The sequence below is a fragment of the Nomascus leucogenys genome, chromosome 1a (genome assembly GCF_006542625.1).
Source record: "Nomascus leucogenys isolate Asia chromosome 1a, Asia_NLE_v1, whole genome shotgun sequence".
NCBI lineage: Eukaryota > Metazoa > Chordata > Mammalia > Primates > Hylobatidae > Nomascus > Nomascus leucogenys.
In genome coordinates this window covers 86634083-86762563 of record NC_044381.1, presented here as the reverse complement: position 1 = coordinate 86762563, position 128481 = coordinate 86634083, and the positions used below count along the sequence as shown (strand labels likewise).

The following is a 128481-nucleotide window of genomic DNA, read 5'->3' as shown; positions in this document are numbered from 1 at the left end:
CTTATACAAGGCTGTCTTCTCCCTGTGTCTTCACATCTTCTTCCATTTCCTCTTCTTGTAGAGACACCAGTTATATTGCATTAGGGCCATCATAGTGACCTTATTTTAACTTAATTACCTCTTTAAAGACCCTGTCTCCAAATATGATCACATTCTGAGGGACTGAAAGTTAGGATTTCAACACTCCAACATATGAACGGAGGGAAGGGGGCACAATTCCGTCCATAATACTGAAAATCCCAACAAATAATTTTATTTTTCCGGGTTAAGTAGATGAAAATAGCAGGCAATGAGAATTGTTTATTGTTCTTAAGCAAGGCCGTGCAGGGAGCTGTGTGACCTGTCCCAGAAGGCAGATTACTAATTTGTAACAAGAGATCAGATAAATTTTTAAAATTTCTTGTTAATTTATTCCTTCTATTCCTTCTGTGTCTAGGTAGCATGCCGTTTTGTTTTGTTTTGTTTTGAGACAGGATCTCTCTCACCCAGACTGAAGTGCAGTGGCATAAACACAGATCGCTGCAGCCTCAACCTCCTGGGCTCAAGCAATTCTTCCACCTCAGCCTCCCAAGTAGCTGGGACCACAGGTGTGCACCACCATGCCCAGCTAATTTTTTAAATTTTTGGTAGAGACGAGGGTCTCACCATGTTGCCCAGGCTGGTCTTGAATTCCTGGGTTCAAGAGATCCTCCTGCCTCAGCCTCCCAAGGTGTTGGGATTACAGGCATAAGCCACTGTGCCCAGCGCATTTCACTTTTTAATATAGAATTTTAGTTTAATTAATTTATTAAACAGGTAATACATGCACTTGCTTCAAAATTCTGAAGTACAAAAGGGTGTAGAAGATTCTTCCTCCCATGTCACTCTCCCAAGCACCAGAACCTCTCTCCAGAGTCACCCAGTGCTCTCAATGTCTGGGGTGTATTTACAGAGATCCTCTGTGCATACAAAAGCAAGCACATTGACACTGTTTATCTCTTTTTGTACACAAATGATTGCATTTCTATACTTGGCCTATTCTATACTTGACCTATTTCTTCTAATCCTCCATACTTGGCCTTTTTCATACAATGTATTCTGCAAATTGGTGCCAGGCTGTATTATTCTTTTTTTTTTTTCTGTATGCATTTTATGTTTGGATATATCGTATGTATTTAACCAGCCCATGTTGGTGATTATTTAGGTTATTTTCAAATCTTTGCTCTATTAAACCATTGCATTGAGTAACTTACACACATATGAGCAAAGATATCTCTAGGAAAAATTCCTGCAAGTAGAATGCTATGGTTTGAATGTATGCGTCCCTCCAAAATTTATGTGTTGGAACTTAAACCCCAAGGTGATCGTATTAAAAGGTGAGGCCTTTGGAAGGTGATTAGGTCATGAGAGTTCCACCCTGGATTCATGCCCTTATGAAAGTGCTGGAGGGCACTAGCCAGGCCTCTTCGGGCCCTTCCATCTCTTCTCCCACATGAGGATGTAGGAATCATCCCTTTTGCCCTTCCACCATGAGAGGATGCAGCCAGAAAGTGCCATCTTGGAAGCAGAGAGCAGCCCTCACCAGACACCAAATCTGCAGGTTCCCTGCTATTTGACTTCCCAGCCTCCAGCACGGTGATAACTTTCTATTGTTTATAAATTACTTAGTCTAAGGTATTGGGTTATAGCAACAGGAACAAACTAAGTCATACAATTTCCAGGGTGAAAGAATTTCATATCATTTCAAAGAGTGCATTATCTACATAATGTTGTTTAGAAACAATCACAAATTTACAGATCATTTCCTGAAGCATTTGAGAGTACTTTTCCCAATCCCCTCCCAGTACTTTAATGTGTGTTTCCCACTGGCAAGGATATTCTCCTACATAACCACAACTGTCAAATCAAGAAGTTAACATTGAGACATTGCTACCATTGAATCCTCAGACCCTATCTGCGTTTTGCCCCAGTAACATCTTTTATGGCAAAAAGACCCAGTTCAGAATCATATGTTAATTTCTTTTTATTCATGTCTCTTAGTCTCCTTCAGTCTGCAACAGTTCCTCAGATTTTCCCTTGATTTTCATGACCTTGACATTTTCAAGATTACAGGCCAGTTATTTTGTGAAATATCACTCACTTTGGGTCTGTCTCATTTTCTTTTCCATTATTTTTATTTATTTATTTATTTATTTATTTATTTTTTTGAGATGGAGTCTCGCTCTGTCACCCAGGCTGGAGTGCAGTGGCGCAATCTTGGCTCACTGCAACTTCTGCCTCCTGGGTTCACGCCATTCTCCTGCCTCAGCCTCTCCGAGTAGCTGGGACTACAGGCGCTCGCCACCACGCCCGGCTAATTTTTTTTGTATATTTAGTAGAGACGGGGTTTCACCATGGTCTCGATCTCCTGACCTCGTGATCCGCCCGCCTCGGCCTCCCAAAGTGCTGGGATTACAAGCGTGAGCCACCGCGCCCGGCCTTCTTTTCCATTATTAGTGTAGGTTGCATTCTGTAGGAATATCATGGAAGTGATGCTGTGTTCACTTGGTGCCTCCTGTCAGGTGGTACACGATTTTGATTTGTCCCAGTGATGAATGCAATGTCTGCTGGGCATCTCCACTGTAAAATTTATCCTATGGATTCATGGTTTTCTGTTTTATTCAATGGATTATAATCCATTATAATCATTATTTATTCTGATGCTCAAAATGTCCCTGATGTGGCCAGTAGAAGCCCCTTCAGTGGGAGTCTTTCGGGCATGTATGTATCATTCTTTGAGCACTTTCTTGCTTTCTGATACAATATGTTCCAGGCTCATCTCACAGTCTTCCTGCCTCAGCTCTGGAATCAGCCATTTCTCCAAGAAGCCTGGGTCCTTTTCAAGGACAATATTAATTAATTAATTAATTTACTTATTCATTTTTTGAGACGAGCCTCTGTGGCCCAGGTTGGAGTGCAGTGGCACCATCTCGGCTCACTGCAACCTCCACATCCCAGGTTCAAGTGATTCTCTTGCCTCAGCCTCCCAGGTAGCTGGGATTACAGGCAAGTGCCACCACTCTCAAGTAATTTTTTTTTTTTTTGTATTTTTAGTAGAGATGAGGTTTCACCATGTTGGCCAGGCTGGTCTCAAACTCCTGACCTCAAGTGATCCACCCGCCTCGGCCTCCCAAAGTGTTGGGATTATAGGCGTGAGCCACTGCACCCGGCTGAAAATACTATTTTAAAGCAAAGATCTGAATGGCAGGTGTACTCACTGCTGTTGGGGTGTAACTGCTAGCAAGTCCTCTGGGAAGAGCTGGGGAATTTCTCTGTGTGTGTGCATGGGTGTGACTGTGTGTATACCAGCAAACCCACAGTACTTCTATATTTATTTCTGTATCAATTATGTATATAGAAAGCCATAAGTTCACATCAATATCTCCAATTCCAATCTGGCATTGTAGGGTTCATTCTGTTTGTTTTGGTTGGGGTCGTTCCCTCTTTCTGAATATGTAACTCTCTTGTCTGCCCTCACTTACTGTCTTTAGGACTGAATGAGTTCAGTAAGGGAGGAAGATAAGGAACTACATTGTAATTTTTTTTTTTTTGAGACTGAGTCTCTCTCTGTCGCCCAGGCTGGAGTGCAGTAGCGCGATCTCGACTCACTGCAACCTCCGCCTCCCAAGTTCAAGCGATTCTCCTGCCTCAGCCGCCCGAGTAGCTGGGATTACAGGCATGCGCCACTACACCTGGCCAATCTTTTTTATTTTTAGTAGAGACGGGGTTTCACCATGTTGGCCAGGCTGGTCTCAAACTCCTGACCTCAGGTGATCTGCCCGTCTTGGCCTCCCAAAGTGCTGGGATTACAGGCATGAGCTACTGCGCCTGGCCCTACGTTGTAATTTTGATGGTTGTTGCCAAATTGCCCTCCATAGACAACGTACCAATTTACACTCCTACTAGATACCTTTAAGCCTTTTCTTTTCCCAAGCTGAGGTGAAACATTATTATTTCTGATGTTTTAATATGTATTACTCTTATTATAAAATAGCTCGATTTTTTTGAATGTTTCTAACAAAAAATAGAAAAAGTTAACAAGGAGAGAATGTTGTAAATGGGTGTAACTTCTGTCTCTCATTTTCTATCCTATGGAAAACAATAAAAAGGGTCAAAACATGTCTGCATTGGAATAGCTGCCTGGCTGTTGCTGGCAGGAACTTAGTTATGAGTTGTGGGTGTCCTTCTGTTGTCCACCTGGAAGAACAAGTGCATTGGTGCTGTCCTGGAGACTTGAATGGCTCACGTGATTTCTCCAAACGCCTCCTGCAGTCAGCCGGCAGGAGCTGGCTCATGGTAACCAAAGAGTCAGCTATGCTCAGCGCTCTGTTATTGTGGGGCATAGACTCCAGGACAAGAAGACTTTGGACACTTTGTTTGGGTGCCCTGGAATTTCCTTCTTGTGATTAAAATAATTAAAATGTAGTAGTCTAACTCAGAGAAGAAAGGCATCCCCAGATCTGAAGACAATTGTATGTTAGGTTAAAATTGCCCATATCTGAACTTTTTTTTTTTTAACCTGCAAAAATGACAGTTTCATGTGGTTCATGTTTTAGATGTTGGTACATTTGGCCAGGCGCAGTGGCTCATACCTGTAATCCCGGCACTTTGGGAGGCCGAGGTGGGCAGATAGCTTAGGCTCAGGAGTTCAAGACCAGCCTGGGCAACATGGTGAAATCCCATCTCTACCAAAAAAACCACAGAAAATTAGCTGGGCGTGGTGGTGGGTGCCTGTGGTCCCAGCTACTCAGGAGGCCGAAGCACAAGAATTCCTTGAACCTGGGAGGCAGAGGTTGCAGTGAGCCGAGATCGCGCCACTGCACTCCAGCCTGGCAACACAACAAGACTCTGTCTTAAAAAAAAAAAAAAAGATGTTTGTACATTTGCTTCTATGGGTCTCTACAGCCTGAAAAGTCCTCTTCTTCCCATTCCACAGCCCCTCATTTACTTACTTCTCTATGAATAATATCAAAACACAACAATTTAGACCCAATGCGAGTGGCACCTTTCTGGGGAATCTTTGTTCATACCCTAAAGAAATTAGCTCCTTTCTCTTCACTCCCAAGCACTTTTCTGGTGTATCATTATAGGTTTGTTTTTTGCTTCTTTGTTTGTTTCAATTTTAAGTTGTGCCTTAAGTTTTAGATAGCTGTTTAATCTCTTTCTCCCCTATTGGTCTACAAACTCTTTGAGGGCAAAGACTGACTCTTGTTCATCCCTATGTTCCTAGAACCTAACACTAGGCTTTGTGTAAAGTCCTCAAAATGAATGAATAAATAAATAAAAGTCTGTTGAATGAATTAGCAAACGAGTCAATGAATGAGGATTGCAGCAGGAATGGGGAATGGCCATCCCAGAGAGAGGCTACAGCACCAAAAGTCCCTAAAAGTCTCTGGAGCCCAGCTGCTCAAGGCCCTCAAGAGGCCAACCCCAGAAGCCAGGGCAGCCCCCACACTGGGTGCATTTGTGTTGAGCCATAGTCTTGTCGCATACCCCAGTCCCTTCAGACGCTGAGCCCTGCTGACACGCTTCATCTGCAATAGGCTGCCTTTGCTGCAGGCAGGGCTACTTACTCCCCCAGAAAACTCTGCTGTGGGGAAGTCCATGCTTGCCAAAACCTCTGCAGGAAGAACCATAGAATCATCTACTCCCCCAGGTTCAGAACAGTGTACACTGTCCCAGACAGCCTGCTCGGGACATTCCTAGCTTGTGAAATTTCCTTTTCTAGGGGCACTGGAGCGTCACAGGAAATGCCGAGCGGCTGTTCGCCTCTTGGGTGTGGGATTGGATGGTCCCCAAGCCCGGTAATGCTCCTTCATCACCAGGCAGCTTGGAGGATGAACTTAGGCTCAACTTGCGAATGTGCCATGTCTCACCCCAGGTTCACAGCAGATGAAATTCCCTTTTCAGTAACAGAAAGCGAAAAGCCTGGCAAGTGCCCCCAGCTCTAGTCGCAAGGAGAAGCAGGAAGACCTGAGAATACAGAGCATTCTCCTCACCTTTCAGAAGCAAGGCCAGGGAGGAGACAGGGGCTGCCTGGGTCTCCTGGCTTTGCCTGATCTTTCCAGGGACCCAGAACCCATCCTGACTGCTGAGACTGCTGAGCATCTGGGACTGCATTTTTCTAAATGGCTTGGTGTCCTGGTTTTGGACATTGCTGAGAGGGATTCTTGGGCAGGGTAGTAGGTGTGAAGGGATCAGGTGATCAAGAACCCAGGGAGAAAAGCTGGGGAGTAGAAGAGGTGAGCAAGTGAGCCGTGTGAGGTGAAGAGGACAGGAGTGGCACACCTGAGTTCAAACCCCAGCTCAGCTGAGGATTCATGACCTATGTGGTCTTGGACTGTACTTGAATCTCTCTGAGCCTTACTGTCCTCACCTGTAAAAAGGGTAATGACATCTGTCTTGCAAGACTGGCTGAGTTGCTTAAAATAACACCTTTTTGTTTTGTTTTGTTTTGTTTTGGAGACAGGGTCTCACTCTGTTGCCCAGGCTGGAGTGCAGTGAAGCAATCATAGCTCACTGCAGCCTCAACCTCCTGGGCTCAAGCAGTCCTCCCACCTCAGCCTCCTGAGTACCTGGGACTACAGGTGCAAACCACCTCACCCAGCTAATTTTTTTAAATTTTTGTAGAGATAGGATCTTGCTCTGTTTCCCAGGCTGGTCTCAAACTCCTGGCCTCAAGTGATCCCTCCCACCTCGACCTCCCAAAGTGCTCGGATTGCAGGCATGAGCCATTTCTCCCGGCCTAAAATAGTATCTTTAAAGCACCTTACCCAGTCCTGGGAACCTATTAGGTGCTCAGCAAACATCAAGGAAGGTTGGGGAAAGGGAAGCTGTGTGGTAGATGTCCTATGGAGCTGACACTCCCCCACATGCTCCCCACCAGACCAAAGTCCCTATTGGGGCACAACTGCATTTGCTGCTGTCACCTCTCATGTTGAAGAAGATCGTGAGACCCGCTCCATATACAGCTTGGCTTCTGGGATCACTTGAATGGGCAAGGTTGGGACAGTGCCATTTCCCCTACCCTGGGCCGCTGCTGGGAAGGCAGGCCAGCCAGCTTCTACCATGGACTGGGCCACTCAGAATCTCCCTGTGATCCGTTCTTCTCATTCCAAGGCCTGTGGAGAAAAGGAGTCTCCTTTCAGCTGGGACTTGCCACTACCAGAGTGGGGGATTCAGCAGCAGTGCCTCTGGCCAGCCAGAGTCTTACTACCCTTGCCTCTGAGCTCCCTCCTCTCCTGCCACTTCCAATGCAGGGGAAAGAGGCCGCCTGTCACCCAGTGAGGTGGAAGCAGGTGATAAAGAAGGCAGCTCTCTTCCTTCCCCAGTCAACTCTCCATAGTCTAGGCTGCAGATAGGCCACAGCCTCAGGTTGAGATCAAGACTGGAAGGAAAATAAAGTGCTGCCCCAGGTCTTGAACTCTGGGAAGTATTCCCCACTCATACTAGGGCTCTTTTCCTTGCCTCCTGCCCAGGCCCTGATCTGAAGGAAGTAGGAAAGGAGTGAAGAGCTTCTCAGAACTTCCCCCAGACACCTAGGCTGCCTCAGGAGGTGATATGGTTTGACTCTGTGTCCCCATCCAAATCTCACCTTGAATTGTAATAATCCCCACATGTCAAGGGCGGGACCAGGTGGAGGTAATTGAATCATGGGGACAGTTTCCCCCATGCTGTTCTCATGATAGTGAATTCTCACAAGATGTGATGGTTTTTGTTTTTGTTTTTAGACTGAATCTTGCTCTATTGCCCAGGCTGGAGTGCAATGGCACGATCTCAGCTCACTGCAACCTCTGCCTCTCAGGTTCAAGCGATCCTCATGCCTCAGCCTCCCAAGTAGCTGGGACTACAGGCATGAGACACCACACCCGGCTAATTTTTGTATTTTTAGTAGAGATGGGGTTTCACCATGTTGGCCAGGCTTGTCTTGAACTCCTGACCTCAGGTAATCCACCTGCCTCGGCCTCCCAAAGTGCTGGGATTACAGACATAAGCCACTGCGCCTGACCGACGTGATGGTTTTATAATGGTCTTCCCCCTTCGCTTGGCACTCATTCTCTCTCCTGCCACCCTGTGAAGAGGTGCCTTCCCTCATGATTGTAAGTTTCCTGAGGCTTCCCCAGCCACGCAGAACCATGAGTTAATTAAACCTCTTTTCTTCATAAATTACTCAGTCTCATGTTATTTCTTCATAGCAGCATGAGAATGGACTAATACAGGAGTTTGTCCTCAGGAGTCGCTCTTCCTTCCAACCTCTCCAGGAGCAGCATTCAGGGCCAAGGGAGCCACAGTGACTCTGGCATACTCTGGCGCAATGAGTCATGGGTGTTCAGGATGCAGAGGGAAGTTGTGTTGGAGAACAGGATGGGGCCGGGCTCCAAAGCCAAGCAGGAGAGTGGACTTACTCAAGATGGTGGGACAGGGACACACACTGGACCTGGACTAGGGGCTTAGAATTTCAGCCCAGCTCTGCCACCAACTAGCCATGTGGTCTTGGTCAAATCAGAGTACAGCCATGCACATCAGTGCCCTCATCTGTAAAACTGGGCATTTGAAACAAATGACTACTGAGGGTTTGTGGTTCATTTTCTTTCCTGCTCTAAACAATAAAGCAAGACTCATGAAGAGTTTCTGAGAAAGAAAATGATGTCATTCAAGCCAGGTCTTGGTAGAATTAGCCTGGAAGTGGGGTGCTGGGTGTTGAAATCAGCTGCGCATTGTGGTTTAAGCCAGTGGGGTTTTCTGTTCTTGCAACATAAAGAAGCCTGCATGCTGTGGGCAGTGTTCTTTGAGGCAGATATTAAGACACTGGGCTGTGAGACAATCATGTTTGAGTCCCAATTTCCATCATTTCAGAGCTGTGTGACTTTATAATAAAGCTTCACTACACTATTTTGAGCCTGTTTCTTCACCTGCAAAGTCAGGGTTAATCAGAATGCCCACCCCCTAGTGCAGCTGCCAGATCTGGAGTTACTGCAGGCCAAGAGCCTAGAAGGGTGCCTGGTACATACGGAAGCACTCAGTAGACGCTGGCTCGCATCAACATGAATCCTGGCATGCTGCCAGCTATCTTTTGCTTTTGGCTTCCCGGAATGCATTCCCACCACTTCTCCCTGTGTTCCTGCCCTCCTCACTACTCCTGCCCACTGAACTGCCGGCAATGCCTACTGTTGCCATAGTTTCCCCAGATAAATAGAATGCTTCCCTTATTTTAACTTGGGCCTCACTGCCTTCTTCCTGAAACCCTTGGTGTTTTGGGAGCCATCACCACAGTTCCTTCTCTCTTTCCGTCTGCTCCAAGACATCTGCCCTTTACAGGAATATAATCCAAAGCCTTGCTTCTGTGAGCTCCTTTCAAATGCCCTCCTTGCCACACTGAAGCTGTGGTGGCTTTCTGCCCAGTTTGAACCTCCCTTTGCTGTTGTCCCTCCCTTGCCCAAGCACCCGCACCCATACTGAAGATTTGGTGGTCAAGACTTTTTTTTTTTTTTTTTTTGAGACAAGAGTCTCGCTCTGTTGCCCAGGCTGGAGTGCAGTGGTGCGATCTCAACTCACTGCAAGCTCTGCCTCCCGGGTTCACGCCATCCTCCTGCCTCAGCCTCCTGAGTAGCTGGGACTACAGGCACCTGCCACCAAGCCCGGCTTTTTTTTTTTTTTTTTTTTTTTTTTTTAGTAGAGACGGGGTTTCACCATGTTAGCCAGGATGGTCTCCATCTCCTGACCTCATGATCCCCCCATCTCAGCCTCCCAAAGTGCTGGGATTACAGGCATGAGCCACTGCGCCTGGCCAAGACTTCTTTTTTATATTTATTTATTTCTTGAGACAGTCTTGTTCTGTTGCCCAGGCTGGAGTGCAATGGTGCAATCTCAGCTGGCTGCAACCTCCATCTTCTGGGTTCAAGCGATTCTCCGGCCTCAGCCTCCCAAGTAGGTGGGATTACAAGCATGCACCACCGCACCCAGCTAATTTTTGTATTTTTAGTAGAGATGGACTTTTGCTATGTTGGCCAGGCTGGTCTCAAACTCCTAGCCTCAAGTGATCCAACTGCCTTGGCCTCCCAAAGTGCTCTCCATCCTGGCTCCTCCACCTCTTGCCAGGCACCCCTCCTTACAGAGCTAGTGCCTCATCCTTCCATGACCTCCTGCCCACATATGCTCTTTCAATCTAAGGTTTCTGCAAAAACTTTCAGGAAGGATCACATCTCCCATAATTGCCTTCATAAGAACTTTTTTTTAATTATTTAGAAATGCAGTTATATACATAGAACAATTAAAATTAAATTAAACTTTGTACAAATATTAAAATACTATCTTCACACCCACTGCAATGTACAGGATACCAAAAAATATATATATAAAATAAAATAAAGCAAACTCAAACTGATTGAGTGACATCCTGCAGAGAGTCAATTATGAATGTGTTGTTTTAAACCATTATATGAGTACCATTCTGCAAAGGATTCCATAGTGGTGCGATAACCTGAAGAAGCCAGGGCAGGGTGTGGGGACTGCCACACAGCCCACATACATCTCTCCTCCTTGCTTGGCAACTGAGTGCTTTGCCCCTGCACCCCCTTCTACTAGCTCTGCTGCTTGGCAGAGGAGCTCAACCTTGAGGTTATCATTCACAATTCTACTAGGATTTCAACTGGAAATTAAGAGCCATTTCCCAGCAAAGCTGGGCCTGCCACCTTTTCCTCTCTAGGGAACCAGCAACTACACCATTCAGACCAAACATATGCCAAGCAAAATATTCTCCAAGTCCCACCTTGGGGCACCAGTAATGACTGTCCCTATTCTGAGAGCTGACAGACCCAGCAGGCCCAAGAGAAGCTCCCAGCCTCACTCGCTGTCCTTGGCATTAAGCTGTGAAGCCTGCATGCTGCTTCCCTGCTAGGCCTTTTTTTTTGTTTGGGGGTGAGGAGTAAGGATGCAGAAATGATTGCAGCATATTTCATTCTCTATGCAAGGATGTTCCTCAGAAATGGAGGCGACATTGTTATGCGGGAAGCAAGTGGTTTGAGAGCTCAACTGGGACTGGGAGGGAAAGGGCTAAGGGCTATCTATTCCCGTGCCACCACCCATGAAGCAGGAAGAGTATACCTTTGTCTGAATTGCCATCTGGCTTCTCCACTGAACTTTAAAGCTGGCGGGAGGAGGGGGAGGGCAAGATGAATGGGAAAGAAAATATTAGCTTAAGATCTGTTTGCAAATGGAGTGCTTGTATTTATAGAATGTACATTGAAATGCCTTATAAAACCAAACAAACTCATAAAGTGGCCAGGATTCAGTCCATTTCACAGTTCATACCCAGTGAAACGGGAACACAGCACATAAAATACAGAAATGGCAAAAGATAGAGCCTACCTGCTAAACTAAGGCATGGAAGGGACGGATATTTTAAGTGATTTTCACCATATTCTGGCCCTTGAAAGTCATTAGAATGTGACTGCAAGTCACCAGGATATTAAACCTGCACTGAGTCAGCTCAAGTGTGCAAAAAAAAAAAAAAAAAAAAAAAAAACAAAACAAAAAAACCAACAACAAACAAACAAAAAAACCCAAAAACTCTTTTAAATGTCCTTTGGTGCTGGCCATTCTCCTGCATCAGCCTCCTGCTGGAATGCCCTAGAGGTTAGCCCAGGAAAGCAGGGCTGTGGCCGGTTTCTTCCACCTGTTTCCACCTGCTCCAGGCTCCTCAGGCAGCCTGTCTTCTAACAGCCTGCCACCTGCCGCTGCCCTTGTCTCTCAGCCAGGCCCCACCTCAAGGCAGCTGTGGATTCCCTAATCTCTCAGTAAGAGACAAAGCCCAGAAGCCCTAGAAATAGCAGCACATGGCTGATGGTTAAGAAATTGCTTTGGAAGAAAGAGAAATAACTGGGGGAAGAAGCTGTCACAGACTTCAGCAGCGAGGGGAGAACGAGCTCCTGCACTCACAGGCCCAGGAGCCTCTGGGAAGTGGGCCTCATCAAAGCCAGTGACAAGAAGGAGGGGAGGAGACGAGAGGGGAGCCAAGGCTCCCATTATTCTAATTTCTTCCTTTCCTACCAGGTGGGCAAGCCTGGGCTTGTGCTCCTCAGTGTTGTTAGTGGAGGGCAGGGCGGAAAGAGGCTTCAGGAGAAGGAAGGCTTTTCATTTCACCAGGGATCAAGCTGGTCATCTATGCAGCTGAATAAACCCCAAACAAAAAGTGCAATCTCTTAGGGGGACAAAACCCCAGAGTAACAAGATAGAAAAAGGTAAGATCTTCCATTTTAAAAACCATTCTAGAATAGAATTCGGGTTGTGAAACAGTGAAAAATAAAAGCTGAAGGCTCAGCAGTGAGACTTCGGATTACCACCCCTCCCCCTTTTGTCCCTGCTTTCTGTTTTGGAGGAAGACAAGGGCACTGCTGTGGGTGTGGTAAGGCGACTGGGGCCATTAGGGACACCCCTCCAGGTGGGCCCATGCTAGTCTCATCTGCCTTCTAGTTCCAGCACCTTCTCCAACCAGCTCCCTACCTAACTATGCTTTCCTGGACTCAGCACAGCAGATGAGGGCTCCTGGGGGAGGGGAAGTGTGGGAGTGGCCAACAGGCACAGCAGGCACTGCCCTTACCCTGAGAGGAAGGAAGGAAGACTACAAGTGGCAGCAAGAGGCCAGGGAATGACCGGGTGGTAAAGTGCGTGTGTAAGCGCGGAGGCAGGAGGCAAGAGGCAAGAGGGTAACAGGCTGGGAGAAGACCACTCCCCTCATCTTCTAGGCCACCCACGCCTGGAGCCAACCCTGTTAGGTAAGGTACTGAAAATATACTGGGATTTTTATTTTTACCACCCCTAAGCAGAGAGGCTCAGGGGAGGAGCAGACATGCAGCACAGAGTCCACTTCGAAGTTTCCCAGCCACAGTGCTTCAGAAAATTTCACAAAAAAGCGAAACAAACATTCCTTACTGCTGTGTCTATCTTCTGAAGATGACAGCAGCTGGCAGAGTTCGTCCACCCCAGCCTAGTTAGCATTCAACACATGGCTATGGGAAAGCGCCCCTCATCAGCGGGCTCCTCCCCCAGGGCCCTGTACTCCAGGCTGCTCCACACCCCTCTGCCCACCTCAGGCCATTAAGGTCGGGGTGCACATGGACTGTTTCTCAGCCCTTCCCCCAGGGGGCCAGGGAAGACAAGGAATCGCTTGTCAGCTGTGACATGCGAGGGGTGGCAGGGAAGGGCAGAAGTAGGAAAAGCAGCAGCACAGCAAGCAGCAGGCCACTTCCTGGGCACAGTTACTAAGGCACGTGACCATGGTGAGGAGGATCCTCAGGACCGGGCTGGAGCTGCCTGCAGCCACCCGGGAACTCGGTCTGTGCCTCTCGGCCTCCCCTCCATCACCACAAACCCAGAAAGGGGCAACCTGCCCAGACTGCCAGTGACCAGATGGGCACTCCACGGCATCTCAGCAACTCTCCTTCCTGCCCCAGGCCCCTGTGAGCGGCAAGAAAGCCAGAGCTATCTGGGATAAAACCCAGGAGGCAGCATGCAACTTCCCCTTATACTCCAGGGAAACAAAAAAAAAAGACAAGGCCAGGAAGGCCGATGCTGGAAGTAGGAAGTGACAACTTGCATATTAGGAAGACAATCATTATCAGCCATTTTCCTTCTCTCCCTTGGGATCTTCTGGATGCTTCTTGGAAACTCTCAACTCAACAGGGCCAGGAGCTTGCACCTTTGGGTCAGATGGCTGGGTCCTGGGCCAACGTGGGCATGATTTTCCAAATCTTCCATCCTCGGCCAAGGAAACGTGCCACCAGGGTCAACCCAGGGCAAGCCCAGGGACTACACTCTCACCCCAATTAGAGTCACTTCTGCCACTCCTGACTCAAGAGCTCTCACACCTGGATCTGCTCCTACAAAGGGCAGTAGGGGCAGCCCTCAAAGGAAACAGGACAGACCCAGGCCCGGCCCCCTGTGTGGCAGGGGGCAGCAGTGCAGCCACTAAGGCTTGTGGACAGCAACAAGCCTGCATGACAGGGAAACTGGACAGGGTGGGGGAAAGGCACAAGTAAACACAGCAGCACTCAGGCCCACAGGAGCTCGTGGGGGCTGCCGCCAAAGAGCTGGCTGGAGGGGACCCAGAGGCTTAGGAAAAGGGAGGGTTCGATCCAGCACATTCAAATATGTCTCTGACAGATGGGAAGGCGGGGCCAGGCAAAGAGCCAGCTCCTCCAGCTGTCCAACAGTCAGATGGCGAGAATCTTCCTTGAGTTTCCAGCAAGGTGGGCCTATAGGGCCCTCAGAGACAACAGATACACAGGTGGCAGCTCAGGTAATCCAGGTAAGGTGGGTGGGGAGTACAGGGTGCTCAATCCCACAGGGAGAGGGAGGAAGGGCTGAGAGAACCTCACAGAGAGGAAAGGCTGGCCGCTGCCCTCATGCTTCTTTCAACAGTGGAATATCTGCAGGAAGACCAGAAGAAAAGCACAGTGGTTACCTCGTGTGGATCTCCAGAGCACTCTTGACCCCACTGCTGGGATATGTGGGATAGCCCCTAATTTAAAGAAAGTAAATGTCCCACTCATACACTTCTAGGTAGGCAAAAACTCCCTATCTCCTTTTTATGACTTTCTAGCTTATCTTTCCCACTGCCTATGTGAAAAAAACTGAATGTTCAGCCTGGTATTCAAACCATCCTCCTCTCTGCCTTAGCTCTGCTGGTCTAGTCACTTCCCTTTCTCTCCTAATTCCACCCTATGAGGCTACAAAGCCCTGTTAAGTCCCACTACCTCCTAAAGCCATCTGCCAGTCATGTGACTTTGGATAAATCACTTCCCTTCTTTTGGTTTCAGCTTCTTCATATGCTGTGGGCCTCAAGCTCCCAACTTCCTAGGGTATTATCAGTCCCAAACAGCTCAGGCATGGCCTGCAAGGAACTCACTGACTTATGTGTCTTGTTTTCTGAACCCCTCATTCTGACATAGACGCTACAATTCCTGGTTCTATTATTTCTTGAGTATAGGCCCCACCATCTTCCCAAATGGCTGATACTCCATACAGGAAGATAGCACATTTCATATTTCTCTGTATCACCCCTGAAACCTAATCCAGCATTAGGCACAAGATGGCCTCTCAAAATGATTGTTAAATACAAAAAACAAAGCTAGGTAGCATGGAAGAGGAGGAAGAGGAGGGCCCCACCTTGGCTCCTTGGGAGGATAAGGGCTATGATATACACTTAGACACATCTCACAATATGTGTGGCTGGCTGACTGTGGCGTTACTGGCTTCCAGATTCAAACCTGGGTCAACTATTTTAATGGCCAACCAAGAAAAACGAAGGCAAGATGTTGATAACCAGGAAGCTCCATAAACATGATCTGCTTTCAATAATTTCCAACTTCTTTGCTTTCAGATATTCTAAACCTTAGACATTTACTATGCCCAGGATACCCAGGAAGCATAAAGTTTCCTCTAAAGCTCTTTTAGGGAGGCTTTCTGAGTGTACAAGTCTTCACTATAGAAAGTGGCATCTAGGGTTAGTCTCATCCTGAACCACACTGGGATTTACCTTAAAGACAGCTTTCAAAGTGACAGACTCAAGCCCAAGGTAAACTGGGCTCTGGCAAAGGCAGAAACATCAGGAGGCAGTAATTTCATTCTATGATTGTTTGCCACAAGGGCGCTAGAGCCACCTGGAAGGCAGCATCTGGCTTCAAATCCCAGCTCAGCTATTTACCAGTGGGCCAAGTGACTTACCTTCTTTGAGCCTTAGCTTCCTGAGCTGTAAAATGGGGATGTCAATAAATACCTATGTCTTAGGATCATTGTGATGTTTAACTGAGATAGTGCAAGAAAACAAACTAGCATAGTACCCGGAACACTCCTGCTTAGAAAGCAGCAGCTGTCTGCTCTGGACAGGCTCTCATTTTTCTGTAAAATAACCTATGCCTCCTTGTCATTCCTGACCTTTCAGGAACATAACATTTATAACAAGAGGACAGACCCCACCCCCAACTGCAACAAGCTGTCTATCTTTTGATTTAGCAAGGCTCTGTGACCATGAATGGCCTCAGAGACTCCAAATGATCAGAATTCACAGGCAACAGTGAAAAGTCTCACTACAGAGAGCCCAAAGCCCTACTCAGTACTCTGAGGGTGAAATTCTATTTTGTAGGCAAATACCCCAGGTACTATCTTTTTTTTTGCTAAAAATATACCAATTATTTAGAGAGGCTCACAGTCCTTCCTCACTCCAAGCAAGGACCCTAAGCAGCTAATAATTCATGTTCAGCTCGGACCACTCACCATCTGTGTACTCCTCTGACGTGAGGGATAAAAGGCTTTGTATGTCACTGTTCTCTGAATCTGCAGTTTCTTTGTGTGCCAGTTGGCGGTTCCCTGAGCCGGCCACCCAGGAAGAGGTGGTTGCCTGATGCACCATCACAGTCTCTGAGCCCCGAGAGCCCCGGGCTTCACATAGTCCAGACTGGCCTGGGGCCTCATCCTCTCCACTTGCAGAGGAGCAGGCCCCCTGGTCCGGCAGCTGTTGCTCCCTTGGCACACTCCTCCCACTGGGCCCAGACCCTTCTGACAGCACAATCTGTACTCTGGGGTCAGCGGGTGGCACACAGTGACCAGAACTGCCATATACAGCCTCCTCGTATGATGGCAGTGCAACCTGGACTCCATCCACCATGATGGAGACCTGGTCCCCAGATACCCCCTGGTCACGCCTGGAGTGGAGAGGAAAAGACAAAGGATGAATTAGAATAAACACACAGATAAACAAGCACAATAATAATAATAGCAGCAGCCACCATTTTTGAGCACTCACTATGTGCCAGGCAAAGCACTAAGAATTTTAAACACCTTATCACGCTGGATTCTCACCTGAGCCCTTTCAGGTAGGGATTCACCAAGAATGCAAATGAGGCTCGGAGAAGTTAATTAACTTGCCCACAATCACCCAGCTGGTGAAGGATGGAGCTAGGATTTGAATCTGGTTCCATCAGCCTCCAAAAACTGTGTTCTTAACCTCTGGGTACACAGGCACCTGGCCCTTTTACCCTGTGGAAAACCTAGGAGCCTACAGACCCAGAAATAAAGGCATTCATTCAGCACAGCTAAAATAAGAAAGTGAGAGAATGATGGTGGCATATATCTGTGAATATACTAAAAACCACTTCACTGTACACGTTAAATAGGTACATTGTATGGTATGTGGAATATATCTCAATAAAGCTGTTAAAAAACAGGGAAGCACTATGGCCTTAAAGTGGGATACTGGACCAGAAATCACAATAATTTTGTTCTGACCCAGCCATACTGCTTTTTTTTTAATTTGTAAACTTTTTAAAAAATTAGAACACAAATACAGAAAAGAGAACACAAGAAAAATCTATGTACAGCTAGCTGATTTACTCCAAAAGTAACACTGGTATAAAATTCCTACATAGGTCAAGAAAAAGAACACTGCGCAGACCCTAGACCCTTTGCACCTGTCCCAAAATCACTCCCGTTGCCTCACCACAAAAAGTAACCACTATCCAGACTTTCATGAAAATCATTTCTTTGCTTTTTATTTTAACAGTTCTACTACCTAAACATGAATCCTTCAACACTATGGTTTCGTTTTGCATATATTTTTTTTAAATTAAAAAAATTGTTTTTCTTTTGAGAAAGGGTCTTACTCTGTTGCCCAGGCTGGAGTGCAGTGGCGTGATCACAACCTACTGCAGCCTCAACATCCTGGGCTCAGGTGATCCTCCCACCTCGGCCTCCCAAGTAGCTGGGACTAAGGCATGCACCACCACGCCTGGCCAAGTTTTTATAGAGACGGAGTTTCTCCATGTTGCCCAGGCTGGTCTTGAACTCCTGGGCTCGGGCAATCCTCTCACCTCCTCCTCCCAAAGGATTACAGGTGTGAGCCACCGTGCCCAGTGTTGCATATTTTTAATCTTTACTTGAATGGGATAACACAGTAAATTTGTGAGAGTATATATCTGTTTCTGGCTTCTTTTACTCAATCTCATATGTGTGAGGCTTATTCATGCAGATACCTTTTTTGGGGATAACTTTTGTTATACACATAAACATGGCTTTTTTTTCCCTGAACCATCTAAAAGTAAGGTGAAGACGTTATTTAACATATACTTCCTAAGAGTATCCTTTCTGATACAACTACATTATCAGATCCCAGAAATTTAACATTGGTGTAATACAATAACACAAATTTTCCTAACTATCCAAACATATATCCACTTCAGCTGCAGTCTTTGTTTTCATCCAGGACCCAATTAAGTATCATGTATTGCATTTAACTGTCCTGTCTCTTTCATCTCATTTAATCTGTTAAACAGTCCACTCTAGTTTTTCCTTCATGACATTGGCCTTTTTTTTTTTGAAGAGTCCAGGCCAGCTATCTCAAAGATTGTCCCACAATCTGGACTTGTCTAATAGTTTCCTCAGCATTAAATTCAGGCCAGTCCTAGGTGATGCTGTGTCCTTTCAGCTCATCAATTCAAGAAATATAGATGGTCTGCTGCTGGACCATATTATTGTTGCTGGATTGTTGTTAGTAGTTCTCAATTTCCTCACCTGCTCTTGGCAGTAAAATCTGTGCTACATACACTCTGAGAGGAGAGAAGTGGCAGAGGTTTTTGGAAGAAAGGGAAAGTTTGATGGGAGCACTTTAAGAGGCTGAGGTGGGCAGATTGCTTGAGACCAGGATTCAAGACCAGCCTGGCAACATGGCGAAACCCGATCTACAAAAATACAAAAAAATTAGCTGGGTATGGTGGCACATGCCTGTGGTCGCAGCTACTAGCGAGGCTGAGGTGGGAGGATCACTTGAGCCCAGGGAAGTTGAGGCTGCAGTAGGCTGTGATCACGCCACTGCAATCCAGCCTGGGCAACATGAGTGAGACCCTGTCTCAGAAAAAGAAAAAAAAGAAAGCAGTGTGTAAACTGGCATGTGCTTGACTTTTATTACTCAAAATAGTGTTTGGCTTAAAAAGTAATATATGTACATAGCACAAAATTTAAATGGGGTCTACAATGAAAACTAATCTCCCCTATACTCAAATCAAGCAAAACTAGCCAGTTACTTTTAACAAAATTACAAGTAAACTATAGGGGGGAAAAACTCCCTAATTTAGATGAGATGCAGAACTGATCAGTTTGACTTTAGGTGGAAATAGCTGATTATTTCAAGTAAACAATCCCCTTCAAATCCTCTTCATCCTATTAATTAATAGCCTTTAAAAATAACTGCTAGCCTCTTCCCAAAAACAAAATAAAGAAAACCACACATAGTACACAGAGATTAAATCTAGCCTGGTCCTTGTCTGTAAATCCAAATTTGGAACATTTTACTGAATGCAGTTTACTTTGGCCCTTTATGTTTGTAACAGTGACTGATGAAGAACTGTGAGGATATATAAAAAATGTTACTCTTCAAGAGGGAATGAGAACTGCCAGGAATGGCCAAGCAACTGCAGAAGCCACAATGGCCTGGAAGAAAAGTCCATCATCAGGAATCCACTCAGGGCTAGCACCATCAGCCCTGCCCTTCATGCTCCTCACCCCTAGACAATTTGTGGCTAAAGCAGTAGACTGGAAAAGGAAACTGATAAAAGGCAGGCAAGAAAATCCACTTCCTTTGTTTCTCCTCAGTGTGGTGCAGTGGTTCTAAATCCTAGCTGCACAGAAAAACTGAGAAGCTTTTTATAAAAAGCGAATGCCAGGGTTCCATTCCAAACCAAATAAATCAGAATGGGAATGGAGGCCCAAGTGTTTATATTTGTTTTTAAACTCCCCCAGGTGCCTCTATATTGCAGCCAGGACTGGGAACCAGGAGTACAGGATAGTGGCTCACAAACTTAAGTGTTCATCAAAATCACCTGGACAGCTTGTTAAACAGTATCACTGGGCCTCACCCCTAGAGCTTCTCATTCGGTTGATCCCAACAAGTTCCACGATCCTGACGCTGCTGGAACCACGCTTTGAGAACCACTGGTGTAGGGGAAATGACATGGCTTTGGAATTGAACAGATTTCAGTTTTTTGTTTTTTTAATGGGACAGAGTCTTACTCTGTCTCCCAGGCTGGAGCGCAGTGGTGCGATCTTGGCTCACTGCAACCTCTGCCTCATGGGTTCAAGCAATTGTCCTGCCTCAGCCTCCAGGGTAGCTGGGACTACAGGCGCGCGCCACCACACTTGGCTAATTGTTTTGTATTTTTAGTAAGAGACAGGGTTTCACCATGTTGGACAAGCTGGTCTCAAACTCCTGACCTCAGGTGATCCGCCCACGTCAGTCTCCCTAGGTGCTGAGATTACAGGCGTGTGCCACCGTGCCCAGACTCAGTTCTGAGCTCTGCTGTCATCTAGAGGTATAATCCTGAGTGAATAACCTCTCTGAGCCTCAGTTTCCTCATCTGCAATGTTCCTATGAGGATTAAGATAATGTATGCAAAGCAATAAGCACAATGCTAGGCACATCTAGGAGTTTAACACATGGCAGGGCCCTCCCCACTCCCTAGACACACACAGACCCACAGAGATTGGCAGGCTACCAGCAACCCTCTACCAAAGACTGGCCCCCACAGTAATGCTTGCATCTGCCTGTCTCACGTCAGCTCTGCCACTGGGCTCACCTGCTATGATGGAAAGACTTCAGCTTTGGCTGCAGCAGCACAAACAGCACCACCAGGAGGAGAATAAGCGCCACGGAGCTGGCAGTAGAAGCCACTATAGACAGCGTGGGGACCCCAAGTGATGTGTGGGTGTCTTTATCTATAAAAACAAGCCATCATCAGAAGGGTTTTGTACCCAAATACACAAAAACAGCTGACGGGCCCCACAGCTGATCTTGTCAAATGCCTCCTGAATGGTGCAATACAGACATCCTACAGTCAGGGTCATTTCAGGAATAACAGCTTAGAATGACCTAAGTATACACAGTTCTTCTGGAAAAGGACCATTTCCCTACCCTGTTTCCTGAATAAAAAATTCCCTTCACTTCCAATCTTTGAGGTCCATCTGACACATAAACTCACTTAACCCTAGAGATTTTACCTTTATAAACCACTCTGATCCCATCCTCAAAAGCAGGTTTGTAAACATCGACCATTTAACTGGGCACGTCATTCCACCATCTTAAGTTCTACCTATGTTCTCCCCAAGTGGCAGGATTAATTTTACAGAAACTGGGCTGTAATAAAACCTTGTCTTAAGATCCACAGCTTTAATTGTAACTCTCAGGTTGGTTCCCACCCATTTCTGGGGTGTCATGGGTTAAACATGCTCTGGTCTTGAAGCCTGAGTGGGAAGCACAAAGATGGTTATATGACACACTTTCCTACAAGTAGCTGGATTTTCCTGTCATGCAAGGCAGGAGGAAGCAGGAAGGGTGGGAGGTCTTTTGTCCAGCTGGTCTGTAGCTCCATTCAAGGAAAAATGAAATGGAAGAGACACTACAGAAGGTATTAGCATTGTGCTCACTGTGAGAGCAGAACATGGTCAAGGGTCACCAACACTTGGCCAGGTAAACAAGAGATCTTGAACATCAAAGGGGCTTTACAGAGCAGGGCAGATGGCTCAGTGAAATGCAATAGGACATGCATCAGCAACCTCAAGTATCTTTCACAAAGATATGAAGACCCAAGCAAGGGAGGCTGCACAGCATCAACTGGGCTGGGCTGCACCACAGCAAAGAGTGCTCTGGAGGAAGCATGCATTGCGTCCTGTGAGTTAACAGAAAGCAGAACCCCAGCAGCATCCCTTTTTCATCTGCCAGACTGACCCTCATTGAGATGGCAGCTAATCTCCATGGCTGGTTTCCACTCGCCATTCTTACACGTCAGGTATTTGTAATCGCCCTTCAACATGTAGCCTTCAGCACACAGGTATTCGATGACACTGCCCGCTGTCAGGGGGTCTCTGCAGGGCCGGGGGTGGCAGATGTAGCCACCATTCTCTGGCTCCGGTGGTAGGGGGCACACTGCAAAGACAGGGAGAGAGCAGGGGTACAGTGGTGAGGTATCCAGTAGGAGTCTGCTCTCAGTGACGCAGCTCTGAAGGCCTCCACAGGAAACACAGGAGGAGCAAAGAACCCTTTCTTTGGAGGAGTTGTTAACCAAACCCTGGAAACTCAGGTTGCCACTGACAGAGGGGAAGTACACTGGCAACAGGGGAAACGTGGCTGCTTGCAACATTTCCCCCTCCCTCCCCACCATGCCTTAAGGGAATTCCATCCATAAATGAACGGCAGACTCTAAAGTCTTGAACCTATAGAGATCTCGACATAACAGTTTTAATAAAGCCTGGATTATGTAATAAAGCCTGTAACACACACAATAAATCAGAGTGAAAGGAGGTAAAATGTTGGCCTTGTTTCCACTATCAATGTCAGAAAAGACTCCATAGTATAATAAAAACATGCATGCTTGGCCTGAGAGGGGATTTCTGATAGATTCCCTGGGAGGCTACCCAAACCCCTTGTGCATCTTCCATCCTCTGACTATAGTAGTCAATGGCACCACCTGTCTCTATCCCATAATAAATCCACATTTTCCACTGATATACAGAACTGCCTAGTTTCAAAAGCACCTCCTGCCTTATTTGTCCTGACAACTCTGTGAGACAGCTATCATTACTCTCCTTTGAAGATGAAGACACTGAGGGCCATAAAAGTTAAGTGACTTTTAGCCAAGCTTACAGCAAGGTAAATGGCAGGCTTGGGGTCACCGTCAAATCTTCTGATTCTAAATCTCTGCTCTTTCCACCAGCAGACATTGCTTCTACCCCATGAGCTGCATGGCCTTTAAGGGGTATGGGTGTCAAGGTTACCTCCCCTTTGCCCTCTTGAAACTGGTCAGTTAGGGAGATGGCAGGCAGTGCCTAGGTATGGTGGGAAGCCTGATAAGTTGCAGTAATGGTAAGTCAGAGGATCTGGAAGGTCTGAGTGGACCTGAGGAGGAAAAGGACAGCCTCTGATTCCACTCTGGACAGACACTGCAAAACTGAAGCCCCCAGGTGGTGGACTGCTGGGTATTACCAGCCAAAACAGTAAAAGTGGGGGCACTAAAGAATCACTGTTTGGAATGTTGGGCTGAGGTAGAATGGCCAGACAACCATGAATGCAATAAAGACCAAAAGTTTTCCAAAGGAAATTCAATTTTGCTGACAAATAACCTGCCCCTGTCCTGAATATCACAACAACATCTGTATGAGAATAAGAACGGTCGTTTTCTTTTTCTCATTTCCTCTAACAGGCCTGGAGTGACTGGGAGTCACACCGCAGTGCCTGACTGTCCAAGATAAGGCAGTTTCTCATCCACAAGATGGGCAGACCACACCACCCTGCAGCTGTGCCCTCACAGCCTCTCTCACCCATGCCACTTCTTTCCAATCTACAAATGGCTGTTAAGCAAGCTGACTGCCAGCCAGGTTGGGGAGTGGACACCAAATGAAAAGGAGATGATGGCTCCCTACCCTCAACTTGCTTATCACTTGAGATGGGGAGAAAAGATACTTTTTCTTTTCTTTTTTTAGGTGATGCCACTAAAAGAAAAGATGCCATTTTTAAAAAGCTATTAACAAAACAAAGCTGGGTAGGTGCCACAGGGATCCAGAGAAGTCTGGCAGCTTCTCTGAAACTAGGAGATGAACTCCAGTAAGCTCCTCCCAGTCCCCTCTAAGGATCCAACTTGTCCCTATTCTCCTCCACCACCAGGGTCTTGAACAGGAGGAAGAAAAACACAAACACTCCCTTCTGGTGCTCTTTAACTTTGGCCAAGTAGTTCAGAGCGCTGGCCAGCTAGATTTCCAAAGAAACCTCCACAAACTGCTTTAGCCTTTACACTTTCCCTCTGTTGTTCAGGGCAGCAGGCCTGCCACACATCTCTCTGACTTACTCCCTGGTTCTCCTTGGACTGTGTCTAATTGGTTCATTTCCGCAGCATAATTAATGCTGAGCACCCCAGGGCAGCTCCTGAAAGTAGGCAGGACCCATGCACAAGTCCAATGTGCTGGGAAGGATAGTCTCAGGGGAAGAGCTGCTGATTCTAAAGCCACTCCTGCTTTGCTGGGTATCTCTTTCCATAAAACCCACATCTCCACAGAATCTTTGAGTGGGACCCTGGAGGTCACCTAGCACTCACAATAAGTCAAAAAAAAAAAAGTGAGGACTGCAAAGAAGTGACTTGCAATTCAGTTTAATTTCAATTCAACTAATACTTATTGATTCTGAGTAGGGGATCACTGTGCTATGCTCCGAAAAAGGATAAAAATATAAGCACTTCAGGTCCTTCTTGCCAAATAGGGATATGACCATTAAGTGCACACATATATTTTAAAAATCATTCTCTTTATGGCTTCTGGTTTAAGGACACTTTCTCTACTCTGAGGTTATAAGCATACTCTCCAGTATTTTCTTGTAATGTTTTAGGGATTAGGTTTTTGTTATTTAAAATACTTTCACAAACAAAACAAAACAAAACAAAACAAACAGACTCACGGGAAATATACAAGGTATAACATTCAAAAAGGGTGCACAGTGTCCCCTAGTCACCCGGTTCCTCTTTCCAAAGGCACTGCACCAGTTTCTACCATATTCTTCCAAAGATACTCTATATACGAATTTATTCTAACATATGTCAAATAATGTGATTTGTGCCACAAGAGAGGAAGTTCAAAGCAGGAACAGGGGAGCCTAGGAAAGGATCTCCGAGGAAGTAGCACTTCATATGGGACTTCACTTCATCAGGAAGAGAGGTGATAGCTTGAAGTAAATGCACTGAAGTGGGAAAATGTAGGTTAAGTTCAGAGAACAGCAATCAGCCCAGTTTGGCTGGGTTGAATAATTTTTTAAAAGTCCAAAAAATAACATGAAGAGTGATGAAACCATCCTGTAGAGGACCTTCCTTGCAAAAGGAGATATTCATATTTATAGTCAAAGAAAAGGGGGAGCCACTGAAGGTTCTTGAGAAGGGTAGCATTATAAGAAAAGCAAACTTATTTGATATAAGATGGACTAGAGGTAGGAGAGACCCCTTAGATTATGTCAACATTATAGCAATCCTAGTATTGATACAGGAGCTAGAAAGAAATTATTTAGGCAGATAGTGAGGGCAAAAGAGTCCTCAGCAAGGTTTCCCTTTTAAGGAAAAGTAGCCTCAAAATCATTTCTTTTCTAACAAAGAGCAGCCTGAAAAATCGAGCAGCATAGATAAGCAAGCTGGAAGCTTGCACAGGTGAATGCCAGCAGCTGTGCCAATAGAAAAGGGCTACCTGGAAGCCAGGTGTGTTCAGTGTGGAGGCTCCATGTTCCCTTTTCTTTGTCACCACCGGTACAGTAAGGACCAGGCAACATGGTGCCCACCAGGTAGAGAACCCATCTGCATAATAAAAGATTAGGGTGGGACGGCCAGCTATTTCACAACTATGCAAATGGCAGCACACCTGGTCCAACCAATCTTTCGTCCCCTATGTAAATGGTCTCCTCAAGCTCATCTATAAAACCTTCTTCATTTAACTGCAGAATTGCAACCCATTTTCTCTGGGACCCCTCTCTGTGCGGAGAGCTCTTCTCTTTTGCCTATTAAACTTCCACTCTTAACCTCACTCTGGTGTGTCTGCATCCTAATTTTCCATGGCTGTGGGACAATGAACCTCAGGTATTACACCAGACAACAACACCGCTTCAGTATGGCAAAATAAACTCAGTACAAAAATTATTTTATGCCCATCTATGAAGGTCATAGAAAAGAAATAAGCAGAAGTATGTCATAAGATGCTGCTCCAGGTTCAAAGAAGAAATAAGGAGGCTTAAGAAGAAAAGGTCCAAAAAAAAAAAAAAAAAAAAGGCAAGTCATTTTAAGACACTAAGAACATGTAAAAAGGCTGGGTACAGTAGCTCACGCCTATAATCCCAGCGCTTTGGGAGGTCAAGGTGGGCAGATCACTCGAGGTCAGGAGTTCGAGACCAGCCTGGTCAACACGGTGAATCCCCATCTCTACTACAAATACAAAAATTAGCCAGGTGTGGTGATGCACACCTCTAGACCCAGCTACTCAGGAGGCTGAGGCACAAGAATTGCTTGAACCCATGAGGCAGAGGTTGCAGTGAGCTGAGATTGCACCACTGCACTCCAGCCTGGACGACAAAGTGAGACTCTGTTTAAGAAAAGAAAAGAAAGAAAAGAAAAAGAACACATGAAAAAATATGATCCTCTTGACCAAGAGCAGAGTCCTGGCCAACGGCAGGTATTGAAGAGGACCCTCTCAGTGATGCCTGGGAAGAACACTAAAAAAAGGCAAAACCCACATGGCAAAGAAATTGCTTAGTGGCTTCCAGAAGCCACAGTCTAGGCAAGAAACTGTCTTGATCTGTGCACCAGGATCATTCTCTGACAATTCCAGGTTCGCAGAAGGAAGCTCCGTACTTAACTCTGGGAAGACAATGAACTCACCTGATTTGGCAGTGCCACATAATTTTAAAAAGAAAAGGAGAAAGCCAGACAATTTTACAGGGGGAAAAAAAAAATCAATGAATTATCTTTAGCTTCCTCTCTGCTTTCCATTCTGTCCCACAGCCACTTAGGCTTTCAGTGAGCACAGGGAGTGCACACAGTAGGCATTCAGTCAAAGTCCACCCTGGTAACAATGCAGATGAGACGCAAAATGATCTAGTTGATACTTCCACCACCTCCATAGCCTCAGCCTGACACCCTGAGCAGAAACTAACTGCTGAGGACCCTCACCAGCCCTTCTAAAGGTTCCCTGGTTTTGTTGGTTTTGCAGGCCAGCCTTTCAAAAGGAGGCAAATTAAAACAAAACAAACTTTTACAACATTCCAAAACAAGCAAAGCAAAATAAGCTCCAGGAAAAGGCCCCAGGGGTCAAAGCATTCAATTTAACAAACAGAACAAAATGGGGTCAAAGCATTCAATTTAACAAACAGAACAAATACTTGAGCTCCTTCAAAACAAGGTGTGGAAAGCAGGGAATACAAAGATCAGTGTGACATGCATGCAGCCTCAAAGGGATTAGGGTTGAGTAGGAGACGGTTACATTTAAATTATCTATAGTGCATTTTTTGTTTGTTTGTGATGAGTCTCACCCTGTCCCCTGTCGCCCAGGCTGGAGTGCAGTGGCAATCTCAGCTCACTGCAACGTCTGCCTCATGGGTTCAAGCGATTCTCCTGCCTCAGCCTCCTGAGTAGCTGGGACTACAGGCGTGTGCCAACACACCCGGCTAACTCTTGTATTTTTAGTAGAGACAGAGTTTCACCATGTTGACCAGGCTGATCTCGAACTCCTGACCTCAAGTGATCTGCCCGCCTCGGCCTCCCAAAGTGTTGGGATTACACGCGTGAGCCAGCACATCCGGCCCCTTTACTTTCCTAATCAACTTGCTTTCACTTTACTCTATGGACTTCCCTAAACTCTTTCTTGTGTGAGATCCAAGAATCCTCTCTTGGGGTCTGGATCTGGACCTCTTTCCGGTAACAGAACCATGCCCCCACTAAACAACCTAGAGAAGACAGACATGGTCACAGCCAATTCTACCCTAAACCAATGAAGTGTTAAATGTGACACGAGATGCTCAAATATGAGCTTTTCTAATAGCTTAGGGTGTCCTTCTGGCTAGGTGATCATTCATCGGCACCCAGGGACAGTAAGAGCCTGAGGCAAAGAAGAAAAAGAGTAGAAACTAAGAAAAGGAGGAAGGAATAGATGGAAATCACAAACCTAGCACAAAGCTGTCCAACAGAAATATAACATGGCCACAGATGTAATTTAAAATGTTCTAGTAGCCAATTAGGAAGATAAATGGAAACAGGTGAAATTAATCTTAATATTTTATTTAACCCAACATATGAAAAAATACATGACTGATTACATCTCACATGTAGTCAACATAAAAATTCACTAATGAGATACTTTATATTCTTTTTCTCATAGTAGTCTGTACACTTATATAAGAGGCATCTGAATGACAGCGACTCCATCTTGAATAGGGGCTGGGTAAAATGAGGCTGAGACCTACTGGGCTGCATTCCCAGGCATGGCATTCTAAATCACAGGATGAGATAGGAGGTCACAAGATACACGTCACAAAAGACCACACCGATAAAACAGGTTGGGCAGAGAAGTTGATCAAAACCCACCAAAACCAAGATGGTGACGAAAGTGACCTCCGGTGTCCTCACTGCTCATTATATGCTAATTATAATGCAGTAGCATGCTAAAAGACATTCCCCCACCATAGCCATGACAGTTCACAAACGCCATGGTTACATAGGAAGTCACCCTATATGGTCTGAAAAGGGGAGGAACCCTCAGTTCCAGGAATTCCCACCCCTTTCCTGGAAATCTAATGAATAATCCACCCCTTGTTTAGCATATAATCAAGAAATAACTATAAATACACTCAGTTGAGTAGCCCATGCCACACTGCTCTGTCCATACTGTCTGTACAGTAGCCGTTCTTTTATTCCTTTACTCTCTTCATAAACTTGCTTTCACTTTACTCTGTGGACTCGCCCTGAATTCTTTCTTGTGGGAGATCCAAGGACCCTCTCTTGGGGTCTGAATGTGGACCCCTTTGCGGTTACACTTATAGCACATCTCAACTCAGACTAAACACATTTCAAGTTCTCGGTCACCACATGCGGCTACCTAGTAGTGGCTATTGTAGTGGACAGCAGAGTCTCAGTGAAGGAGTCCTTGGCCAGCAGTCAGGACAGGTCTGGGGATCTGAAAACAGTGGAAAAGGTTCAGAACCACACCACAGGGCATGAAATGTGAGGCTGAAGATGTAGAAAGAAGGAGGCATTTAGCACTAAGGGTCTCTTAAAGTTATTTAGAAAAGCACTATTTATGTGCTTGCTCTCAAAACCCTTTCTTATTTTTTTTTTTTTTTTTTTTTTTTTTTGAGACGGAGTCTCGCTCTGTCGCCCAGGCTGGAGTGCAGTGGCTCAATCTCGGCTCACTGCAAGCTCCACCTCCCGGGTTCACGCCATTCTCCTGCCTCAGCCTCTCCCAGTAGCTGGGACTACAGGCGCCCGCCACCACGCCCGGCTAATTTTTTGTATTTTTTTAGTAGAGACGGGGTTTCACTGTGGTCTCGATCTCCTGACCTCGTGATCCGCCCGCCTCGGCCTCCCAAAGTGCTGGGATTACAAGCGTGAGCCACCGCGCCCGGCCAAAACCCTTTCTTATATATAAAGGTTGTGTTTCTATTTCTAGCCTTCAATGGTTTGTAGAAGCAGAGATCCAGAGAAAAAGCAAGGTCAATACAGCGAACAAAGGTGTTTAAATGTATAGTTTTGTTTGTTTTGGACATAAGGAAAACAGTAATTATTGCAAACAGATAGTTTATTACCTGTGCCAAGTACTCTTCTGTGTCCTCTCTCTACATGAAGCAGGTACTATATTTTCTCCACTTTACAGATAAGGACAATAAGGCTTAACTGAGTTGAGTGATCTGCCTCAAGCCACACATTTGTAATTGGCAGGGCTGGATTCACCAGGAACTCTGGCTTCTAAGCTGCAAGCCTGACCACTCAGTTAAGCTGGGCCTGCTGAAGGGGGCAGGGCATCAGGAAACCTGCCAGATTCTGTTTTGTGGCTCATTTCCCCATTTGATGTGCTCAGCCTACAGCTTTGGAGACATCCAGCTACTTTGTACAGCATATAAAAGAAAGAGTCATACCCTAGTATGAACAGCCTTTTTCAAAGGGGAGGTGATTCCCCTAAAGAAAGCCTCCCAGGCAAGTTGGAATTAGAGAATTCCAGACAAATACAAAGAAGAAAAAACAAGTGATGACATCTGATATGGTCAAAAGGCTTCTTCTGAAGCCTCCTAATAACAACAGCTTGTGTTCACTGACTATAGGCCAGGCACTATCTGAGCACTTTACATGTGTAACTTATTTAAGCTTCACAAAAAACCCTCTAGAAACATAACACTGCATTACACAGATGAGCCAGGGGTTGAGATACTTGCTCAATTTCACCCAGCAGGTGGGTGGCACAGTTAGGATTTGAACCCCAGAAGGCTGTATTCCCATTCCACAGCACTGGGCAGTATCAGAGTGTCTCGGAGTCAGGCTTCTCTCACACCCATAATCTGTCAAGGGAGCCACAGACGGCAGAGTCCAGTGACAAGGACAAAGGGTACTGCCCGTAGACTCTGGGCCTCAGTTTCAATACATGAAGGCAATGAACCAGATCACCTCTGAGATCTCTTCTGACATTTGTAAATTTGTCTGAAGTTGGCGGGCCTCACTACCTCTCAAAGGTTCCTTTGCAAAAGTCCTGCAACCATTTTGGTTTTGGATACAGCACAGGGTGTGAGGGGCTAGAGATCATCCTGTCCATGCAGAAACTCCTGCATCGGGACAGATTCCTGCTGTGGACTTGTGGTGAGAGCCGGAAAACAGGCAGGAGTCCCACTACTTAAGAGATACCTGGGGCTGCTCTGGTCCATGGCTCTGTCCAGTCTTCTGGCTTCCAGATCCCGCCAAATAGTCAAGTCTAAAACAGGCTGCAGTGAGAGGGAAGTGAGATGGTTTCTCATGCCATTTGCAACCTTCCTCTCCTATGAGACAAATCTTCCCAGCAGTCAGACAGGAAGCCTATTGTCCAGCCAGGATCCCTTTTCTCATGAGAACTTCCCACTCACTGGGGGAGAGCCAGCCTGCAGTAGCTCAAGCCTTTTTCAGGGTGTGGCACCAGAGCTGGGGTGGGAGAACACAGGGAGAAACCACCCATGGCTCAGGCTACCTCCTGTGGCTCTTCTCGGGCCCCCACCACTGCCTTCCTAAGAGAGGCTCAACCTAAGCCCTCCTCGGAAGATCAGCAACTGACAGGTGGGACAGGCCTCAGACCTGTCCATCTTGTTTTAGGCCTGGGACCCTCACTTCCTCCCCCTCATAGGAGAGGGAAAATGCCAGCCAGAGGCCTCAGAGCCAACAAGCACTTTCTTTTACTGCACCCTGCCTCAAACATGAATACTCCTGTCACCTGGAGTTTTCATGTTTGAGGCACGGCGTTCAATAAAAGAAAGTGCTTTTTGTGGCACCTATGCCTCTAAAGTCCTTAGTCATTCAGTAAAAAGTAATGTTTCTCTCCCAGCCTAGAAACCCTGAACTGAAAGCACATGCAGTCAGCTGGAACTCCACCCATCTCCAAGGTTCCAAGGCCACCTTCCCAGGCATGGCCAGAGAGAAACAATGAGCAGCACAGGGTGGAGCTTACCAGCTTGGCTGAGACTTACACTGCCTGGGGTTGCACACTGCTCCAACAGTTACCCATTGGGTAGTCCTGGGGAGATCTTCCTATTCCTCAGTTTCCTCATTTGTAACATGGGGATTCAAAAGGTTAATCACAACTATGCAGGTAAAGTACCTGGTAATGGGTCTGTCACACACTAAGTGTTCAATAACAGCAGCTTTATTATTCCTCCTCTGGGTTCCCATTACATCGTCTTCACTCCTCTTTGTAACCTATCACCATGTTGTAGTCTCTGCAGGTTTTCTCACAGGTTCGTCCTTCCTTCATTTCCCCAATAACCACCAACCCACACACCTAAGCCACAGGGCAGAGACTTGTTCTGCTCATTTTTGTATCCCTAGTACCTGACAAAGAATCCAGCAGATAGTAGATGGCTTAGTAGAAAACCAACGTCACTTGCAAAATTTTGTCCTCATTTCAAGACACTGTTTTGTTTTCAACTGCAATGAGCCACAATGATTTTTGATTTGAGATGAGTCAATAACAGACAATGGCAAAGAGAATCCCTCTCCAGGGTACAATTTGTATTCTCCAAATTGGTACCTAACTGTGAAAATACACTGCCTACCTAACAGGACCAGAGCCACATGGAGTAAGAGCATGGTCTTGGGGGTCAGACAGATGAATCTGGGTTTGACCCAGGGGCCTGCTCTGCAGCCTTGTCAACTGTCCTAACTCCTCTAAGCCTTAGTCCTTAGCAGCCAATATCCAGCTCCATAGGTTTTTTTAGAGGACTAACAGAACTGCATACTTGAAAGGGTCTTGTATCATGCCTGGCACATTATTAGGCACTGATAAATTTTCATGTAGCAAACTAAACCCTTATCTCTGATTTTTGGAATGGGCAAAGGCTTTGGTAAAAAGAAAAAGGATTATTTCAGAAATTTCTGGATATTTGGAGAGGGGGGCAGGCAGAAAACAGAGCAGGATAAGCACTTTGGGGGATGTTGTTTGCTCTCTCCTTGTTCCAGTTCAGTAATAAGCTGGCTCCTTTTTCACTTCCCGTTCTCGACCATACAGCCCAGGCTGCTCTTGGCTGACAAATGGACTCCATATGGCCTGTTACCCTTTCACCTCCTCTTGCTCTTGCAGCTCAGGGACCCAGGGAAACAGGCTGCCAGCTGGGGCTGGGAACCCCTCCCCCTCCCACTGTTACGACTGCTATAAGGAGGGGCAGGCCAGAGGACCACTCTCCTTTATCCTGCTGCTCCAGGTATAGGGCTAGGCCACTCAGTGCCCAAAGCCACTACCACTGATATAGGTCAGTACAGTGACCTATAGAGCACAGCCCACAGCTGTCTCCTACCTCCACCTCCAGGATGGTGGGATGACAGTGGATCTAGGGAGCCAGGCTATTCCACGTGTATTAGCAAGTGTTACTGTTTCCCTTGACAGTGGCAGTTAAAGGCTTAAGAAAAAGCAGAGAATGCTTATTTTTCCCTCATCAGCAATTGTCACTTCTTGTTCTCATCTCCTTCACCATATTACCTACCCAAGGTAAAGTATGTGTTTGCTCTCCCCTCTCAGAATTCCTCATCTCCCAGAGAAGGTGGCTGGTCCTCTCAGGAAAGGCCAAGATGGCTGCTTAGGGCAGCTCAGAAGGAAAGCTGATGAGGAGGTGATAACTGACTTAGGAGCCTGGCTTAGAGTTTAGAATAGGGTTGGACTCTTGGGTACAAAGGCCAAAATTGTGGTTTCATTTCCAATTCTACCATCTAATGGTAACTCCTAATGCCAAGTACAGTCCCAGGCATACACAGCAGGGCCTCAAGAAACACGCAGTCAAATTTAAAACAAATTTAATGATCTCTGTTGCCGAAAGGATATAAGTAAGGAAGAGAATTAACATTTATCACCAGGCACTGCACTGGTACTTTCAAAGTGTTACCCTATTAAATTCTTCCACCCTAGGAAGAAGGTGGTGTAAAACTTGATTTGTTCAGAAAAAATTGAGGCTCTGAAAAGTTTAGTAATGGACTGAGGTCACCTGGATTCTAAGTACCAGAGTCTGCATTCAAATTCTGGCTGGCCCTTCTACAAGGAAGCTTCTTGATTTTTTCTGCTGCCACCAGAAAAAATTTACCCCAAGACCTACAAAGCATAACATAGGGGTGGGATACATACAGACAAAAGCTGCTATCATTCCTGTTTGGAGAAGAATATGGCCTGGTGAGTTTAGTTGTGCCCAGAGGACTCAGTTCATATCTCAAGTGGGGCCACATTTTTCCAGAGAAGTGGAGGGAAAAGGCAGGACAGTTTCCTTCACTAATTTCTGTGTACTACACACAATGGAGCTATTTAAGGATCACAGACACCAAAGCTGCAAGTGGGAGAAGATACGCGGGCATTTTCAGCTGAGAACACATGACTTTTTTTTTTTTTTTTTGAGATGGAGTCTCACTCTGTCACCCAGGCTGGAGTGCAGTGACACGATCTCAGCTCACTGCAACCTCCGCCTCCTGGGTTCAAGCAATTCTCCTGCCTCAGCCTCCTGAGTAGCTGGGACTACAGGCGTGTGCCACCACACCGGGTTAATTTTTGTATTTTCAGTAGAGACAGGGTTTCACCATGTTGGCTAGGCTGGTCTTGAACTCCTCACCTCAGGTAATCTACCTGCCTCAGCCTCCCAAAGTACTGGGATTACAGGCGTGAGCCACCACGCCCAGCTGAGAACACAAGACTTCTAAGACGGATATGTGAGAGGAAGGTTGTCACTAAATGCAGAATGGGGATGTGACCTGGAATTAGAGGGCTACCTTTCTGCCACTGCCCAGAACACACAGGGCCACTGGGTTAACACTGCCAAAGCCTGAAATAAACAGCCTCTGCCACATACCCCCAAACAGGGGGGTTCTCTTAGGCACTCAACAGGCCACTGCTACTCAAAAAGGCCTAGACAACTGCAAAGAACGAAAGGAAACACCAGTAAACTCTAGTTATGGATGGTAACAGAAATCCACTGAGGCAATGGCCCCAAATCAGCAAAACACCATAGGTCTTTGAGAAACACTCACCAGCAGTTGAGGGGTGGAGGTCTGAATGGGTTTTTTGTCATTGTTGTTGTCTTGCTCTGTTGCCCAGGCTGGTGTGCACTGGCACGATCTCGTCTTGGCTCACTGCAACCTCCGCCTCCTCCCAGGTTCAAGCAATTCTCATGCCTCAGCCTCTTGAGTAGCTGGGATTACAGGTGCATACCACCAAGTCCGGCTAATTTTTTGTATTTTTATTAAGGACAGGGTTTCGCCATGTTGCCCGGCTGGTCTTGAACTCCTGACCTCAGGTGATCCACCTGCTTTGACCTCCCAAAGTGCTAGGTAGGATTACAGATGTTAGCCACTGCACCCAGCCCTGAATGGTCTTTTCTGAAGAAAGAGATGTGACTGGGTCTAAGGCATGCCATGAAGTTGAGCCCTGTATATTCTGGGGTGTGGGGTCCCACCATGAGACAAGGACTACAAATACAAAAAAGACAATAAAAGGTGTGTGGTTTTTTGGTGCCGGGGGAGGAGGCTGGACGAAGCCACAAGTCTCATCTCTATTGCCTCTGAACAAACAAGCCTAAGGAACTCTGTACTCGCTGTGCACAGGCAGGTGGAGCAGAAGTTACCAAGTCCATTGACCTGGATATTCTTCCTCCTCCATCTTGTGTGGGATGAGATTCTCTGTTTTAAACAATCTTAAACCACAAAATTTTAAACCACTTTCTCTCAAATGACCACCACAGGAAAAGCAGTTTGCCATGCCTTCTTGGTTTCATTTGCATTTCCCAGGAGGGGAACTTTCACCAACTGATTCTGGACAGTGAGGAGTCAAATCTCCCCAGGAGTTCTCTTCTTTACTACTTTGAACTTTTGCATCTTGCTCAGCATACAGTGCTCCTGGAAGATCCCTCTGCTCCTCCTCCAAGCTTTCTCTGTGACTCCTTCCCACATGCTTTTCTCTGAGGAAGCCACATTTAAGCCTCTTTAAGGATCTTTAAAAACAACAGGAATGCATTCAAGCCTGCTGCAAAGTCCAAAGAAGGATGGATGCCTGGCCCTGAAGGTCTAGGACTTGCCTTTGATGTTAGCCTGTGTACATATTGGTCTGGCTCTAGTAAAACAAAGCAACCTCAAAATAGTGAAACTTGGGCCTAAACTAGCTAACAGTCAGGAGTAGAGTCTCAACCATGCTTATTTATCAGGGTGAGGACCATGCCCCTGTCACCTGTCATGGCCTCTCTGGCTCTTTGGACCCTAGACTCTTGCAAGCCACTTTTGACTGACCAGTCTGAGATGCCTGGTCAGAAGATAATGCCTCGGACAGCCTCACACACACTGCATGTTGGTAGATAACTATGTCTAAATGCCACATTGATGTACAGAAAATACCTTTAATCTCTTGTCCTCCAGACAGCAGGTTTAATAGCTAATAACTTTCACTCGAGAGTAAAAAAAAACATGGGCATGATGGCTTAGGCCTGTAATCCCAGCACTTTGGGAGACCGAGATCGAGATCAGCCTGGCCAACATGGTAAAACCTTGTCTCTACCAAAAATACAAAAATTAGCCAGGCGACATGGCACACACCTGTAATTCCAGCTACTCGGGAGGCTTGGCATGAGAATCGCTTGAACCCAGGAGGCGGACGCTTCAGTAAGTGGAGATCGTGCCACTGCACTCCAGCCTGGATGACAGAGCGAGACTCCATCTCAAAAAATTAAATAAATTTAAAAAAGCATTTACAAGTGTTGATTCTTATTCTCTCTGGGTTTCACTTTCCTAACAAATTCCTTCATTAATTTAACAAATTTCTATTAAGCACTAACTATGTGTTAGGCTGGTGCTAGAAATTCAAGAGCAAATAATACACATGGTGTGCCCTTGAGGGGACCTCAATCTCTTTGGGAATACAGATAAGGTGCCCCAACAAGATTAAAATAAGAGTAATATCTACTGCTTCTCTTCCAGAATCCATGTAAGGATTATATTTACCCATTCATTCTTTTTTTTTCTCTTCCCTCAGCTTAATTCTACCATTCATTTTTTCAAGAAGTTTTTACTAAGTACCAAAAGCACTGTGGCAGGTGAAGGTTGGCAGGTGGAAAGATAAAAAGATATTGGTCCTACACTCTAGGAGCTTTCTAATAAATGACTATAACAGATATATGTTAGAAATCAATATGGGCTACAGAAAGTTCTGAAGAAGGATTAATCCAATGGGGAAGAGACCAAAGAAGATTGTAGAAATGGTATTAGAGCTCCAACTTCACGGGAAGTAGGATCATGAGCACGGGATAAAGGATTATGATGGGGATAAAGGAGAGTAGGGAGAACATGGTCGGGGAGACAAAGGCACAAACAAAGGCAGAGAAGCAAGAAGAGGTGCTATGTGTATGGAGATGTTAGCAAATGTTTCCAGGTTTAGCAGGAGATAACTGAAGATTTAGAAAATCAGGCTGGTGCCAAAAGAGGGTAGGCCCTGAATGCAAGGCTAAAGAATGTGGAATCTTGGGTTGCTCTTCCATGAGATGAGATTTTAAGGACACTTCTAGGCCTATAATGCAAAGCCATGTTATTCATAATAAAATGAAAGCCTGCTAAATAGTATCAATCCCACTGAAGAAGCTGCCCATGTAAGTCTGCCTACATCCCCTGGAAACTATTTTCCAATAAACTGGATGTACTGACAGGGTGGAGTGGGGAAAGGGGAAGAAAACGGAAAATCCATTGCGAGTTTTCCAGTGCAGATTCATCATGCTTCTCAAGTCTGCCTAGGTGAGAGGGGACAGGAAAGAACTAAAGGGGCTGGAGCACACAGAAAAGGAATACAAAGATATCTTGTGGTCAGTTTCTTTCCCAGGGTTCTCTCACATGGCAGCAGATGGCCTATCCCTGGAGGACTGGATCCAGAAAGCAGCTGCTCCCAGGTCCTGGTTCTAACAGCTGGGGTCACAGGTCCTCTATGCACAAGCTGAATGCCAGAAATCAATGGGTCCCATTGTGCCTGCATGCATGCATGAGCTCTCACGTCCAGGCTCATGCTCTGTAACTGCCTAGAACAGAGGACTGGGAAAAATAACACTACACACTTTGAAGGACTACATTTGCAAACTAATGGAAAGATAGAGTATTATACAATCCAATTTAATCCAATTTTATTTAAATTACCTTGACTTTGCTAGGTAACTACTAAGATGCTAATTATTTGGGAGATAGAGGGTCAAGAGGGAGGTGGAAGAGGAACAGAAGTAGGGCAGATCATAATCAGAGGCTAATCAGTAAATACATCTAGTCCTCCTCTTTCTGCCCAATGCAGAGAGGAGTCTGGCTCTACCACAACAACCAAAAAGCAGGCTAGATATTTCATGTATTAGAAAAGGGCATACAAATTCATAAAACAATGTGTGTGTACACAGAAGAGTATAACTGTATAATTACATAATTAGGCACATTATAAAGTATTTATACTGCTGAGACTAAAAGCCCCTACTCAAAGGCATTCCACCAAAGTTGAAAAGGGAAAAAAAAAAAAAAAGAAAGAAAAAAAGCATCTAATTGCAATCTTCCACAAAGCCAGACATCCCCAGCTGGTGCCACAGCTGAATTCTCTTAATTAACATGTTGTAATGGCAAGTACGAAAGACACTGTATGCTTATCAACTCCATGTCGTGGCCAGCCAGGCATGGGAGAAGCCCGCAATACTGCTATAATTAGAGAGATTTTTCTCTTTTCTATTATAATAGTACCCCAGTGTGGAATGTTGGTTAGTTTTTCTTAAAAACTTTGTCATTTAAAGCACATACATAACAACTCTACCTACCCACAGTCAGGGATTGAAACTAGAGAGTATGAGAAAGTTCACAGTCTAAGAGCTGGTTTATTTTTTGGTGGTTTTCTCTTAACTCCCCAAACCTGGGGTTTTACGTTATAGAAGGTTAGCAATGTTCGAGCAGGCCAGTCTTTTAAATAAAAGCCCATCTGACAGCTTAACATCATAGGCTAGGCCGGGCGCAGTGGCTCACGCCTGTAATCCCAGCACTTTGGGAGGCCGAGGCAGGCAGATCGCCTGAGGTCAGGAGTTCGAGAACAGCCTGGCCTTCACGGCGAAACCCCGTCTCTACTAGAAATACAAAAATTAGGCTGGGTGCAGTGGCTCACACCTGTAATCCCAGCACTTTGGGAGACCAAGGCGGGCAGATTACCTTAAGTCAGGAGTTCGAGACCAGCCTGACCAATATGGTAAAACCCCGTCTCTACTAAAAATACAAAAATCAGCCAGGCATGGTGGTGGGTGCCTGTAATCGCAGCTACTCAGGAGGCTGAGGCAGGAGAATCGCCTGAACCCAGGAGGCGGAGGTTGCAGTAAGCCAAGATTGCACCATTGCACGCTGGCCTGGGTGACAAGAGTGAAACTCTGTCTCAAAAAAAAAAAAAAAAAAAAATTAGCTGGGTGTGGTGGCAGGTGCTTGTAACTCCAGCTACTCAGAAGGCTAAGGCAGGAGAATCGCTTGAACCTGGGAGGTGGAGGTTGCAAGTCAGCCGGGATCACGCCACTGCATTCCAGCCTGGGCAACAAAGCAAGACTCTGACTCAAAATAAAACAAAACAAAATAATAGGCTAAATGTATCTAAATAGAATAAAGATGGCAGAAATTAGCATATAACTGAGTACAATATGTGGGAAAAGCATTAATTCATGAAAAGACTAGCTCAATGATATGGTTTGACCCTGTGTCCCCACCCAAATCACATCTTGTAGCTCCCATAATTCTCACATGTTGTGGGAGGAAGCCGGTGGGAGATGACTGAATCATGGGCGCAGGTCTTTCCCGTGCTATTCTCATGATAGTGAATGGGTCTCACAAGATTTGACGGTTTTAAAAAATGGGAATTTCTCTGCATAAACTCTCTTTTTGCCTGCTGTCATCCATGTTAGATGTAACTTGCTTTTTCTTGCCTTCCACAGTGATTGGGAGGCTTTCTCGGCCACCTGAAAATGTAAGTCCAATTAAATCTCTTTCTTTTGTAAATTGCCCAGTCTCGGGTATGTCTTTATCAGCAGTGTGAAAACAGACTAATACAGTCAACATATAATGTATACTCATGGCTCTGGAAGGGCCTTTTACACTTACAAAAAGGGCTTTGTTTTTGCATGACTCTTACACCAGAACCTGTTGCAGGTAGTCCTCCTACTTCCCTAGCAAGGACCCTCACAGTCAAACAATAGGTTTACATATTATAAGAAAGTCAACTCAGAAAGCCAAAAAAGATAATAAAATATCAAATTATAGCCTGCCTTTTAGAGACAATCTTGGACAACATAACCTGGGCATTTTAGACATTATTCTTTGGCTACGGGTGTTTTTTCCTCTTCACAACTGAGCAGGGCTGTTGACTGAAGTCAATGAGTATTCAACTGACACTAAAGATTTCTCACTTCTGGCACATTCATTGAATTTAAAAATCTTTCAATTCTGTCAACTTTAGAAGACCTACCCTTACAACTACCATTAGTCATTTCGTTTTTCCATTTTCAACTCATCCTTACAAAATCAAGATCCAATAATGCAAGTTACCGCTCCAGCACATGTGGCTGCACAGAGTGAGCTGGCGAGGCTGCTCAGAGTGTGCTGCTGGCTGGCAGGCAGCCAAACCTCACGACTGCTCAAGAGGTTCTTTCTCAGCTGCTTCACAAAAGTCCAAATTCATTACACAAAGGCAATTGGGGTGTCAATTTACAATTTACCAGAGTACAGGTTGTTCCTATGACAAATGTTTAAAAGCAGACTGCTTGGAGTTGCTTCGGAATCCCCACTACCTCTACCCTCTCACCCCCACCACGGGTTTATCAAATTTAGATTTCTTGTCCCTTCACTCTCCTGGCCCTAAAGGCCCGGAATCACTTTGGTGAACCCAGAGAAAATATATTCTTAGGTAGGTCCACATACAAATGAGGAAAGTATCCAGGCTCCAAAATCTCTGGCACTCAGCAACACACACACACCTGCATTTTATTAAGAGACCAGGACTGCATCCAGGGCCCCAAGGTTTGCACTGAATCAAGGGAAGTCAAGCTAGTCAGCACCTGCACAAGCCTGTTACTCAGAATGACAGCTCATCCTGGGTTTCCCCGAACTCTATGCCTTGTTGATGGAAAAGACCTGTCAAACGTGCAATCAGGGCCCTGAAGAGTCTTTGCAGATGCCTCCAGCCAGACCTTCCAGTGGAATAATATTAGTAGCACAATGGTTCCTTCCTCAAAGGGGAGCAAAGTGGCCTATGGGAAACAATCAATGTGCCTCATGGCTCTATGCATGTGGGTAATGTCCTTTAGGGCTAGTCCATTTGTACTTGCAGCCCTTCACCTGAAAAACCAAATGAAATCACCCACCACAAAAGGACAAGCTGCAAGGCAACCGATTCTGAACTCTGGGCTTGCTGCTTTCTCCCTCAACCCTTCCTGAGTCCTCTCAACTGTCCCATCTTAGAAGGACAGAGAAAAATGTGAAAATTTCCCACTGTGACTTCTGCAAACGTGGGCAGAGCCACTGAAAGTCAGGCCTGTTTAAGGGCCACCCTGCTACTCAGCCCTAACAAGGTGATAACTCAGAATGGTATGAGCAGTTTATCTACCAGCAGTTTGAAACAGAGGATCAGGGACCTAGAGGCTTTCAAGAAAAGTGAGAAAGAAAGTGCTGGTCTTTAAAAAGAAGAGTAACTTGAGGTGAAAGTTGAAGGCTCAAGGCTCCAAGCTAGGTGTTTCTCCTTAGCTCCTCTTCTGCCATAATGGCCCCACATCTCTTGGCAGGGGAAGTCAAGGCTACCAGTGGAGCCTCAGCCTGACCTGCCCTCTGGCCTGGCAACATGCTGAGCTGACCCCCCTCTGCCAGGGCAGAGAGAAAGGATTTGACATTCAGGCTTTTCATCCTTGGCAAAGAGGAACTGCTTATTCACGGGGCTACAGACACGATGTTTCCACTGGCCACACCACGGTCTGTGCCAGGGCACTTGGGGCAAGTCAGCTGGGAGTGGCAGGCCCAGCCCAGGGCCAGCAGCTGTAATTGAAACTGTCATTCATTTTCTGACTATTAAGAAAACTGGGCAGTATCTCCCTTGGCAATAATTTACTCTCCCTACTTCTACTGGAAATTAATAGATCTTGGGATAAGCATAACATGTTTATGCTTGTTTGTCCCCACTGATAGAATCTCTCTCAAAATATTTTCCCAATTTCCATTTTTCACAAAGAGTAACTGCTAGATACGTATTCTACTAAGAACACTTTTTGACTGATCCTCCTTTATTTTACATATCAAATTTCTTATTTAAAATCTTTAAGGGGGTCCAAGGCACAAAGGAAGGTAGTAACACCCAGTATCAGCAAAGGTTTCAGGAAACTGCACTTTTACTGCTGATTAGGCATGAAATGACTGGTGTCACCTGGACCTGGACAGTATCTCCTGGCCAATCTCATTCTCCAATGACCAGCAGAGGCTTGAAACCTGCTACACATTATGATTGGGCCCACTGGGGGACATCACTTCCACCTGCAGCAGGGCATGATCAAAGCTTTACTCAGGGTGGTGCCTGAGAGCTGATCCTACTCAGCCAGCAACAACCTGATGACTCAACTGCTGTGCCCTGCCAGGGGGACTGCAGAAGGCCACTGGGCCACAGGCACCACTACGGGACCACACTCACCCAAGACAAAAGAAGGAGACTTCTACCAGGCCATTTTCCCCTCCCAGTATTTTACAGCATGATCTCCTTCCAAAAACCATGGACAGAGTTGGGGCTCCTTCCTGCAGCCCACCTGGAGGCATACTATAATTTACCCTCATATGCAAATCTCCCCCCCAAAACACATTTTTCCTCATGATGATTTCTTTTCAGAATCTTCCAAAGGCTGCCACTTTCTACAAGTCTAAATGCTTCTGCTGGCTATGCATGTCTCCACACTTTGGCTTGTTCCATTTCTCCAACATCAAGTCCAACTAGGCAGCCCCCACTGGCCTCGCTCACCCATGATCATGGCCTCAGCTCAGCCTTCTGGCCCCTCTCAGCGATTTCTCCTTTCCCTCTCCCTCAACATCCTCTAGTTTTTCCTCCATCAACTCAGACCCAACCCATAATGCAAGGCCCAATCTTAGTGCTCTCTTTTACAGGAATATTCTTCCTCTCTAAACAAAAGCATCTATGTCTACACAATCTAGTAGTTAAATGCCATTTTGTTCACCATTTCTAAATGTGACATGATCCTCCTCATGAGCTCCTCAAAAGGGCAGAGTGCCCACCTTTACCATCCTGGGCATATTTAAGGCACTGGACAAATACCTGATGGTGTCTGTGTCTGGAAGGGGTGTTATCTCTCACAACATGTATAAACTAAATGCTTACAAAGATCCTAGCTCTTGCTTCCCAGGGAGCCTCTCCTCCTACCTACACCCCATTCCAGACCCCAGTCCTGGCAAACCCTGAGACTTCTGCCTGTAGACAGCCTGCATTTCAGCTCACATCAAAGCATGAAACAAAGGACTTCACAACACCCCCAGCCCCCTTCAGGCTCCAGAGCTCTTCAAGGGCACCCTGTTTAAACAGGAGGTACAGTATATTTTTGGGAAATGATGAAGCAACTTCCCATAAGAGGAAAGTAAAAATTCCCCAAGTGAAAAAAAAAAAAAAAAAAAGGCTTCTTGGAAAACAGAACAGCTTCCCTGCCAGGGCAGAGAGAAAGGATTTGACATTCAGGCTTTTCATCCTTGGCAAAGCCTGTTCTAGGAGAGACAGGGCTTCAGGGGAAAAAAGGGAGGCAACTTCTTACGACCAGATGTGGAACTCAGCATAGTTTTCAGAGTTGCAGGCTCAACAACACACTTCATCTGATATTGCCCAAGGTGCCACTGGGACTCCACCCTCCTACTTTCTCTTTTTCTTAGATGCCTTAAAACAACAAATGTGATTATAAAAAATTAGGGGAAAATGTAATCTTATTATAGATAAACCAGAGCCCTTGCTATTTAAAACAACTGCACAGTGATTCCTTCAGTGGATGGCAAAACTTTTTGCAATAACTATACTCTGTTGTTTTTTTTAATTGAGGAGAGTTTTAAATTTGCATTTCATACATTTGGTTTGATTACAAGGATTGTTTTTCTCATATGTGCCAGAGGGCCTGGGTTCCAGGGGAGGAGACATGGGCAAAGTAGGGCAGAATGAGAAAATTGGTACCATTCTGCTTGATATGCAAGGCTTACCTAATTACTTCTCGTATTTTACCACCTCTTCTCTCTTTTTTTGAGACAAGGTTTCACTCTGTCACCCAGGCTTGACTGCAGTGGCATAATCATAGCTCATCACTGCCTCAAACTCCTGGACTCAAATGATCCTCCCACCTCAGCCTCCCGAGTAGCTGGGATTCCAGGCATGCATTACTATGCATGGCTAAATTTTAGAAATTTTTTTTTGTAGAGATGGGGCCTCGCTGTATTGCCCAGGCTGGTCTTGAATTCCTGGCCTCAAGTGATCTTCCCACCTTGGTGAAAGTGGCATGAACCACCCCACCAGGCCCATATTTCATTTCTCAAACTACTACTAATCAAACATTACAGCAACATTAGCAGTACTCTTCAAGTAACAAGACAAGCATTACCCACAAAAGAAACTTCTCTCTGATGCGTGTCCATATGAAAACATATTTTTCAACATTTAACACAGTATTAACACAGTAACCTAGCATTTGTGAGTGCTCAGACCCCACTTCTTTAGCCGTTCATTTTCAATGAACTTGAGAATTCATACCCACCTAGCCTGTTTGCAACAGACTAAAAGGAAGCATGCAACAGATCCAATCCTACCTTTGCCATGATCACTGCAATGTGAGCCAAGGATATAATTTTTCCCCTATTTTACTATCTTACTTTCCCCACCTTTATAGCGACCACTCTCAAGAACTAATGAAAGGGCTATAAACAAGTTGCCAAAGAAAGTCAACTCTTTCAGATGTAACAATGACATGAAGATTCCTGCAATCAAAGTCTCCCACTTCAGATCCCCCTACGGGGCCGTCCCCTTCTCTGGCCCACCTCAACCATCCTATTGCAGGCCACTTACGTCAGCAGTCTTCCAAGCAGGAGCCCCCTTTTCTCCACATCCATGTGGATTTCTGCTATAAAGCTCTTTCAGAAAATAAAAGTTAATCTGCTTAATTTGCAGGTCTAGAGATGTCCAGGGTTTATTTTTTTAGGCTGCTAAAGGGGAGGCAGGAGGCTAGGTGTGGCTAAATGGGAAAAACAGAGCACGATCCAGAATTCTTTCCCTGAGCAGGACCTTTCTGCAGACAGCATTAATGCATACATGTATTTCATGTACCATTTTAAAAATATGACAGATGTCAATGTACTACTTTTTCAAAATGCGCAATAAGTGAATTGGTGGTAGCGAAGGGTGAGGGACTAGTTGTTGGCCATCAGACTGTTCAGTGCATTCCCTCCCTGCAGGCAAGGCATACTAGAAGACAATTTATTAGGATATCAACATCAGCTCTTAACCACAAAAAAGGCATCTTCTTTTTTTGCAGCTACTGAAGAACTAGGCTGCAAAACAACTGGGGTCAACTCTGTAAACAAAATTTATGGGTAAGAAACTTCTGGGGAAGGGATGGAGATGTATCAGCCTTCCCCTAACAAAGCTACACGTGCAACAAAGACCAAGATAACTTTGCTGAGTCTTCGTTTTGACTAGAAAGGCTATCAGTGGGAAGACTAAAGGAATCATCCTCATAGAATTCATACTTGTTGAGTTTTGTAGGGTCTGAGAGACAAAAAAGATCTCCCCCAGCAGACAAAGGGGGAACAACATTTGAGTTGGAGGGAACAGCATAAGCAAGGCTTTGTGGGCACATACCACAGTATACTAGGAAAATAAATAAAAATGAGATGCCTAGTGAGATTCCAGGACAGAGGATAGGATACAGAAGCAGCTAGCAAGAAAGCTGAAAGCACAGATGAGGGTTATATTGCTAAGAATGGACCTTACCATAAGTCTTATGGGACTCTGAGTTTGTTTTCTTTTGTTTTAAGAGGAGAAGTAGCATCATGCCAAGTATGAGATTCTGAGAGTTACATTGGCAGGGTGGAAGACAGATTTGTGGGGAGAAAGGTGAGAAAGACACTGGAGACAGGAAAACCAGTAAGAGCCTGGTGACAGATGATGGGGCCTTGGATGTCAGCAATGTAATTTTTTTCCTTAGAGGAGGCCATTGTTTATATCCTTGACTGCAGTTAACCAGCCAGCTGCCTACACACCTTCCCACCCGAGCACAAACACAACCAGGAGTAAGGGCACTGGTGCTTCGACAGAAACTCAAGTATCCAGTGGAAACTGGGGCATGGGGACTAGTGGGTGCAGAGAGGGATTTTGCTTCCAGAATCCCTGTCACTGGTGGGTTCTGGGCCTCTGAACAGCCAACTGCAAAACCAGTGAACTCAGGGATCCAAAATGAGAGTGTACACCATTCTCAAGGAGACTGCTGTACTCTGCAAAATGCTAGGAGGCTCTCCTGAACAAAAGGAATCTGAGGAAGGTGGCCAAATCCCTATTCCCACATACTGCCCTCCCAAAAAATTGTATTCAGATAGGGAAGATGTTCCATTCAGGCCATATAAATGTTTCTGAGAAGGCATAAAATTAAAAACTATTTCTAGTGGTTGAAGGGCCTGGGAATTGGCAGACACCACCCATAAAAATACTTTCCAAAACTTCTACAAGAAAATATAAAAGCCCATCTTTATGAAATTTGGATAGGAAATAATTTCTTAAACAAGAAACATACCAGAAAGGAAAAAAAATATTTAAAAAATTGACATAGTAAAATAATAGTGGTTCTCAAACTCTTTGCTCTCAGGTTCCTTTACACCAGGGGTGTCCAATCTTTCGGCTTCCCTGGGGCACACTGAAAGAAGAATTGTTTTGGGCCACACATAAAATACACGAACACTAACAATAGCTGATAAGCTTTAAAAAAAAAAAAAAAAGCAAAATAAACTCATAATATTTTAAGAAAGTTTATGAATTTGTGTTGGGCCACATGCAACTCATGGGCCGTGGGTTGAACAAGCTTGCTTTACACCATTAAAAATTATTGAGGATGCCCAAAGAATTTGTGTGTTACACCTATCAATATTACCATATTTGAAGATAGAACTAAAAATTTTACATATTTATAATTCATTTTAAAATAACAATACACCCACAGATGTTAACATCGATGATTACAACACATGCCATATAGCTTTTGTAAACTCAACTATTCACTCATGAAACAATGAGTGCAAAAAAGGCAAACAGGATCTTAGTATGTAATATAGCATCTTAATATGAAAATAATTTCAACCCTGTCAATCCCCTAAAAGGATCTCAAAGGTCCTTGAAAACCACTGCCATAAGAAAAGTTCAAAAAAATCTACAAATTGGGAGAGGATAATCAAGGAAATACAAAATTAAAGCCTTAAGGAGATTGCATTTCATGTCCATCAAACTGGCAAAAATTAATACCTAACAATACCAGTTGTTGTAAAGCATATGGAGATATAAGAATCTTCTTATACATCAGTAGTAGTGTAAACTGGTACAATTACTGTGAAGAACAATATGCAGAAAGTTGAAGTTGTGCATTTCCAACAATCCAGCAACTCTCCTGCCAGGTGTAGATACCAGAGAAATTCTGCACACATGCTTAGGACACATGTACAAGATTGCTCCTTGCGGCACTGATTTTTTTAAGAACTTTTTTTCTTTTGTTAACTCTTTTTCTGAGATAGGGTCTTGCTCTGTTGCCCAGGCTGGAGTGCAGTGGTGCATTCATGGCTCACTGCAACTTTGGCCTCTGGGATTCAAGTGACCCTCTCACCTCACCCTCCCGAAGAGTTGGGATTAAAGGCATGTGCCACCACACCTGGCTAATTTTTGTATTTTTTTTTTTTTTTTGAGACGGAGTCTCGCTGTCGCCCAGGTCGGAGTGCAGTGGCGCAATCTCGGCTCACTGCAAGCTCCGCCTCCTGGGTTCACGCCATCCTCCTGCCTCAGCCTCCCAAGTAGCTGGGACTACAGGTGCCTGCCACCAAGCCTGGCTAATTTTTTGTATTTGTTGTAGAGAGGGGGTTTCACCGTGTTAGCCAGGATGGTCTCGATCTCCTGACCTCGTGATCCGCCCGCCTTGGCCTCCCAAAGTGCTGGGATTACAGGCGTGAGCCACCGCACCCGGCAAATTTTTGTATTTTTTGTAGACAGAGTTTCACCATATTGGCCAGGCTGGTCTCAAACTCCTGGGCTCAAGCGATCTGCCCGCCTCGGCCTCCCAAAGTGCTGGGATTACAGGTGTGAGCCATCGTGCCCAGCCACAGCACTGTTTTTAACAGTGAAAAACTGGAGTCGCCCATAGATCCATCAGTGAGAGAATGGTTATAAATATTTTATTATTAATACAATTATACTGTTACATATCACCACTGCAAATAATTGCAACATATAATTTACAACTATAATTTGTAATCAATAATTATATATTTATATAATTATATATAATTATAAATTATAATGTTACAATATGTAATATACACTTATATTAACACAATGGAATGCTATACTACAGGTAAAAGAAATGTACTAACATAGCCAAATGTCAAAAGCAATGTTGAGTGAAAAAAGTATGCTACGGAAGGTTACATACTTTTTTTTCCCCAAGAGAGTCCCTGGATCTGTTCCATCCAAACACTGTTGAAGCAGGAACACCAAATGCGCTGCACATTTTTAAACACATAAAACAATATTCTGTATTGCTTAGGAATACATGTTTAAATATCTAAAAACAGAAATGGTTGGAATGATGCACATCAACTTAGGATACTGGTCATCTCTGGAGGAAAAGGTCTGAAGCAAATATGGCAAAATATTAAATCTGGGAGGCAAATATCCATGTGTGATTACACTCATCTCTATTTTTTAAGTTTGCAGTGGAACACATTACATGTTTATAAGTGTTAATTCTTTTCACCTATAGTATTTTTACAATGCCTCCAACCTAAGGCATATCACTTCTTAACAGGGTATTTGGTAACTTGGTGATTGTTTTCTAATCTTTATAACCACCCTAGGTACCATATGGTCACAAAATATAGAAATAAGTCATTAGATTCATCAAGACTGCTAAATCCTCCGGCAGACCTGTTTCTACTCACCCCCTGATTGACCATGCAGCTGTCTCCACTGCCGCCACCCACCCCACCCACTCCCCTCTGCAAAACGGTCATCTGAAAGCTAAGCTACCAAACAGGATCTATAAAAACACTTTTCTTTTTTTTTTTTTTTTTTTGAGATGGAGTCTCGCTCTGTTGCCCAGGCTGGAGCGCAGTGGCACGATCTCAGCTCACTGCAAGCTCCGCCTCCCAGATTCATGCCATTCTCCTGCCTCAGCCTCCCAAGTAGCTGGGACTACAGGCGCCCACCACCACGCCCAGCTAATTTTTTTTGTATTTTTAGTAGAGACGGGGTTTCACCATGTTAGCCAGGATGGTCTCGATCTCCTGACCTTGTGATCCACCCACCTCAGCCTCCCAAAGTGCTGGGATTACAGGCATGAGCCACCGTGCCTGGCATAACAGAGTAACATGAGTAACTCTGAGCAAGGCCAGAACTTTGTTTCAAAGGTACTCAGACTCAGTGGGTTTCCCCACCTGCCTTCATATCAAGCTGGCAGACAGACTGACCCAGGTGCTGTCAGAGTCAACTTAACTTACACAATTTATTATCCACTGTCCCCATTCCTCCTTGGTTTCATCCTAAACACTCTTAGTCTTCTTCTCATGAAGTAGGACCTCTATGGTATCAAAACCCAGGTCCGCGGTTCCTAATGCTTTCTGCAATACCAAGGGCACCAGAACACCTTTGGGTTATGGTGTTTCTCAAAGCCTGGGCCACCTCACCACCTTCAACATAACAATGGGGGCAGGTGATTGACCAGTTTCTGCCTCTGGAAAGGAACAAATGAAATCTATACCTTTGGGTTCTTCTCTTCAGGCAGGAGAATTGAGAGGCTGGGGAACTGTTTTACATTATTAGCAAACTTTTAAAGAATGCAGATTGCTGGGCTGTACAGAGATCTACTGAATGGTTCTTTGTGGGCAAAATATGTGGGAATCTCATTTTAAAAAACACAGTAAAGGCCGTAGGCGGTAGCTCATGCCTATAATCCCAGCCCTCTGGGAGGCCAAGGCATAAGGACTGCTTGAGCCTTAGAGTTCAAGACCCACCTGGGCAACACAGTAAGATGTCATCTCTAAAAAAAACAATTTTTTAAATTTAATTTTACTTATTTATTTTTTGAGATGGAGTCTTCCTCTGTCGCCCAGGCTGGAGTGCAGTGGTGCGATCTCGGCTCACTGCTAGCTCCGCCTCCCGGGTTCACACCATTCTCCTGCCTCAGCCTCCAGAGTAGCTGGGACTACAGGCGCCCGCCACCACGCCCGGCTAATTTTTTTTTTGTATTTTTAGTAGAGACGGGGTTTCACCATGTTAGCCAGGATGGTCTCGATCTCCTGACCTTGTGATCTGCCCGCCTCGGCCTCCCAAAGTGCTGGGATTACAGGCGTGAGCCACCGCGCCCGGCCAACAATTTTTTTTTAAATTAAAACATTAGCCAGGCATGGTGGCATGCACCTGTAGTCCCAGCTAGTCAGAAGGCTGAGGTGGGAAGACTGCTTTAGCCCAAGAGGTAGAGGCTGCAATGAGCCGTGATTACCCACCACACTCCAATCTGGGAAACAGAGCAAGACCCTGTCTCAAAAAGAAAAAAAAAAAAAAAAAGAAAAAGCACAGTAAAGTCAGAGGAGCATCATCCCAGAGGATACTGGTTTTCTAAGTCTGAAGAAGGAAACAAACCTCACCACCTTCTTTGTATCCCCGAGTCCGAGGTAGTCATATAGGAACCAGAACTCCTCACCTCTCCCTTGGTTTGAGTATTGCCTTTCCACCATGCCCAATTCAAGTCTTGGCTCTTCTGGGAAAGCCTCCCTAGACAGACATCAGGGTTAATTCTCTTCTTTCTAGTAGCATTCAGTACCTGAATCACTCAAGGGCAACTAAGATGAACTCTGTCTTATCTTTTTCCCCCAATTAGATTGTGAGACCCTGACTTCCTTGCACAAGACCCAATGCATACATAATGGGTTCTTAACACTTAAGTGGTTGAAGTCATACTAAAGACAATGGCATGGGAAGTCAGCGTTAAAAACAAAACCAAACCATCAAACAAAACAACACAGTACAAAAAGCAGAGCCAGGCATGGTGACTCCCACCCGTAAACCCAGCCACTCAGGTAGGAGAATGGCTTCAGTCCAGGAGTTCTAGACCAGCCTGGACAACACAGTGAAACCCCATCTCTAAAAATAATAACAATAAACAAAAAGTATTTGATTTGTAATGGGAAGACCTAGGTTGAATTCTGGCTTTGTCCTTTACTGGCTGTGATGGCTTACCGTGAGGACAACAATATGACATGATATACAAGCAAGTGTTTGTATATCTTGTTAACTGCCAATAGTGATTAGCTGTTACAGCTATTGCTACCTGTTATTTCTCTGACATCAAGAGGTGATTCATATTATTTATTCCTCTTTAGGCCCAAGAAAAAAAAAAAAAAGCACAGAAACTGGAGTTGCAACTACAAAAACACATAGAGAAAGAAAGCCCCAGAGACTACAGTTCCCAAGGTTTGAGTTTAGCTACCATCCTGCTGGAATCTCACCTACCTAGGCCTCTGGACGTCCACCAGGGCCAGAAGGAGGTGCTGGGAACACACTCAGTTACTAGGACAGTGCCTGGCACACACCCCAGGCAGTCTGTAAACGTTGAGTGATGAAAATGAGTAACGAAAAGCTTGCAAATATATTGCATGGGATAAAAAGAGAATTCTCATGGGGACCCTCTTCCACCTGCACACCAAGAACTAAGCAGTTTTATAGGAGCAAGGTGAGCAAAACTGAGGCCCCCAGGTGGGTGTGAACTTAAGCACAGCAACAGTCTCAGCTTCTGGAAATAGTGTCAAAGCCAGTCATTAAAACCATCTTCAAACCATTCTTCCAGTAAATGAAAAAGGCTGAGTGCAGTTTCCAGCTGTCTCAGATTAAAGCAGAGTGGTGGGGGGAAATGAGAAACAGAGTCAAGGTTTCCAATTACTGCTAACAGGAGGGTGTTCAGAAGGGAGGAAATTAATGAAATCATCAAAAGCCTGCTGATTTTACTTCAAATGAATCAAACCAACTTTAATCTGTCCCTGTTTCAACAGAGACTTCAGGCTAGTCAGTGCCTGAGCTACCTGAAAGTTGCCCAGGCTGTATCAGAGGGGCTAAGTAACAATCAACCAAGGCCGAAAAATTTGTTTTGCCCCTTCAGATAGAGGCCAGACAATGGTTCTGAGGCAGGCTGTACTAATTCTGATTCTCTCCAAGCCAGGAGTCTTCTGGCTTGCCAATACAAACACCATCAGGCTCTGGTGGGAAATAAAGGCTGAAAACAGGGTCAAATTCAATCTGAAGAACAGCAAATTCCCCTAGGACAGTGAAAACATTCACAGCTACCCTAGACAAAGTGGGCAGAAGATAGAAGGAGGGAGGAAGAGTGGGGAGTTCTGGAGGAACCCCTCACACAGACGGCTTGCATAGGGTCTTTTATGATTGTCTCATGTATACTTTTAACCCCCAAAGCACTCGACGTACATGCTAGCTCTGCCAGAGTGCTGAGGAGTAAAAATGAGTACAAAGGAAGCAGGGGAGGAAGGATGGAAGCGAGGAGGGCAAAGGAAGACAACTGTACCAAGTTAAGAAGAAGCGAGAAAAGAAAAGAAGAGGTAGCTGGATACAACCCCTTATTCCATCCATCCAGTAAGCATACACACAGGCCTACCATGAGCCACACACTGTGCCAGGCAGTGGGGAATGTCGAATAACAATCCTGAGCACCCTGGAAACCAGAGCTGATCAGACAGCCTGTGAAGCTGGCAGTGGGGTAAGATAAGCAGGCACGACAGTGATGCAGAGTCACTCTCTCTGTAGGCAGGTGTTACGGCAGCAGCACAACTGCAGGTGCCAATGACTCCAAAAAGAAAAGTTATTCTCTCCAATTCCCAAACTTGTCTCTATTTTGGCGAACCAGTCTCTGGATGGGATTCTGATCAACCGAAGTTCTCATACACGGAAAAAAAAAAAAAAAAAAACAAGTAACAAGCCAGCAGAAGTTCCTGACCCTGAGGAGGAAGCTGTCAGGGTAAATCATTAAAGAACCCAGAATATCAGAGCACAAAAGGCACCAGAGAGCTAGTCCACACTCACATTACCCTTGAGTAACATGAAGTGCCTTCAGTTACTGTCCGTTAGAGGCAGTGCTAGGGCCGATGCCCAGGACCCTGGCTCAGGGTCCCATTCTTCATACCACAGAGTCCAGACTGAGGAAAGGCATCCAAAAGTGCAGACTTTTAGAACTCACTGCTGCCTCAGGGGGCAGAATAGGAAATGAAAATGACCCAGCCCCGGGGCTCACCAGGTCTGGCTCCTTGCTATAGGATAGTATGCAAGGACCAGACCAGCGTGGAGAAGAGATACATCTGCCAGCATCCTCTCTTAACCTCTTCTCAGTTTTATTAGGTTGGCCCACCTGTAGTAGCCTATTTCTGAGAAGGCCACTTGTCTCCCTAGTGGGTTCAAGATTTCTCCACCCCCTCTGTCCTCAACTCAGCAAAATTTGCTCTGAAAAGAGTCAGACAGGTTTTTTTCAGCCCAAGTATAAATTGGTGGTTCTCAAAGTGTGGTCTTCAGACCAGCAGCAGTTGCTGCTGCATGTCTACCAAGTTCTTCTTTAGAGAACTTGGTAGACAAGCACATTTTTAAGCCACATCCCAGACCTACTAAACCAGAAACTCTGGGGATGGGACCCAGCAATCTGTGTTTAACAAGCCCTCTAGGGGAATCTGATGTTAGCTCAAATTTGAAACTCACTAGTGCAAGTAACCTCCAAAGTCCAGCCTGTTGGTTCTCTCATGAGTATGTGCCTCTCCACTGGCACACCTGAATGACCTCTAGAGTTTCAAACCTGGGAGCCCACACATCTGCCACTGGAGGAAGGAGGAACTTCCCAACTCAGTATGTCCTTCTCCTGCTTCCAGGGTTCAAGACTCTGTGCGAGAGAGTACAAAAGGTGAGGATGGAACTGCCCTTTAAGCCCTGACCAGAGGCAGGGAAGCACAAGCTTGGAAAAAGGTCCTGATGACTCTGAATGGCCTCACCTAGTACTGTGAACAAAACAGGACCTTTTCATGCCAGCTCTAGGCTGGTGAGACCAGCCTTTGGAAGGGACACAGGTGGACCAATGCACCTAGGCCTTTCCTTGACTGGAGATTTGGTCTAAGGCTGATCTGCTCAGACCCCACCCTGCCAAACTGGACTGCAATACTTGGTCTGCAGCAAAACTGGCCTGAGCAGGACACTCAGGGGGGTGCTCTGTGAAGTTTCAACATGAGACCTGCAGAATACACCAAGCACCTACTGTGGGTCCCCCTGACACTTCCTGGTACACATCAGAGGGGAGAGTGTGTTCCCACTGCCATGTGCCAGGCAGTTAGCACTGTGATGCAGAACCTGGCATCTCAAGTACTTCCACCACAGCCTACCAGAACAGAATGAAGAAATCTGCCAGCCCCCTCTCTGCTTCCATGTTCTTTGCTCCAAAGCTGCTCCTCTTAGCCTTCTGCTTCTCCAGCTCCTATCAAGTTTCATTTCCAGCAGGAACTCTGGCTTCTCAGAGGAAAATGACTGACTGACTTCTAGGTCACTCAAAATCCTGACTATGACAGCCCTGTCTGACATGACCAATTATTCATGAAAAAAAAATTTTAATGATCCCTCCTTTCTCTTCTCACCTTCTTTATTCCCAGGAATGAGGCATTATCACATTTAGAAGTCCAAGCTTTAGATTTAGACTCCATAGGTTTGGGCTTCAAGCTCAAGATGTGGGGGTTTGTTGGAAACTTGTGTTTGATCTTGCATACAAAGGAGGGCTATTAAATGCCAGCCTCCAACCAGGGATGGATAGTGGATTAACCAGTTAGTGTTAACGAAGTGCTCTGAGCAATTCAGAAAAGAGATGCTGACTGAAAAAATAGTATTATAATAATCCTTTCCATTGGAATAGACTTTTATTGTTTACCCAGGACTTTTATATATATTATCTCACTTAATCCTGTTATTCACAATCTTAACTATTCCTGTAAAGCCAGGGTCTGCATTACTGGTGACAGATTTTCTGAATGCCAGACAGAGGAGCCAGTTGAGCAGCAAAGCCTCTAAACTGCCTAACAAGGTATTGAGAACAATAGCACCAAGAAAGGGTTCCTTTGCTGAAAGCCACTCTAAGAAACCTGAGACACATCTCTGCTGGAAGTCACAATAGTTCTCTGCACCCTTGAACACATCAAATCACAGAGAGTCCTCACCCCAACTTCTCCAATTACCCCAGCCTGATCCAAGATGACAAATCCTGGAATACATCTGAAGGGCCCAGACACCAGCTGCTCCTCCACTCTTCTCCCTTCCCCAAGCAATTAAGAACCTCTGACACCCTCCAGCCTCCCAGTGGAATTTGTGACGCCAGCTAAGACCCACATGGGACCCCACACGGTGCATCGGACTTGCTGAAATAAGGAGTCTTTGTCAGACATGCCTCCTACAAGTTGGCTGAGCTGAGGCCAGGTGATGAGGGTCAAGAAGCATGCACTCCTGTGGCCTGTCCCGAGTGACTTCTTCCCTCGGACCAGAAGGGCAGCCTTACCTAGCCCATCACTTCCTGTCCCATGGGCAAATAGGTGCCCACTGCTATTCTTCTCATCCCCAATCCTCTCCCACAAATTGTACCTAAAATTAACATCCTCCTTCCAACCCTCTTTCCTTTCCTGTTTAGACTCATTCAACTTCTTGATTCATTAACTAGTGTTTGTTTTTTCTTTAACTCTTTGATACTTAGGATACTCCAAGAGAGCTTGTTTCTCTTCTTCCTCCTCCTCCTCCACAATTCTGACAATTCAGCCAGGACACGCACCTGCCTCCACTAGCAGCCTCTCAGTCCCTCTCTGGGTGCTTCCTCAAACTGTGCTTTTGGTCTGGTCAACCTAAATCCCTGAATTCTTAGGCTAAGGTTAGACTTTATTTTTCTTTTTTGAAACTACAGCTACTGAACATACTCCACCAGAGTGAAAGAGACCACTTCTTCATTCACAGGGCAAGAAACAAACCAGTTTAGGGAATACAGTATATTGGACATCCAAAGTTTCAACAGTGACATGGGAGGTTCCAAGGAAAGGAAGTGCTGAGATGAGCAGAGCAGACACTATACTCTCTTCCTCTCCTCCCTCCAGACTCCCCACAACAGTGGGCTGTACCTGCCACTGGCAAGTGCCACATTTTAACAACGATGGTGATGATAACAGCAACATTTCATCTTCACCACAACCCTATATGGTATGTATGTTATCATCCCAATTTTACAGATATGAAGAACTGAGGGACGTAGAGTTCGAGAAACTTGCTTAAAATTACACACTACTGGCAGAACTAGGATTCAAACCAGCGTGTCTGGCCCAAGACACTGCCTTCTTCACCTGACTATGCCACCTTGTCTCCCCATACCCATTAATTCACTTGCCTTTAGATCTCAGTGTAGACTTCTCTCCCTCAGAAAAGCCTTCCATGACCAACTCAAACTGAGTCAGGAGACCCCCTAATGAGTATTCCTGTGTAGTGCAGTACTTTCCTGATTATAGCATGTATCACATGGAATTGTTCTATTTTCGGTAGCTGGCACAGTCTTGGCATTCAGCAGGAGTTCAACGAGTACCTGTGGAATAAATCAGAGTGCTAAACCATAACTCTGCATTCCTCCAGTGCAGAGCACAGTTCCTGGCTGCTGCTGCCCTCCTCTCACAGGCTTACTACATATGATTAACTTCTGTCAAGATCCAGCCTAGTACCTCGTCCCCAGAAAGCCCTCTGTGGCATTACACAGCTCCTGCCCACCTTATGTCAACACATAGTTGCTAAAGGAATTAACACTCATGAAAACACAAAACCCAATCTGCCCCACAGCAACCCTACAAACCCAGGGTCATTAGGGTTTGGAGCAAGTCTATAGCGTTCATGTACCATGATGTACAGAACAAAGGGTTCAAGTTCCCCAAAGCTGCAATTACCAGAGGTCATAAAAAGCTGGCCAATCCTTTCAAATCAAAGTCAGTCAAGATTCGAAGAGTTGGAATCCTGCTCCTAGGAAAACCTGTCTAACATCCTCCCAAGAGAAAGAACTAAGACTAGGAGCTCTTGTTAATTCCATTCAAAGCCCGCTCTCCTTCCTTCAGACCCTATTAATTCTAGTGGTAAGAGAGATGGGTGATGTTCCACAGAAGAAGCTGAGTTGTACCTTGAAGGATAAAGAGAAGTATGGGAGGAAAAGGCAGGAGGTAGAATTCTAGCCACAGGAAGAACAGGGTGAGAATAAGCTTGAAGATGTTTAGAGGAGAAGGAGTTGTCCCTTAGCCTTGATCTTTAGAAACAGACATAGAGGCAGAGGAAGCTGTGGCTGCAAAGGCAGTAGGTAAGAAAGTGAAGCCAAACCCCACCCAAGTGGCACTTCTTGTGCCCCTCTCTAATGTCAGGATATGTTTACAGCCAGCATGATTTTCATATACATTCCTCCTTCACTTCCCACTGATAATGAAAGCGTACCTTTCCTCCCTCCTTGAACTAGGCAATTCTTACTCTGCTATAAAGAAATACTTGAGGCCAGGAGCACTGGCTCAGGCCTGTAATCCCAGCACTTTGGGAGGCCAAGGCAGGTGGATCACGAGGTCAAGAGATCGAGACCATCCTTGCCAACATGGTAAAACTCCATCTCTATTAAAAATACAAATATTAGCCAGGCATGGTGGCACATGCCTGTAATCCCAGCTACTTGGGAGGCTGCGGCAGGAGAATCGTTTGAACCTGGGAGGTGGAGGTTGCCGTGAGCCGAGATTGCACCACCGCACTCCAGCCTGGTGACAAAGCGAGACTCTGTCTCAAAAAAAAAAAAAAAAAAAAAAAAAAAAAAAAAAAGAAAAAAAATACTTGAGACTGGGTAATTTATTTAAAAATAGATTTTTTTTTTTTTTAACTGGCTCATGGTTCTGCAAGCTGTACAGGAAGCATAGTGGCATGTGCTTCTGGGGAGGCCTCAAGAAGCTTTCAATCATGGTGGAAGGCAAAGGGGGAACAGGCACATCACATGGTGAGAATGAGAACGAAAGGGAGAAAGTGGGGTGGGGAGGGGGTGCTACATATTTTTAAACCACCAGATCTCATGTGAACTCACAGAGCTCACCATCAAGGGGATTGCCCAAGCCATTCATGAGGAATCTGCTCCCATGATCCAAACACCTCCCACCAAGCCCCACCTCCAACACTGACAATTACAATTTAACATGAGATTTGGCAGGGGTACACTTTCTTTCTTTTCCTTTTTTTTTTTTTTTTTTTTTTGAGACGAATTCTTGCTCTTATTGCCCAGGCTGGAGTGCAGTGGTGTGATCTTGGCTCACTGCAACCTCCACCTCCCAGGTTCATGCAATTCTCCTGCCTCAGCCTCCCAAGTAGCTGGGATTACAGGTGTGCGTCACCAAGCCCGGCTGATTTTTGTGTTTTTAGTGGAGACGGGGTTTCACCTTGTTGGCTGGGCTGGTCTCAAACTCCTGACCTCAAATGATACACCCGCCTCAGCCTCCCAAAGTGCTGGGATTACAGGCATGAGCCACTGCACCCAGCTGGGGATATACTTTTTTTTTTTTTTTTTCGAGACGGAGTCTCGCTCTGTCGCCCAGGCTGGAGTGCAGTGGCGCAATCTCGGCTCACTGTAAGCTCCGCCTCCCGGGTTCACGCCATTCTCCTGCCTCAGCCTCTCCGAGTAGCTGGGACTATAGGCGCCCGCCACCGCGCCCGCCACCACGCCTGGCTAATTTTTTGTATTTTTAGTAGAGACAGGGTTTCACCGTGGTCTCGATCTCCTGACCTCGTGATTCGCCCGCCTCGGCCTCCCAAAGTGCTGGGATTACAAGCGTGAGCCACTGCGCCCGGCCAGCTGGGGATATACTTTCAAACTATATAACTCTGCATCACCTAACAGGATCCACACTGGGTTCAAAATCCTCACCCAAGCTATAAGGTAGCATACTATGCAATGTACTCTTCTAGGCAGGTTTCCTGGGCCGTCTCTTTTCTCCACAGAAGAGCCCCACCACCTGCATCCCTGAGGAATGAAGACACTTTCACGTGCTTCTCCACTTCCTCCCCAGAAGGCTGGGGACAGAATACTATGAGGAACCATCACTCAGTGGGGAGCCCCCACACACTGCTACTGCTCACTGGGCCCTGGACTTGCTCCTGCTTTCCTCACATAGAGGACAAGCCATGATCCTGGATCGTCCTACGGGGTAAACCCACCTATGGAGTACCTTTCCCACAATGTGTGTGTTAGATCTACTGGGATGATCACTGGCCTGGTTGTAGCAAAGGAGCAACATACAAAGGATTTTGTCTCTGTTCAATGAGCTTATATGCAAACACCTATGGAATCAAGAACAAAGAACAAGAATCAAAAACAAAGAGCAAAACCAAAGAAATAAAACCGAAAGCAGTGTGTATAGATATCGAAGCTCAGAGAGGTGTGTGAGAGGTATAAAGCAGACAGCCACACAGCCTACTGAAGGGCTCCAGCTAACTTCATGGGCCGCTAATCAGAAACTGTGAGCAACCGCCGAGCACAGCAGCTGACACCTGTAGTCCCAGCACTTTGGGAGGCCGAGGCGAGCGGATCACAAGGTCGGGAGACCAAGACCATCCTGGCTAACACAGTGAAACCCTGTCTCTACTAAAAATACAAAAAAAAAAAAAAAAAAATTAGCCGGGTGTGGTGGCGGGTGCCTGTAGTCCCAGCTACTCAGGAGGCTGAGACAGGAGAACGGCGTGAACCCAGGAGGCGGAGCTTGTAGTGAGCTGAGATTGCACCACTGCACTCCAGCCTGGGCGACACAGCGAGACTCTGTCTCAAAAAAATAAAAATAAAAATAAAAAAGAAACTGTGAGCAACCATGCATAGTTATCAAGGAGACTTAGTGGGACTGCACTGGCTCAAGACTCCACTGGGTCCTTTGCAATCCAGCCTCTGGATCATAATGAGATCAACTGGGAAGAAGAGAAATCCAAGACTTTTCTCCTATCTGCCACCAAACCTCTCTGTGCCTAGACCAGTGCTCAGCAAACAGTGACAGGCTGATCCTCACACCCACTCAGTCATAGTCTAGTGTGCAACAATCCCAATGACATTCTCTGGTGCCTCTTACCATAGCCAGGGTCAACAAGGCAGAATCATCAGAACCCAAGCCAGTGACAATAAACACAAAGGTCCCGCCCTCTCCCAAGGAGACATGTGTCTACTACATGGGAAGAATTGATCAAGCCCTTTGTATTTTTAGAGTGTCATTTGTTACTCAGAATAACAAAGGATGAAGCGGAATTATTTTATAGCCCTGTTTTTACTTGGTCATAACTTCCTGAAACACATTTTGTGCCCGCTCCCTACTGAAATACCAAAAATAATACTTTTGTGATTTAAAAAGAATGAAAAAAAAAAAAACTGGGCCAAGAAATCTTGAAGAGAATCTGTTTACCTTCCCTGCACTACTTCCCAGAATTTTGGATGACTAAACAATTCTCCTTTAAAAGATTTGGTTACTGGCAAAGCTAATAAGTCAAAGAAGTTAAATAAGAAAAAAATCTCCGTCACCAGGGATGCCAATAAATCTAGGTAGAAAGGGGTTCCTAAAAGAAGACATACCAATATAGCTAAGAAAAGCAAGAGGCAAAAGGACTATCAAATGGGAGACAGATATTTCTTATTTTTTAATTCTAATGTTATATTCTCCCAGTTGTGTTTTGGAATCATGTAAAATGCAACCTTCCAATCACATCACTGTGCTGATGAAATAAAAAATGTCTTTAAAAGAACAGATCCTTGGCATTCTCATATTTAATATGTAAGGTTTCAAAACTGACTCCAAGTGTTCCTAACAAATAGCATCCCTGAGGAACATCAGCTCTGAAATACCAACAGGGCAGCCTCCCTGAAGAGAACAAACAGTTCACAGTGAGATCACTTAGCTGATATCACTCCAGCACCAACATCTCAGAAGGGCATTTACCACTCTTTGCTACTCGTCTTCATGTATGGGAAACCAACATGTGTTATTTGAGAATTTAGGGACTCAGAAAACCTCACGAATATCAAGGATCTAACTCTACTCAGTATGCACTGAATTGAATCAAACAGAATCCAAGAGATACGGAAGAAACAGGGAGCACGTTCCAACCTGAGTCTGTCTGAACCAAGCAGCTGTGGCATCATAAAACCAGAAGTGTGGAATGATATCAACTGGTGCTAGGATCTGATCTTCTAATATGGGAATATTTATTTGTGTACCCAGCAATGTTCCAAATGCCTTACATATACTATCTTATTTGATCCTCACTACAATCTTATAAAGCAGACATTATCATCCCCATTCTGGTGAAATACAGACAGTGAGGTCACAAAAATTATCCAAGGCAACACAAGTAGCAAGGAATACAGGCAGTATTCAACCCAGACAATCTGACTCCAGAATACATGCTTTTCATCAGACTATGCAGTCATTCCAAAAAACAAGGTGAAGAGTTGAAGCATAATGGTAGCTAGATATAATACTGAGCTATACTCATGATTTCAGTGGCTCCACGAGAGCTGCAGGTGGTATTTACTATTTTGAGGTGTACATGAATTGAATCCCACTCCACCTCATAAGAGACAGCTATGTGAAGAAATCCTAGGGGCAATCCTGTTCTTAAGTTATAGTCAGGCGCAGTGGCTAATGCCTGTAATCCCAGCACTTTGGGAGGCCAAGGCGGGTGGATCGTTTGAGCCCAGGAGTTCAAGACCAGCCTGGGCAAACCCAGCAAAACCCATCTCTACAAAAAATATTAAAAAAAAACTAGCCAGGTGTGGTGATGCATGCCTAGAGTCCCAGCTACTCAGGAGGCTAAGGCGGTGAGGCGGGAGGATCACTTGAACCTGGGAGGCAGAGGTTGCGGTGAGCTGTGACAGAGCCACTGCACTCCAGCCTGGGCAACTGAGTGAAATCCTGTCTCAGAAAAAAAAAAAGTTATAGTCACACCCTCATCTTTCAGTGAATTCGGATTTTCATGTGTTAAATTAGCTTAAGATGAGGTCGATGAACAGGGCTGGAAAGAAGTCAGCAGCCAGGGAACTCCTCATTCACACTGCACCATGGAAACGTTGTCTCTAAATGTTTCTGTCCCTCTGGGCCTCAAAGCTAAATCTGAGGCAGACCAAGGTCTCTCCTGATCTGATCCCAGTCCAGGCAGCCAGGCACACCAGCACAGCCCACCTGGAATGGAAGGGCTCCTCACACCCTCTGCAGGCTCCCACTCCCAAGTGACGCACTGCACTCTTCCAGTGGGTAAGAAGTGGTGAGAGGTGTTCATCTGGAAACCTACCTAGAATCACTGAAGACTGAGTGCTAACCCTAATTGTTTTATTAGCACCCTGTGCCCCTCCTTTGCAGAAATTCGGGTAGGTAAGAAGAATAACCTCTAAGCTGGCAAGTTAGCAGGGTAGTGGGGCACCATTGCTCAGCAGATGGAATCTGTGTTTAATGAGGGCTTTAACCCAATAGAGACCCAGTTACGTGGACTCTGGGTTTCTTTTGATTAGAAAGTTACAGTGCGAGGGTGTGTTGTCAATGTTCTAAACATGGCACAACAATTAGTGTGCAGAGGGTAATTTCTCAATGCCTTTTCATGACACTAGGGTTCATCAAGAACTATAATGACCCATCCAGCCTCCTACCACAATCCCTAAGTTTTTTTATAGTCACAGGTAATTATACCATGGAGAGATTACATCACTTTCATCAACAGGATTTGCAGCTGACAGGAAGATGCTTTGCGGATGTTTTGGGAACTACATCCTCATTTAGCAAACAATTTGCTATGTCCCTATTGTTCCTTTCCAAGAATAGAACCACCTTGGCGAACCTTGTGCCTAAACTGGAACCAAACAACCAAGAGCCACTGTAGATGAGAACAGAAACAACCACAGAGGGCCGGGCGCAGTGGCTCATGCCTGTAATCCCAGCACTTTGGGAAGCCAAGGCGGGCCGATCATGAGGTCAGGAGATCGAGACCATCCTGGCTAACACTGTGAAACCCCATCTCCACCAAAAAATACAAAAAAATTAGCTGAGCGTGGTGGCGGGCGCCTGTGGTCCCAGCTACTCGGGAGACTGAGGCAGGAGAATGGCGTGAACCTGGAAGGCGGAGCTTGCAGTGAGCCGAGATCGCGCCACTGTACTCCAGCCTGGGCGACAGGGCGAGACTCCATCTCAAATTAAAAAAGAAACAACCACAGAGGGAAACATGGTAACCCAGAGATGACTCCTGTATCCTTTTTATCCATCAGGAGAAAACATGATCTCTTTCTTCCTCCATCAGAATAATTTTCTGGAGGCTGATCTGAGCACTTCAATCAGGAAATACAAAAAACAGGTCTCAGTGAAGCCTGTCACTCAGCACAGGTAGTGTGGCTCCCAGAAAAGACCATGGGCAAGAGTCAGACATACTGAGCACAAATCCCAGCCAGCCTCACCACTTAAAATCATGAGTCTCTGAACAAGTTATTGAACCTGTCTCTGGTTCAGTTTCTCCTTTATAAAATGGTTGCACAACTGCCTAGCTGGGGTGTTCTGAGAGCTTTATATGGAATGATAACAGAGCCTGACACATAAGTGATGCTCTATACACATTAGTTTCCCATTTGTTTTCTCCTTTCAACTCAGTGTACATTATCTCTGACTCGAGGGTCCTTCCGAGATGAGGTGATCCAGAGCCACCTGCCAACATCTCTCTGCTACGGGCTAAAGCCAAGTCATCTCCCAGAGAACCGAGTTCTCAACACTTTCCATTTTCAATGAAAACTAACGGCCTGGCTTTCTGTCATGTAGAAATGCAGATGGCTGTTTTCCCTGCTATTCTAAAATTGTTTTAGGTGATTGTGTGATGTTTAACATGGCCTAACATGTCATGGCAACATTTTAAGGGGAAAAAAATCAGCAACAAGGAAAATACTGAGTTTGTTTAGTAAATAAGCACAGGAAAGAAAGAGAATGCAAACAAAAACTTTTATGAGTCAGCAAGCCAGTTGGATTGAGATCAAACTACGCAAACATGAGCTTTCTGGAAAGCAATGGGGATTCCTGAAGTAAATTAATCCCTCCTTACGGGTCAAATTTGATAACTGCTTCAAAAATCTCTTATCCCCAACTCAAATAGTACTTTGCACCTTAAGTTTTGTGTTTCAATGACAGCAGAGTATCATCTGCATAAAAAGTCTACTGCACCTCGTAACTCAACAGTAGGTCACATACCAATTCTGTTGTTATTTGGGAATTACATCACACACTTCATTTTATATGCCAAGTGCCTTCCAATCATTTTTATTAGTCTACACAACACCAACTTAACATTCTTAAGGATTATTGTTTCTGTTTTGCAAAAGACACAAAGAGGTCATGTGATTTGCCTCAGGTCATACAGCAAGTTTCTTAAGACTACAGGTAAAATGAAAGACTTGGAGACCTGAGAAAGGCTGCTACAGAGAAGAGATCTTAATTCCGCCTAGTCCAAGAAAGGCAAATTGGGTAGCATGTGCATAGATTTTATTTTTAATTCTGGTCTATCCACTGCATGGTGTGACTAGGTGTGAAGAATAAGATATGCTTCCTTTTGTCACTCTTAAAAAGGAAACTTATCAATAATTCTCCCCATTTAAAGGAATGACCAAGGGAAAGCTGGACCCAATGCCTCTCTAACACCTTTTCTGCTATAACTGCAAATCTCGAGCTGTAGATGAGAGAAACCAGTATGGAAACTGAACTTTAAACATGATGTAATTTTACTTCAGAACTCTCAAGTACCTCTTCATACATGATTCTTCCTATCTTAGACTGTGATCAAAACTGTGACATTTGATGATGAGATGATACAGATTACGATGACTGTGGTATCTACCACCAGAGACAATGCAGACAAATTGTCTCCAGAGGATGCCCACTTACCTATGTCTAGTGGGATTCTCAGAGTCATGAATGTGCATGTACACATGCATATAGCCAGGGTCTACTACAGCCCACTGGATAGCAAGGCTGTATATTTTACAAGCACCCATTTAAAAATGTCTCTGAAGTGGGTGTTCAGGAGCAGCTGTAAGAACAGGAAAGAAATGCAAGAAGGAGGCCAGGCACAGTGGTTCACACCTATAATCCCAGCACTTTGGAAGGCAGAGGGGAGAGGATCACTTCAGCCCAGGAGTTCGAGATCAGCCCGGGCAACATAAAATTTTTTTTTTAATTAGCTGGGCATGGTGGTGTATGCCTATGGTCCCAGCTACTCAGGAGGCTGAGGTGGGAGGACTGCTTGAGCCTGGGAGGTCAAGGCTGCAGTGAGCTATGATTGTACCACTGCACTCCAGCCTGGCAACAGAGTAAGACCTCATCTCTAAAATAAATAAAAAGAAAAAGGAAAAAGAAACACAAGAAGAGGAAAAGAGGCTTTTCCTGAATTAAAATGCCTTTCCTCGGCTTCAGAGTATCTGAGATCCTGGTTTCTGGACAAGCCTGCTTGGCATGCTGCTTATGGCAGGCACGGCCATATAGGTGTGCTTTGGGTTTCAGGCCTAGAAAGGGCACCTCCTCGCCTAGAAAGGGCACCTCCTTCCCTAGAAGCCACTCCAAAGAAAGGGAAAAACATTGGTAGCAACTTAGTACACTGGATCTAAGCAAAGGTGAACCCCTTTCCCCTGCCAGTACACATGTTTTACGGGGAGTAGAAAAGACTTGGAGGTTGGGGTGGCAGGGAAGGAGCATTCTTTCAGGTGGGGGAGGGGAAAGAAAACAGAGCCAACTTTCCTATCCTGGTCTGAGCCCACACTATAAACAGACACATTTTTCCACAGTGGAAAATAATAATCCCTTTATCCAGCCAGTATGGAACCTGATAATGGATTTCGGACCTTGAGTGGGAAGCTGGGAAGGTGTGGGTACTTGGAAAATGAGGTGGGGAATGGGAGGGATGAAGCCAACATAAGGGAAGGTAGGGGTAAGCAGGATAGCTTAATGACACTAAAGAGGCTTCAGACACTTAAGGCAGACATTCTGCCACTAACACCACACGCCAGGGCAGTTCCTTAGAGGAGCCTTGGAAGAGGCAGGTCACAGTGGTATGCCAGGCACCAGGCTAGGTCCTAGCCCTACAATTAGCTGTGAGATTCTGAGCAGCAAATGCACAGTTCTCTGAAGCCCAAGCTGGTTTTGACTAGTCCTTCCTTCCTTCCTGCTCTGACAGTCATTCCATTCATGTGCATACTTATTGAGCACCATTTGTTCTGGGCTGGGGGAGAACCTCTTTTATAAAGACCCAAATATTTTAAAGCCTCAAAATTTTAGGCTTTTCAGGCCACATGGTCTTTGTCATAACGACTCAACTCTGCCACTGTAGCACAAAAGCAGCCATAGACAATATATACATGAATGAGCACTGCTGTGTTCCAATAAAACTTTATAGACATTGAAATTTAAGTTTCACATACATTTTTACACGTCATGAAATACCTTTCTGATTTTTCCAACCATTTAAAAATATAAACAGTTAACTGGAAGGTTCTACAAAAGCAGATGGCAGGTAGGATTTGGCCTGTGGGCCAGTTTGCCAACTTCTGCTCTAAAGACACGGTGGTGAATAAGAGAGTCACCACACTTTGTGGTTCTGCAACTAGCACTTCTAGAGGCCTCCTCTGGTTTTGCGGTGACCCTATGAAAGGAGGCTCTGCTTCATTTTGTTGCACATTGGTGCAGCCTGGTCTTCTCCTCCTTTGAAACCTCATATAACCATGATGGCCACATTGTGGGGTCCCAATCATCATGGCCTCCCGGGTTGTGCCAGGGGCTCCTCATGACTAGGGAGAAAAGGCTTGGGTTCCAAGTGTCAGAATGGGATGGAAGGAAAGGCACATCTATATGTTGGTAGTGGAGAAGGCTACAATGAACAAAAAAATCTGTAATTGTTTCTTCCAACAATTCAGAAAAGAAAAAAAAAAGATTAGCTGAGACTCTGACATTATCTGTTTATGTTGGGTAAGTGGGTGGTGGAAGCTGATAGAGAATGAAAGAAGTAGCACTGAACTGTGGAGGCTCTACAGCCACAATATACCACTCCCCTACTGTCCCCACCAAGTCCCCTTCCAGGATCTAGTTCTGAGATCCCTCTCCAGGAAGCACTGGCCAAGGAAACTGCCATGTATGTGTTTCTAATAAAGTCCAGTAGGAACACCAGTACTGGTGAGTTCAATGATGATTCTGGAGTGTAGACACAGAGGTAGGTTGTGGCACACCATCCAGAGGCCTACTGTACACACCCAAACATGTCCTTTCTAAAAGGACATTTTGTCTAGAAGATCACACTAAGACTGCCTAGAAGGGTCTCTGGAGCACTGTTGAAGGCAACAAGGGCTGTACAAACTCAAAAAGGTTCAATGGGCCGAGCACGTGGCTCACACCTGTAATCCCAACATTTTGGGAGGCCAAGGCAGGTGGATCACCTGAGGTCAGGAATTCAAGACCAGCCTGGCCAACATGGTGAAACCCTGTCTACTAAATAATAAAAAAATTAGCTAGGTGTGGTGGCATGAGCCTGTAGTCCCAGCTACTCAGGAGGCTCAGGCAGAAGAATCGCTGGAACCCGGGAGGCAGAGGTTGCAGTGAGCCACGATCGTGCCACTGCACTCCAGCCTGGACAACAGGGTGAGACTCTCTGAAAACAAACAAACAAACGAACAAACAAAAAGGCTGAATGGTGCGTGTCTAGCCCCTGCTAGGGCCCGTCCAGCTCACCATCTTCAACCACAAAGTCCTTAGAATCATGAAAGCATTTACTGAGGGACAAAGAAGTGACTTTAAATGTTATTCCGGGTAAACCCATTCATCTGACAGAGGGAAAAACTGAGCCCTAGAATGGTTAAGTCGCTTGCCCAAGATCAGAACATTTTCAGTGACCGAGTCTTCTTTTCACTATATTACAATACTTCAACTATCCACTCATTCTGAGAAAAAGCACAGAAAGACGAACAAACAAAAGACAGCTAACAATCATTATATACTTATTTTATTACCTCAATCTTCACAACCACCCAATGAGGTAGGTACTATTATTATCCCATTCTGCGGCTGAGGAAACAGAGGCTTGCAGCAGTAAAATAACTTGTTCAGAGTCACAGGGCAAGCAAGTAGTGAGAATGGGCACTGAACACAGGCAGTCTGATTCCAAAATCTGTCCCCTTAACCTGCATATTGTGCTCTGAACCCTACACCTCTGTCTTCCTGATGATGATTATGGCTGGCGGAGAGGGGTGACAAGGTTACCACCAGCAGGCTTCCACATGCCCCTCCTCCAGGTGACTCATTAGACCCCAGAAGGACTGGCTCCCTGCTATATTTACCACAACACAAAAGCCCTCCACCCTCTGCTCTCCCTGAAACTGCCTGCCAGGAGGAGAGTCCCCTGTCCTGGTCTTCAGAGAGAAACAATGGTATTAAATATTTTCCCACCCACACACAGCAGGTCAGGACTTACCGGAAGCAAGTCCGTCTCCAAGCAGGGTGCAAAGGATCACCAGCGGAAGGAACACTCCATGTCCCACGGAGGCCACGGCAAACACTGAGGTGCTCTTTGGTGCTATCCTGCCATGGCACATCTTTTATCCGTCCAAGTTTTTTTGAAAAGAAAAAATTTAAAATCCAGAAGAATCCTAAAGTCGGCTGGGAGCCAATTCACCTGTAACAAACAAACAAGGACATAAAGTGAAAACTTCAGCCATAAGTTAGTTGAAAGCAGCCACTTTGGTAAGGAAGCCATAATTACACACAAAGTTGAGAGAATTCTAGCAACTATTCGAATCCCTGCTGCCAGGAGAGGCAAGTACGGAAGTGGCTTTTCAACTTCTCCCTGGGGAAACAAGGCCTGCAGCGTGCAGAAGCCAGGAGGTGAGCTCTGTCTCACCTGGATGGCAGTCAGGCACAGCAGGGCTTTCAGAAACTGCCCAGCTCTGCCCCACCGCCTGCCTGGAGGCTCCAGCAGAGAGGCGGCTATTGACACAGAGCTGCTACACCCAAGTCAGGCTTTGCCTTTGCCACTTGGACTCAGAACAAGTTCAACTAACCAAAAGGAAAAAAAGAGAGAGAGAACACGTGTCGTAAAGAGAGAATACACCGCCTAGAGAAGGAATGCAGCAGTGGGAGCTGAGGGCCCCAGCCTGCTTGCTAAACTGCCAGAGGCTGATGAGCCGGAGGATCTGACTCGACAGCCGTGAATCTCAAAAATTGACTAATTAATCAAGGCTCACCCAACACACCTGTGACCACATTCTGCTCGCTGTCCCTGAAAAAGATGAGGCAGGGGGAGGCATGGAGAATGGGCTGCAATTGCTAATTAGCCCTACCACCCACCCACTCTAGTTCAGATAAAGACTTCAGAAAAATAGGAATCAGTAGAGAGAGAGAGAGAGAGAGAGAGAGACAGAGAGTGTGTGTATCAGAGGTCAAGACTTTAAAGATTCTTTTCTATAAGCCTTTAGGGAGGCAACTGGGTTGACGATACATTACAATACATTATGGTGTGGGCCTATTATATTTCAGTTAACTTATTTAATTTCATTTGCCAGTTATTTTAGTTTATAACAGGTATTCCATATAATATTACACTTCTTTTTTTTAAGTTACACACACACACCCCCTTCTCCATTAATAAGGCTTTATATGCATAGATTAGGGAGTCTGCCATCTATAACCCTAATAAAGGATGCCCCTGGGACTCTGCCAGGGATATTACCCAGATCTGATTTTGTTTTTTTTTTTTTTTTGAGACAGAGTCTTGCTCTGTTGCCCAGGCTAGAGTGCAATGGCACAATCTTGGCTCACTGCAACCTCCACCTCCCGGGTTCAAGTGATTCTCCTGCCCCAGCCTCCCAAGTAGCTGGGATTACAGGTGCCCACCACCACACCCAGCTAATTTTTGTATTTTTAGTAGAGATGGGGTTTCACCATGTTGGCCAGGCTGGTCTCAAACTCCTGACCTCAAGTGATCCATCATCTCAGCCTCCCAAAGTGCTGGGATTACAGGCGTGAACCACTGCACCTGGTACCAAATCTGATTTTAATCTGTGTCTGAAGCGTGACTCAGGCCTACTCTCCCCTCCTCTTAAAGAGGGTAACTGAAAACAGCAATGTAAGTTGTCTCTGTCCAAAACAAGACTCTCTGTGAGAGTTGTCAAAGGTTCATGAACAGAGCTGGCCACTGGTCCTCACCCATTTCCCGCTAATAATTGTGACTATAGCAGTCTTCTGTCCCCAGGTTTCACCCAGACTCCAGTTCGAGCCTTTAAAACTGTAGAACAGGGATGGTTCATGTAGAGGTCTGGGATGGAGTCTGTGAGTGACCGCCAAACAGTACACAAAACTGTGTGTCAAATGTGTGCCCATTTAAGTGGCTAAGAACAGTAAAGTCAGAATGCCTGGATTCAAATCTGCTTCCTTATTATGACCTTGTGGTCAAGTCATATAACCTCTCTTAGCCTTAGTTTCCTCATCTGTAAAATGGGGATAGTAACCACACTAACTTCGTAGAGTTGATGTAAGGATTAGGATAGACAAAGTGCCTGGCAAAGTGCTTGGTGCTTTGTAAGTCCTCAGTAAACACTGGTTGCTGTTGCTCTTGTAATCATTAATAAGACCTGCACAGCAGGGGCCTTAGAGTTCCTCAAGTTCCACCATCTCATTTGACAGATGCCAAATCAAGGTCCAAAGTGGTTAAGGGATATACTCAGAGGCCCCAGCTGGTCAGTGACAGAATTGGCAATGGGCCCTTTGGTATTGCTGTTTTAGGTGCAGCCACATCAGGTAACCCCACCGGGCAGTTGTCATCCCCTCGAGGCAATAACCAGTGGATCATCAAGAATGACACCTGCATGTGCCACATCACAGCACATGCATAAAAAATATTTAAGCAGTGAATAAATGAGGCCACATAAGGTAGTGCTTAGCTGTTTTGTGCATAAGTGGTGGTAGTCAGGAAAGACTACCTAGAGGAGGTGATGCTGAGTCCTAAAGGATGTGAGAGGGAGGGAGGGAGAGAGGGAGGGAGGGAGGGAGGGAAGACTGGAGGAAGATGGAGGGAGGGAAGAATGGAGGAAGAATGGAGGAAGAGGAAGGGAAAGGAAAGGAAAAGAGGAAGGAAGGAAAAGAAAAAAGAGGAAGCACCAAATACAAGTGGATCAGAGTACTATGGGAGCACATTACTCCTGGCAGAGGCTGGAGGCAGGGGCTAAGCAGAGGGGTTTAAACTTTACCCTTACAAGGATTCTAAACAGGGAAATTATAAGACTAAACTCATTTAGGAAGATCATACTGGCAGGGATTTTAGAGGATTTTGGTGGGGGTTGAGGGGGCAGGCAAGGGAAGAGTGGTGGGGCCAGCCAAATGGTAAAGAATCTTAAATTTAATTTTTTGGCGCGTTTTTTGGTTTGTTTTTTAAGAGACAGGGTCTCACTCTGTCATCCAGGCTGGAAGGCAGTGGTGTGAGCACAGCTCACCTGAACCCCTGGGCTCAAGCAATCCTTCTGCTTTAGCATCCCAAGTAGCTGGGACTATAGGAGCACGCCACCACACCTAACTTTTTTTTTTTTTTTTTAAAGAGAGAGGTTGTCTCACTATGTTGCCCAGGCTGGTCTCAAACTTCTGGCCTCAAGTGATCCTCCTAACTCAGCCTCCCAAAGGGCTGAAATTAGAGGGATGAGCCACTCTGCCTGGCTAGCATTTTATAATCAATATAGAATCCTTCAGAGAGCAACTTGTTAATATCTATTCCAAACAAATGCACATATACTCTGACTTATCAGTTCTAGAATGTGCCCTAAGAAATCACATGTGCAATGACATATATGAAAGATATTCATGTATTGTTTGTAAAGGCAAAAGACTGAAGTAACCTAAAAGTTCATGAAAGGGGAGTACTTAAATAAGTTACAGTACATCCAGTATAATGGAATACCGTACAGTGGTTTAAAAAGAATAGGGCACTTCAACCTGTGCTAATATGGAATGACTTCTAAAATTAGTACGTGAAAAAAATAACCTGTGTATATGCATGTATTTTTAAAAGACACACAAACACATACCCCTATAAGCACTGAAAAACTCACCTGGAATAAAGCATAAGAAATTGGTAACTGCCGGGCACAGTGGCTCACGCCTATAATCCCAGCACTTTGGGAGGCCGAGGCGGGTGGATCACGAGGTGAGGAGTTCAAGGCCAGCCTGGCCAAAATGGTGAAACCCCGTCTCTACTAAATATACAAAACTTAGCCAAGTGTGGTGGTGGGCACCTGTAATCCCAGCTATTCAGGAGGCTGAGGCAGGAGAATCGCTTGAACCCAGGAGGCGGAGGTTGTGGTGAGCCGATATCGTGCCACTGCACTCCAGCCTGGGTGACAGAGTGAGACTCTGTTTCACAAAAAAAAAAAAAAAGAAAAAAAATAGAAATTGGTAACTAATGATTGCCTTCAGGGAGAGGAACTGAGTGGTTAACGGGGAAGGAGAAAAACATTTTTCACTGCATATATTCCCTTTTACTATATTGAGTGTTGTACTTTGTACATGTATTATCTATTCAAACAAAATATAAAGTTAATGTAGCAAGGCCTTCCTATAGACCACCTGTCTCCTCTCTCAACAAACTGCCATTAAAACAAATCTCAAAAACCTAATTAATCCCTCTCCCAGGAATAGAGTCATTTTAGGGGCTCAGCACAAGGGTCATCTAGAGTAATTCTTTCCTGACACTTCACACCACACCCACCTCCAACGTAGAAATGACCCCTTCTTACCTTGCTATGACTGTACCTTTAACAGGTTATTATATCTATTTGTTTATCTGTCTCACCACACCAGGCTGAGACTTCCTTGAAGGCAGGGACAGTGAATTACTCAACTCGGAATCTTCAATAGCCAGCACAAGGCCTGGCATCTGACAGGCAGGTAGCAAAGGTTTGTCAAAATCATGAATACTGTGGGGAGGAGCCGGTATGAAAATGGAGCAGACAAGATGTACATGTATGAGTTCCTGATCGGTTTTAGGTTTTTTGTTAATTTGTTTTTGGTTTTGTTTTGCAGGAACAGCTGGCTCCTCCCTTACTGCTTAAGCAGCTACCTGAGTCAAGGAACCAATTCCACCCTGAAGCCTAAGACGGCACAGGTGAGAACAGACGGGGTGATGGAAATGAGGGCTTTGCAAAGAAAAGATAAATAGAAGGTAGGCAGTGGGGTGTTTATATGTAAGGCCAGGCCAAGGGTTACTGCTTCAGAAATAAAACAGAGGAAAGCTAACTCCTAAATCTCCAAAGTATTACCCAGAATGGGAGAACCCAGCTACTGTGGAGAAAAGGCCACACTATAAATCTAATCATTTTAAGAAATGATCTGCCTTGAATATAGAATTTAAAAAAACAAGACTTGTCCTTGGATTGTGGCTTTAGTACACCAAACAACAACAACAAAATTTCACTAGGTATTCATTACTCCTAGAGAAATACTGAGGCTAAAACTTTGTTTAAAAAAAAGAATCCATTTCACTTCAGTATTCCTTTGGCATGTTAGTGACTACCTCTCCTAATTAAAAAAAATTATCATTGAAGAGGAACCTAGAACTAAGCATCAAGTTCAAAACTAGCACTCGGCCATCCTCACAAGGAATATCACATCTGAACTTAGAGGTGAGACAGAGGAGAGGGCCTCAATGACTCTGTCCCACTTCTGCCACCAGCTAGGGAGCTGGTCATGAAGGCTCTCTGCCTTCTGTTTCCACATCTGAAAAAGGCTCTAAGGCCACGGAATTCTTCACCGCTTCTACCCTTCTCTTGCTGTAATTCATCTCTTACCCCAGTAGCCGGCGTTCCTCTTCAAAACACAGATGAGGAGAGTCACCCTTCTGATTTTATTTCTTGGGAACTAGTGCTGCTGCCACAACAGCTGGTGGTAGCAGGAGGCCTCAGCTCGACTGTCAGCCCCAAAAGGGCAGCCTCTCCCACCTCTGTAAACCTAGAACATCAACAGCTGGGTGACTGCCCTGCTGAATGTGATGTCGTGGACACTCACTTCCTGTCCATAAGTTCCTCCAATGAGGAAGAACACTGCCCTCAAGCCACAGCTCTGACCTTGAGGAAGTCACTTACTTCATCTCTGCCCGTTTCCTCATTTGTAAAATAGGGCTGTTACTTGCTTTGACTATCTCCCTAGACTCTGTTGAGGCGCAAAAGGAACAAAATACGAGGAAATGCTTTGTAAACTAGAAACACCTGGGGCTTATGTTTACTGTCTTAGCCAGAAGCCAAGACAGCAGAAGGCTGAGAAATGATGACATGCATGGTGGGCTTCTGGTGTTAAGGGCCTGCAACACAAGCCCAAAGTTCACATGGTTTACTTGCTTGTTGTTGCCACAGATGCTTCCAGGTTAACCCAAGAGCCTGCTAATAAGATTAAAGGTGCCCTGGAGTCACCTTCAAAAATGGCTCTGGCCTTGGGAGGCAAGAGCAGCAGCAGCTGGGGCCAGCCAGGAAACAGCCAGGGCCCCTGTTCCTTAGGCAGCCAGGGCCCAGATTTCCTCAGTCCACGTGCCTGGCTACCCTGGGGCCCACCCCTGCTGAGAATGCCACAGACCTGCTGAAGGTGCAAGGTCATCTCACACTATCAAACTCTTCTCCTGAAGGCAAGGGGGCTTGACTCCTGATTCAGTCAAGCGTGGCTCCCAGGTGCTGTGTGGGTAAAGTCAGACTTCGTTTACATGTAATTTTTATTTTTATTTATTTATTTTTTCGAGACAGAGTCTCGCTCTGTTGCCCAGGCTGGAGTGCAGTGGGAGTGGCACAATCTTGGGTCACAGCAGCCTTCGCCTCCTGGGTTCAAGTGATTCTTGTGCCTCAGCCTCCTGAGTAGCTGGGACTACAGGCGCACGCCACCATGACTGGCTAATTTTTGTATTTTTAGTAGAGACAGGGTTTTGCCATGTTGATGAAGCTGGTCTCTAACTCCTGACCTCAAGTGATCTGCCTGTCTCGGCCTCTACATGTAATTTTTAGAACAGATTTTTTCCTAAACCATGGCTCCTCTGTCCATTAGTTAAGAGAGGGAACTGGGATGATAAAGCCAACATAAATCCTTTTCTTGCCTCAGACTAATCTAAACAGAGGATAATGGTAGTAGTGGTGAGAGTCCAGAACAACAGAGTTTATTCCTTTAATTAACTATGTTCACCAACCTTGATCCTGCCACATGATGAGAAAGGACAAAGAACACTTCCAGAAACATGAACAGAATTTAACCAGCTAATTACATTTCAGGTTGTAATGATAAGAAGTCCTAACACTTTGAAGTCCAAAGTTCCCCAGAGGGGTGTGACAAGTAAGAGAAATGACTAATACAGCCAAAGCTGCCCAGGCCCTTCCTTAACCTCTCTTTCTTCCCTGCAACATCTCCCCTCTGTACTCCTACTCACCCTGAAATGGCCAGGCTACAGCATCAAAAGATATGTAAACACTTATTGGACCTTAATGCCTCCTACCCCCCAAAATTCAGTTATTTATAGATGCCTTCTATCTTCTCCCACTGTGGATCAATGGATTCTTCCAGTCCTACTAACTTCTATATCTTCCCCTTTCCTTTTTGCCACTAACACTTGAGTGCTTCGACAGCCACACATTCTACTGGACTCTGACATCCTTTCAGGCCAGAATATTAACTTATCCATTTCCTTTAATCTCCAGCTCCTACTTGAAAAGGCAAACATCAAACTCCTGTTAAAATCACACGGCCTCCAAATCACAAACATTACCCTCAGCTTTCCTCTTAAGCCACCTAAGCCATTATACAATGTCAGAGGTTTTTTTGAATTGCTTTGATATTCCCTGCGCCCTTGTCTTCCACCCCCAGAATTGCTCACCACATCATCTGGGCATCATGCTTTCCCCAACTTCAGACAACAGTTAAGCCAGCAGACACACTACCACCCCACCTAAGTCTTCTCTTTAACAAGTCTCTAACACCTCTCTTCTAGCACCTAACAGCAGGATGACTGCAGCAGGGACCTGATCACAGGACAGGAGGGACAGCCTAGGTCCCAGCCACTGAAAAGTGGTTTGGCCTCAGGCAAGTCAGTCAGTCTTCCTGTCTCAGGGGTGAACCTGGATGATCCCAAAAGACCTTTCAGCTGTAAGAAAACTGGAATGTCTTCTAGGGAATAGGAGGGGCCCAAAAGAATTTCCTCTAAAAAGTAAGTTAACACAGGCTCTGACTGGAAGGAAGCAACATTAACTCTATCCTCATTGTTCTGACTGAGCAGCACATTCCCCTACATCTTCCCAAGACGGATCCCTAGCATCCATCTCCTTCTGCACTGCAGCAAACCCAGGACAGCCCACTTTCCCTTTAGGGTTTAATCAATCCATCAGCACATTTGTATGGACTATCCGTACACAGTGCTCCTAAAATGCTTTCCAAAAATAACACACGTCTTAACAACAACAACAACAAAACCCAGCCTCTGCACACTGCAGAGATACAGGGGCCCAGGCAGAAAGGGAGAAAAGATGCAAGAGAGAAAGGCAAGAGAGAACAAATAAGACTGGACAGAAAAACAGGGGAGAGGCAAAGTGCCTGTGAGCAGGAACAACGCCTGTCATAAGTTCCTGACCTGAAGGTAGGAAACCCCTTCTCCAATCCCAGCTTCAACATGACTGAGGGGCCAACCTCGGACAAGCACTTTGCTTCCATGCCTGTTTTCTCATCAGTAAAACAAAACAGTTGAACTACATATCTCTCAGGGAGGCCAGTATCATGGAAAAATTATGGCAGATATTATCAATTGGGTGGTCTAGGGCAAGTTACTTTCAGTCACCGTCTGTAAACTGGATAAACGATACCCACCTCATTGGGTTGCTGTGCAGTGAAATGAAGACAAACGTGAGACACGTAGGATGATGTATGAAACAGTGGGTGCTCAAAATCATGCTGGCTAAGCCCCTTCCTGTTCTAACAGGCTGTGACTGACCCCCACTAGACTCCCAAAGGGCACCGTTTCAGCTGGTTTGGAAACACTGCTTGAGACTAGGCTCAAAACACAATGTTAGTTTAGACAAGAGAACAGCTAACAGGTTAAACAAGTGAGCCTCCCACATTCTTTCCTATCAAATTCTAAAAATTTTTTAAAGCACTTAGCACTACCTCCCCTCCAAATTAAACAGCTATTGTTTGTGACTACCCTAAAATAATACTAGTTTCTGGGAGACTAAGGGAATATACACCTACACACACTCATTACCTCATTAAATAGGTGGTATTAGCCCCATTTTACAGATAAATGGAATCCAAGAGGCCTGGAAATCTTTCCTCCTCCTGCTTCCCTAATAGGGCTCCCTGCTCTTTTGTTTTCCAGATAAAAGGTCAAGCTTAGTTCCCATCTTAGTTTGGGGAGAATTTCTCAGTTCAGCCCAAAAGCATGGAAGGCTCTTCTAAACCCTCAGCATCCCTGCCTGGACCAGGAATAGGACAGTCAATCATATCCCTCCCCAAAGGCCACTCACGGTTATTTAACTCTTGTATGCTGCATTTCCGCAGGTAATAAACTCCTGCAGAGACCACCAATTCTCTGCCCCCAAAGTGCTCAACAATACTTCTCGAGTGAATGAGAAAAAAAGATAAACTCACAAGATATAATTTGTATAAAAAAATACAAAATGGCAAAATAGCAGCATGTATAAAACAAGAGGGAAAAGATTATATAAATCCCGAAATTTTGGCCAGGTAGCAAAACAGATGCTTGGCAGAGGCAACTGTAATTGGTTCCTAGACCCTAGAGATATATCTCATGTGTCATCACATCTCTCTGCTTGGTTCCCATCAGGGCTGAGTGGAACAGGCTTCAATACCCAGTTGGCAAATAAAGTCCGGGAAGCCGATTTGCTAAAGCTGACTTCTTAGGGCTCTGTGTCTCCAATGACTATACTGCAATTCAGCTAATATTCACTGGCTGTCTTCTGTGCAAGGCTTGGGTGATCACAGAGATGAATTGGGGCACAGTTCTTACTCTCAAGGAATTCACAACTTACGTGAGAGGAATTATGTTTATCTATATAACACTGTCAAATTGTTACTATGGCCCCAAAGAAGGTTTTTTAAAAAGTGCTATGAGAACACAGAGGACACAGGGACAAAGACTTCTGATGGGAGTAGGGAGAAGTGAAAGAGAAAGCTTTGAGTTGGACCTTGAACCCATGCACAAATTTAGAGCCCCCAGGACAGTGTTTTGCATACACAGTGCTACTTACAAAGAAAGATAAAGAAATGGAAGAACAACTCACCGAAAAGATGGCAGAGAGAGGAGGGGAAAAAAACCTTAATTTTGTCTGCCTACAATCACTGAATGCTGCTGTCTGGTAACAAAAAATGTCTGTCTGTCTATATACCTTCACTCAAAGAATGTTTAGGAGCTAAATTTTGGTATTCCGAGTACTTACAGCTATGCAGGAAACACCTCCTCCAGGTCAAAAATAGCAAACCCTAGAGAGCTGGCTGATGCAGTTATGTTTACTTTTTACCATCTCTGTGGATCGTTTTCCAAAGGCCCAGGAGTGGGATGGTATAAACAGGTCTGTGTCACTTCCTGGTTCTCAGGCTTTCTGCTACATTCCCAGTCAGTCTGGGAAAGCTGCCCATTTAAAAATAAACTGTAAAAACTCACCAAAAACCCCAACTCTAAACCATCCTTCCCTCTATTTCATTCAATTTCACTGAAATTAAAAGGATAGTGAGAAATAAGACAAAAATGACCACAGAAAGTGAGTTCTCAGGTCAAAACAAAAAATAGGTGCTCACCCGAGCTCAAGGTCAAGAGACTTGGATTCTACTTGTGTTTCTCCTTTAACTGGAAAACTTGACCTTGAACAAGGAGGCTGCTTCATCTCTCTGCGTGATAGCTACTTCAGCATTTTCTTTACCTCAATGTAGTTATCCAACCTTTCTGGACCTCTATTTCCTTTTATAAAATGGTACTAATAATTCCTATCTCACAGGGATATTTTAAGTATTATATGGGGAAATATTTATAAAGTACATAGCATAGTGCCTGTGACTTAGTAAGTCATCAAAAATAGTAGTTACTATTATATTCATCACCATCTATCATTATTATTGTCATCATCATCTGAAAATGCAGGGCTGGACTAGATGATCTCTACTTGAAGAGCTTCTCTGGTTCCAAATCCTGATATCCTGATTCTTTCTTTTTTTTTTTCCTGAGGTGCTCTGTTGCCCAGGCTGGGGTGCAGTGGCGCAATCTCGGCTCAGGGCAACCTCTGCCGCTCGGGTTCAAGTGATTCTCATGCCTCAGCCACCTGATTAGCTAGAATTACAGGTGTGTGCCACCATGCCCGACTAATTTTTGTATTTTCAGCAGAGACAGGGTTTCACCATGTTGGCCAGGCTGGTCTCAAACTTCTGGCCTCATGTGATCTGCCTGCCTCGGCCTCCCAAAGTGCTAGGATTACAGGCGTGAGCCAATGTACCCAGCCCAAATCCTGATTCTTTAAGTCACTTTCTCCTTTTTTCCTCTTTTTTTTTTTTTTCCCACGGGGTTGGACAGCAAGAAAAGGGAGATAAACTTGGCAAAACGGTTAAATACACATCCTCAGCCTTTATGTTAGAAATACTAGCATACAATTAGGAAATCCATTAGTGAGTGAAATGGGGCATATTACTATCCCAACCGAAAAGCTTTGCCTATTTCTTGCATTAAACCCGTAGCATTGTGGCAAGTTCACCAACAACACACTATCTGTACTCCCATGAGCACCATGGACAACCCCACCTCCACTCCACCAGCCAGCACAATTTGACTTCACCCACCTCACCTTTAACTGTATAAACAAACTTCTCAGCAGTTCCTTAGAGAGCCCTAAAAGATAGCAGAGTGGCCAATCCAACCCTTTCTAATAATGACTAATCCTTCCAACGAAGTATATATCTTTCAAGAGTCTTCCTAATACAATTTCAGTGTGGCCAAAAATCAAATGACCTTCCCAAAAGTTGGTGTAACCAGGAGCATTCAGCTTCACCAAGGCCAAGGGGCTTTTTTTTTTTTTTTTTTTGAGACGGGGTCTCGCTCTGTCGCCCAGGCTGGAGTGCAGTGGCGCAATCTCGGCTCACTGCAAGCTCCGCCTCCCGGGTTCACACCATTCTCCTGCCTCAGCCTCTCCGAGTAGCTGGGACTACAGGCGCCCGCCACCACGCCCGGCTAATTTTTTTGTATTTTTAGTAGAAACGGGGTTTCATCGTGGTCTCGATCTCCTGACCTCGTGATCCGCCCGCCTCAGCCTCCCAAAATGCTGGGATTACAAGCGTGAGCCACCGCGCCCGGCCCAAGGGGCTTAATTGTAATTAAATTTGGATGAAATGAACAAACATTTTCATCCATCCATCCATTCATTCATTCAGTGCCTGTGATGTGCCAAATGCTATAGAAGATATCGAAAACTAGTAGGATGGGGTGAGTGAGAACAATAAAGGATGATGCCTGGGGCCAGGCACAGTGGCTCATGCCTGTAATCCTAGCACTTTGGGAAGCCAAGGCGGGTGGATCACGAGGTCAGGAGTTCGAGACCATCCTGGCTAACATGGTGAAACCCCGTCTCTACTAAAAATACAAAAACCAGTCACAGTGGTGGTGCCTGTAGTCCCAGCTACTAGGGAGGCTGAGGCAGGAGAATGGTGTGAACCTGGGAGGCGGAGCTTGCAGTGAGCCGAGATCGCACCACTGCACTCCAGCCTGGGTGACAGAGCGAGACCCCATCTCAAAAAAAAAAAAAAAAAAAAAAAGGAATTAAAAAAAAAAAAAAAAAAGCCTAAGTTTTTGGCATAAGTAACTGCATAAATGGTAGAAGCTACCACAGGAGAAAAAGAATACAGGTGAATAAGCAGGTTTTGTCAGGGAACATAATGAATTTCGTTTAGATTATTCTTTAATATGTTGAGCTGGGCGTACTGAGGGATAATTGGTAGAAAGGTCTAGCAGGCAAATTAGAAATGAATGTGAAACCCTATAGAGCACTCTGAGCTTGGGATGTAGCCCTGGAGTGATCAACCTGTAAGTGACAGTTGAAACCATGCAAAATAGATGAGCTCACCTAGGAAAGAGGGCAGGTTGAGAAGAAAGTCAAGGACGGAATCCTAGGGAGAACGCTAACTTATAATGGGCATACTGAGGAAGGAAAGCCTATGAAAGATACTCCAAAAGGTACATGGAAACCAGGGCCATGTGCAACACAGATGTCAAGAGAGGGACAGAGAGACTCAAGGAAAACATGAGAAGTGGCAGATGCAGCAAAGGCCCAGAAAGACGAAGACTGAAAAAGGCCCACTGGATCTGGCCACTAGAAAATCACTGGTGACCTAATCAAGAACAGTTTTATCAGAGTGGTGAAGGCAAATTATATCAAATTTAACATGAATTAAAAGTGGGAGGCCAGGCACAGTGGCTCACGCTTGTAATCCCAGCACTTTGGGAGGCCAAGGCGGGTGGATCACCTGAGGTCAGGAGCTCCAGACCAGCCTGGCCAACACAGTGAAACCCCATCTCTACTAAAAATACAAAAATTAGCCAGGCGTGGTGGTGCGCACCTGTAGTCCCAGCTACTTGGAAGGCTGAGGCAGGAGAATCGCTTGAAGCAGGGAGGCGGAGGTTGCAGTGAGCTGAGATCGCACCATTGCACTCCAGCCTGGGTGACAGAGCGAGATGCTGTCTCAAAAAAAAAAAAAAAAGGTGAGAAAGTGGACACAATAAGGGCAAAACTATTTGGGGAAGGAGGTGAAAAAGAAGGGAGAAGAAAGACTGGATGACAACTAGAGGGAGTTTGTGTCTTATAAGGTGTACCTTCTCAGTTAACCCAGTGATTTGAGTTAAGGCTTCCTAAATGGTCCAGATAGCTCAGAGATACCCTCCACCCCTTCCATGGAAAGTCTCTCTGAACTAACACTTCCACACTCTATGTTTAGCAAAAGCTAGGTAGAAGTTGGGGATACAGCTTAAAGAGTTTCCTGCTTCCTTAGTGTTCAACAACAACGAAGTCTCTCTACCCCATCATCCCCTCCCTGAAATTGCTACCTCTTCTATAGGATTAATGAATGGAAAAAAATAGCCTAGTGGCAGGGCCAAAGAGGTGACCTTCCCTAATACATCTGAGGCCTTAAGGTTCTCCATACATATGGTCCCAGTTTCTGCCATTTCCCTCCTTTCTACTCAGAAACTAACCTGAGTATTTTCCCCTGAGTTTCAGGTTTAGGATTCCAGGGACATGTCTTCGCCTCCATCTAATGAAGCTTAACAGCCCCAATGAGGTGCACCCTCAAGCCAAACAAGATCCTGTCTTCTGGTTCCAAATGTTCTCCATCTTGTGTAACTTCCAGGAAGCCTCCTAATTTATAACCAAACCATGATTCCTCCTGTCCTCTTTATCATAAATTACCCAAACTTCCTGTAAGCTGTCAAGTTTGGACTGTGAAGTACAAGCAAAAATGAGAAGTAGGAACTTGCCCACTGTTCCTTCCCTTTGATTAGCCCCATGCCCCTGCCGCCACCTATACCCTTACCTCACCTTCTAATTGTACAAAGTCCCTCCGCCAAGGTCTATATGTTCTAGTTCTAGCCCCAGTCATACTTCCAGTTCCCTGCATGTGGAGCCCTAAATCAGGAATCAAGAAGGAATTTGCTTAAACTAATTCACATAAAGGAGAGTCCTTCAAACATCCAAACAGAAATTCCAAAAGTAATCACAAATTAGGCAAAGTTCAGGCAAAGGCACCAAATGAATAACTTTATAAAATCCAGGCAAATCAGATGAGGACACGTCCTGAGAAAATAATTTTTTTTTTTTTTTTGAGACGGAGTCTCACTCTGTTGCAAGGCTGGAATGCAGTGGCATAATCTTGGCTCACTGCAACTTCCACCTCCCTGCTTCAGGTGATTCTCCTGCCTCAGCCCCCCAAGTAGCTGGGACTATAGGCACGCGCCCCCACGCCCAGCTAATTTTTGTATTTCTAGAAGAGACAGGGTTTCACCATGTTGGCCAGGATGGTCTCAATCTCTTGACCTCGTGATCCGCCCGCCTCAGCCTACCAAAGTGCTGGGATGACAGGTGTGAGCCACCGCACCCAGCCATAATTAATTAATTAATTCAGGCAACATTCTGGAATATGCTAAAAGGGATTATGATAAACACAGAGAAGATGAAGAAGAAACATCATAAATTAATGAGAGAATTTGATATTTCCCTCCAGACAGGGCTTATGAACTCATTCCTAACATGCTTCTTTCTTTTTTTTTTTTTTTTTTTTTTTTGAGACAGAGTCTCGCTCTGTCGCCCAGGCTGGAGTGCAGTGGCGCGATCTCGGCTCACTGCAAGCTCCGCCTCCCGGGTTCACGCCATTCTCCTGCCTCAGCCTCTCCGAGTAGCTGGGACTACAGGCGCCTGCCACCTCGCCCGGCTAATTTTTTTTTTGTATTTTTTTTAGTAGAGACGGGGTTTCACCGTGGTCTCGATCTCCTGACCTCGTGATCCGCCCGCCTCGGCCTCCCAAAGTGCTGGGATTACAAGCGTGAGCCACCGCGCCCGGCCACATGCTTCTTTCTTAAGGAATTCAGTGCCTATTCAACACATACATTGGGCACCTACATGTACGAGATTCCTTGAGAGGTACAAAGACAGGAAGGAAAAATACGCCCTTAAGAGTTTACAGTCTACTATATATTGTGTATATATATATAAGACACAAACACAAATAATTACAACATGAGGTACAAAGTGAAAAGTCATGGGAGATATACAGCCAACGTGTCAAAGATAAAACAGGAAGATAAGCTGGAGTCCAGAAGAGGGAAGTGACAGAGAAAATTACAGTGTCAATCAATGTAGTCTAGTGAATAGTACATAGTCTCTGGAGTCACACAAAAGGGAATTCAAATCCTGACTCTACCTCTAGCTTCTCACAGGGCCTAGGTATGCTGCTTTACTGTTGTGAGCCTCTGTTTGTCACATATAAAATTGACGTAACAGACCTATACTTCATGGAATTACAGAGTCAATGAGCCACACATTTTTGAAATTGAATATAGTATCTGCACAGAATAAGGCCAGGTAAAATGGAGGTGCTCACCCACACACAGAGACTTAATGCTGTCTTTCCTCCCCACACAGGGCTGTCTGGGTCTGACTCATGAATAGGCAGACAGCCAAGCACCTGCTGTTTTCTCACCAATTCTGACTAGTTAGTTCAGTTGTTTGCCCAGGTTTAATGGGACCATGATCAGGAGGTACAGGAAGACTCAAAGTGTATCTGTGTCACATGCAGGTCAGGATGCACAGAATCTTCTGCTAGAAGGTGCAGCATTAGAATATAGGTAAAGTTACAGATTACACCACATTCAGCAAGATACTGGCTATGCTATTCTTTTGGACATAGCGGGTGCTAGATAAATGTTTGGCAAACTGACATGATGTGAATCTGGCTGAATTACCATAAGATTTGTCTAAATGATCCATGTTTCAATAAGTGAACACAGAAGGAAAACGACATACAAGGTTAATACCTGATTTGAGGGACAGCTGAGGAATATCTACCTCTAGTCATGATGGAATAATGGGGACTCAACTTATTCTCCTTCCCTAAACAACTGAAAAACCAGATAAAATAACGGTTTTCAGACGTTGGACAACAGGCAGCACAGGTCAGTAATCCTTGAGAAATGGGGGAAAAAAACGCAGTGAACCCTACTACTGCCCCACTTAACTCCCTTCAGAGTTTCCAGACCATAGGGTAGGGCAGAGAAACCTGAAAGAGTTCAGCAATCTCACTCAGTTGAAAAAACAGAGTTGGAAATTTGGAGAGGTCCAAGTGGCTAGAATTTGCAGGGCAAATTAATTGAAAAGGAGAGAGCTGCAAAGAGCAAAACTACCAAACATCTGCAGATGGACCCCTTTGAGTTTTGGGCTGAGTACTGATCTGTGCATGCCTGTGAGGAAACTAGCAAGGGTGGGAAAATAATTAGCAGAAAGAAGTGGGTGGCACAACCCCTAGAACTCACTCAGAGCCAGAAATAGTTCATGCTCTGAGATGGTTTGGCTGTGTCCCCACACAAATCTCAACTTGAATTGTATCTCCCAGAATTCCCTTGTGTTGTGGGAGGGACCTAGGGGGAGGTAAATGAATCATGGGTGCCGGTCTTTCCCATGCTATTCTCGTGACAGTGAATAAGTCTCACGAGATCGGATTGGTTTATCAGGGGTTTCCACTTTTGCTTCTTCCTCATTTTCTCTTGCCGCCGTCAGGTAAGAAGTGCCTTTCGCCTCCTGCCATGATTCTGAGGCCTCCCCAGCCATGTGGAACTGTAAGTCCAATCAAACCTCTTTTTCTTCCCAGTCTTGAGTATGTCTTTATCAGCAGTGTGAAAACAGACTAATACATGCTCCCACCAGCCAAGGCAGAAAAGTCTTCTAATACACAGGGCACTGGACGGAATCTTCAGAAGGGTTTTGCCTCCAAGCAGGACCAGCTTAGTTATGCTAGCTATTCTGGACTCACCCTAACAAAGCTTAAAAGTAAGCCATGAAAGGATCAAACCAATTCCAAGTAACTGAACTGCTCCTGAGAACAAAGCCCAAAAGTATTTTAAAAAATACAAAAAGTTCCAGCACCCAGCAAGGTAAAACTATGATTGGCTTTCAATAAAAAATTAACAGGCATGCAAAATAAAGCCCAGGAAGATATGAGCCAAAACTAGGAGAATAATGAAACAACAGAAACAGATCAAGAAATGACAGAGATGACAGAACTAGTAGACAAGGATGTTAAATCTCTATTATAAATATACTCCATGTGTTCAAGAAAGAACAAGGCATGAGCATGATGAAGAGAGAAAAGCCATAAAGAAGATTTGAAGTGGCTAGGCGCAGTGGCTTGTGCCTGTAACCCCAGCACTTTGGGAGGCCAAGGCAGGAGAATCTCTTGATTCCAGGAGTTCGAGAGTAGCCTGGGCAACATAGGGAGACCCCCTCCTCTCTACAAAAAAAAAATTTTTTTTAATTATCTGGGTGTAGTGGCATGTACCTGTAATCACAGCTACTCAGGAGACTGAGGTGGGAGGACTGCTTGGGCCCAGGAGGTTGAGGCTGCAACGAGCTATGATCGCAGCACTGCACTCCAGCCTGGGTGGCAGAGCGAGAGCCTGTGTCAAAAAAAATAAAGATTCAAATATTCAAATTGAACTTCTAGAGGGAAAAATACCAATATCTGAAATAAAAAGTACACAGGATAGGATTAACAGCAGATTAGACAATGCAGAAGAAAAAAATAGTAAATTTGCAAAAGAAATTATCCAAAATTACACACTGAGAAAAAAGACTGAAAAAAGAACAGAACATCAGTGAACTGTGGGATATATCAAGCAGCCTAATAGAACAGGGGTAATGGCAGGGGAGAGGTAGCAAGGCACAGAAAAAATATTGAGAAAAGAATGCCCCAAATTTTCCAAATTATATGAAAATTATACACAAACAGATACAAGAAGCTCATCAAACCCCAAGAAGAAGAAGAAACAAAAAAGAAAACACAAGGTACATCATAATCGAAATGTTAAAGAAACAGTGATAAAGAAAATCCTAAAAGTAGCCATGGGGCAGGGAATTAGACACGTGGCAGACGGAGGAGCAAAGAATTACAGCAGATTCAGTGTCAGGAATAATGCAAGCCAGGAGAAAATGGAGGCTCCATTCCATCACTAATGCTTTTTGTGCACTGGAATAATATTTAGGATGGCCTAGTGTTGAGTACAAGGTGAGAACTCTGCGGCCTTAAAAACATTTGCAAGTACAGTATCCTCTGAAACTGAAAAAGGATAAAAACCCTTTCTTAGGCTCACATCTAAAAAGGGCATTTACCCATGTTTTATATCTATGTCCTCAGAACATTACAGACTGTAGTTCCAGTCTTATGGCAATAATCACTTAACACACTGTAAAAGAGACAGGAAAAGCTATCAGAGGATTCATCCCATATCAGAATAAAATCAAGTTAGAAATAAAAAATAAGGAGTTAGTCTACCAATGTCAGGCTTGAGCTGGTCTCTCTCAAGTGTAGACATTTGTTGGTTAATGTGTCTCATTGCCCTCTACAAATTCAGATAAAACTTATTTTTCACACCAGGTGCAGTGGCTCATGCCTGTAATCCCAGTGCTTTGGGAGGCTGAGGCGGAAGGATCACTCAAGGCCAGGAGTTTGAAACCACCTGGGCAACAGAGTGAGACCCTGCCTCTACAAAAAATAAAATCAGCCAGGTGTGGTGGTGTGCACCTGTAGTCCTGGCTACTCGGGAGACTGAGACAGGAGAAATCACTTGAGCCAAGGAGTTCGAGGTTACAGTAACCTATGATTGTGCTACTGTACTCCAACCTTGGTGACAGAGTGAGATCTTGTCTCCAAATATATATATTATATATTATATGTGTGTGTGTGTATATATATATATAAATTTTTTTCAGAATGGAAGAATTCTCTTAAGGAGTAACTGAATGATAGTTACTCAGTTCTTAGCTACGCAATCCAGCCCAGAACAGCAAAATCTCTTCCTCATTAAGCACCCTGGGCTTTGACCCCATTCTTCAGAGTCCAGCCTGGGTCTCTACACATCCTGGAGGAGGCATTAAGGTGGGAGCTTTCCCAGGAGTCTATAGTTAATAGTTTCGTGGTTCCCCCCTCCCCCACTAAACTATAAACTAAACTGTAAATAAATTCCCAGGAAGGCTGGTACCCATGCTTCCTTTATAATCTGAGACTAACACACACTCCCCCCCCCCCCCAAAAAAAACCCCAGTGTAGGTGCCCCAGAGGGACTCTCTTCCCCGAAATACTAGTTGCCTGAACCAGTGGTTTTCTAACTGGGCCCAATTTTGTGCCACCTCCCCCATTTGGCAATGTCTAGAGGCATTTTTGGTTGTCACAACTTGGGGGTAAGGTGCTACTGGTTATCTAACGGGTAGAGCAAGGCATGTCAACTAAACATCCCACAATGCACAGGACAACCCCATACAACAAAGAATCACTTGATCCAACGTCAGTGATGCTGCAGCTGAGAGCCCAGGCCTAAGTGAACAAAGGATGGGCTGCCGAGATGTCAGTCGATCCACCTTAGTTGTACATGTGGTGCAAAACTCTCCCAAACCACTGGAAAGCCTTTTTGTCCAACCAGCATGTCCCCAGACCAACACTGTGATTCTCTCATCTCTAACTCAGGTTTACACTCCCTCAGAGAGGGGCTTGGGAATTAAGATATCTGGTTTTTCGCCCCAGCTCTGCCCCTGGCTGTGATTCTGGACATGTAACAAAACTTTTCTGGGCCCATTTCCCCCTCAGTAAAATACACTAGAAAAGATTAAAAGTTCTTTCAGCTCTAAATTTCTATTTTAAATGCTAGGTTTGGCCTTATTTCCTTTTTTTTTTTTTTTTGAGATGGAGTCTTGCTGTGTTGCCCAGGCTGGATCTCGGCTCACTGCAAGCTCCGCCTCCCAGGTTCACGCCATTCTCCTGCCTCAGCCTCCCGAGTAGCTGGGACTACAGGCACCCGCCACAACACCCAGCTAATTTTTTGTATTTTTAGTAGAGACGGGGTTTCACCATGTTAGCCAGGATGGTCTCGATCTCCTGACCTCGTGATCCACCCGCCTCAGCCTCCCAAAGTGCTGGGATTACAGGCATGAGCCACCGCGCCCAGCCTGGCCTTATCTATTTCTAATGATCCAAAGAGAAAGGGGCAAGGACCCAATCTTGTTGTGAGTAAGCACACACACCCTCTGAAGGGCTGTGGTTCTTATACCTTGGAAACCAAACTGGACCAAAGGAACTCAGAGAAGCCGGGAGCTTAGATAAGAGGGGCCCGCCTAAAAGGCTCTATAGACACCGGCTGAGAGGCCAGCCCAGGACCTTGGGTTTAAATTATGCAAGTCCTGACTAGCCCCTGTCTTGCCTTCCCTAGGTCAATCTTTTAAATCAACTATTAAAAGGTGGAATAGGAGGGACAGAGCCTTACTATTCAAAGTATGGTCCATTAAGGGCAGCACTGGCAGCACCTGGGAGCTTGTTAGAAATGAAGAATTTCAGCCTTCATCCCAGATCTACTGAATCAGAATCTGCATTTTAGTAAGGTTCCCCAGGTGATTCATATGCATGTTAAAGTTTGGGAAGTCCTGGTTAGGGTATGCTGCCCTTCTAGTCCCTGCTTTGTCACCTCTTCATTTGGTAAAGGTGGCTTTTAAGACTGTCCACAGCCCTCATCCTTCAATCCCATCTCCTCGCACAGTTTACACACACACGCACACACACTCCCCACCACACCCCAGTTCAGAACCTTCAAACCCACACCACGAGTGATGGGGGTAGGTTACTTCCTTTTTGCATCTTTCTTAGGTCCATACAAGGCCAGAAAGAGGCAAGGTTTGAAGCATAAGCTAAATTACAGTCCTTCCAAGTGAATGATTCTTCAGCCCATCCCTGCCATTCAAAGGCTCCCCAGGAGCAGGGACAGAAAACGGGGTGGTAAACACAAAGGTACAAACTCTGATGGAAAGAGATTCATCATTTGCATCTGAATAGAGAACAAGGGTCCAAAGTTTCATTTCTACCATTTTTTGTTTTTGTTTCTGTTTTTTGCTGCTGCTTTCTTATGTAACATAAAGATTCTTGGAGGCATAGGCAAAAGGGCAAAGCACACACACAGAGTTAACAAAAACACAGCAAGAGTTCTCCTAGCAGAGTGGTGGGGGGCAGCAGCTGGAACAAAACCAAGACCTGGATGAAGCATAGCATAACAGAGCACTGGACAAGAAGATAGGACGTAGGGAGAAGGGGGGCTGGACTCTGTCATGCAGTCAGTGCACTGAAGGAGACTAGGCTGCTGCTCACCCAACACTCCCTCCCCTGCACAGGTCACTCACCCCTCTCACCCCACCCGCTGTTACAAGCAGCAGATGGCCCAGCCCTGGGCAGCTGGTCAGAGGACAGCAATCTGCACGTGCTTGCCTGCCCCTCCCCCAGGGCTGGAGATGAGGAGGACCAGGGCAAAGTCAACGCCCATCCCTGGTGGAAGCAATTCTTGCAAGAGTGCACTGGGGGTGGGGATGGCAACATCACCCAACGCTTTGCCACAATGAGACACACTTCAAAAACAACTCAGCATTATCCAAGGCTCTCCAGCACCCACACACAGCTCAGAAAGAGAGAGCCTTAGGCAGGGTGAGGGTGGAGAGGGTCAGAGAACAGTTCCCAGAGTGCACTGGGGTATGCTGACCCTGGTTAGTGGGGGACATCCATTCATTTAACATTTGCTTGTGTATATACCACATCCCAGGCGCTGCACCAGCAATGAGGGATACAGTGGTGATAGCAGACAGTCTCTGCCCTCAAGAAGCTCAGGTAAGGTCAGGAAGAACAAGGAAACAGACGGTAATACGGTGGGGTAAGTGCTGAGCACAGGGTATAATGGCAGCACCAAGGAGAGGCACCCACAGAAGTATGGGGCAAGTGGCGGTCTAAGCTGATAGCTGGCTTTAGAAGGTATTAGCCAGACAGAGCAGAAAGAGGTGGGTACAGGGAGTGTGGGGCATTCCAAGGAGAAGAAACACATCAAAAAGCTGGGAGGCAAAAGAGACCTGGGAACTGCAATCTGTTCTGTCCCAGCCTTTGCTAACTTTGGTCACCTAGACCAGGGACAGACTCCTGGGTTTGTCATGGAATCCTAACACATTACTACCTAAAGGAACTTTGGGATCATCTTATAAAGTTCAATCTACCCATTTTAGGAGGGGAAAACTGAGGCCTATCAAACGATCATGACTTCTTGAGAGAATGGCTGAACCAGAACCCCATTCTCCTAATTCTCACCAAACAAAGTTTCCTCATATATCTCCCAATCAGAATCTGACCACTGACTGAGCCCTTCTAGACACAGAGCAAGCCCCAGAACTGTTCTCCACTAGGCTAGGTCTGTTCTGAGAACCCAAGGAATACCTCTCGTCCAGGCCTCTGCCAGATTGGACGTCCAGCAGCACTAGTCTCCAGGAGTTCCAACGAGGCAGGAACAGCTCATGAGAAAAAAGGAGTGGCCACCTGCCTCTTCTGGAAAGGAGGCAGAAAGCACACACAGCAGTACTGGAGATAGGCTCTGTGAGTGTATATTGGCAACAATGGGTTCCCCCTGGAAATGAAGAGTTGTTCTGAGAGCTGAAGGAAATTATCAGCCAACACAGAAACAGGAGGCAAGTCTGAGGTACTGCCAAACCAGGCAGGCTTAATTAAGGCTCTCCCACCCTCTTCCCCAGGAAGCCTGTCCCCACCCCTGGCTGGTCACACTACCTTAACTGTGAGAAGCACTCATTTCAGGGAAGCTTAAGGCCTTCCTCTTGGTCTCACCTCAGGAGGTAAGCCATCAGCCAGGGGTCTGAGCCACTGGAATTTCAGGGCCTAGCTGCCCTTACTGTCACCTTCATCTATGCCTTCAATAGCAACAGTACTTGCTCTATTGTGGTTCTCCAGCCTGCCACCCACTCCAGGCAGCAGGAGTGTGTGCAGAGTGGAAGAAAGCACTCATTAGCTTTGAGTGTAACCCTCTACAGAATCTAAATAGAAGGCACAGTTATTCAACTGCTAAGGCACAATTCCTCCTCTTCTCATAGTAAAACAAAGATGCATGTCAACACCCACTAGCTGACTAAAAATTGTGCAGAAAGAGACTAAGAGGCACTGGGGTTAGACCAACTTACTAAATTCATCTCAGTCCCCGGCAAATCTCAGTTCTATGACCCTGAAGCATAGGTGTGATGAAAACAGCCTAATAATCAGAAATATTTCCTGTCCAAAATGCCCTCAGATGCTGTCCCTGACCACATGCTCAAGTGCAATCCCCAAAGGCTGGCCCTGGCCTTCAGGGCCAATGCCAGCCCAGGGCCCTAGACATGGATATAAAGGGCAAGAAAGTGGCCTGCCAGAAAAAGATTTACTCTGAGTCTGAAAAGCGATGTCTGGTCTTGTACAACAAAGGGGTTATAATGGGAACCCTGTGTTCTAAACTCCTTCACATCTGCCACAAGGAACCTCTGGGTGGAGGTGAAAATGTGTTTGTGTGTGTGTGTGTGTGTGTGTGTGTGTGTGGTGTGCCTTGGGTGGAGTGGGGGCAGAGGAGATGACTTCCTTCTCTTCCACCCAAAAAACAACCCTTTAGAATATGTTCTCCTGAAAGGCAAATAAGTACAGTTCTGATTTCCAAACCTCACTGTTTGAGAGAACTTCTTGTTTTCTCTCTCTGCTTTTTAAAACAGATGAATGCTCCCCTAGGGGAAAAGCAGCTGTAAATATAGAAGAGGGTGGAAAAAGAATCCTGCTATGAGTTCCAGAGGAACTATTGTACTATTGTAAAAGGCCTTCTCAAAGGAAGCAATACACCCTATTCCAAAAACAAAACACACAACTTCATCCAAAGTCCTTCTCTAAAGTGTACCTTTGGGCAGATGATTTCTCTACACTCCACAGCTGCTTCCTCCTCTACCTGACACTAAGGCCTTCACATATAAAGTGAGTTAGCAATTTTCTTCCTGGGAGCCTTAAAAAGAACTAGTCCACAACTCAGTCCACTGCTACTGAGTGTCCTCCATCATCATCAACATTATCATCATCTTCATCGTTGTCATCATCATCATCGAAGGACTTAATTCATTACCAAACTACTGCTGACACTTAAACTTAAGCCATTATCTTTTTAGGTAAACTGAGGCCATAGTATTTACTAGTTGAGAATAGAATGGGAAGAGGGTATAAATCTGAAAAAGGTGGCCTGGCTTCTACATTTATTACTTTTCAAAAGCAACAGCATTTTTCCAAGGCTCAGGATTCTGTGAAATCACCCTCTGGCTTGTTATATCCCTTCATCCCAACAGTAGTGGGGATGCCACCCCAAAATCCATTTACCAAAAATAAAAGATGTAAAGACATGTTTTGGATAAAGTTTGTGAGAAAAAAATTCAAGCTGCTTCTATTTTCATACAAGCTACAATCACATGAGTTTTGCCTTTACAACAACACTTCCTACCTAGAAGTCCAGTAAGTTTAGATGTGCCTCATAAATCTAAACTGTGTAACAGGGAATTTAGCTGGCTGAAACCGTCCTAGCCCGCAGATGTTACCAACCTATTTCACAGTCCTAGGTGGATCTAAGAAATGAAAGGGAGATGGAGGGGAAAAGTTAGCATGATGCTTAAAGCCCTACCAAGTCAGAAGTGGAGGATACTGCTTTTACTTTCATGCAAGATTCTATTATTCAAAGAAAAAATGCAACATAAGCCTATAAACCACATCAGTGACATGACAAGAAAATGTTTGTATTTGCAAAATACATTCAAATCCCCAAACTCCCCAGAAAAATCAATACAAATGCCAATAATACAAATAAATCAAATCCTCAGTCTAACAGGTCTGCTTATTGCTCCTAAGAGTTCATTCCCTGAAGCTATAAGATTCCTTGTGGCCAGGCACCTTTCACACCCTCCTTCTGGGGTGATTCACCATGCAGAGAATCTGGATCAAAAAGAAGCATCTGGCCTCACCATAATTCCCCAAGAACCCTAGTCAACTTCTAGGATAAGCACATTTTCCACATGAACCAGAGTTTCAAGAGAATCCCATGATAATACAAACTCTTGGGAGACAAGTCTGACCCTTCCTGACCTTTCCGCTTTCTCTCAGGTCTTGGTTACCAGAGTCCTAAAACTGGATGGTCCCCAGCCTCCAGCCGCTCGCTGCTGTGCTCCAGGCCACCCAAAATCCTACTGGGAACCACACTCCCAAAGTAGTATCAGGTTGCCTTTCACTTCCAATGGTTCACATTTGTTTATTCCATGTATCATCATTTCCTGACAATCTTCTATATACAGGTTTAAAATGCAAAGAAGGCACAATCCCCAGCCTACCAAGAATTTCAGTGGAGTTGAGGAGGCTGCAAACCCAGACAGCAAACAATCAAAACACACAATAAGGCAAGCACGTCTATTTCAGTATTCTATATGGGTGCAATAAAATGCTAACCAGTGAGGTATGAATGATTAGAACGTAAGGAAGAATAAGCTGCAGCTATTTGTGAGTTATGAACAAAATAATGAAAAAATAGGAAAAAAAGAAATTAATCTGAACTAAGATAATCAAAGAGCGCCTTAAAAAGGAAAGAAAGGAGATCTGACCTGAAAGCTTTGAGGGCTGAATAAGTATGAGGGTGGAAAGAGGGAACATTCCTTCTGGGGCAGGAATGCTGAAGCAAGCATGCTAGATGGGGGGTGGCAGGGTAAGGTCGGGGAGAGAGGCCAAGGATCAGGGAAGAACAGAAATAAACTCCATTCTGAAATCTGTCAGGGCAAGGGACAGTTCTTGCTGGTTTTCTTAGCATAAACTCTGGCTATTCCACAAAGTATTGAGTATTCAACTGAATATTTAAGGTAAGGCCAGTTTGCACAGCCATGAAAAACAGGCAGAGAAATTCTGCCTTGGATCAGTAACTAGTGGGAAGTCAACAAATATTCTTGAGCAGGAAACCTGACCTAATCCAGTTCAACAAGTATTTCCTAAAGGCCTCCTATATTTGAGGACCAAGAATACCCTCAAGAAGCACCTCTACCATGGGAAGGGATAGGAACGCTACCTCATACACATAGGGCTTTTTTCTCTTACCTAGTCTCACCAGAGAGGAGAACTGTGTTCTAGGGGGGTGAACCTGGCAAGAGAGACTGAAACAGCCTGGAAGGCCAGCGGATGACAAGGTCTGGTTAGGGTGGTGGAGATATGAACCTGTGAAAGAAAGAACTGGCAGGGCAGGTCACTGACTAGATTGGAGAAGCTCAAAAGAGGGGAGTTTTGGATGAGAGCAGGAAGACTCAGGTTTTGATTTCCAGATGGTGTCATTATCTTCAAGCAATGCTTTGTCTCAGTGAACACCAAATGCTAGGGTCAGTCATCTCAGCCATTCTGCCTGTTTCTGGGAACAGGGGTTACACATTCCATCCTTGCCATCTGCCCAGTGTTTTTTTGTTTTTGTTTTTAATGCTAGTTGTGATTTCCTGTAATTCTCATTTGCAAGGGGGTAAGGGGGGATCAATGAGATGATACAGAAAAGAGGAGCTGACAATTCTTTTGTCCATCACATCATGACAAATACATCTCAACAGTCCTGCACTAAAGTTTTACTGGCAGCTCTTTACTCTGGGAAGAAGAGAAAAGGGGAACGAAGCATTACATTTTAAAAGCCACAAGGGAAGTGTTCTCCTTACACAATGAGTTTTCCCCTTCTAGGCAACCCTCCCCAGCCGCATTTACTGAGGGAGGAGGGATGAGACAGAGAAGTGTCAGCCCTGAGAGCAACAGGAGTGCCAGCCTGGCTCCCAGAAATGCAGCCCCTCCCTCTGAAGCCTGACCCCTCTACCCGGCCACTCTGCCGTCCCTGACATCCTAGACCAGGGAGAGAAGCAGCAGGGCAATAGCAGGGTTAACAGTGGTGCTCTCTGGAAGGGTTGCCATTAACCTGTATTTCCTAATCTTTCTTCCAAAAACAAGTATAATTTGTCTTTTCTTAAAACTTTTTAAAAAACAAGCTACTAGGGGAAACAAATTTGAGATGTGCACCTTTACAAAGGAAAAGTACAATTTAGCCCTCTTTCCTAACCATTAAATAAGCATAAGGGGGAAAAAGCCCAGAATGAAGAAGAAATTGTTGTTGGTTTTAACACCTTGGTGGATTCTCTGCCATATTCTAAACAAGTACTTCCCTCCCACCTGTGACAGATTCTGACCACCCTGGAATAGTCATGCTGTACCTTTCCACAGAGGGGCCTCAGAAAACTAAAAGGATGTGAACTGAGAATATCTGTTTTTGCAAGCATTTCCCAGCGCCCTGTGTTAGGCTTCCTAGGGATGGCAAACATTCTTTTACAAGCCTGTGACTTGGCTGTGTCAATGGGGACAGGGATGTTTTGTCATCCTGCAGGACTTCATTCTGTAAATGTCGTGGTCATAATCCTACTCCAGGAACATGAAACCTCAGGATAATCACAGAATCATTATTATTAGCTGGCATTTGAGTGCTTATTCACTGCGCACAGATGTAAGCATTTTACATCTAATATCTTATTTAATCCTTGCAACAACCTTAAAAGGTAGATACTGTTATCTCCGTTTTTAGGCAAAACAAAACAAAACAAAAAACAGAAGCAGAAGGGCTAAATAACCTATCCAAGCTTACACAGATAGAAAGTGATGAGACCAAGATATCAAACTAAGCAGTCTGACCCAAAAGCATGCAATCTTGGTAGAGTTGAAATTTATTCCATGTTATATAACATAATTCATTTTAAATGTTAAAATTATCCTAGATGTACTATGGACTAGGAGGCGTCATTATAAAAAGAGATGGGAAGGTCTGAAGATTTTTCCCCTGCTGCTTGCAGCTGTGCTCCCTCTTGAGGTGGGGTGGGACTTGGACTTGGCTTGAGCAAGCAGCAAAAAGCCAGTTGAACATGCACATGTGAGGGCTGATTTGAAAGTTTAAGGTGGCCCAGGTGACGCTAAAGCATACTTTGAGTGACACTGCCTTGGGGCATTCTAGGAGACTTCTGAAGCCGCTGCAAGCTTTGGGGACACAGGTCACTGGATGATGGTTAAGTCCCCTGAATTGCTAAGGAAACAGATAATCACTTTAAGTCACAGGCACCTCATGTTAAGAAAGCTGTTGACAGAATGGAGTGAAGTAAAACAAGAATTCAGAAACATGAACTCTCAGAGTCCCCTTTATAGACGTGCATTTAAGATTGCTTTTTCCATGATCAGCATGTACGCTTGACCCCAATTCTCCACAACTGAAACAACTTGGCTAGAAGTTGCCTCAAAAAATGAGCTTGATTTTTCTGGAAAATAACTGCCAAAGATGGATACATTGCATATTAATGCTCAAATTAATATATTCTTCATAAAAACTTAGAAAAGGGTTGAGAGGGGAAGAGGTTTTTTTCTTTTTTTTCCCCATGTGTGTTCTTCAAGAGTCCAAACATGAAGCACGCTGCCTGGGTCTTTGCACTTGTTTGGAAATTGAATAAACATGATTCATTTTAAGGTTTTTCCTCTGTATTTTAGTCAGAGTCAATACATGTCCATCTACATATGTGAGCTCACCAATTCTGTCCTTCCTCCTCGGCTTAAATTATCTGTTTCAATTTTATTACTCTCCAAGAAAGATGGCTCCAAGCTCAGAAAAGGTTTCAGTAATTTAATTAAGTTGTGCAGAAATGCTGATGCTTTCTGAGGCACCAGCCTGATCTTTCTTTGCTCCTTGCTGGTCTCTTACGGTAGGTCCTGGCTGCTGCCTTCACTTGGGGGAGAGAGACCACCTCTACTTCCTGACTTCCACAAGATCTTTACAGTGGCCAGTGTTTGGCCAAACGTTCAGACTGCCTGGCTCTGCTACTTAACTGCTGTGCCATCCTCGGCAAGTTTTTTTAATCCTCTTTTACCTATAAAGTGGGTACACAAGCAATCTACTTCAAAGTTGCTATAAAGATTAAATAAGCTAATATACAGAAAGCACTTAGGGCAGTGCCTGGCAAAGAGAAGGCATTCAATATCAGCCTGCCTAGTAATACTGAAGAAAGTTTTACATAAATCGAGAGCTTAATACCTTTAGAAGCAGTCTCAATTCATTACCACTACATTCAAACCTCTCAACAACCATGCAAATGAGACAAGACAATGTTTATGGACACTTCCTATGAGAAAGAATAGGAACTGGTTCAACTGCCGACTGTGGGAGCTGTTTGCCCATCCTCCCTCATTTAAGTCAGAGACCTGCCTCCATCATTTTCATATACCACCCCCAACACACACACATACTAGCAGGTGCTCAATAAATCCATGGTGAATTGCACTGACTTTAGGGTTAGTTGTGCTGTAAACACAGCAACCCAGCCTCACGGCAAGAAGTTGGCAAACCAAAATCATCATTCCTGGGCATTCCTGGCCAACTTGAACAGAAACAAGAGGGCTGCCTTTCCCAGTCCCAGCTCCGACTCATCCCTGAGAGGAAAAGGAGCATTTGCAATAGAGTGGCAGCCAGAGGTCACTCAGAGGGAAACAGCAGAAGTGCCCCTGAACAACCTCTGAGGTAGCAGGGAATTAGGACAATACAATGGGCATTATCCAGACCCTCCCATTGGGCCAAATGGTAATCCATGGAGGTGGTGTTTCAAAGGCAGATAATGTTGCCTTCGCTGACTGATATGGGAGCTGCCTTTCAGTAGAGTACAGGCCAGTCTATAAATACCAGGGATTAAAAGGCGTCCTGTGGGGGCCCAACGGCCATCTACCTAAATACAGAGGCTATCTGGTCCTCCAGGCTTCTCTGATCCATCCCTCACCCCTCAGGGAAGAAGTGCCATCATCCAACATTACACTCCCTCCAAGGGACCCCCAACCTCTCTTCCACTTCAGCTTATTTTTGCTAACCAACCTCTCCTTTCCACACCCTCACCAGGACCATTCACTCCCAAGTGCCCGTCCACTGCAACTCCCACCTGGCCCTACCCTCCTCTCTCCAGGTATTTGTTCTCTGCCTCCCTCACCACCTCACCCCCCACCCAACTTTCTAATCCACATATTCTTTACCTGCCATAAAATAACCATAGGCACAACCGAGCTCAGTGGCTCATGCTTGTAATCCCAGCACATCTCTTCAAAAAATACCAAAATTAGCTGGGTGTGGTGATGCGTGCCTGTAGTCCCAGCTACTGGGGTTAGGGGCTGAGGTGGGGAGGCGGAGGCTGCAGTGAGCCCACATAGCCCCACTGCACTCCAGCCTGGGCAACAGAGTGATACCCTGTCTCAAAAAACAAACAAAAACACCACAGGCTTTGGAATCACTCCAACCTTGGTTCTAGTTCCAATACAGTAATTAACAGTACTTAAATGTTTCAGAGCTTGGTTTCCTGATTTATCCAGTGAAGATTAGCCTACCGAGTTAAAGCACGGAGGACGCTGCCTGGCACAGGACACACATTCAATACTTTCTGCCTTGTCCCACTCCCCAGGGGATTTTTCTTCTTTCTTTTCTGGGATACTCTGATACAGACACTCTTTCTAGGTACAACACCTGCTAAATACAGATGTCTTAACCCAAAGGAATAACTGAAATGTCACACACTTTCATCACCAGCAGTATCTCTGTAGCAAGCACACAGCCCCATTAGCAACACAGCCCCATCAGCAACCTTCAAATTCTACGAGAGAGAAGGCTGGTCACTTTGTACTTTGCCATCACAAATGACCCATGTGGTGAGAAAAAGTGATCAGAGGGGATGGGAAAACAGAGTTCAGAGTCACTTTGGGGCCGAGCGCAGTGACTCACGCCTGTAATCCCAGCACTTTGGGAGGCAGAGGTGGGTGGATCACCTGAGGTCAGGAGTTCCAGACCAGCCTGGCCAACGTGGTGAAACCCTGTCTCTACTAAAAATCCAAAAATCAGCTGGGCGTGGTGGCAGGTGCCTGTAATCCCAGCTACGTAGGAGCTGAGGCAGAAGAATCACTTGGACCCAGGAGGCAAAGGTTGCAGTGAGCCAAGATCGCGCCACTGCCCTCCAGACTGGGTGACAGGGCAAGACTCCGTCTCAAAAAAAAAAAAAAAAAAAAGTCACTTTGGGCAAGAGCAAGGGATAAATAAAGTCTCTGTAAAGTAAGAGCAGCACTTCCATATGAGACTAAGACCCCCCCAAAAAAGAGTCCCATAATCCTACATTGATATGTAAAAAGATTAAAATTAATTCTGACAGCAAGAACATCTGCCACTTTTACTAGAAATACCATCTGGGCCGGGCACGGTGGCTCATGCCTGTAATCCCAGCACTTCGGGAGGCCGAGGCGGTTGGATCATGAGGTCAGGAGATTGAGACCATCCTGGCTAACACAGTGAAACCCCATCTCTACTAAAAATACAAAAAATTAGCCGGGCGTGGTGGTGGGTGCCTGTAATCTCAGCTACTCGGGAGGCTGAGGCAGGAGAATGGCGTGAACCCAGGAGGTGGAGCTTGTGGTGAGCCGAGATCCCGCCACTGCACTCCAGCCCGGGGAACAGAGCGAGACTCTGTCTCAAAAAGAATAAATAAATAAATACCATCTGTTTAATTTCTGATAAGGCCCAGGCACAACTTTACATAGACCAAGGACTGCCTACAGTATGTCCCTAAAAGGTAGCAGCATCCTAATGACAGCTCCAAGGCAGTGTGCCATGCCTCTCCCTGGTGTCCTGAAGCTGCTCCTGCTTCAGGAGCTACATCCTTTTCTAAATACCTCCTCCAAAACTTTTAGTCATCACTCTTGAAATCAGAATTAATTTAAGCAAGACTATCTTCAAAAACCAGATAAATACTAGAGCAACATAATAAAAGTCCTGAACAACTTGTGTTTTAGAGGGACTTCTACCGTGGTGGTGTGAGGGTTTCTTTTCCAATGAACATTCTTATTTTGCAATTAGTTAAGAGGGTCCCTTCCATGAGGTCTTTAACATCCTCTAGGATCCATCTGTTGCCAAGCCAGTGGGAGTCAGAGCAGAGTCCTCTAAAGAAGTGTGATAGGCCAGTTGCAGTGGCTCATGCCTGTAATCCCAGCACTTTGGGAGGCCAAAGCAGGAGGATCACTTGAGGCCAGGGCTTCAAGACCAACCTGGGGAACATGGCAAGACAAAAAAAAAAAAAAAAAATTTTTTTTTTTTTTTTAATTAGCCGGGTGTAGTGGTGCGTGCCTGTAATCCGAGCTGCTTAGGAGGCTGAGCTGGGAAGATAAGCGCTTAAGTCCAGGAGTTCGAAGCTATAGTGAGCTATGATCAAGCCACTGCACTCCAATCTGGGCAACAGAACGAGACCCTATCTCAAAAAAAAAAAAAAAGAAAAAAAAAAGTCTGGTGACTTAGTTGGTATTAAGCATGAAAAAAATGGGTGCTTCATAGGTAGGCCCCCCTCATACTTTTCAGATCCTGATGGGGAATTACTAAATGTAAACCCAACACCCATAGCAAGGAGATATTCAAAGAATATCTACAATGAAAAACGAAAAGTGAACTATGGGGGTTTGCCGGCCACCATTAAATGCAAATTTGGAAAAGGGAATATTTGAAACACATGCAAACACAAAAACGATCAAGTCCTGCAAGAAGATGGCATGTGCCATCTTCCAGTCCACTGTGCAAACTGAGATTGGTAAAATTTGACACTGCATTGTCTGTATTTTTCACTAACTGTTAAGTATTTCATGACCCCTGTGCAGCAGGAAGAGAGCAGGGCACATGTGGGAAGGTCTGATAAGCAGAGAACAGAAAGGGCAAGGATAAGAAGTGTACTGTAAAAACCCAAGGTGGGAAGATGGGAAGCCAGGGGCTTAATCAGCTCTGGCCCCAGGACTGAGTTTAAGGAGGAGAATCTCGCGCTCTCTGTAAACCGTACTGGGCAGAATCACTCAGGTCTTTTTTTTTCCCCTCTCAAAATTCAAATATACAGAAGACGAGCCCACAGAAAAGCTCAAAACCTATTTCCCACCAAGACTGGCTTCAACTCAACCATTCAGTTCCACAAACAGGCAGATTGTTCTGGGAGCAGGTGGAACACCACGGGGAGCACTAAAGTGGTATAGGGAGAGAGGCCTTCCTTAGAGAAGCAAAGCCATCCTCATACAGGCCGTCCAGGTTGAAAGCGGGAGAGGATGAGCAGACTCGGTGGTGTGGCTGTCAGTGTGGACTCCAGCAGCAGGGACGGTTTCACAGAGAAGGCCAGACCTGAATTTTCTAGATGTGACAGAGTTCAGAGAACTGAGCCCACGAGGGGAGTGGCAAAGAGTGTGCCACCTACAAGACCAGGAGGCGGAGAGAGGAAACAAGCCTCTCCCTTTATCACTCTGGATGTGGTCCATCTGCCCTGGAAAGTGGGAAAAGGATGTGGTCCTAAGCTGGCTTCTCTCACTTACTCAGCCCCACATTGACCCTTGCTAACCCCCTCTGTCCAGACCGGCCATGTTCTGCTGAGTTTCACATCCGCAGTCCTGGCCAGTGCTTCCTGTCTGCACATCCGCGAGGCCTCCGTGGTTTTTCTGCCACCCACTCTGACAGGGCTGCACTGAAACATGAAGGAGACCATGTAGGCATCAGCCCCGTTTCTGCTGCTAACCCAACATCTAGCCTTAGGACAAGTCACCCACTACTCTATGCCTCATTTTCTGTAACTTTAAAGTAGGTAAAACTGCCTCCTCTCTTCAAGCATAGTTGTGAGGATAAACGCTGATAACAGTTAATATTTACTGGGTACTTAATATGTGCCAGATACTGAGTTAACTGCTTAACCATCTAGAATCATTTAATCCTCAAACCCCCCCATCGAATAGACACTACTCTTAACTCCCAATTTCAGTTAAAGAAGCTGGAGCTTAACAAAGTTAAGAGACTTGCCCAAAGCCACACAGCCAGACAGAACATCTAACACTACAAAAGGGTCAGCCGCTAATTAATACTTCCCCAAACTGCCATCTGAGTATCTTTTAGTTGTCAGGCACATACCCATCTTTTTAAATATCCCATCTCATTTGATTTTCATAAAATTCTACAAGGGAGTACTTTTAAATGTGATTTTAATAAATTATTCAAGTTATACATGCCAACAGTAAAAAATTCAAATGAAACAAAAAGCAAGTTTAAGAAGTTAAAAGTTCCCTTTATCCTTTACATCCAGAATTCCCCACACCAGGCAATCATCAATATTTTGGTAGCCACCCTTCTATAGATGGGTAGTGTTAACATCATTTCTATCCTACAAATGATAAAACAAGTATCGGCCAGGCACGGTGGCTCACGCCTGTAATTCCAGCAATTTGGGAGGCCAAGGTGGGTGGATCGCCTGAGGTCGGGAGTTCGAGACCAGCCTGACCAACATGGAGAAACTCCGTCTCTACTAAAAATACAAAAAATTAGCCGGGCATGGTGCCGCATGCCTGTAATCCCAGCTTCTTGGGAGGCTGAGGTAGGAGTATTGCTTGAACCCAGGAGGCAGAGGTTGCGGTGAGCCAAGATCGCGCCATTGCACTCTAGCCTGGGCAACAAGAGCGAAACTCCTTCTCAAAAAAAAAAAAAAGAAAACAACTAAGTATTAAAGAGGTTAAATTTGCTCAAGGTCATATGGCTGATACGTGGCAGAACTGAGACTGAAGCAGGGTCACTCTGATTCCACGGATACTTTCTGAGAAATGTGTCATTCGGCAATGTTGTTGTATGGACATCACAGAGTGTACTTACATAAACCTAAATGGCATAACCTACTATAAACCTCAGCTACATGGCATAGCCTAGGCTACAAACCTGTACAGCAGATATGTTACTGAATACTGTAGGCAGCTCTAACATGATGGTAATTGTGTATCTAAACATACTTAAACATAGAAAAAATACAATATGGTATAAAAGATAAAAAATGGTACATCTGTATAGGGCAGTTACCATGAATGGGGCTTGCAGGACTGCAAATTGCCCTGGGTAAGTGAGTGAATGAAGAGTGAGTGTGAAGGCCTAGGACATTACTGTACATTACTGTAGACTTTATAAACACTGTACATTTAGGCTACACATTTTTAAAAATTTTTTCTTCTATAAATTAACCTTAGCTTACTGTGACTTTTTTACTTTATAAACTTTTTAATTATGTTAAACTTTTTGACTCATTTGTAATAACACTTGGGTTAAGACATACAGCTGTGACAAAATATTTTCTTTCTTTATATCCTTATCTATAAGCTATTTTCTATTTAAAAAAATCTTTTTTTGTTAAAAAAACTAAAACACAAACACACACATTAGCCTAGGCCTACACACGGTAAGGATCATCTATATCACTATCTTCCATCTCAGCATTTTATTTCACTAGTAGGTCTTCAAAGGCAGTAACAGAACTGTTATCTCCTGTAACAATGCCTCCTGGAAAACCTGCTGAAGGATCTGCCTGAGACTGTTTTACAGTTAACTGTTTCTTTGGGGGGTTTTTTCCTAAGTAGAAGGAGTACAGTCTATATTGACAACAAAAAACATAGTAAATACATAAACCAGAAACACCATTATTATCAAGTATTATGTACTATACATAACTGTATGTGCTAGACTCTAATACAACTGGCCATGCTGTAGATTTATTTACACCAGCATCACCACAAACAGGTGAGTAATGCATTGTGCTATGACCTTACCATGGCTACAATGTCACTAGGTGATATAAATTTTTCAGTTCCATTATAATCTTATGGAACCATCATCATATATGCAGCAAAATGTCATTACACTGCACATGACTGTATGCACATGTTCATATTTTTGTTCTATTAGTACACAAAAACATGCTGACCTTAGTGTACCTGTGCCGAGATGGGGATGGAGGAACCAAAAATGGACTATTGCTATCGTGTTGCTGTTTGCTGTTCCTTGGCAAGTTAATCAAGTCTGCAATCCTAGGAGGTTTCCCATCTCTCAACATGTGCTTTCATACCAGTGTCTGATTTAGCATTTGAACCCCAGCTGACTTAACATCACTACTACATACAAGTACAGTTGCTACCAAATGCATATTGGTTGCCAAAGGTCTTATCTTTCCCATTTGTAAAATGGGAGTACAATCTTCCTGACAGTATGCGATATCTTAAAGCAGTTTGGCCGGGTGCTGTGGCTCATGCCTGCAATCCCAACACGTTGGGAGGCCAAGGTGGGCGGATCACTTGTGGTCAGGAGTTCGAGACCAGCCTGACCAACATGGTGAAACTTCATCTCTACTAAAAATAAAAAAATTAGCCAGGCGTGGTGGTGGGCGCCTGTAATCCCAGCTACTCGGGAGGCTGAGGCAGGAGAATCACTTGAACCTGGGAGGCAGAGGTTGCGGTGAGCTGAGATCGCACCACTGCACTCCAGCCTGCGCAACAGAGTGAGACTCCATCTCAAAAAAAGAAAAGAAAGCAGTTTGTAAGATGAAGAAATCTTTACTGCTATCAATATGGATGTCCAGTCTGCACAGTAAACACACAGGAACGTAAACCATCCTCAAGGGGGTGAAATCTATGAGGAGAAGAGACTAACCAAAACACAGGGCCAGGGGTGGTAGCTCATGCCTGTAATCCCAGCACTTTGGGAGGCTGAGGCAGGCGGATCACTTGAGTCCAGGAGCCCAAGACCAGCCTGGGCAACGTGGCAAAACCCCGTCTCTACAAAAAAATAAAAAAAAAATTAGCCGGGCATGGTGACGCATGCCTGTAGTCCCAGCTATTCAGGAGGCTGAGGCGGGAGGATCGCTTAAGCCTGTGAGGTCAAGGCTGCAGTGAGCCGCGATGGTACCACTACACTCTAGCCTGGGCGACAGAACAAGACCCTGTTTCAAAAAAACAAAACAAAACAAAAGCCAAAAAAATACTGGAGAACAATTCAAAATGTATAATTCAGTGTTAAACTTTTGTGCTGCAAAGAATTCCTGTGGCGACATAATTAGTATATGGGAAAGAGCATCTGATAAATACTTGATCAATTAATGAGTTCAGATGTGTTGCTTGAAAAACACCTCACCTGCTGCCTTAACATTAGCCTCTTAATATCTTCACTATTCACAGAAAGCTATACCAACACCAAAACCCCGAAGTCTGTTCATTCTACCATTGCTCACGTATAACCCAAGAGAAAAGCGTGTCAGCATTTGTACAGAGCACCCTTCTTTCAATGATGTGCTTTAAAAAAAGCATGGACAGACCTTCAAAGGAGATGACCTACACAATTATATAACTCCAGAAGCAGTAGAACTGCCCCCCAAAAAGAGTTCAATTGTGGAGAACAAAGAGAAAAGTGTTAACTACTTCCCTGCCTGTAACCTGACACACTGGATACTAAATATATTTCTCTCCAAACTACAGAGGCAAAGGTGTAAGTTGACTTTCAGGAATGAATGATGCCTCCCAAGGCTTTTAAAAGAACAGAATTCTAGAAACAAAGACCTGCTACCTAAAAATTAGCAGGGATGACTTTCTGGTCTTCAGCCCCGTAATAAGGGGGCCCCATAGTTTGTTTTTGATTGGCCTTGCTAAAACATTCTGGACAACCTCCAATACCCTCTCTCTCCTTCACCTTCCACTGCCATGGTTCCTGAGCTGTCTTCCTGCCACCAGACAGGGTGAACTTGGTGAATGTTAACAGCTTTTTTAACACCCTGTTTTTATTTGTTTTTCACTCAAACCAGGCCTCCCTCTGGATGACTCCATTTTTAGAATTTCATCAATAATACCACTCTTTCATTCCTTGTCATCAAGGCTCATAACCTCAAAGTCGCCCTGCCCTCCCATACTTGTTATTTTAATCCCCTACACCTGGTCAATCATTTATTAATCATCCAATTAATCCAGGAGGGGGTACAAGGAAGTGGATCAGACAGTCACCGACCTCAGGGAACTTCCAATGTCAGCCTGGAACCAGGGCCTACACAGAGATGGCCACCCAAAGAGGTAAAACATAGGGGGAGGGCATATGCTTATTGGAACTAGGTCCTTTACTGTCCCCAGCAGGTTGTAAAGCCACAGATATATCAGGAAAAGGGATCTCACAAATCAACATTTCTAACTAAAATTGAGGCCTGAGGGAGATGGAAGAAGAAAAAAGATTCCCTAAGGAATTCATGCCACTGATCCTCTTATTCCCCTTCTCCCAGTTTCTCATAGTTGAACCCACATCTCCTTTTTTCTTTTAATTAAAAATAGGATATGTCAGGGTCTGAAAACATTCCCAGATTAAAAACTAGTTGATTAAATAAAGCAAGAAACAGGAATCCTCAAAACACACCAAACTCCTAGACCTAGCTCACTGCAGAGAAAGACAATTCATTTATTTAATGGGGAGCCTAGGGGGAACTCTCTAACGATAGTTTTCAAGTTCTTCCCTTCCAGGATGACTGTGGTTTGGAACACAGAAGTAACTGACAAATCCCAAACAGTCAAGCTGAAAGTCTACTGTACACAAAAGATTCCTCCAACACTACTCTCAAATTAAAAACCTCATGAGTATTCCCGCAGTATGCTAACTCCATGCCACCAAGTACTATGTCCATTTTGTTCTTTGTTCACAACTGTATACCTAGTGCCTAGAACAGGCATCCACTAATTATTTGCCAGACAACTAGACTTACTTCCCTTTGGTTTCTGCAGCAACCACCTACCAGCCTCCCACCAGCCTGACATCATAGCCTAACCAGATTATCAGCTCACAAATTATTATGACTTGAGGGTACATGTAAAGGAAAGATGGATTGATGAATTCTTATGAAACTTAGAGCCTGTTTTTCTTGCTATTTTGCTGTGTAACAAGCAAAATTCCGACAAGACAGAAACAAGGAGACAGACAGTCTTCCCATGGCAGAGTTTCTACCTGGAGGCAGATGGAGGATTGATAAAGGGGTGGACCAGATAACATATCATTGGTTAATTTTCTAGCAATGCCTCAAGCGTGCCAACTGAAACAGCAGCACCCACTAAACACAAGACTCTGTTCACTGGCTTTCTGGGATGGGGAAAGCCAGTATATATGACCTGCTTCCTTCGTGCCTGGTTAGAGACATACAGTTATAGATATGTGTTCACGCTGCATTTAGGTGGGTAGCTGATTCCACATACAATAAGCCCAAGGAAGTCGAGACACAGCTCTGAAGGGTTTGGTTGGTTAATGGGGTGTGGGGGTGGGATCAGTTCTCCCAGACAGAGAACACATCCCATTGGCCTGGGGTCAAGTGGTTTTTTTTTTTTTTTTTTTTTTTTTGAGACATGGTCTTAACTGTGTCACCCAGGCTGGAGTACAGTGGCACCATCATAGCTCACTGCAGCCTTGACTTCCCAAGCTCAAGCGATCCCCCAACTTCAGCCTCCCAAGTAGCTGGGACTACAGGTGTGTGTCACCGTGCCCAGCTAATTTTTAATTTTTTTTTTTTTTTTTTTTTCTGTAGAGATGTGGACTCTCACTATGCTGCCCAGGCTAGTCTTGAACTGGTCTTGAGCAATTGTCCCACCTCAGCTTCCCAAAGTGCTGGGATTACAGGTGTGAGCCACTGTACCGGGCCAGGTGGCGTTTTTGAATGGCAAAGATACACAGCACAGAGATTTAAAAGTTAAGCAGGCACAGCCTGAACACAACTACACCGATTTTTTAAAGTGAAAGCAAGTTTATTAAGAAAGTAAAGGAATAAAGAATGGCTACTCCATAGGCAGAGCAGCCCTGAGGGCTCTGCACCCATTTTAAGAACAGTTTTCTTTCAGAAGAATTGGACTTAATGACTCATTGCCTTTGTAATTTCACTATTAGACTCAAAACTACAATCACAGAAGTAACTTGAATTTGTTCCCAAAAATATGAACCACGACACCCTGCTGGACTCCCAACCCCCATTCCTGGACCAGGCCCAGAGGAGGGGGAGAAACAAAGAGGTGATCACACCAGGAAAGAAAAGCACTAGACTAGGAATCAGGGGCCCTGGCTTCTCCACTAGCCCTTTCACCTCTCAGGCAAGTCAGCTCTGAGCATCCATTTCCCATTTGCATTTCTTTAAAATGAGGAGGTAGAATAAGAAGAACCCCAAAGGCCCATTTTTCCAACTCTAACATTTCATGAACCTAGAGCCTCTGTTCATATACTGTGTTGTGCTGGGAGTTTTGGTAGCATCTAGATAGCAACAGTGAAGCATCTGGATCTTCAACTAAGAGTCTCATCTCACTTCAGTCAACCTTTGGAAACTCTTAGGATTTGAGAATCGAATTTGCATTAACAGGTAGGGCCTGCTTCAAATCACAAAATTTTTGGCAATGAGTTTTGGCAGGAAGTTATGGCTGCATTCACACACATTTACACACACACACAGGAGGGAACTTTCTAGAAGAAATGATTCTTGGCCTTGGCTCCAGATACAGGAACCCAGAGAAGAGAATTCAAAGTTCCTAGTTTTTGTCCGTCTTGCTGGACAAAGGGCATGTGCCCTATCCCTCCTGTTTCTCTGCAGTGTAACCATCTTGATCCTCTGTTAAATCATTAGGTAGCCTGCATATGCACACTTTCAAGATCTTTTAGTAGGGATCTAGGATCAGGGAAAGCAAGACTAGCTGTTGAAAGCAAAACTAGCTGTTGGTCACAAGTGCTAGTACAGGCTGAGTGTCCTTTATCAGAAATGCTTGGGATCACAAATGTTTTAGATTTTGGAATATTTGCATACACATAAGGTATCTCAGGGATGGGACCCCAGTCTAAACACAAAATCCATTTATGTTTCATTTACACCTAATACACATAGCCTGAAGGTAGTTTTGACTGTGACCTAAAACATGAGGTCAGGTATGGAATTCTCCATCATGTGGGTGCTCAAAAAGTTTAAGATTTTGAAGCACTTCATATTTCAGGTTAGGGAAACTCAACCTGTGGTTCCAATTAGAACAAGGGCAAAAGGAGACATTCTGTTGCATTATTTCATTAATATGGTTGGCATGATGTAAAACCACACAGGGACACATCCTGTAGAGGAAATGACACTCCAAGCAGCACCATCTGCTCCTTTTTGTGTCTGGCATGATCTGTTTTTAACCTCGGGTTACACCTGAGGTCCACCTGGAAAAGCCCTGTGGGGGCTGCTCTAAAGAGCACTCTTTCTCAGATCTACATTTTCAGGGCACTCAGACCCTCTCCTTCCTCCCTACCTTGCTGGCTGGCTCTCTGTTCCATAAGCATTCCACTCCCCAACCTAGCAGAAGCCTTTGAGGAGGTGCACAGAACCCTGGCATGGAATTTTTCACAGGAAAAGGAAAAGCTTTGAGAACTATAAATCACATTTGATAAGGAAGGCTTTGGGGGTTCATGCTAAAGTTCTCTCTATAAAACACAAAGATGAGATTTAGAGCCTAGGCTTCGCATTGAAAATCCTCTTTATTTTTTTAAAGCAGCAGTACATGTGCATTGAATTTAGGCACTATCACGTCTGTCAATTCTCACCAATGGTTAAAGTTCTGCACCAAATATTTGGAAACAATGCTACTGGAGAGTTCAAACTTAAAAACAGGATTCTCTCTTTTTGTTTTTGGGTTTTGGATTTTTTTTTTTTTTTTTTTGGTGGCACCTTTTCTTGATTCAGGGCAACATCCGCAATACCACAGTAGGACCAAGAGTTTACTAAAACACTGTTCTTCCTCAAACAAACTGCATCACCTAGTAGAATGTTAATCTCAAAGTACAGATATGGATGGATGCAGCTTGAAAGATATCTCCCTGAGAAATGAAAACATATACCCACAGAAAAACTTATACACACATGTTCTTAGCAATACTGCAATATTATTCATAACCAAAAAACAGAAACAACCCAACTGTCCATCAGCTGATGAATGAATAAAAATGTGGTATATCAATACAACAGAACAGCATTCAGCAATAAAATGGAATGAAGTACTGATACATGCTAAAACATGAATGAGCCTCAAAACATTATGCTAAGTGAAAGAAGCCAGTTATTAAAGACCACATATATGATTCCATCTATATGAAACGTCCAAATAGGCAAATCTATAGAGAGAGAAAGATGAGTGGTTGCCTAGGGCTAGGTGGGATTGTAGAGAAATAGGGAGTGACTTTTTGGGGTGATGAAAATGTTCCAAAATTAGATTATGGTGATAGATGTACAACTCTGTAAATATACTAAAAACCACTGAATTGTACTTTAAATGGGTGAATTTTATGACCTGTTAAAAAAAAAAAAAAAGCTAAGTGAAAAAAATACAAAGCTGAATGTACAAGTACTACCAGCTGAAGATGGAAAAAAACAGAATACACATTATGTTTATGTTAGGGTGGTAGAATCATGCTGATTTTTTTTCCCTTTTATTTTCCAAGCTATCTGTAATCTTGTGCCTCCCCACCAAAAAACATCTCTCAGTCTTCCTTCAAACAGTTTGCATAGACTGCTATAATTTAAAATGCAAATTAAGCAAAATCACCTTGTTCCCTTTTTGCAGTTACCTTTTACAAGACTCCGTCCACTTACTTTGCTGAGCTCAACTGAGAACAATCTAAAGGAAGAATTGGATAAACAGGCTCTTATGCCATTCCCAGAAGCCAGTTTCATTTTATTGTCTTTGTCAGAAGCTGAAGCCTAGTCTAGCCAAAGAAAGTTTCAGCAAGGACAGTTTACATAAAGGGCAATTCCACACTCTAATCTTAAATTTCTGTGGGTGAAGGCAAGTCACTGCTGGCAGTAGGTTGGACTTGGAAAGATTAGATATTCCCTCTCCACTACAAAGGGTGGCAAGAAAGGGGAGGCTGAGAAAGATCTCTATTTGTGTCCCTTCTCTGAGGTTTTGTATCCAATCTCCAACTGCAGAATCCTGAATCATTTTTCACCAGAGAAGATCCTCTTCTGAGTAATAAAGAATTGTCAGTCACCACCTCTGCCGTCTGTGAACCCACTGAGATCTATTACTGTCATCAGGAATCCCAGGCTAACTTCCCTCAAATCAAGCAAGGAGGCTTTGCCAAAAAATAAAATAAAATAAAACACTTGTGTATGTGTGTAGGAGGGGGGAGTACATTTAAGGGCACACTGCTATCAGGTAATTTTAAGGATCTACTAACACTGGCGACAGTAACAGGGAACTACATCTGTTTCTGTTTGAGAAAAATGCTTCAGTAATATCCTGTTTCAGGAGTACTGTGTGAATTCTTGGCACGCAGCCTTCAGATGTTTCAAGGGTGGCTATTTTCCTTTTTTGAGATACAAGAGCCAGGGAGGGAGACTACATTAAAGGCAACACCACAGTCTGTGAAACTAGTTTCAGTTCTCACTGCTGCACTTCCTGCTGTCGCTGTATCCAGTACCTTCACAGACGCTTAACTGTCCCAAGCCTTGATAGTGGCACAGTTGGCCTTTCACAGCTGAAGTGACCCAGCTCAGTGCCACTGCAAGGTCCACCAGTGGAGCAACTTCCACACTCAAGTAAGAACCAGAGGATGAGAGAGCAAATGGAGGCACCCTGCTGGTTTCCAGGCCAAAAAAAACTAAAAAGGGAAGAAAAAGGACACCATCGCAGACATATCAGCACAAGAAGAACACAGGTGCCTAACAGGCTCTGCTGCGAAAACCTAAGCCTTGTAAGAGGTACCTCTTTCCCCAGAGCTTGTACTTTTTAAGATGAAAGGTTCTTACACAGAAACACAAACTTACACTCATCCAAGGCACATACAACGGCTGTTGCCTTGAATCCAAGCCAGGGGTGGAGTGAACAGATCTTGATGCACAAGGACAGTCCACCCAAAGGTTCCTGAGTACTATGGAGCTCATGAGAAACCTGGGGAAAGAGTCTCTATTTCCCCTAGTTTTGCATTTGTCGCAAAGCTTACCTTTAACCAAATGTCCTAATCCTCAACATTCAAGTCTGCAACAAAGCAATGTTTGCTCTCAAAGTTGAAAAGAAGACAAGACATGGGGCTCCTTCCTCTATTGGCTCCTTCTGATCTTTCTCCCACTGCTTGAGCAAACACCTTCTAAAAAGACTTCCATAGTGTCCAGACAGAAAGAAGAGGGAAAATAAATACTGCTTGTCAGCTTCAACTAGGAGATAGCATGTCAATTCAGGAGCTTAATAACTCACTTCATGTAAGGCAATTACACAACCCAGGCCCAGTGGATCTGCTGACATTCGGGCCTGCAAGTGTGAACTGTCTCTTAGTAAATGGGGAACTAGAGGGGAAAGACAACCATGTGTGCCCTCTGGCCTTCCCTCTCTGCTGGCAAGTGGTTCTGCTTCATTCTCCACAGTTCACTTGTTTGGTACTGAAATGAGGAAGAGTATGTACCTCACTATTTTTTTTAAAAGGTGCTGTATTTCTCCCAGCCTACAAATGATACCAGTAGTAACTTGGTTGTCAGAAAAGCTAAGGATATGAAAAAAGGGCAGAAGAAAATATCTGAAGCAAAAGCCAAGTTTTTATGTGGGAAATTGACAAGTGTGGAGGGAGTGAAACAATGCTTAGTAGCAATAAACTTGAAAGAAGTTCTAACTTTAAAGAAACCAGGTGAATTATTACCTTTTGGAAGGGGTGTGTGTGTATGTAGAGGGAAGGCTGCTATAGGAATTGCTGCCCTACCAAAAGAGCAAAGGAGGATATCCCCTACTGAGAGATGCACCATTACATAAGAACACAAGTTCAGGCCAGGCACGGTGGCTCACGCCTGTAATCCCAACACTTTGGGAGGCCAAGACGGGCAGATCACCTGAGGTCAGGCATTCGAGACCAGCCTAGCCAACATGGTAAAACCAAGTCTCTACTAAAAACACAAAAATTAGCCAGGCGTGATGACATGCACCTGTAGTCCCAGCTGCTCAGGAGGCTGAGGCAGAGAATCGTTTGAACCTGGGAGGCGAAGGTTGCAGTGAGCCGAGATTGTGCCACTGCACTCCAGCCTGGGTGACAGAGCGAGACTCCATCTCAAAAAAATAAAAAAGAGAAAAGAACACAAATTCAATCACCACACCTCAGAGACTGGCCAGGAAAACAGACAAAGTGCTGAGGTCTCTTTATCTGCCAGCCTGTATCTGTAACACTTAATTCTACCCTTCTACCTCGTCTATCTCACCAAATTCTGGGCTTTCAGAAGGCAGGCTTCAGCGAAAGAAGTCAAACTCGCCCATTTGACAGTGGGTTTGCTCTCAGGGTTTAAACACTGAGCACCCTGGCACCTGTCTCTATCTAGGTGTAAGTGAGGATTTGTTTCATATGCCATTTCTACTACAGTATCCAAAAAATTACTCTGTAGACAGAAGTCCTATCTCTCAGGACTCATACCAATACTGTCCTCTGTTTAACTCGCTGGGCAGAAGTTCCTTCGGCAGCAAATGGCCAACAATGAACGCTAACAACATAAACCAAGACAAATTGACTTAAAGGCTGTGAGTCCATGAGAGCTGGATTCTGACTTATTCAATGCAGTACCTGCAATACCTAGCACAGTGCCTGGCATACATTCGGTACCACATAACTACTTGGGAGTACTGAATGAAAGAACGAACAAATGAATCTTATGCAAACATACTGTAAGTGTATACCCAGGAGAAAGAGTTTAGAATGCTCATGATCTGAGAAACAGCCTGAAGCAGCAGTGCTTTGAGAAGGTTTTAGAAAGACTCCAGGTTCAATTTTACCAAAAGGTAAACAAACCAGAAACTAGCAGTATAATCTAGTAGTTCAGACTGTGGGCTCCACCATGAGAAACCTATGTGACATAGGCGAGTTATTTAACTTGTTTGGTTTGGGTCTCAACTAGAAGAATTGGGATAATAATATCTACTCAAAAGTCTGTTATTAAATGAGTTCAAAAAAGTAAAGCCCTTAGCACAGAGGTTGGTACTCAGTAAGTCCTCAAGAACCTTTCCATATTATTGCTGCTTGAATACCTTCTTTGCTGAGATGCAGACATACCTCCAACTCTAGGAAAATTTTAATTTCTGGTTGAATATGCTTCTAGCTAAAAACACAAAGCCCAGAGAACTCAGAAGTCAGTGCCAAGCACATGTCTCTACTAGCCTCCACTAGATGGTGACAATTTGGGTGTGGAATTCCCAAAACAGAAAAGGTGTGTGTGCGTAACTCCTATGTATGTTTTTACACCAGAGGAACGAAAACAGCAAGAAATGAATTAACTACTGTGAAGGGTGGAAAGACATACTTCCCATCTCTGTAGATCAAAAAAGAGAGTAAATCCCTAGGCCTAACTGAACTGAGTAATCTTACTGCACCTCTGGAAGAGCACACAGGAGCCCAGTTAGCAAGAGCAACAAAGCCCAGCATGTCGCCTGCCACCGAAAGAAAATTCTGTGGGAACAACAGCTTTAGGCCTCCTTGCCCAGACGCCAACTTCCCTTTAACCAGCCCAAGACTTTATTTTGACGCCTCTTTGCTCCTGGGTCTTGCTGTCCCCATAACCGCCTCCCCCTCCTGCTCCTAAATTCGTCCAGGGTAACTTTTCTCCACTTCAGCAGCTCCCCAGCCACGACTCCCATGAGGGAGAGTCAGATCCACACTCATAGCTGGGGTCTCAAAACCAACTGTAAAAAAAAGAAAGTCTGTATGTACGTGCCTACTTTTTGAAAGAAAAGAGCTGGTTTCGGCGAGTTTCGCCTGGTTAACAAGAGAAGTTTTTGAGATTAAAGAGCAGCCGAGGCGCGGGGGCTCCCGAATGCTGCGGTGCGCACAGGCGGGCTCTGAAATTTCCTCAGGAAATCCACCTTCTCTAAGCCAGCCCTGCCCGAGCGCAAGCCCCGCAGCTTTGCTGGGCTGAGAGCAGTAATGACAGTGGCACAGAGGGCCTCTGCCTACCTCCTCTGCACCCATCGGCACGGCGTCTGGCTCTTCCGGCGCTGCCCGGGCAGCGACGCGGGACGGCGCGCCCCGGACCGCGGGTCACCAAGTTCCCGGCCGCAAACCAGCCGCCGGTCCCCCCGGCCGCGCAGCCCCCACTGCTGGCCGGCTGGCCGCGCCACGCCAGCGCGGGGCTCCCAGCGGCGCAGCTCGCGGCCGGGTGACAGCGGGCCGGCGCAGAGAAGCGCGGGGAGCCGCCGAAGCCGGCCGGGGCTCCGGCCAGTGTCACTCCTGGGCTGTGCGCGCTGGTCCCGCGCCCCTGACAGCCGGCCGGGCGCGTCGGTGGCACTATGCCGGCCCCGCCGCCCCCCGGCCGCAGTGACAACTCACCCGGGAGCCGGCGGAGACCTCCGGGATGGGGGCGCTCACCGCTTCCACGCCGCCGCCTGCGCGCGCCCGCAGCCTTCTCGGGTCTAGGCGAGGCCCCGCGTGCCCTTGTCTAGCTCGCTCTGGCGCTGTGGGCAGAGGACGCGGGCAGGAGGGAGGGAGGCGGCGGGGCGGTCGCCGGCTTCGGAGAATGGAACGCGGCGGTAGCGGCGGCTGCAGCGCCAGCGTCACTGACCCAGCTGTACCGCGCGGGCGGGGGAGGCCCCGCGGAGGGGAGGGGGCGGGGAAGGGGCGGGAAAGGGGCAGGGCCAGACGCGCACGCAACAGCGCCGGCGTCGCGCCGGCGTCGCGTCGCCGAGACCGCCCAGCTGGGAGGCCCCGCACGCACGCGCCGCCGGCCGGGCCAGGTACCCACTGGAGAAGCGACGCGGTTGGGGAGGTGGGGGGTCCTTAAAGGGACAGTCCTCTGCGCTGGAGTGGATGGGGCGGTGGCACCGACTCAGCTGGACTATGCGGCGTTTGCAGTGCGCTCTCCAGTTCGTTTACTATTATTATTATTTGCATTATTGAATTACTATTATTTGCAAAGAATTGTACTGCCCTCAGGTTTACAAGCCTTTTGGCGCATGTTGCCTTGTTAGCTCTTGAATTGCTCGTCTGACCTAGCTCTGAAGCAGGGTATTATCTCCCTGTTAAGCAGTACTCCAAACTGTGGCTCCTAGCCTGCCAACATTAAAGCTGCCCGGGGGGTGGGTGGGGGTGAAAATGCAGATTCGGGGCCCCACCTCCAGCCATTGTGATTCAGTGGGGTCGGACTTGGGAATCTGTATTTTCACTAGCATTCCGAAGTGAGTGATCCTTCAGCATACTAAAAGCACACAAGGGATATCAAGGTTGAGAAAATCACAGTTCAGAGCTAGGACTGGTAGAGTCCGGGCTAGAAGCCTGCCACATTCCTAACTGTATTTCCCCTCTTGAGCCTTGCCTTCTGGGGCTATTTTCTAGCACATCTGAGTGAGCAGTTTGTGCACTGTACGGCTACATCGTTTATTGGTGATCTCTCATGCAGTGTGTCCTCGGTTTATGTGTTTACAGGGCCCGTGGCACCTTGATGGGGAGGACTCTGGCTTTTTATCTTTGTGCCCCAAGGCCTTGCAGCGTGTCAGTCTCAGAGGTCCTCAATAAATGTTAAGGAACTCCTACTTGTAAATCAGTGGTAGAGTCCACATCTGGACCTACAGACTTGTGTCTTTGCCGCAGCTTGGGTCAGGCAGGCCCCTTCTCCCAGATGCTCTTGGACAAAAGGATACACCTCAGGGCCTCTCACCAGGCCTAGTTCTAGTAGGCTTTCAGGAAAAGCGCTGTGAATTAACAGGGCATGTCCTTGTGAAGTAGCTTGAACCAAATAAACAGGATGCTCCTCCCCATGCACACAGACCCATCCCCAAAAGAACCCTTCCCTTCTGGGCCCCACAGCAACCTGTAGCTTGTAGCTATAATGCCTTTTTCATAAGCCTATCCTTGTTCTGCCTTCTTTCTTCCTTGCCTTCTTGGGTCCAGACTCATTAGAGAAGATGGGCACCCCTCCCTTCTTGCTCATTTGGGGCCACATTGCCCAGACTACTAGAAGATTGAAAAGCACACTTCAGAACTACCTGGGTCTGCAGCAGAGCACAACCAAATCAGTGTGGGCAGCAGGAACACGCCAGGCAGACCCAAGGCTCAGGGAGGGGACAAGGGAGAAGGAAGCAAGGGAAAGGGATGGAGGAAAAATTGGAGAAGACGAATGGAGAGAAGGAGAAAAAGAAAGAGAGGAAAGGGAAGAAAGCAGGCATGAATCGTTCAGGTCAGATCAACTGCCGAGGTAACTGAGCCCCTGGCTGTGCACTGAGGTCAGTTTGGCCATTAAGAGGCTCAGTAACTTCATGCAAGAACTGCCACCTTATAAAATCCCTTGTGACACCCTATGCAGATCTGTCCATCATTACCCAAAAATCCTCAGTCGGGCGCGGTGGCTCACGCCTGTAATCCCAGCACTTTGGGAGGCCGAGGCAGGCAGATCACGAAGTCAGGAGTTTGAGACCAGCCTGGACAAAATGGTGAAACCCCTTCTCTACTAAAAATACAAAAGTTAGCCAGGCGTGGTGGCACATGCCTATAATCCTAGCTCTTCCGGAGCCTGAGGCAGGAGAATCACTTGAACTCAGGAAGCAGAGGTTGCAGTGAGCCGAGATCGTGCCATTGCACTCCAGCCTGGGTGACAGAGTGAGACTGTCTCAAAAAAAAAAAAAAAAAAAAAACCTCTCCCAGACCTTCAGGGTCCACAGAATGAACTCAAACTCATCAGCAAGGACTGTAGTATCCTGTGCTCTCCGCAGTCGGGCCCAAATGCTCTCCATCCCTCCACACACCCCACTCCAGCCTCCCCATACCACCTGCTGGTCTCTAACAAGCCATTCCTGTCACATCTGTCACAAACCAGGTGCCCATGCTGTTTCCTCAATCTTGAAGGCCTTCTCTACTTACCCTTCAGAATCTTCCCAAGGCTGCTGCTTCTACTTTTCTGTGGCACTTTGGTTGAGCCCCAAAGTGCCACAGAAAAGTATTAAATTAAAATTTTTAAACATTTTAAATATTTATTTATTTATTTATTTATTTATTTATTTTGACGGAGTCTTGCTCTGTCGCCCAGGCTGGAGTACAGTGGCATGATCTGAGCTCACTGCAACCTCTGCCTCCCGGGTTCAGGGGCTTCTCCTGCCTCAGTCTCCCGAGTAGCTGGGATTACAGCTGGGATTAGCTTCCATTTCCTTCTGCTTTGAATTGCCAGAATCAGGATCAAGTCTCCTCCCTTTATAAATGCCGGCTCACCAGCCTTTCCTGTCTTCTCTTCCCCTCCTATCTGAAGTTCCATTGGCCTCTTCGGTAGAGCTGACAAAAAGCCCCTGTTACATTCTACGTATAGGCCTTGCTCTTCTCACCCACAAAATGGAATGGTACTTCCTGGCCTGGGGTGAATATTATCTTTCTGCTATTGAAAAGATCTCACAAGATGAAGGTTAAGAATAATTTAGACTTAGACATTCTCAAGTGGGAGGGATCACAGATTTTTTAAAATAAAATTCTTTAAAATTTTTAAGATTTTTTTTTTTTTAATTTAATAGCTTTCTCACGCCTGTAATCCCAGCATTTTGGGAAGCTGAGGCAGGCTTATCATTTGAGGCCAGAAGTTCAAGACCAGCCTGGCCAACATGGCAAAACCTCATCTCTACTAAAAATATAAAAATTAGCCTGGCGTGGTGGTGCACGCCTGTAATCCCAGCTATGTGGGAGGCTAGTCACAAGAATTGCTTGAACCTGGGAGGCAGAGGCTGCAATGAGCTGAGATTGTGCCACTGCACTCCAGCCTGGGTGACAGAGTGAGACTCTGTCCCAAATAAATTAATTAATTAACAGCTTTATTGAGATATTCACATACCAGCAATTCACAGTTTAAATTTGTAGATTTATTTTATGTAACTTTACAAATTGTACAAATTTGTACAGGTACAATTGTACATTTAGAGTGAACAATTCAATGGTTTTTAATATATTTACAGAGTTGTACAATATTTTAGAACCTTTTCATGACCCTAAAAAAAAATCCCATACCCATTAGCAGTCACTACCCATTTCCTCCCTCCCTACCACCTTCCCTGCCTCCCTCCCTAGGCAACCAACAATCTACTTTCTGTCTCTATACATTTGCCTATTCTGAGCACTCCCTATAAATGGAATCATACAAATATGTGGCCTTTATAATTGATTTTTTGTTTCTTCCACCTAACATAATGAATTTTAAACCAGAGCTAATTTTTTATTTTCACTTTTTAATTCAGACCCTGCCTTATTCTAAAAGGACTTAAGATGGCTTTTTGAGCTAATATTCCTGGGTCCTTCCAGATTTCCAGCATAAATCTTTGTTTTTTTTTTTTGTTTTTTTTTTTGACGGAGTCTTGCTCTGTCGCCCAGGCTGGAGTGCAGTGGCATGATCTGAGCTCACTGCAACCTCCGCCTCCCAGGTTCAGGGGATTCTCCTGTCTCAGTCTCCCGAGTAGCTGGGACTACAGGTGCGTGCCACCACGCCCAGCTAATTTTTGTATTTTTAGTAGAGATGGGGTTTCACCATGTTAGCTAGGCTGGTCTCAAACTCCTGACCTCAGTGATCAGCCTGCTTCTGCCTCCCAAAGTGCTAGGATTACAGGCATGAGCCACCACACCCGGCCAATTTCCAGCACAAATCTTAATACTCTGTTCTAAATCTAGGTGCTGGAAAATGGCATGGGGGTTAGATTAGTCCCAGTTAGTGGTGAGTAGAATAGCTAGCCATCCCAGTTTGCCTGGGACTAAGGGGATTCCTGGCACATGGGACTTCCAGTGCCAAAATTAGGACATTCCTGGGCCAATCAGGATGAGGTAGTCACTCCTATGATAAGAGTCAGGAGGCATGGTATTCCTTTCATCTCCCAGGAATCTAACAAGGAGTGTGTGCCTTTACTGCTTGCAGGGCAGAACAGAGGAGTTTGGCTCTCTGAAAGTGAGAGACAAGGTTCAGAAATAAGTACATGGAATCTCAGTTGCTATGGTTATTACATACAATAGTAGTAATGACAGCTACTATTTACAAAGCACCTCCTGTATGTCAGGTGCTTGGTAGGGACTTTATACATGTAACCTCTAATTTTGGCAACAGTCCTCCAAGTTCATTATCATTAACACCATTTTACAAGCAAGGCTTAGAGAGATTTTTTTTTTTTTGACATATCAAAACCACATAGTATGTATGTTGCAAAACCAGAATTCATTCTTGTTTGTCTGTTCCAAAGGTCACACTTTCCCAAATAAACCATGTGGTTCCTCCCACCCCCAATAAAAATGGCAAATAAAGATTGAAATTGTCCTCATATCTCTCTTGCTTTTTAAAAAAGTGCTTTTTTGCATACCAGCTAGTTTTTTACAACATCCCCATAAAATGAAGAGACATTATTGTCCCCAATTTTACCTATAAGGAAGTTGAGGCACCGAAAGGTCGCTAGCTTGTCTGATCTCATATAGAAATTAGCATGAGTTTCATGTTTTGATTCAAGATTCCTTGGGCAGGCTTCAAAGCCCTGTGATGGTAAACCCGTTTGGCCCCAGAGGAGGTGGAAAGTGAGGCCACCCTCACCGCAGAATGTCAGAGTCCAAAATGGATGGGTTGTACAGGGCTAGGCCAACAGGAGCTGAGAAGCAACTCCCACTCAAGAGGAGGATGATCTAGGCTCAGGCGGTTATCTGAATTTGTGAGCCTGCACCATCACCAGAAGAAGGCAACCCTTCTTGCAGCTTGTCAGGGGCCTGTGAGAGCCAGGCTTGGTGACGCAATCCCTGCTGGCCACTGGTCGGAGGGAGCTTTGTAGAGGTCAGAGTTCAGGGCTTAGATCTGGGCTATTCACAGCAGCAGCTATGATTCCCTATCCACCCCAACTCTGACCCTAGCCCTAGAAAATGTGCACTTGAGGCTGCCCAATTAGCAGGTACATATAAGAGGGCAACCCAGCCCCACCTGCTCTTCTGAAGCATGTCTTTGACAACATTCTTTCCCTAATACAGGTCAGGTTAACTGGTAAAAGTGTTGGCCCCATTTTTCACACAAGGAAAAGCCAAGGTAGAAAGGCAGCATCCACCTGCTATGGCCCCAGATGGTATCCTAGTGGAAGATGAATGAATATCAGATCCCCCCCACCCCTGGTGCCAACCAGCCTGATGACCTGCTGCTTCTCCTTGCCCTTTGCCCAAGGGCTGGGCAGTGACTCTGGAGACAATCTGCAGGGAGGAAGGAAGGGACTGGGGATAGCCTAGGGCCTGGGCCTTTCTAGACAGAGCCAGCCCACAAACCACACACACACACACACACACACACACACACTGCTCCTGGTCATTGGACACTGTATTCCCTCCCTGATGGTTCATTTTCATGTGATTTAATGGTGAGAAGACAGAGCTGTATGATTGGCCCTGCTAGCTCTGAGCTGCCATAGAGGAATGGAGTTGCTCCCTTCTTCAGACTGTCTGGGGAGGCAGGGATAGGGCTGTGAAGCTCTGGCAGACACAACACCTCAGAAGGCTCTTGGCCCCAGGACTTGTTGGCTGGATCAGTAGGGTCAGTCCCTCTTTTGGCTGGCCAGGGACCTTCAAAATCAGGGTATTTTGATACCTCCAAAATCAGGGTATTTGAAGGTGCTGATGATGGACCCCAAGGTGCAGCTTTACCCCCAGGCATGTCAATGAACCCCCTGAAAAAAGCTCCAATACATTAAATATGTACTGTCTGCCTGACACTTTGCTAGTGGCTCCACATATATGATTTCATTTAATCCTTGCAATAGCCTCTGAAATAGGTATTAATACTGTTATCTTCATTTCGCATATGAGGAAACTGAGGTACATAAAGTTTAAAGATGAGGCCAAGGCCACAGTTACTAGTAGCATGTCGTGCTTCTTAGGGAATACAGCTGTAATTTGCACTGTAAAAAGCAAATGTGATTTTTAAAGGGGGGCCAGAGCAGGTTACCTGCAGTGGTGTGCTGAAGAGTGCTCAAACTGTCAAGAATCAATTCTAAAATGCCGAAGATTTTTGTAAGCTAGTTGTTAAACACAGCCTTTGTTAAAAATTAAATTATGGCCAGGAGCAGTGGCTCACGCCTGTAATCCCAGCACTTTGGGAGGCCAAAGCAAGAGGATCACTTGAGCTCAGAAGTTTGAGACCAGACTGGGCAACAGAGTGAGACCTCTTCTCTACAAAAAATACAAAAATTAGCCAGGCATGGTGGCACACGCCTGTGGTCCCAGCTACTCAGGAGGCTGAGGTGGGAGGATTACTTGAGCCCGGGAGGTCAGGACTAAAGTAAGCTGTGATTGTGCTACTACACTCCAGCCTAGGTGACAGAGCAAGACCCTGTCTCAAAAAAAAAAAAAAAAAAAATTAAAAATTAAAAAAATTAAATTATATATATATATAAAATTAAATTATGGTTGTTAAAGTAATAAATACTCAAGTTACCACTTCCTAATTATTAATTATTTTACTACATTATATATTTTTTTCTTTTTCTGCCTCCCTTCTCTTACATTATACTCTTATCTATGCTTTCAAGTTTATTTATATCTCTTATGAAGCACTGCATCATATTATGCCACTTCTCATCTCTTCTCAACTCCACATTCAGTGACATCACATTGATAGTTTGAAATCAGATACAGTGGAAGTATTTACACCACAGAAATTACCAAATATAAATCAGCTCCCACCTATAGAACAAGTTGCTAAACATTTACAATTGAAATGTGAAACATTTACATCTGGAAAACTGAAAGCTTCCAGCACCAGGGTCTGTAGCAGTAGTGGAGGAGGTGAACCCAGGGCTAGCTGAGCTCACCAGCAGAGCCAGCGGGGTGAGTGGGTGCAGGGCGCCTGTGGAATATCTCTAGGAGGCAGCCAGACCCCATGGTCTCCATTTTACAGGGAAGGTAAGTTCTCAGGCCGGGTGAGAAATGTTTGATGCCTCAAAAGTGTGTCGGTTCCAGCCGGGTGCAGTGGCTCATGCCTGTAATCCCAGCACTTTGGGAGGCCAAGGCGGGCGGATCACCTGAGGTCAGGAGTTCAAGACCAGCCTGACCAATATGGAGAAACCCCGTCTCTGCTAAAAATACAAAATTAGCCGGGCATGGTAGCACATGCCTGTAATTCCAGCTACTCAGGAGGCTGAGGCAGGAGAATGGCTTGAACCTGGGAGGCAGAGGTTGCAGTGAGCCGAGATCATGCCATTGCACTCCAGCCTGGGCAACAAGAGCGAAACTCTGTCTAAAAAAAAAAAAAAGTGTGTCGGTTCTATTTGAGATGCACTCCACCTAGATGCACCATAAAGATTTCTTACTTTCCATATCCCCCAATAGAGTGTGTTCGCCAGTTACCAAGGGAGATGGAGGGACAGGAACCTAAGAGGAAGCCTGCCTTGAAGAAGGGGGCGAGGGGGCTGCTGGTCCTCAGTCCCTTGTGAATGCCTGGCCTCTAGTGGTGGGATTAAGAATGCAGCCTCTGCCCTCCAACCTTAGGTCAAGACGCTCAAACAGAGTCTCCCTCCACAGAGTACCATCACGGCATTTCCCAGCACAGAGCACAGGACAGCTGGGACAATCCTTGTGGGACAAATGGATGATGGACAGAAGCATCTGTTTCCAACAGGAGGGTCTCAACCATCCCCTTAGAACCTATGCCCCCTTTGGATAGTATTTTATGACACCCCCCCATCCCACTACCATGAAATGAAAATCATAGCATAATCTGCCTACACACATAATTGCAAAAAATAAATGCATGCATAGGTTCACCAAAAGACATGTACAAGAATGTTCACAGCATCATTATGCATAATGGCCAGACACTAGAAACAACACAAATGGATATGGTATGTCCACATGATGAAAACGAACAAACTTCTGCCAGGCACGGTGGGCACAGTGGCTCATGTCTGTAATCCCAGCATTCCGGGAGGCCTAGGTGGGCAGATCACTTGAGGTTAGGAGTTTGAGACCAGCCTGGTCAACATAGTGAGACCCCATCTGTACTAAAAATTCAAAAATTAGCGGGGCGTGGTGGTGGGTGCCTGTAGTCCCAGCTACTCGGGAGGCTGAGGCAGGAGAATCGCTTGAACCCGGGAGGCGGAGGTGGCAGGGAGCCGAGATCGTGCCACTGCACTCCAGCCTGGGAGACAGTGAGACTGTGTCTCAAAAAAAAAAAAAGAAAATGAACAAACTTCCAATTCACACAACAACATAGATGAATCTCACAAATATGATTTTGGCTGAAAGAAGTCAGACACGATAAAAGCATGCACTGTATGATTCCATTATATCAAGTTCAAAGGTAGGCAAAATTAATTTAAGGTGTTAGAAATAAGGAGAGTAGTTACCTAGAGGAGTTGTGACTGGGAGGCACCATGAGTTGGACTTCCAGGGTACTGAGAGTGTTCTGGTTATGAAGGTGTGTTCATTTTGCAAAAATTCATAGAGGTGTACTCTTAAGATTTGTCCGCTTTTTTGAAGTATGTAGTTATTCAAGAAAAGGTTTAGTTTTTAAAAAAATCAATACAATGCCCTAACTGTAATATAAAAAAGAAAAGGCCGCTTGCACCTAGAGTCAACTCATAGCAATTACAAATGCAGACAGATGTAGGTGTGTGATTTTAGAGATGCAAATGCCTTCAACAATGTCGCCATTATGTTCTGATATGTTCAGCTCTTGGTAAAATGCTGGAAAATAAAGCACATTTTTCTTGTAGTTGTATTCTCTTTCTCTCCTTTCTTTCCTTCCTTCCTTCCTTCCTTCCTTCCTTCCTTCCTTCTTTCTTTCTTTCTTTTCTTTTTCTGAGACAGAGCCTCGCTCTGTTGCCCAGGCTGGAGTGCAGTGGTGCCATCTTGGCTCACTGCAACCTCTGCCTCCCAAGTTCAAGCAATTCTCCTGCCTCAGCCTCCCAAGTAGCTGGGATTACAGGTGCCTGCCACCACAACCGGCTAATTTTTGTATTTTTAGTAGAGACAGGGTTTTGCCATGTTAGCCAGGCTGGTCTCAAACTCCTGACCTCAGGTGATCCACCTGCCTTGGCCTCCCAAAATGCTGGGATTACAGGCATGAGCCGCCGTGCCTGGCCATTGCTTTCATTTTTTATTTAGTTGCCAGTATTTGAAGATGAGAAGATTTCATGCATTAAAAAGTCCAGATTTCCTGCTTCTCTTGAAAAATCCATCGCTTTGTAAACATCAGTCCTGCATGTGTATGGTCAGGAGACCTGTGTTTGCCACAGCCCCCACCTGACCTTCATTCAGTTTTCCTACCAGGCCTCTGCAGACCCTGGGGCTTCAGGCCATCTCACAGGTCTGTCTCCCGATAGCTACGGGAACTCAGGACAACTAAAAGCTTCCAGAAGGGGCAGAAGAGTTCCAAAGACTCAATGCAATGCCGATAAAGTGGGAAAGGGCTTTCTGGGTGGAAGGAGTGGCATGTTCAAAGGTCCATGCTACAAGAGCAGTGGCATGCCCAAGGGCCATTCCCTCATTCATGGAGACACTTGGCAGAGTCCTTAGGCCCACCGCAGCAGGAGGCCAGGGGTAAGCTAAGAGACAGGCCCGAAGTTTAAAGTTCCCAGGTCTAACACCAGCCTGCTCTCCTGCTCTACACACTTGCTTGGCAGAGGTACAAATTCAAAATAAAAGTGAGTTCCAGGGCTGAGGTGCTGTGGGACAATGCTCACAGTCTCCTTGCACCTGGGACAGCCCTAAGAGATGAGCCAGAGAGTGAGGGAAGTAGCAGGAACAGCCTAGTCCTTACGTCCCTGCAGGGCTGACTTAACGTGGTATGAGTGAAGGGGCAGGAAAGGGCTCCCCTCACGTCTGAAACATATCATTAGGGATGTGCATCCCCTAGCTCAGTGCTTCTCAAACTTTTATGTGCACATGAATTACCTAGGGATCTTGTTAAAACACGGCAGCTCTGAAATGGAGCCTGAAAATCTTCATTTCAAACAACCCACCAGGGATGCTGTGCTATTTGTCCAAAGACCACACTTAGACAGTTGCTGGAGCAGGGTTTCTCAACTGCAGCACTATTGTGTGGGATAAGCATTTGTATGAGCTGTCTTGTATCTTGTAGGATGTTTAACAGCACCCTCGGCCTCTACCCACGTGATGTCAGCAGCAGCCCCCTAGTAGTAACAAGAAAAAATGACTTCGGGCCGGGTGCAGTGGCTCACGCCTATAATCCCAGCACTTTGGAAGGCTGAGGTGGTTGGATCACTTGAGGCCAGGAGTTCAAGACCAGCCTGACCAACATGATGAAACCCCGTATCTACTAAAAAATATATGAAATTATCTGGGCGTGGTGGCACACACCTATAATCTCAGCTACTTGGGAGGCTAAGGCAGGAGAATCGCTTGAACCTGGAAGATGAAGGTTGCAGTGAGCCGAGATCATTCCATTGCACTCCAGCCTGGGCAACAAGAGCGAAACTCCATCTCAAAAAAAAAAAAAAATTAAAGAAAAGAAAAAATGACTTCAGACATTGCCCCGTCTCCCCTACCAGAGAAGCAAAACCCTCTGTTAAGATTTTAGAGGAACTCTTTTTTTTAACATATATATAAGGTCCCCTTCTGTCATGCAGTGGTGCGATCACAGCTCACTGCAATCTTGACCTTGTGGGCTCAAGCGATCCTCCCACCTCAGCCTCCCAAGTAGCTGGGACTACAGGCACACACCATCAAGCTCATCTAATTTTAAAATATTTTGTAGAGACGAGGTTTTCCAATTTTACCCAGTCTGGTCTTGAACTCCTGGGCTCAAGTGATCCTCCTGCCTCGACCTCCTAAAGTGCTGGGATTACAGGCGTGAGCTACTAAGCCCAGCCTGGAACTCTTTAAAAAAAAAAAAAATGCCTGTGGGCTTTTCTGCAATCTAGAGAGACTCCAAGACACTGGGACTGGGCTGACCATATAATTTGTAAAGCACAATACAAAATAAAGATGCAGTGACCTTATTCAAAGAGCAGGAAAAAAGTGTTGCTAAAGGTACTAGAATATATAAAGCTTTTGCCTTTAAAAATATTTTATTACGGCCGGGCGCGGTGGCTCACGCCTGCAATCCCAGCACTTTGGGAGGCCGAGGCAGGCGGATCACAAGGTCAGGAGATCGAGACCATCCTGGCTAACATGGTGAAACCCCGTCTCTACTAAAAAAAAAAATACAAAAAATTAGCCAGGCGTGGTGGCAGACACCTGTAGTCCCAGCTACTCAGGAGGCTGAGGCAGGCGAATGGCATGAACCAAGGAGGCGGAGATTGCAGTGGGCCAAGATCGCGGCACTGCACACTAGCCTGGGCAATAAAGCAAGACTCCATCTCAAAAAAAAAAAATTGTATTACTTATAAAACATAATGAGGTAATAGCGATACATGAGTAACAACATAAACTCACAAATGACAAAAAAGTACTTTGGTGTCATATGTCATGTAATGCAATAAATCATAATACTTTATTAATATTATAGTATCTTGACCAGATTTTCCGGGCTAACTTTTCTGCAAGTTTATTTATCAGGTTATGAAAATTTACAATTTTAGCAACTTTATTTTCGATCAATATAACTAACATTGACAGCAATGTTAGTTGCTATTGGCAAATCCAAGATCACAAATAATTTCTGATTATTGTGAACAAATGTACTGTACAAAAATTAGCTGGGCATTGGCCGGTGGTTCACGCCTGTAATCCCAGCACTTTGGGAGGCCGAAGCGGGTGGATCATGAGGTCAGGAGTTTGACACCAGCCTGACCAACATAGTGAAACCCCGTCTCTACCAAAAACACAAAAATTAGCGGGATGGTGGAGGGTGCCTGTAGTCCCAGGTACTCGGGAGGCTGAGGCAGAAGAATCGCTTGAACCTGAGAGGCAGAGGTTATGGTGAGCTGAGATCTCTCCACTGCACTCCAGCCTGGGCAACAGAGCAAGACTCCGTCTCAAAAAAAAAAAAAAAATTAGCTGGGCCGTTGTGGCAGGCACCTGTAATCTCAGCTACCCGGGAGGCTGAGGCAGGAGAATCGCTTGAGCCTAGGAGGCAGAGGTTGCAGTGAGCGTGAGATCACACCACTGCACTCCCTCGAGACAGAGAGAGACTCTGTCTTAAAAAACTAAAAAAGCAAAAAACAAACAAAAAACCCCCAAAACAAATAATTTCTGATTATTTAATTTTTTATTTAATATTTTTTTTTAGCCCAGCTAATTTTTGTATTTTTAGTAGAGACAGGGTTTTACTGTGTTGGCTAGGCTGGTCTTAAACATCTGACCTCAGGCAATTCACTGGCCTCGGCCTCCCAAAGTGCTGGGATTACAGGC

At 45.2% G+C, this 128481-nt stretch overlaps 1 protein-coding gene across 1 annotated transcript; it reads right to left on the bottom strand.

The window, feature by feature from the left end:
* Positions 1 to 10229: 10229 nt before the first annotated feature.
* Positions 10230 to 115792, bottom strand: SUSD6 (sushi domain containing 6). Its single transcript, XM_003263627.3, has 6 exons — positions 115525 to 115792; positions 68131 to 68331; positions 21788 to 21985; positions 20640 to 20778; positions 16291 to 16718; positions 10230 to 14444 (listed from the first exon to the last, which is right to left on the bottom strand). Exons 2-6 carry the CDS (start codon positions 68249 to 68251, stop codon positions 14419 to 14421), a joined length of 912 nt encoding a protein of 303 aa, XP_003263675.1. The 5' UTR covers positions 68252 to 68331; positions 115525 to 115792; the 3' UTR covers positions 10230 to 14418.
* Between the last annotated feature and the right edge of the window lie 12689 nt (positions 115793 to 128481).

Bases quoted from the DNA above. Each gene is read 5' to 3' on its own strand.
- SUSD6 (XM_003263627.3), bottom strand. From the start codon at position 68,251: ATGTGCCATGGCAGGATAGCACCAAAGAGCACCTCAGTGTTTGCCGTG. The intron at 20,779-21,787 runs GTCAGTCTGGCA...TTGTTTTTATAG, and splicing joins TAGCTGCCATCTCAATGAGG to ATAAAGACACCCACACATCA. The intron at 16,719-20,639 runs GTGAGCCCAGTG...TCTCCACTCCAG, and splicing joins AAGTCTTTCCATCATAGCAG to GCGTGACCAGGGGGTATCTG.